Raw genomic sequence first — 144,179 nt, forward strand, 5'->3', positions numbered from 1 at the left:
TTCCAGGACGCCGGAATCCGGTCGGCTTGAAGAACAGGCAAGCCAGGTTAAAGTTCTCTTCTGGCATCCGCAGCACGTGGCCGAGCCAGGTCCAACGTCGCCTCTTCACTTTCAGTGTGATGAGAGGCTGCTTGTTACGTTCTCTTATCTCCTCGTTGCTCCTAAAGTCATACCACCGCACACCCAGTATTCGTCGCAAACATCTGTTTTCGAAGCTCAGTATACGGTTGCTCTGAGCCTTCGTAAGGTGCCATGATTCGCTACCGTAAAGCAGCACCGTCAGAATGCAAGCGTCGAATAGGCGGCATTTGGTTTTGACCGAGTACAATCGTGAGTCCCAGACATTTCGCATCGAGTTGAATGTTGCTCCAGCCATTCCCATTCGGATAGCGAGCTCTTTCTGCAAAATGCCATCTCTCGTGATGTGTACCCCCAGATACTTGAAGCTGTCGACGCTCTCGATGCTTTGTCCATCGCTAATCAGAGGGAAATCTGGATCAGGACAAGTGCTATTGCACAAGACGTTGGTTTTCTTCGCGTTGATTTTCAAACCAACGCGAGAGGAGTTGTTATGCAACCTGTCGATTGTCTCTTGAATGCCCTTGATTGAGTTGTCGAATAGGACAGCATCATCGGCGTATTCCAGGTCGCATAGCTTCACCGTGGGGGTAACAGGTATGCCTCGGTCGGGTGGTATTGACTTCCGTAGTATGAAGTCAAAGAGAATGATAAAGAGAAACGGTGCAAGGACACAACCCTGTCTGACTCCGGTCGTGACCCCGAACCATTCCGTGACAGTGTCTCCAATTCTGACACAGCATTCGCTATTCTCGTGCAGGCTTTTGATTATGGCAATGATCTTGGGAGGGATCCCGTATGCTCCCAGTATCATCCAGAGGGAGGGGCGGTGCGGACTGTCGAAAGCCTTCTCATAATCCACAAAGCAGCAAGCCATCGGACTGTTCAACTCATGGCTCTGCTGGAGAAGACATCGAAGGTTGTGGATTTGGTCTGCACACGCTCGACCAGGTAGAAACCCGGCTTGGTTTTTCCTGAGGACGTGCATTATTGGGTCCCTTATTCTCATCAAAATGATGTTTGCCAAAATCTTTCCCGGAACACTGAGTAGCGTAATGCCTCGGTAATTGTCGCAGCTAAGAGGGTCACCTTTTTTAAGAAGTGTGATGATTTCACCGTTCACCCAGTCCCTTGGGCAGCGCTCTTCTTCCCACACCTTTGTCATCAGATGAAACATAGGGTGCAGGATTGCGCTCAAGCTGTACTTGAGGAATTCAGGATGAATCCCGTCTCCCCCCGGTGCCTTTCCGTTCTTGAGCCTTTTCACGGCCGATTTTATCTCGGTGTGCGTGGGCGGGCAATCGGAAATGTCGGTCGCTCGGGGAATGTCCAAAAGTAAAGCTTCCGCAGATATGTCAAAGGGATTCAAAGGGGGTGGACGGTTCAGCACTCCGCAGAAATGATTCTTCCAAATCTTCTTGACGCATTCTGCGTCAGACTCTATTGCTCCACTGGGACCACGAATGGCTCCGGGAGTCGGTGGTTGCCTGCCGCAGACTTCACGGGTGATTCGGAAGAGTTTCCTGGTGTCATTTCTGCTTGCTGCCTCCTCTGCCGCTTCAATTTGCCGGTTCATAAAATTGCGCTTGTCCAACCGCACGGATCGTTTGACTACCCTGTCTTGGGTCTGGTAGTCAGTCCGGCGGTCCTCGGTTCGGTCGGGGTCTCTCTCCTCGTCTCTCAGGACTTTCAGCCTGGCTCGTTCACCAATTTCAGCCCACGTTTCATCAGACATCCACTTTGGCTGCTCACTCCTTCTGGTACCAAGGAGGGTACGAGCCGACGACACAATCGCACTCTTTATGAGGCTCCAGTCCACCTCAATGAGGTCGGATTCAGATTTGTGCCGCTCGTAGATACGATCTACACTATCTCGTACAGCAGTTTCGAAGTCGGTCCAAATTCTTCGGCGTCGGAGCTTTTCAACGTCAATTCGTTCGCGCTTTGGAGGCCTCGCCTGGCGACTGAGTTTTACTCGGATGTTTCCAATAAGTAACTCATGATCGCTATGGATATCGGCGCCTCTGTAAGTGCGCACGTCGAGAAGTTCCTTTCGGTGCTTCAAGCTGTACAAGAAGTGGTCAATCTGCGTCCATCAGGAGACGTCCACGTATATTTGTGAATGTCTTTGTGGGGAAAAACAGTGCCTCCGATTGCAAGCTCGTTCAGAGTGGCGAATTCTACGAGCCGCTCACCATTATCGTTGGGGTCACCGAGGCCGTGTCGTCCCATCACCGTGGGGCCAAGCACCGGGTCTGCTCCTACTCTCGCATTATAATCCCCCATTACAATCACGCGGTCTCTTCGGGGGATGGTGGAGACTGCCGCGTGGAGCGAATCGTAAAAAGCATCCTTTGTCTGCGCGTCGGCATCCTCAGTAGGGGCGTAGCACTGAAAGACGGTCAAGGAGCTACCAGGTGTCTTGAAGGAGGCACGTATCAGTCTCTCCGAGATTGGTTCCCATTTCACGAGGCAACGGGCCGCTCTCTTTGACATCATTACTGCCAAACCCTGGCGATGGTATTGCTCCTGACCTGAGTAGACAATAGAGTAACCCTCAATCAACTTTCTCCTGGCTCCTTTCCAGCGCACTTCGCTCAGCCCTAGGATGTCCACACCATAGGTGTGCATGATGCGTGTGGCGTGCAGGTCCTTTCCGGGGGTACGCAGGGTGCGAACATTATATGTCCCAATGCGCATACTCGAGTTGTTAGAGAGGATTACTCTACCTGTTTCATTGTCCATTTCCATGCAAGGTCGTCGTTTTACAGAGCCGGTTTTCGTCCGAGGCTGCTGTGTAGGTGTTTTGTTAATCTGTTTCGTTTAAGGAGGCAAGGTGATTAGCCCAGCGCTCCCGACAAAATGTATAGGTATACAAAATGTATAGGTAGGTAAATTATTACAAACAGGCATACATTTATGGAATTTAATAAATCGAATTATAATCCTATAAGTGTAATATTTATAAAACATTAATTAAAATGCATCATTATAAAGAAAATATTATTTCGTTTCCTTACATAAATTTTATGGAGTTTATAAAATCAAAATATTTATAATACAATTAGTGCAGCAGTATTTTTTTTAAACATAGTTATCAATCAATTATGCAAATAATATATTTAGTGATTTTAAAAACGTTGGAACCTAAATTTAAAATATTGACACATTTACAGATTTTAAGTAGGTATTAAACGAAATGATTACCTACGTATTAATTTTACAAATGAAATAATTTAAACACACTCATAAATGATTAAAAGCATTATAATTTAACTATTGATATTAGTAGGTATTGGAAGATTTATTAGTAGAACAACATTCAATAAATAGATAGGTAATTAATTATTCATGGCCTTGACAAATAAATAAATAAAATCAAAGTAGATAACTCTTTCGTAACAAAAAGAACATGTCCAACCCTTACATGTCATGCACTATACCCTGACAATGCCTCTGTATTTCTTTATTTGGCAAATGCAGCATTCGTTTTGGCATGAAATTAATAAACGTAGCATTGGAAAGAGAAGTAGATGACTGTCCTCCATTCATGGTTGGTTCTTCATTTACAAATTCTTCGATATCATTATCAATTTCCATCATTTGGCTAACAGCCAGTTCCTTGTGGGTAGGTTTACCAAACGTCCCGGTTTCACTCACTCGTCCCAGCCGGTTTGGCATTTTGTCCCGGTCCAGTTGTCAATAATAAATTGTTATTTAAGTGAAACTATATAAATATATTCATATCATAAATCAAGTTGACAAACGGGTCCAATTATTCAAACATTTTCAAGAACAACACATCGATGTACCCAATCAAGTAAAAAATATTTAATACGTCATGTTGTGTCTACCAGGAACGTCCGCAGCTTTGGAGGGTGTTTTCTCGATCATGAAACACAGTTGGTCGGATGACCGAGGCCGTATGCTGGAGTCTACGGTACGGGCGCTACTATACAAAAAAATTAACTTGTTTAGTATTACGTGCAACTTTTTTTTGAGAAAATTTAAAAACAATGATGCACTGCTGAAAAATGTTCATTCCGGCGAGAAGTACGACCAATACAATAAATAAATTATTTAAAATTTCTGCTGCTGCAGACCTTTTGAATTTTCCTTTTGTACATACTTTAATAATAAACAATGTTTGTTGTTTAAATGTGTTTCTTTGCCCTATCTCCCGTTCCTGTCCCGGTTTAGAGTTTCATAATTATGGTAAGCCTACTTGCGGGTAAATTCTTTAAAATCAGCAGTGGGTAGGTCCTACTATAATTTAGATATTTTACGCCAGCATCAAAAATCTTTTTGGTTTTCCAGTTGACACATGTCTTGTTTAAGGGTAATTTCGACCTCTTTCCTGGCGAATTAAACTTTGTTTCAACATTTTTTTCGATTTTAAACAGGTCTGGTGTCTCTGAACTATTAATTCATGTTGTCATTTTATATATTATTTGTATTCTTACATACTTGCTTTGATAGCTAAGCACACATCTTAATGAAATGGTTTCTCTCCAGCGTGTCTTATCTAGTTTTTTTAAATTGGTGAACTGTGGAAATTTAGATGAACACACTTTACATTTAAATAGTTTTTCACGATTACACTATTTTGTGCGTTTTTAAATCGCTGACCACGATAATTTCCTTGAGCAGAAAACGCAATTGATATCGTATTCTACCGTTTATTTCATTTTAAGCATTTTTATAAACTTAAACTTTAAGAATTTAAATGAGCACTTTTCGCAATGATATGGTTATTCACCAGTACTTATATGTCATTTTATGATTTGGTAAATATTGCGTCGTAGAAAATATAGATGAGCAAACATTGTATTCATATGGTCATTCATCAGTATGTGTCATTTTATGCGCTTTTAGATACCTGGGCTGAGAAAACTTAAGAGAGCAAACATCGCATTGATATGGTCTTTCGTCAGTATGTGAGATTTTATGCAATTTAAGATGGTACAACCGACGGAATTTAGAAGAGCAAACATCGCATTGATATGGTTTTTCATCTGTATGTGTTGTTTTATGCGTTTTTAGATACTTAAGATGTGAGGATTTGAAGGAGCATACATCGCATTGATATGGTTTTTCACCAGTATGTGACATTTTATGCAATTTTAAAGAATCCAACCGAAGAAATTTACATGAGCAAACATCGCATTGATATGGTTTTTGTCCAGTGTGTGTAATTTTATGCGTTTTCAGATTGCTAAGCTGCGAGAATTTCCTCGAGCAAACATTGCATTGATATGGTTTTTCACCGGTATGGGTCATTTTATGTGTTTTGAGAAAACAGAGCTGAGAGAATTTAGATGAGCACACTTCGCATTTAAATGGTTTTTCACCAGTATGTGTCATTTTATGCGTTTTTAGATTGTTCAGCCGCGAGAATTTCTTCGAGCATATTTCGCATTGATATGGTTTTTCACCGGTATGTGTCATTTTATGCGTTTTTAGATAACAGGGCTGAGAGAATTTAGCTGAGCACACTTCGCATTGATGTGGTGTTTCACCGGTATGTTTAATTTTATGCCTTTTTAGATTGTTTATCAGCGAGAATTTCTTCGGGCACATTTCGCATTGATATGATTTGTCACCAGGGTGTGTAAGTTTGTGCCTTTTTAGAAAGCACGGCAGTGAGAATTTCTTTGCGCACACATCGCATTCATATGGCTTGTCATCAATACGTACATTTACATTTGTTTTGTGATCTAAGATTAATTTAATCTCACGTTTTTTTAACTTTATGGACGAATACATTGTCTGTATTTCTTGTTTTATGTTTGGTTCGTCTATTGTTATCTCAAGATGCTGTGTTTTGTCATTTTCGAATGCAGATTTTGAGTCATTGGTGAGATTACTCCCTTTCATAATTCTGTCGAAAATCACGATGGGCAGTGGACTCTCACACTTAATTTGGCGCCCAGTAATCTGTTGCTGAGTAGAAATCTGTAAACATAGTAATAATTTATTTTTTATTCTTTCCAATTACGTATAATAAAGGATATCAATTCGTATGGCGAAAGAAATATTTATATAATATTATTTTAATATTTAAAAAAAAGAAAATATTTGAATCAAAAAGATAATTATATAACGAGACTAAATTTATCTTATAAACCCCAATCTCAGTGTGACCGGAAAATCAGTACTCGTGACACCTTTCCGTTTGGGCCGTTGTACGACTGAAACTATTTCAGCGAATCTATTCAATACACAAGGCTGTTATCAGCGGATATCGAGGGTAGTTTATCGTATTTACATATTAATTAAGTTAATTGTTACAATAACTGTCAAAAGATGTTGTTTTAACAGCACTTCTCTTGGTTGAGTTAACTAACTAACAGTTTCGATAGTTTAGATGAGTAACTTATTGTAATAATTATAATACCTCAACAAATAAATATGACACACGACTCTCGATAGCCGCCAATAGCTGTTGATAACATTTATTGCGCAAGGATATACATAATGCACGACTCCAGGGGGCTTATGTTGTAACTTGCGAGTTGAAGTCGCCCGGTCGACATGACGTCATATGACATCATTGTGACGTACTACCGGAGTGAGTCAATAGCATTCGAGAAATTAACGCTACTCTAATACTCCCCATACACAAATAGGTGTTTCAGCATAATACTATCTATGGTGAGCCGTGTGCTTGGGCGGCTCGCCTCGATGCGTGTATTGAGGTTACGTCACAATTACGTCATGTCGTCGGGTACAACAGTACAGAGTTTGTTGTCAGTGTGTATTTACCTTTGGTGAGTGTACACGGCACCTAAAGATGCCGAAAGGCGAAACCCGGGTCGCAAAAAACAACTTAAATGGAATAGTACAGAGCTTGAATCCATTAGAATTTAAATTCAAATTCCATCAAGTACCTTCAGTCGATAGTATTAATATTATAAAGACGATATACATTAAAACGTACCTGATCTATCGGCAAGTGTTGTTCATTGGAGCATCCTGGTTTCGAATCATCGTCACAATTGTAGTGGCCCATTTGGTTTTCAAAAAACATCTCATTGACATCTACACCATCATTATCAATCTCGGATTTTATATTACTTTTAGTTGTTTCAGGGCTCTGAAAATATCAACATAATATTATAATGTAACAATATCGCAATCATCCTCAACTGAGGTAAGTCGAGTGAAAATAAACGAACAGAGATGTGGAGAAAGCCGCCAATTCTTTCAATTACGTTAAGACGGTACTTCAGTGAAACGGAAAATAATTTTCAACTATAGGTGCGACGAAATTTTGGACTCGCTGGCAATCGGAGAGCTAACGTCGAGCTGTGAGCACGTCAATTTATTTCGTGATGGCGACATGGGTATTAATTCTTAAATCGTGTAAAGATGACTAAAAATGTTACCCATTTACTTAAAAAGAAAACATGCCAATGAATATATTATTATTGTCATATTAATATCATATTCATAAATATAATTCAGGTAGGCTATAACACTACATTTTGAAGCAGGGTTTTGAATGTGTGAGCGTCCTACAAGCCACACATTATAGACGTGGAATAGTGTGTGTTGCAGCCTTCAAGTAGACCTATATTGAATGAGCGTCTGTGCATAAACCGAGAGCAATAAAGTTGTCAGAATGAAATACAAGCGTATTCCTGACACGTGTTTAAGACGATACATCAGTGAAACGGCAAATAATTTTCAACTACAGGCGCGACGAAATTTTGGACTCGCTGGCATTCGGAGGACAAACGTCGATGTGTGAATACGTCAATTTGTTTCGTGATAGCGACGGGGGTATTAAATCTTAAATCGTGTGAAGATGACTAAAAAACGTTACCCATTTACTTAAAAAAGAAAACATGTCAATAAATATATTATTATTGTCATATTAATATCATATTCATAAATATAATTCAGGTAGGCTATAACACTACATTTTGAAGCAGGGTTTTGAAAGTGTGAGCGTCCTACGAAAACAAACCACACATTATAGACGTGCAATAGTGTGTGTTGCAGCCTTCAAATATTCCTATATTGAATGAGAGTCTGTGCATACACCGAGAGCAATAAAGTTGTCAGAATGAAATACAAGCGTATTCCTGACACGTGTTTAAGACGACACATCAGTGAAACGGCAAATAATTTTCAACCATAGGCGCGACGAAATTTTGGACTCGCTGGCATTCGGAGGACGAACGTCGATGTGTGAATACGTCAATTTGTTTCGTGATGGCGACGGGCGTATTAAATCTTAAATCGTGTGAAGATGACTAAAAAACGTTACACATTTAATTAAAAAAGAAAACATGTCAATGAATATATTATTATTGTTACTAATGGAACAATAAACAGAACATTAAATGGACGCATGTTGGATTTATATGACAAATTATATTTCGTTCTGCAAGCGTCATTTGCACAATCTGCGCATCGCATTGCCACGATCTTTTTGACCATGCCTCAACTCAGGTATAGCCTTAATGATGGAAGATGATGTTATTGTGATTGTGAATTACAACTGAGGTCTTCGCATTCGACTCTATAAATGAAAAAGGAAGTATGTAATCCAAACAAATTAAATTTTACAGATGGCATACAAACTTTTTGTTGTGGTTTTCGGTCATAGTTAAAATACAAAATATTCATAAACGTGAAGTGCATTAAAATCATTAATTTGTTTTCGTCATTCTTTATTTGATATGAAGCATTGAGTTAGGTAATTAAAGAAAAACCTGAAAAATGGTCGTTTTTCCCACTTCACTTCCATCTTTTTTTTAATAAAATGCCACCTCAATTTAAATATTAAACCAGCTTTTGCAGATTACATCATTTTGACACAACCTGTATTTCGTCATGTTCAATGTTATTAGATATACAATAAAACCTATTTTGAAAAAAAAAAACTGAGATGTACGTCCGTTTTCCTTGCTACAGTCGAATTCAATAACAATTGGCGAACACAAAAATAATGATAAGCGGGCTGCCTTCTGGGTGAGTCTGAACAATGTTTAATTCTCGAGCGAGGATAAATATAGGTGAACTCTTAAAAACTTGGTAGGTTATGTTAGGAATTATCCCATTTTCTTATCGCGTTGCAGAAGACCATTAGCAGTCTGTACAAAGATAGGTAAATTTTATTAATATTGAGCAAATTCTACGTTAATTAAATGAATTTACAACACATTAAAAGTTCTGAAAAACTAACCTCAAACGTACAAATGCGATCGTCAACGAACTCTTGCTTCAATGTACAAGGGCTGGCTTCCGGGCTGTTCCGTGTTTTGATCGCTAGTTCAGACCAATTCCTGCCTTCCTCGCCTGATTCGCTATCATTCGGCTCGCGTTTTACATCCATTATAAGTGATTAGTATGCACTACCGACGCTGTAGATAAATTGTAGTTAGTGACGTCACCAGGTTTACTGTTTGTCATTGAACGTAATTATCTATGGCCATGTACAGTATTGCCAGTCAGCTGTCAAAATGTTTGTTTACTTTCCTCATTGTTATGCAGACGGTTGAAATAGGTAGGTAGGTACACGATTTGTATTTAAAAGTAAAAATTCTTAATGATAGTTATTAGCTAAGTCCACATTTAGTCACTTCATCACCCAATTCGTCTTCAACTTTTAAATTCTGGTTTTACACCGAGAAGTTTTTTGCATGCGCAGAGGAGATGAATCCGTTTTAGTGTCTACATTCGTTCATCACAGCTTTCACTTCGTGAAGTCAGATAATATACCCGCGCTTCAGTTTGTTCGTATAATCTTTATGGGTTATAATATCCCATAATGCGCAATGTGCCTTATACTCCTTAATAAAATTCATTGTAATGATTTCGGTCGACATTTTGCAAAAAAATCGTAATATTTCAATACTAATATGCATCCAATATGGTCAATCGACTACCAATAGACAAAAATAAATATATTTATTGACAAGCAACTGCACGAACGACCCGATCTCACTGAAAAAATTTGAAGCTGGTGGGGTGTTGAACAGAAATCCAAGCTGGTCGGATCGCAGTGCGCTAGTACTTTCATCAAAGAATGGCGGTCATTTTCAAACCGATTTGAGAGCCGACGACGCATGCCCTGTGTTCGATTCATGAGACGTACGGAAAAGTCGCGAGTGTAGACTTGGCTAATGATATTATTCATTATTTCAAAAGATTTATATTTTATTTCAGAGTAAGATATCGTCATTCGGCATACAATACCGCGTTAGCAACAAAAACAAAATTGTGCATGAGAAAGAAAAACGCACAGCACATTCGTGGTATTGCCTTGCAAATCATGTACGCGGTGTTACAAAATGTGTAGTAAAACCTCAATTTAAACAAATATCCAGCATTCTATGAATGCACATGCGTGGAGATTTATATTTTAAATCGAATGGCGTCCAAAAATACATTTCGGTAAAATGGTCGCTAACTCGATATTGCATGCCGTGCGACGATATCATTATATTTTTACGAATGTACTTAAGTTTATTAAGTAATGAGTATTAATAACTTAGTAGTGGTAATTGTGTAATATTATTAAGATAGGTAGGTATATTATTCTAATAATTCAGATTTCCAAAAAACTGAGTTCTTGGTTCCATCCGTACGCTTTTAGACTTGTGGGAGGTAACACTGTCCTGCTGAAAGAGTGCACTATACCTAATATGACCAGACGTCCCGTTTTCAGGCGACCTGTCCCGGTGTCCCCGAACACAGCCTCGGGACGCCAAAATGTCCCGTTTTCGAAAAGAATTAAACTTGTGACCAAGATACAGAAATATTTGATGAGTATTCACTTTTTTCTAATTAAATTACACCGCAAAAAGTGTCTGAATAGAACAATGGGAATGTTTCAACCAAAAGTCGTTGGGTGGAGTTGTTCAAACAGTTTCGCGCCAATACTTTGTAGAACATTTTTTTTTTTATAATTATTCAAAAAAACACTACCTTATTCTTAGGTCAATAATTATTATAAAGCAATTATTATTCATAAGATATTTATCACACTTGAATGATCAAAGACATATCTTATAATAACTATCTTTATAATCATCTTCAAATGTGTTAATCTTGCCGATTTTTTGAATAATAAAATGCCTAATTCTTGTCAAATTTGGGATTACAGAGATTATCAATATAATTTTTTATCGTGAATATTTTACAAAAATTATCTCGTAATAAATTATACTAATGGTTTTATAAATGCGTTTATAAATTAATATATGTAAAAAATCTTAACACCACTGCACAGTTATGTACCGAAATATGACTATATTCTAAAACAATAGAGCGAGAGGTTTAAAAGAATACTGTTTTATGTAACAAAAATACTTTATGCAGTCATCAAATGTTTAAAATAACTATAAAGGATAATAAGGCTTCAAAATTATATAAATAGATTATCTACAACGTTTAAGGAGTGTCCAGGATCATGGTTTGAAAATACAATAAAAACTCAATTTTGACCTACGACGAGCACGTGGGCCGTTAACTATACCATCAATATATTTATTTTATGACTCTGCTTCTGGTGCGATTAAAACTTTTTAATAGTATATCCATCACCAACTTGCATTAAACTTTTTTCGGAAATTTAGAAAATTAAATTCATTTTTGTCAGTCAATGCCAAAGATGGACGATTACGTTTCCTCCGAGGATAGGTATCGAGAAACATCGCTCGACCAACAAATTCCTTCGTTTTTTCCTATACACCTCGACTGTGTATGAAAACATTAAATTTCTATATTACGATCAAAAGTAATTAAAAATTCTTCGTCGACATGCAATATTATAGTTTATATATACCTATAAAAAGAACTATGGACTCCGTTATAAGTTTATAATATATATATATATATATATATATATATATATATATATATATATATACATATATATATATATATATATATATAGTTAATGTGGACCGTAATTAATCGGTGCCTAAATAAAGTTTTCACTTACTGGATTCTATATAGGTAGGGTATATAGGTAATTTCCGGTGACATTGACATTTAGTATGGTAGGTAACCTAGCACATGAGATTGTGGTAATGCACAACAATAAGCATTGTGCTATTACAAAGTGACTTTTTTTCGATTTATCGGAAGTGAGAAGAAATAAGGAACAGGCAGGGTAGGTTTGTTTGACTCCAATAATAAGAAGAGTGATGCGTGAATGAAATGAATCCTGGTTTTATTATCTCCTTCCAAATAAATATTAATTTAATTATTACAGGTACGTCTACAGATTATAATTTAGATGAGTGAAAACACGGTTATGCGTTCTGATGTTGCGTAGTCGATCGGGCGGAGTGGTACGATAACCTTACGGTAATATCTTTGATAACTGACTGACATTTGATTTCATGTAATTAGTATTTTTATAGTGATTCGATGCAATAGAAAATGCTGCTATCACTACTTGAATATTTTGATAATCATGCTTTGTTGTGTAATGCACAATTGTTTTGTAAATTATAAATATTTGATTTTAATTTGAACGATTAAGCAGTTTTAATAATTAGGCAAGATCGATTTTCGTATAACAATTTTTGTGCATATCATGATAAAACGTTGAATTATTTTGCTAAATTAGCTTTCTGTTAAAAATTGATTGATTCACATAAATCGCTTATTTTGCTATTTCAACAATATTATGTTGCAAGATACCTTGTTATTATAAATTCGTGGGTCGGGATGTGTAGTCAGGTAAGTCACAAAACAGCAAAAATGAGATATGAATGCCACTATACTAAAAAAAAAAAAAATCTTTCGTTGTGTGTAGTCAGGTAAGCCGTACGTCTCACCATTGGTGAGATGCAGTTTCAGTCAAAACATATTTTTTATTTTACGGGGTGTGTACACAGTTAAGTCACATGAGTAGTCAGATAAGTCAACATTTTGTGTGACTTACCTTACTACTCATAGTTGGCTTACCTTCAAACGTCATACCTACTCAGTGTTGATTTTGGTGAATTTAACGTATTTTTAAAGATATTTTGAGAAATATTTGAAAAAGAAATAACAACAGAACCTAAGTAAAATAGTCATAGGTATTATAATAAATTATGACTTATATAAATAAGTATGTGTATTATTTGTAAATAATAAAAAATATACCAAATTTATCGAATTTGATTTATTTAAATCTAAAAACACGTACATAATATCCAAATAAACAATCTTGCTTCTAGGTTCAACCACATACTCCAATAACTTGTATGTTAACGATTCATTGATAGCATAAAAGATCTTGATTTTAATATTCAAGAATTATTACAGTCTAATTTACCAACATTGAAGAACCACGCCCTTCATGCTCAAATAGTGCTTCCACGATTACACATCATAATGATGTTTTAACCTGTTACCCTCGTTCTCGATTGAGAAGTAATAATCACCAAAAATGTAACTTAAGGGATGATACAAAGCCTTCAGAAATGATAAAAAAGTTGCACGAAATACTGGAAAAAGTTACACAATAACTACCTATAATGGATGTTATGAATACGAAAAAAAGTCGTATCAGACAAAGCGAACCATGAAAACAACATTTTCGCCAACAGTTTAATATTACTTGACTGTTGACCTGTTACGGAAACCAATTTGTAAAGGTTGTACACTAAAAACATTAAGTGAAAGTCACAATTTTTTTGTTTTGGAAAAAAAAGTGCGACTACTTCCGGTATACTTATTCAAGAATATGCAAGAGGAAAAATATCTCTAAAAGATAGCGAAGAAGATAGGCAAATATCTAAGACACATATTATACTCTCAATTCCATCATTATGAGAGTCATTACTCTAGAAGGAACTGTCAGAAAATACTTACCGCCACATATGACAATAACTGTGATGTATTCTCAATATTTGAAGAGTATTAGCTCTAATCCCATCAATATTCGTTTATACGCAGAAATATTCCCTGGCATGAACTTAACATTCAAACGGCCAAATAAGGATACCTACTTGCCAAACATACGATAAACTTAACTTAATTAAGAATTCCACCAACGATGAAGAAAGAAATAAAAATCAAGAGGAATTGAAAGAGCATCATAACGAAGCTGACTTTGCATATTCAGCTAAAAAATTGTGATAAAAAGTACTTGCAAGATTCTTCTTGCCAAATTGTAACATTTGACATGCAGCAAAGTTCCCTGGCCTTTTACAAACGGCATTTGACAGTGCATGATTGTGATAATAACCAGGGATATTGCTATGTATGCCATGAAACTCTTGCTAATAGAAAAGCTAACGATATCGCTTCATGCCTGTTCAAATACTTAACCAAGGGGTACATGATAATATTAAGCATATGATCATGTATTCTGATAGATGTGCGGGTCAAAACAAAAATAGCCACGTAGCTGTAATGTGCATGATAGCAGTAAAACATTCTGAGACTTTAAACAAAATTGATCACACTTTTTAGTCCCTGGCCACACACATATAGAGTGCGATAGTGACCATCGCATAATTGAAAAAAACATTTGGTGGAACGATCGAACATCCTCATGATTGGGCCAAATCAATGTGTGAGGCTGCAAAGAAAAATCCTTTTAAAGTCACTGAAATGACTCGTGCAATTACAAATTTTTAACTACTCGGATCGATTAAAAGGACCATTGCCACTCAGCAAAATAGACACAGATGGGAATAAGTTTGTTTGGAGAGATGTTAAGTGGCTTCAATTCAACAAACACGAACCGGGAATAGAGAAATTTGAAAGAACTCTCGACGAAACGACTGCATTTTAACAAATTTCATATATAAGACGAGACAAGACGAAAGATTTGATAGACTTACTTTCATACATTTCACCGTATTATAGAGAATTTTATGAGCCACTTGAGACATCTGAGATAGTCAGCGATATTTAACCTGATACTATTGAAGAAATTCATACTGAAGTTTAATGATAACGATTAAACTTTATAATATTCAGGTTTGTGTGCCTTTTCATTACTTAAATAACATTAAAGTAAAAAAAAGTTGTAAAAATGCTAATTTTAAATTTATATAATATTTTGTTCAATAAACCAATAAGATTTATGTATAAAACGTGTGTTTTATTGCTAATTTTAGTCGGATTTACATGAAAAAATAACAATATTACTTTATGCGTAGTAAGGTAAGTCAATCATTTTTTGTGCAAATCCAGTTAAGTCAATTCCCTTTTTTTTAAACCAATTAAGTTTTAATGAAACGAAATAGTTAGAATACTTCTAGGACATATAATTGAAAGCTAATTACATGTACTTTGATTTGTTACCCATAAAAAAACATAACTATAATTAGGGGAATGTGGGGAATTTTTTGAACTTTGTTTTTGCTATATCTCAAAATGACATTTTGTGACTTACCTGACTTCACATCCCGACCCACGAATTAATGGTTTCCTGCCGAGTCATGTGGATGGTAGGGTATTGACCTCCCTACAGATTAATACATAGTGAGGTGCTGCCACTGGTCGTTTTAAGAACTCTTATAATTTTGACACCCGGTCCACCCTGCCTGAGCTAGTCGAGGGCAGTGGTTGTTAACTTGGCTCCGGTGCAGAGCCGGTTCAGTCAGCGCCTTGCGTCCAGGACCCGGGGAACCGTCATCTTCCTGGCGGACTCTCCCTTTTCGGTTCGCATAATCTCTATTTAAAAACCGCTAGGTATTTACTCTTACCTTTGTGTGCATCATTTATTTATGTTCAGTAATCAATAGTTTCACCTAATATTCCTTTTAAATATATTTTTTTTAGGTTTATAAAAATTCTTATCAAAAATCAAATACACATAATAGTGAAAAACTAGACAATCGACATAAGAATTTAAAGAAAAAATTTCTTTAACTAATAAAGTAGTTAACCCAAAATATCACAATGTGCTGGAATTAATGCAGTTTATAGATCCTTTAATGGCACCTATGTGGATTCAACGATAGATATTAAAAATAATAAATCTTTTATCTAAAGTGATAATATTTAATGATCGTGTTATAATTGATGAAAACACAATAATAAAGTTTGATGATATAAGTGAACGTACCAAGCAGCTTCCTACCTAACTTGCCTATTCTTCGGGCCAATCGGATTCTGGCGTTCAGGAAGTTCGCTAAATACCATCCAAATAGTGTACTTATACAGCAGAACTACATGATGGTTAAATGACATGGAAAGTTGATACAACATTGTCGACCGACATGGATTCATATAGGTGTTATAATATTCTGCCTAGGAACATGAACGAACTGAGGAGCGGATATGATCAAAGAAAGAATAAGAAAGGTACATAATGTATTTGTTTAACAGATCACTAATATATTACAAAAAAATATATACTAATAAAATCAACTTACAATAATAAAAATATATAATAATAATTTTCTTGCAATAACAATTGGCTTGTTATTGATGCGTTTGCATTCCATAAATTCTTATGAATAGTGAATTTCGCAAGAAAAATTATTACATGTTATTATGAGGCGGTTGCTCAACCGAGTTCACTGACCGCAGAATGTGCAAATGACAATTGGTTTGAGATTGATTTGAAAGACATACTTAATACTAGTTTTTTTTACAAAGTAACATAGCTTTAGGGTATTAAAAAGATGCTAACTTAAACTTTACACTCTGCCTGAAAATCTGTAAGCCACCACATGTATTATTGTCACAAGACCAGGCAACCAGAGATTACAGGTCATGAGACGACAAGAAAGCGGTCGTGTGCGGGCCTGTTATAGCTTAGCTGTCGTTAACCACAGAGTAACTCAAACCGTATATGTTTGACCTTCGTTGCGCTAAATCCAATACGGTTTGTCTGGTACGGAACTTGTAATCATCATTCATAGTGACATTCCGAACCGTCCGTTTACCAGTGTGAGTGCGTAAACACCGAACCGGCTCGAGCGCGCGCCAGCCCTCTTAACATAAAAAGGCCAATGAATGGCGTCCTGGTTAAACTTCCCCTCCTAGATCCGTGGTCTACCAACAATTACCTTAAAATTACAGTGCGCTGCTAAAAGCGCCACCAATATACTATTATAATGTTTAGTAGATTATGTGTATATTTAAAAATATATTATCACGGCAAGTAGATGTACCAAATAAAGATGAAGATGATGGCTATGTGCAAAAGTAATTTGTCAACATTTTTGAAACTACAATCAGACGTATGAAATACGATTAGCCGTTTGTTTTTGCGTAAATAATCGAAAACACATAATAAAAAAATTTAGTATCGTTAACGGCCCACATGCGCCACACAGGACACGTTTTTACCTATACGAGTGTATTCTAAGCAATTCAATTTATTTTATATTACATAGATTGAATTTGTCCACCCTACTCTCATTATTATTACCATAATGATGAAAACACGTAACAATAATAAATTATTACAGATAGGTACGGTCTTCTACCAGTCAGTGTCATTTTGTGTGTTTGTAGAGTATTGAGCAGCGAAAATGTAGATGAACATACATTGCACAGTATATGGTTCCTTAACATTGATATTTTTTTTTATTTCCTAAGCATTTTTAAAGACCAAGGCTGTGAAAATTTACATGAGCACACTTTGCAATCAAATGTTTTTTCAATAACATGTGATTTCATAAATTTTCATGTCATCGCCAAAAGTTTAGAAGAGAAAATTTACATTCATATAGCTAGTAAACAGAATGTGTCAATTTATGCTTTTTCAAATATTTCGTCATAGAAAATTTACTTGAGCAAACATCGCATTGATATGGTTTTTCAGCAGTAGGTATGTGTCATTTTATGCCTTTTTAGACAGTAGAGCTGTGAAAATTTCTTCACGCAAACTTCGCATTGATGCGGTTTTTCAGCAGTAGGTATGTGTCATTTTATGCCTTTTAAGATAGTAGAGCCGCAAAAATTTCTTCGAACATACTTCGCATTGATGCGGTTTTTCACTAGTATGAGTAAGTTTATGCTTTTTTAGATAGCTAATATGCGAAAAATTAGATAAGCAAACATCGCACTGATATGGTTTTTCAACAGTATGAATAAGTTTATGCATTTTTAAAGTGTTGAAGTGCAAAAATTTAGTTGAGCATACATCGCATTGATACGGCTTTTCACCAGTATGTATCATTTTATGCGTGTTAAGAGCGCCCAGTTGCGAAAATTTAGATGAGCAAACATCGCATAGATATGGTTTTTCACCGGTGTGTGTCATTTTATGAACTTTTAGAGACTTGAGCTCCAAAAATTTTGATGAGCATTCTTCACATTGATATGGTCTTTCACCAGTATGTGTCATTTTATGCATTTTTAGATGGTTGAGCCGCAAAAATTTCTTTGAGCACACTTCGCAATGATATGGTCTTTCACCAGTATGTGTCATTTTATGCGTTTTTAGTTGGTCGAGCCTCCAAAATTTGGATAAGCAATCGTCGCAATGAAATGGTTTGTCACCAGTGTGTTTCATTTTATGTGTTTTCAAAGACCTGAGAAAGAAAAATTTAGAAGAGCAAACATCACACTCATATGGTTTGTTACCAGTATGTATCACATTATGCGTTTTTAGACGGCTAAGGCGGGAGAATTTAGATGAACACACTTTGCATTTATATGCTTTTTTATAAGTATGTATCTTTTTATGTTTTGTTAAATAGTTCATACTAGAAAATTTTGATGAACAGAGGTCACATTGATATGGTTTTTCTCCAGTGTGAGTATTTTGATGCCTTTTTAAATAGCTATGCTGCGAGAATCTTGATGAACACAGTTTGCATTGATATGGTTTTTCCCCAGTATGTGTCATTTTATGCTTTCTAAGAGTGCTGGGCCGTGAAAATTTTGTTGAACATATATCGCATTGATATGATCTTTCACGAGTATGTGTTTTTTTATGTATTTTAAGATGGCTGACACGTAAGAATTTTAAAGAGCAAACATCGCATTGATGTTGTTTTTCACGAGTATGTATAATTTTATGTTTTTTAAGGGTGCTGGGCAGTGAAAATTTCGAGGAGCATATATCGCATTGGTATGGTTTTTCACCAGTATGTGTCATTTTATGCATTTTTAATTTGTACAAATACAAAAATGATTTTGAGCATACATCGCATTGATGTTGTTTTTCACCAGTACGTGAACTGTTATTTGTTTTGTGATCTAAGATTGATTTCATACAGAAAACAATGTGTTTCTTTAGCGAACTCGAGGATTCGAATAATGAGTAACAAACACTACAAACAAAATTACGCGGATAATACATCACTTTGCTTAGTTTAATCTGAACTACCTTCGGCAAATACATCTTATGTATTTCTTGTTTAATGTTTAGATCATCTATAGTCATCTTGGGATGCTGTATTTTCTCAACTTGGACAGCAGATTTGGAATCCATGGTGAGATTACTCCCTTTCATAATTTTGTCGAAAATCACGATGGGCAAGTGACTCTCACATTTAATGTGGCGCTGAGTAGAAGTCTAAAAAACAATACATTTTGTTTTATTCTATTCAATTGTGTAAATTAATGATAAATAACTCAGTTTCTTATGTTCGTATGGAGACAGAAATAAGAAAGTATTTGATTCTAAAAGAAAAATACATATCGAAACCAAGCCACAAAAATCATCATATTAGTCTCATCGGTGTGATCGGTAAATCATTCCACGTGACACAATACTGCATGCATCCACGATGGACGTTTTGGTCTGATTCTTGTTACAGCATTTTATGAGAGTACTTATCGACATTAATTAAAATTACTACGACAACTAATAACGAACATACATAATTTTAAATAATAAATATAAATAAAAAAATAAAAATTAAAACTAGAAGATTTTTTTTTTGAAAAAGTAAGTCAGCCGGTAGGAATTGAACATCTATTGGGTTTGCGCCAGTGCGCATACTAGACTGTGATACAGCTACCATACTTAATTGCGACATTTTTTATTATTGTTCTCTAAGACCCTTACTACTTACTATTAACGCCCTCCAGTATCAGAAGTGTTTTCAAAATTATGTATGTTAAATTATTAGAAAGTTACATTTTTAAATCTTTTGAATAATCCGTTTAATAAAAGAAATGATTACAATTATTAGGAAGTAAGTTACAACAGAACATTTTGGAGTCATCCTTGACATCGGTAAAAAATTAAAAAAGTATCTACTTTGATTTAAAATGATAACGCCGATCGCCAATAGTAGCTAAATTTGGAAAGCGCTTCAGAGAATATTAAGGGCTAATAGCTACAATTTTTCGCAATTAACGAGGAAGTATGGCAGGTATAGCATAGTGGACTATTCGCACGGGCGCGAAACCCAAGATATACAGGTTCGTTTCCAAAACATTTCTTTAGGTTATAATATATTTTCCCAGAAGTGATTTCAAAATTATGCATGTTCAATAATAAACTTAGAATGTTACATTCGTAAATCTTGTGAATTTTTCGTTAAACAAAAGAAATAGTTATTCAACAAATATAAATTCTAACTAATGATCCGATAACAAGTATTGATAGGTACATACTTTCTTTTGAAACGTTGTAACGGAAACCTTTGTGTGGTTTTGTTTCTGCGCTTTTTATTATGTGTTCAGTCAGTCATGAAATGCGTCAACTACATTGAGATGCTTTACGTGCTGTTTGTTAGGGAATTTAAAAGCGGGCGATTCAGCAACCGCGATTGTGATGATGACAGACAAAACTTTCTATTTGCTAAAAAGCCAACAAGCTAGAGACTATTTTGACAAAACGTTGTTCGTTTTTACCGGGAGGTCGCTACTACGCTCTACTGCGCAGACGCAGTAGGCCCACACGCCAGCGTGTAGCGTGTAAAGTTGACCGGCTTTCAACTTTTTTCTGTAGATTGTTTACAATCTGCTTATTAGCTTGTGCAATGACGACACTGGTCGACTTTACAGGCAGATTTTAAATTCGCCAACACGCAGCTCGTAAAGTAGCTCAATGTCATTGACGCTTTACGGTCCAAATCAGTGGAGGGATTAATAATATTAATCACAGCTCTCTAACAACTTGTAGGCACATACTGTCTGTGGCTAAATGCTAAAATGTCCTATGTCCACTGATCATCACGTAAAGAGCATACTGGAATAAAATGGCATGCAAGACGATATACAAACGAACCTGATATATTGTCGTGTGTTGTCCATATGAGCATCCGGGTTTCGAATCGTCATAAATCTCCGGGCGCATTTGGTTTTCAACAAACATCTCATTGTTATCTCCACCATCATTGTAAGTCTCGGATTTTATATTACTTTTAGTTGCAGGGTTCTTAAAATAAATAATAATATTATGTAACAATATCGCGATCTTCCTCAACAGATTTAACTACGCTGATGGATTAAGGCCACCCCCATCGTCTACTACCGCTCAAATAATTCAAATTGATTTGAAGTATTTCACATTTATTTTTATTTACAAAAATTGATGTTTATAAAAATATATTATACTTATAAAACATAATAAGGCATGAAATAATAAAGAAAAAAATAAATACTATTCTAATAGTAACAGCCAAGGCGCAATCCGTATTCGTATTTAAATACTTCAATAGAGATTATTTTTATACCTTACTTGCTGTTTTTAACAAAATACTTGCAAGTTTTGCATATATATACTTACCGAATAATTTGAAGCCATAATAATATTTTATGTACCCGGCTTCGCACAGGGTCACTTCGTGGTTATATTTATCTTAGATATTTAAAAAATAATAAAAGTTAATTATTTTTTTGATATTAAAATATCTGTGTAATACAATATGGCAATATGAAAATAATTCTAATAGAAGTAAAGGACAAACAAAAAAACACTAAATTAAAATCAAATATAAAATATGCAAACGTTATTAATTTTATTAACATGTAGTAAAAAAAACAAAATTGGATGGAACAAACAAACAACAAACTCTGTATTGTATATAATACTCATTCAGAAACCTTCGGTGTGCGCACAACAACTGCCAAAAAATAATCGCAATCGGATGAATGGTATAGGATGCGAAAAGAATAAGAATATGATTTTCTAGTTGAGAAATCGTCATGGGCTTGCGCACGACAACTTACTAAAGTTTCATTGCATTTGGATAAATGGTATAGGAACGCATACAAATAGTAGAAGAAAAAGATGGTTGTACTAATTCAGAAACCGTTGCAGGTGTGCGCACAACAACTCACCAAAGTTTCATTGCAATCCGATGAACGGTATAGGAACGCATACGAATAGAAGAAGATGGTTGTAATAATTCAGAAACTTTCGCGGCGTGTGCACAACAACTGGTCAACATTTCATCGCAATCGGATGAATGGTATAAGCACGAATACGAATAGAAGAAAAATAAAATAGTTGTATCAATTCAGAAACCTTTGCGGGCGTGAGCACAACACTTGATCAAAATCTCATTGCAATCAGATGAATGGTATAGGAACGCATACGCATAGAAGAAGAAGATGTTTGTACTAATTTAGAAACCTTCGCGGGCGTGCGCACAACAACTGGTCAAAATTTCATCGCAATCGGATGAATGGTATAAGCACGCATACGAATAGAAGAAGATAGAATAGAAGAAGAAGATGGTTGTACTAATTCAGAAAGTACTAGTTAATAATGGAAGAGGACGTTATTGTGATTGTGAATTACAACTAAGGTCTTTGCATTCGACTCTACGAAGTAGATAGGATGTATGTAATCCACACAAATAAAATTTTACAAATGGCACAAAAACGGTTTTTGTTGTGTTTTTCGGTCAAAGATAAAATACAACATATACAAAAACATGTGAAGTGCATGATAATCAATAATTTGTTTTCGTTATTCTTAATCTGATATTAATTAAAGAAAAACCAACAAAAATTTTCATTATTCCCACTTAACGTCCATCTTTTTTTAATAAAATGCCATCTAAGTTAAGAAAATAAACCAGCTTTTTCAGCCTACGTCATTTGGACACAACCTGTTTTTATTCGTGGCCAATGTTACTATAAAATAAAACCATTTTTAAAAAAACTCTGGGTTACGTCATGTTTCCTCACTACAGTCGAATTTAATAACAATTGGGAAACACAAAACAAAAAGAAACGGGTTGCCGTCTGGCTGAGCTTCAACAATGTTTAATTTTCGAGCGTGTAGAGATAATATAGGATGCAAATTTAAACACGTGTTATGTTAGGTTAGGAATTATCCTATTTTACTTATGCGGTGCTGAATATAATACGGAGTCGAAAGAAAGATAGGTACCTACCTAATTTAAATCTACATTAGGTATACTTTCACGAGGCATGACTGTATCTAAGTCTAAAGACACGTAAAATAAGTTCTGAAAAACTAACCTCATACATACAGATGGCATCGTCAACGATCTCTTGCTTCAACGGGTAAGGGCTGGCTTCCGGGCTGTTCGATGTTTTGATCGCTAGATCAGACCAACTCTGACCTTCCTCGACTGATTCACTATCCTTCGGTTCGCGTTTTACCTCCATTATAGGTGATTAGTCTGCACTAGGTACCGATGTTGTAGATAAATTGATAAGTGACGTCACCTGCTATTTTGGTTTTCTGTTGAACGTATATTATTATATATGGCCATTGACAATAATTCTGTACAGTATTGCCAGTCAGACGTAAAAATGTTTATTATTTTTCATATTGTAAAGCAGCAGGTTAAAATAGGGACATGATTTGTGTTTAAAAGTAAAAAGTGTGTATGCTAATTATAGACATTAATTTTTTTAATAGATTTATATTTTATTTCACAGTAAGATATTATATTTTTCGAATACGACACGAAAAATGTAGTTTTATGATGTACCTAATGAGTACTTATCAATAATAAAGTAGGTACGTAGTGGTAAATGTGTAATATTGTATAGACGTCATGTAGGTATATTATTCTAATTCAGATTTCCAAAAACTTCAGTTCTTCATAAATTATTATGAATTGGTGCAGTCGAGAGGAAGTGCCTGGTTCCATTCTTACGCTTTTAGACTTGTGGGAGGCTACGTAGTTCCGCTGAAAGAGTTCACAAAACCATCGATATAGTAAATTTTATGAATCTGCTTCAGGTGCGATTAATACTTGTGCTTTTTATATATACTTTTTTAAAGTATTCCATCAGCATCTTGATAAAACTTATTTTCGGAAATTTCGAAAATCAAATTCATTTTTTTTTCATTGAATGCTGAAGATGGACGCTGACGTTTCCTTCGAGGATATGTAGGTAGGTATCGAAAAACAGCGCTTGCCCAGCAAATTCCTTCGTTTCTCCCTTTACACCTCGACTGTGTATGAAAGCATAAAATGTCTATATTACGATCGAATAAATATAAAATTCCTTGTCGGCAGGCATTCAAAATTAATACTTTACTACACGGACAACGAAGCTATGGCACGCGTGCCGTTAGTGACACGCAAACATTTCATTTTGAAGAAAAAAAATCTAGTACTTACTATTTTTTATAGGTAGGTATTTGATTGAGATTGCCTGTCATATTGATTTGCATAACCCCATAATTAGAAGACCTTTCTCGTTTCGAATATATAATTATAATACTTAGCTTTCAACATATAAGGTGAATTGAGTGATAGTTACGAAACGCTTTTTCGTAAACATGACCTCAAACTGGCGTAAACATAATTATTTATAATTGTACGAGCATATCAACGTCTTCCTCTATACTAATATGTATTACTAAATTATGATAATGGCTGAAAATACAGAAGATTTAACAACATTTATAAAATGTTTGTTTGATAATCAAATCTGCGTGACAAGGTTTGCCATTTTGAAAAGCCACACGATAAAAAAGTATTTTTAGTAAAAACGTACTAACTCTAAAATAATTTTATATATTTTTTTATCATACTATTAATAATGTACTTACAAGCGACGTTTAATATTCTATAGTGTAGACTGAAGAATATATAAATAAGTTATTTGTTATTGTCGTTTAGAACTGACTGCATTTAGCAAGCTTCTTACTGTATTATGATATTATACACAGAAGAAGTTTACTTACGTTTATCATCACTTGAAATTATTAATAAACACAAAACCATCATATTACATGAACTCCAAGGTCTCAAGATTCAGTTTTTAAAGAATTCAATAAATATGCTCCAACAAGTGAACACGACAGCCACGTCAGTATAGGCACTCTATAGAATAATGATTGGTCAACCATATACAGCAAAGGGAGGGGCAGGAAAGGTAGGACCACTCGTTGTCGATAAGTTTCCGAATGCCTTGGCTTGTACTTGAGTCGGCTTTGAATGCTCCTAAGAATATCGAAGTGCAAGGCCAGATGAGCGCGCGGGTAGAGGCGCGTGAAACTCAAACGTATAACCAGGTATGTCATTCTCAAAAAAAGACACCTTCTGTCTATAATATACCTACGGTTATACGCTCTACCGCTGTGTTCTAACACTAACGGCGGTCATCTTGTGATTTGTTTTGTTTTTCTACATTAAAGTGGGTGAATGTGGAATATATTTTTTTTTATTACTGTCATCAACTAAAATACGTTTAACTAAAATATTATTTGAAGTAGGTACTTATTTAAAAAAAATCTTCTTTAGTCAATAAAAGTAGTTAAGAGAAAATATTACATGCCGTGGGTTACCCAGTTTTTTATAACAGAGATATTATATTCACCCTTCCTGAGCTAGTCGAGAGCAGGGCTTGTCAACTTGGTTCCGGTGCAGAGCCTGTTCAGTCACCGCTCTAAGTCCAGGACCCGGGGAACCGTAATCTTTCTGGCGGGCTCTCCTTTTTCGGATCAGAAAATCTCTATTAAAAAAGCACTATTTACCCTTACCTTTGTGTACATAATGCATAATTTATTTATGTTCCACAATCAATAGTTTCACCAAATATTTCTTTTAAATACATATTTTTTTAGTTACCCCAAAAAATCAATATTCTGTCATTGATCCAGTTTATAGATCCTTCAATGGCACCTATGCGGATTCAATGATAGATATTAAAAAATAATAAATCTTTCATCCAAAGTGATAATATTTAATGATCGTGTTATGTTATGAATATAGATGAAAATACGATAATAAAGTTAAAGTTTGAAAATATAAGTGAACGTACCAAGCAGCTTCCTACCTGACTTGCCTATTCTTCGGGACAACCGGATTCTGGCGTCCAGGAAGTTCGCTAAATACCATCCAAATAGTGTTCTTTTATACAGGAGAACTACATGATGGTTAAATGACATGGAATGTTGATAGAACATTGTCGAGCGACATGGATTCATAGAGGTGTTTAAATATGTTGTCTAGGAACATGAACGAACTGAGGAGCGGATATGATCAAAGAAAGAATAAGAAAGTTACAAAATGTATTTGTTTAAGAGATCACTAATATAAAACAAAGAAAAATATATTAATAACATGAACTTACAATATTAAAAATATATGATTGGGCCAAATATGGTAGGCGTCGTTCCTTATTTCCCCACCTACCTCACACCCTTATGTATTATTGTCACAAGACCAGGCAACCAGCAATTACAGGTCATGAGACGACCGTGATTGAGTATAACATTCAGTTACCTCGAGTAACATCAATAAAGCGGTCGTGTGCGGGATGGTTATAGCTAAGCTGTCGTTAACCACAGAGTGACTCAAAACGTATATGTTTGACATTCGTTGCGCTAATTCCAATACGGTTTGTCTGGTGATGTCGGAATGACATTCTGAACCGTCCGTTTACCAGTGTGAGTGCGTGAGCCCTGGAACCGGCTCCAGCGCGCGCCAGCCCTCTTAACATAAAAAGGCCAATGTATGGCATCCTGGTTTAACCTCCCTCCCTAGATCCGTGATCTACGAACTCTCACCTTAAAATTACAGTGCACTGCTAAAAGCGCCACCAATATACTAAGTATTGTAATACTTAATTTCCAGTATATTATGTGCATATTTAAAAATATATTATTACGGAAAGTAGGTGTACCAAATAAAGATGAAGATGATGTTTATGCGCAAAAGTAGGTAATTTGTCAACATTGTTGAAACTATAATCAGACGTATAAAATACGATTAGCCTTTCGTATTTACGTAAATAATTAAATTTGTTTTGACCATGTCCGATCCTAATAGAATCATATTTATGGGCCTTCACAGAGTAGAGGTTTTTATTTTGTATTAGAGGTTCACAAAGAACATATTTTGTTTTTACGAGAAATGGATGTCAGCCACTTGCTCAACCTATTAGGTCCATACCCTGACACTCACAAATTTAAAAACAATATGTGTACCTGCCAGACCCAGGATTCGAACCTGGGACCCACGGTATAAGAACTCTCTCGAGCCACCGAAGAATCCAGCCACTCTACACTGCAGTGGCTATGGCAGCCACTGAATTCATATCGCACCATTGCAACTAAACCGCCACATGTGCGAAATTATGTGATTTGAATTAATTATTACGTTTACCGTTTCATCACGGAACATTTAATTACTATTTAATTACCACGTTTAAATAGCATGTTTATTATATCTAATGGCCACCAAATGAGGATACAACAGCTGTGGTGTCAGCGCTGTAAGGATTAATAGTATATCATTCATAGTAGGGGAAATGTGTTCAAAGTGGCATAGTGGGGAAAATAAACTTTTGCTCTACTGGCGAAATGGTGCAGTGATGCAACTAGCTCAGGAACAATGCATGACCCTTCTTTTAAATATTCAGCCATATTGAGAAGATCATACAGTGGAAAGATTTGTGAACCAAACGAATATTTTTGCAGCTTGTCGACAAAAGGTAATATTACATGTATTTTATATTATTAAATGTATATATATATAAACCAGCTTAAGTAGCCGTGATTAGTGTTCATGTGCGATGTAAATTTATCATACTTACTGAAGTGAAAACTGCATTTTTTTAACGAATTTATTTTGGATAATAATTCGAACATTTGATTTGGGATAAAATGGCATACATTATGGTAGGCTAAAACGGCATATTATGTGATTTATGATTTTATTGTTTTTGAAAGATTATGTTCCGAAATTACCTACGTAAAACTCTGTAAGAGACATGGAATACAATGGAAATGAATCTGGCAGTTTTAGCTGTGAAAATGAAAAGGAAGCAAACAACTTTAAGAAGGCATTTTTTAAATAGAAATAAAACAATAAAAATGGAGATAAACATCTTGGATGATTTATGACTACTTTTCCAGTGGAAATTGAATGTCAAAATATGAAATTTTTATTTGATTATATATTTTTTTTCTATTTTTGCCAAATATTTATGTCGTATGCCATTTTGTACACCCGGAGGGGTGAAATGATTTTTAACTACACGTTTTTACTTCTTTTTTTTAAAGTGGTTTTACTTTATTCATGCTCCATTTTTATAATAAATTATACGTTTTGATATTCTTTTTTTCGTTAAACTAAACACTATGCCATTTTGTACACCATTCTCCTATATGTACCGAAAATTTCATATCTATAAGTCAAAAGATCGTTCAATTTCTAAATATATTTTGAAAACACAGTACAAAAATGTGAAAGGTAAAACCAATTTTGCGTTAGGTGGTTTAATTGAAAAGGTGCGGTTTCATTACGTTCGTCCAATTAATAATAATATAATAATAAACACATGTTGGTCTACGAATACAATACTATTATTATTATTACGTATTATTATTATGACGGTGAATCATAAAGGAATTACTAGCCGCAATAAAAATGTTCTTTGGTCATGCAGAAATTGGAAATGCAGCAATACCAAACCATTTATTTTATACAATGCGTATAGAATACGTTGTTTAATAATTATATTATATCTAATAGCTTTTTCGCGGGTACCTATAACTAATATAGATACATACAAATACCAACTAATATATAACTAAAGTAATACTATAACTAACTAAAATATACTAAACATTAATTTATTTAGATTTAGAATATTTTTTATAGCTACTAATCCGAAATGCCACACTATACCACTTACCGTGATTAAATTAGTTATAAGACCTTAAGTAGATAAAATGCAGGCTAACGTTCATTTCTAAAAGAACACACGCCCGTTCTATTCATTCATGTATTAAGGTATTACAGGAGCGAAGGGTGAAGGTAGGCTGTTAAGATCCGCCATAAATAGTGCACATTAAACTTTTTTAGTCATACGTATTTGTTTTTATTGAACAATTTACAGATATTATTGGTTAGATTTTTAAAATCAATTAAACCCTGCCTAAACCAAACCATACTAATTTTGGTATATTTTGGGCGATACGTCAAAATTGTGCATACCTTTTCATTCATACTTATTTGTTTTAGTTGGATTAAGAATAAATATCATTACACATTTTGTTGGTTGTTTTTTTTTTAATTCATTAAGCCTTGTCTTAACCAAACTATAAAAGATTTTAAAAAATATTAAAAGTTATGTATGGTTTAATTGCATAATTTTAGATATTTTATAGATAGGTATTTTTTTAGGTCCATTTACCTGGAACACCCAATGTTAAAACTCCAACTTTTTTTGCGTGCATTTGTTTGTGCATCGTTAGTGCACGTTTGTGCACGATTTTTTTTCGTTTGTGCACCTATAATAACCGAAAAATTCCAATTTCAAATTGGGTGTTCCAGCTAAACGTTGGGTCACCCAATGTTGAAATTTCAATTTTTTTCGAGTGCATTCGTTTGTGCATCGTTAGTGCACGTTTGTGCACGCGTTTTTTTCGTTTGTGCACGCACATTAAGGGGGTTATTCGCATTTCAATTTGGGTGACCCAGCTAAATGCTGGATACTTGTGTCATTAAACATGTGTTTTTCCTTAAATTTAAATTGTAAACACTTGTGCGTTGGTAGTGAACGTTAGTGCACGATTTTGTTTTTCTTTTTCACCTATATTCAGCGCGCTATTAAATTTTAAAGTTTGTATGCAAAACCTGACTGGGTAGGTTAAAAAAAATATTTTGTAGTTAAATCTCTTGTAGCATAGCTAGTGCGCAATTCTGCATACTTTCTTATTTTTTTTCTCATATAGTGCGAGAGTTATTCTATATGAAATATTTAATGAACGTTAAGTAGAACCACCCAACAAACTATTTTAACTTTTTATTAAATCATCAATTTGTCTATTATTGGCTTACGTTTGTGCACGTGCTTTTTTTGTTTTATCGATTATATCGTGAGAGATATTATTTTTTAAAATTTAGTGACTTGATACTTGAACCATTAAATTTGCCTAAAATTTTTTTTGTTTAGTGCATCCGATTAAATTTATTAATGTTAACTTTTAGCAGGATTTTTAAAATTTTTATCTCTTATATTAAGCTAGTAATTAGATTTTGAGTGGCCGTCAAGTTTTAAAACCAAACATTTTTCTTCCACATTTTTTAAATGCACACCATTGAGTAATTTATTTACATGATTTTTCATGAAGTTTTTATTGTTTTTCCATTTAAATTACGCGAAAAATTCGCATTTTTCCATTTTCACTAAGTAACCCGTCAAAATGTTCCGAACAAAAACAACCGCATCCGTTTGGAACATCCAGTCAAAAGAGTCTCCTCAAAATAGCCAAAAGGCTCACTAAATATGTCGGTTTATAATAGACTACCTCAAAATTGACAATTTGATTACACAAAAGTGTCAAAATTACAAAATCATTCAATTTTCTTAACATTTATCTATTTATTTTTGATTTTGAATGGATCAATGTCAGTTTCATAAGGAAAAATGCAGTAAATTATATAATTATACTTACCTACTGTTTTTTAAAATGATCTGTAATAAAAATAAATACCGTTAAGTTATTAGAATACAATTAGGTATGCATACTTTTGAAAAATGCAATATGTTTTTATGCAACGATATGTTCTTCAAAAGATAATATTGGAATGACATTTATATTTTTTTTATATAAAGGGGTTAACTTGCAGGCACTTAACTCTTCGTAATAATATTTGCATCTTCTTTATCTCTGTTTCTCCAGGTGGTGCAACGTATGCTTGTAGTTCTGGTAGGTGTTATGTTAGGAGAGAAGTGTTAGTCACTTCATATTATGCTATTCAGAATCGATATCAAATAAAGTTTTGTAGGTTCTTTAAAAAATTATTGCCTCTGACGACTTCGACAATTGTTTCACGCAAATGGTTTTCTTTTGAATGTGTGTGTTTATTAGTTCTTAAACAACGTACCTACTTACATATCTGTTAACATTTATATTTAAACTTATCACGATTATGAGTTTTTAAATGACATATTTGTTTAGGTACTACTTTCAAAATAAAATTCATCACACGCAAATGGTTTTTCTCCTGTTTCGTTTTATGAGCGTTAAGATAATTTTGTGCCGAGCCTCCGTATAAGTAGTCAATTTATTTAAAAGGTTTGTCACCATTTTATATCTTTACATATGCTTGAAGATTACTCCGTCGCGAGCATCCAAATGAACATACATTGCATTTATAAGATTTTTCACGAGTTTGTTCTATACAATATGTACATATTCATTTCATGTCTTTTAAGACAACAAAGTCGTACGCATTTATATGAATATATATCGAATTTTAAAGGTTTTTCACCAGAATTTGTCATTTGCAAGTTTTTAAGATGACTAAGTTGCGAGCATCTATATGAACATACATTGCATTTATAAGGTTTTTCACCATCCACCAAAAATGGCCGCGCGGCTTAAGCGTTGGCATATTGCGTCAAGGGTCCCTAGTTCTAATCCTCGGTCCGGCAAGTACGCATATTATTCGCAAAAATCTATATGAACAAACATTGTATTTATTAGATTTTTCATCGGAATGTGTCATTTTGTGTCTTTTAAAACTTTAATTTGCGAGCATCTATATGAACATAAACCGCATTCATTAGTGTGTTCACCAGTATTGTCATTCCACATGACTTTTTTGTCATCTTATATATTTATAAACTAGCGAGCATCTATATGTACACTGATCACATTTAGGTTCTTCGTCACAATGTGTTATTTCATGTTTTTTATACGAGTATTGCTGGCACCATTCATTCTGCTCTGCGAGAAGCGGAAGGTCGAGACGGCTTAAAAGTCTTGGTCGCTCAAAGGATGACAAAATTTAAAAGTGGTCAAGATCCTCAGCCATGAGTATACAACCAAGAAGAGAGGAGAAAACAACTAATTTGCGAGCATCTATAAGAACATTCATCGCATTTATAACGTTTTTCATTAGAATATGCCTTTGTTTTGTCTTCTAAAATATTAATTCGCGAGCATCTATATGTACACAAATCGCATTAATGAGGCTGTCCACCGTTATGTTTCATTTTATAGATTTTAATGTTTCTAGGTTGCGAGCATCTTTATAAACAATAATTGGATTTACAATGTTTTTCAACACTATTAATTATCACTTTTGTATTTTTAAACTACTATGTTGCGAGCAGCTATTTGTGCACTGATTAAATTTAGGTTCTACGAAAGAATTTGTCATATCATGTCTTTTACGATTACTGCGGCCACCATTTATTCTGCTTTGCGAGAAACTGAAGATCGAGAAGGCTTGAAAGTCTTAGTCGCTCAAAGGATAACAAAATTTAACAGTGGTCAAGATCCTCAGCCATGAGTATACAACCAAGAAAGGAATCGAAGACAACTAATTTGCGAGCATCTATATGAACTTTCATCGCATTTATAAGGTTTTTATCAGTATTGCCATTTCATATGTTTTAAGCTCATTAGGTATTTTTAAATTACATATTTGATTATATTGGAAATCACATTCATCACACGCAAATGCTTTTTCTCCTGAATGTGTAAGTTCATAAGTTCTTTCATTAAATAAGTTCATGTTTTTTGAATATGTTTCTGATAATTCTTCCATATACCTTCTGTTGAAAATAATGTAATTTCTATGCCATTTTACCATAATATTTACAAACTTATTTCGGAAGTCCTATATTATTTTAGCTCAACTATTGAAAAATAATAAAAATGTTAGGTAATAGTATTACAAAGATTTTACCACTGAGTTTCATTAGTTAGATTCTTATCTAAATTAAAACTGTAAACATCTTTACAGTCTTCTGATGTTGGTAAATCGGATGAACTTGATATTTTTATATAGCAAACGTATATAAGTATAGACATCTTATCCGTGGTAAACTCAAAATACCTAAACTATCAACTTACCAACTTTTGGCAGCATCGTATCGAATACGTTGTTTAAGAACTCATAAACTTACACATTCAGGAGAAAAACCAGTTGCGTGTAATGAGTGATGACTTTGAAATGTAATCAAATATGTCATTTAAAAAACCTAGTAGTCTTAAAACATGTGGAATGACAATACTGGTGAACACACTAACGAATGCGATTTATGTTCATATAGATGCTCGAAAATTAAAGTTTTAAAAGACACAAAATGACACATTCCCATGAAAAATCTAATAAATGCAATGTATGTTCATATAGATTTTCGCGAATAATATGCGTACTTGCCGGACCGAGGATTGGAACTAGGGACCCTTGACGCAATATGCCAACGCTTAAGCCGCGCGGCCATTTTTGGTGGATGGTGAAAAACCTTATAAATGCAATGTATGTTCATATAGATGCTCGCAACTAAGTCATCTTAAAAACTAACAAATGACAAATTCTGGTGAAAAACCTTTAAAATTCGATGTATATTCATATAAATGCGTACGACTTTGTTGTCTTAAATGAATATGTACATATTATATAGAATATACTCGTGAAAAATCTTATAAATGCAATGTATGTTCATTTGGACTCTCGCGACGGAGTAATCTTCAAAAATATGTAAAGATACAAAATGGTGAAAAACCTATTAAATAAATAAATTGACAACTTATACGGAGGCTCGGCACAAAATTATCTTAACGCTCATAAAACGAAACAGGAGAAAAACCATTTGCGTGTGATGAATTTTATTTTGAAAGTAGTACCTAAACAAATATGTCATTTAAAAACTCATAATCGTGATAAGTTTAAATATAAATGTTAACAGATATGTAAGTAGGTACGTTGTTTAAGAACTAATAAACACACACATTCAAAAGAAAACCATTTGCGTGAAACAATTGTCGAAGTCGTCAGAGGCAATAATTTTTTAAAGAACCTACAAAACTTTATTTGATATCGATTCTGAATAGCATAATATGAAGTGACTAACACTTCTCTCCTAACATAACACCTACCAGAACTACAAGCATACGTTGCACCACCTGGAGAAACAGAGATAAAGAAGATGCAAATATTATTACGAAGAGTTAAGTGCCTGCAAGTTAACCCCTTTATATAAAAAAAATATAAATGTCATTCCAATATTATCTTTTGAAGAACATATCGTTGCATAAAAACATATTGCATTTTTCAAAAGTATGCATACCTAATTGTATTCTAATAACTTAACGGTATTTATTTTTATTACAGATCATTTTAAAAAACAGTAGGTAAGTATAATTATATAATTTACTGCATTTTCCTTATGAAACTGACATTGATCCATTCAAAATCAAAAATAAATAGATAAATGTTAAGAAAATTGAATGATTTTGTAATTTTGACACTTTTGTGTAATCAAATTGTCAATTTTGAGGTAGTCTATTATAAACCGACATATTTAGTGAGCCTTTTGGCTATTTTGAGGAGACTCTTTTGACTGGATGTTCCAAACGGATGCGGTTGTTTTTGTTCGGAACATTTTGACGGGTTACTTAGTGAAAATGGAAAAATGCGAATTTTTCGCGTAATTTAAATGGAAAAACAATAAAAACTTCATGAAAAATCATGTAAATAAATTACTCAATGGTGTGCATTTAAAAAATGTGGAAGAAAAATGTTTGGTTTTAAAACTTGACGGCCACTCAAAATCTAATTACTAGCTTAATATAAGAGATAAAAATTTTAAAAATCCTGCTAAAAGTTAACATTAATAAATTTAATCGGATGCACTAAACAAAAAAAATTTTAGGCAAATTTAATGGTTCAAGTATCAAGTCACTAAATTTTAAAAAATAATATCTCTCACGATATAATCGATAAAACAAAAAAAGCACGTGCACAAACGTAAGCCAAGAATAGACAAATTGATGACCTAATAAAAAGTTAAAAAGTTTGTTGGGTGATTCTACTTAACGTTCATCAAATATTTCATATCGAATAACTGACGCACTATATGAGAAAAAAAATAAAAAATTATGCAGAATTGCGCACTAGCTATGCAACAAGATATTTTACTACAAAATATTTTTTTAAACCCACCCAGTCAGGTTTTGCATACAAACTTTAAAATTAAATAGCGCGCTGAATATACGTGAAAAAGCAAAACAAAATCGTGCACTAACGTTCACTACCAACGCACAAGTGTTTACAATTTAAATTTAAGGAAAAACACATGTTTAGTGACACAAGTATCCAGCATTTAGCTGGGTCACCCAAATTGAAATGCGAATAACCCCCTTAATGTGCGTGCACAAACGAAAAAAACGCGTGCACAAACGATGCACAAACGAATGCACTCGAAAAAAGTTGAAATTTCAACATTGGGTGACCCAACGTTTAGCTGGAACACCCAATTTGAAATTGGAATTTTTCGGTTATTATAGGTGCACAAACGAAAAAAAATCGTGCACAAACGTGCACTAACGATGCACAAACAAATGCACGCAAAAAAAGTTGGAGTTTTAACATTGGGTGTTCCAGGTAAATGGACCTTATTTTTTTACTATTATCTATTATGGCTTGGTTTCGCATGGTTTAATTGAATTAAAAAAACGAAACAACAGCATCTGTAAATTGTGGTGTTATTTCAATGAAAAAAATACTAATACCTGATTAAGTTTGAGGTATTATTATTCGATTTAAATATATATAACGTGGAAAGACACATGCTTCATGACATGCAACGGCAGGTACCTTCCTACATATTTCATTCAAAAAACACTTTTAGAAAATAAAAGGTTTATATTTTTTTACTTTTTCCACATTTTATTTCATAATTTTGATATACAAGCGCTTTTATCCTTGCGTAAATTTTCAATTGAATAACAGTAAAAATATAGGTACATATTATTGAATAAAAAAAAATTATAGAGAACGTCGGTTTCGATTGTTTACTTAAATTAATACTAACTTGTTGGTGATATTTGTACTTATTTATTAAATTACTTATTTATATACATTATGAGATTGCCTAATTTTATCATAGAAAAATTTGCTGTGTTTAAAAGTCACCTACCGTATTTAAAAAAAAAGGTTCCCTATCAATGACAAATTTTGTATTGTACATTGTAGTTATGAACGCTCGATAAATACAAACTTCATTATTCCCATCCTAACCAAATAATAAAAAAATATATTTCCTATCTATTAAATATTCAAAGTTGTGTACCTATAATTTAATCGCATAATTTTAGAGTATTTTTTACTAGTAGCTATTGTTTTCGCAGATTTCATCGAATTTAAAAAAAAAACTAAGTACAGCATCTGCAAATTGTAGTTTTTTTTTTAAATGAAAACAGAATAATATTTAATACGATTTAATAACAATAAACAATAATTCAAAATTTACAATAACCGAGTGTTAAATTATTTTCTTGAACCCATAAAAACACATTAGTGAGTACACAATAAAATTTAATTATTGGACTTTTTATTATTGGATTATTTTGAGGTATCGTTATAATCATTATGCTTTGCCTAATCAAATAATTAAAAATATTATCATATCTATAAAATAACCAAAATTATGTACCTACCTATAATTTAATCACATAATTTTAGATATTTTAGATGCCTATTAATATTAATTATGTGTCAATGATAAATTAAAATTTACAAAATAAATAGTAGCGCCGAGGAGTTCAATGAAGACAATAGGTAATTAGACCTCGCTTCAGCAATAAAAATAATTACACGACAAAGTATGGCAAATACATTTAGAGAAAAACTTGTTAGTATTTATTTCTTTACATACCTACTTAAGAAGGTATTTTGAAGATGCTCGGCCAAACTGATCTATTTGATTATAAACTATTGTCAATAATGAATTTCATCAAATCGATCGAAAATTTCTCACCAACACCATCTGTAAATTGTCTTTTTTATTGAAAACAGAATAATATAAATATTTATTTTCAAAATCTGGATCAGTATTAAACACTGTTTTCATATATGCATTTTATTTTGAAGAAATTCTTATTTAGCTAAAAAACATGCCTATTAATATTAACTAGCTGAGCCAGCTGGCTCTCGCCAGTCTGTCTCGCTAGGTCTTGCAGACAACTTTTCCTCATGCTGACATGGTGTTTATATAATATTTTAATATAATTTTAAAGTATATATAGATGGCGAAATAGTTTTCCCTTCGGGATGGATTTTTATTCACGTCAGACAGTTTGACATTTCGCTGATTTGTCAGTTTTACGATTTGCATGTCGTCACTGCCAATACAAATTTGGAGTTATATGCGTAGTCTATTCTGGAGTCAGGCCTTCACAATATCACCTGACACCACTTCAGGCTGCTAGGCCTAGCAGAACAGCTGGCAATCGCCGATTGCTACCAATGACATTTTAATTTTAATACAATATATGTGTAGGTATGTGCATTTAAATATGATAAATAATTATACATCTCATTCATTCGAATATAAAGCAATATTATGTGATTATCATTAAAAGCGATCGAATATATCCAAATATTAATCTCTTTCGGGTCCCATTTACATAATAGAAAAAGGTAAGTAGCATTATCTATAAAAAATAAATGCTTGCAGCCATAGAATAATATTTAAAAATCAAATCTTTAATTCAAAATTAACCATAACTAATATAGTTTCCCTGTGCGAGACATTTATATCGAGACAAATGTTGATAAATAAGAAAGCAATACATATCATATCTGAGAAGAATAGACCAATTTTGATAATAATAGGAATTTATAAAACCTAAAAATGTGGAATCAGCTTAAAGAGGCCTTCATCCAGCAGTGGGTTGATGACGATAATAACGATATAAATAGGTAGGTATATAAGATCATAAATTTAAAAAAATATAGCAGTTTATATGACTAAGAAGAGTAGAATTAGGTTGCGATAACCTTCATCCAGCAGTGGATTGATCTTGGTTGATGATGATAATGACGATATTATGAATGAGTAAATATAATATCAGCAATTTTGATAAATATAACAATTCATATGATCGACAGAAATACAAACAACTTAGAAAGACCTTCATTCACCAGTGGATGGATTCAGGCTCATGATGGTAAAGGCAATATAAATAGATATAATATCACCGATTTTGATAAATACAGCAATTCAAATGACATAAAGGAGTATAATCAGGCATGAGAGGCCTTTATCCAGCAGTGGATTGGTTCAGGTCGATGTTGATAAGGATGATAGAAATAGGTATAATACACAAATTCGTTAAACTGATAGTAGTAGAATCACGTTTCGGAACCCTTCATCTAGCAGTGGAGTGATGATGATGATGATGATGAAATTGAAGACTGTCAAGAATACAATCAACGTAGAGAGGCCGTCATCCAGCAGTGGAGTTATTAAGGCTCGCGATAATAATGGCATTATATAGATAGGTATAAAGTATAATAATACTGATTTCGATAAATATAATATTTCATGTGTAAGTAAGGAGTAGAATAAGGCTGAGGAGGCCTTCTTCCAGCAGTGGATAGGTCCAGATTGATGATGATAAGGTTGGTAAAAATAGGTTGCTATTATACAATATCACAATTTTTGTTAACTATTACAATTCGTATTAATTTATTTCATTGTTTGCAATGGCAACTTAATATGACTATATTGTAATCTATGGAAATTAGTAGCCTAGGTAATTATTCAATAAAAAAGTGTTCGTGAACAGCCACAAAAAAGTATTTAAAAAAAATGCTAATAGAAATGTCACATTTTTTCGATTAATTCTGCAAATTCTAAATTTGAATTCTGAGATGTAAAATGAATTTGTTTTTCGAAAGAAAACAAATGACAATCTAAGTCTATTAGTTAGACAGATAAAAAGCAGTGACATGGTTTTAGATTATATTTTCGTAGTAATTAGTGAGGAAATATGTATTTATTTTGTGTTAAAACTCAAGAATACGCCAATGTGCTGCTTACAGATTTGAATAGTTTTGCGGAATATTAATTCAGATTTCTGAAATATCGGTTACATAGAAAGAATTAAGCTACAATATAATTAATTTGCGGTAGACGGACGGCAAGATGCGAAAATGTATGGTGACAGATATAAAACGCGATTTAAAAATGATTTTATCTGTGATTGTGTCGAGTTTTATCAGATTGTGCCGGATTCAAATGGAAGTGGATTCGAGACTTCAAAAATTGAAATGAATTCCTTTAATAATTAACAAAGTGTATTTAAATAAAAAAAGTTGACGTATTTTCCAAAATCTCTTAGGATAATAATATATAGGAGATTATGTGTCAATGATAAATTCAATTTTACAACGTCACATGCTATCACGGGAAGCTGTCGCTACAGGAAAAAAAATGTGAATGTCGTTTTTATAGTAACTTTAAATCAGTGTTCGCCAAACGGTCGCTCGTGAGCTACCGGCTGCATTTTCGGTAGCTCACGTAGGATATTTTGTCATATTTATAAATTTGCCTTTAATTATTTTGAAATGAAATATTTATCGAACTGACTCACAGATGATAGAAACAGACCCACCAGATGTACATCTTGATAATTGCATTCGGACGGGAGAGACATCCCAATGAGTATTGTTTTCAAGCAAATTGACATTTTCCTCTGACTAGTGATAGACAAAACATCGAGAGCGTCGACAGCTTCAAGTAACTGGGGGTACACAACACGGGAGATGGCATTTTGAAAAATTTAGAAGAGGACAATTACATTCATATGGCTAGTCAACAGAATGTGTCAATTTATGCTTTTTCAAATATTTTGTCATAGAAAATTTACTTGAGCAAACATCGCATTGACATGGTTTTTCAGCAGTAGGTATGTGTCTTTTTATGCTTTTTTAAATAGTTGAGACGCGAAAATTTCTTCGAGCATACTTCGCATTGATGCGGTTTTTCACTAGTATGAGTGAGTTTATGCTTTTTTAGATACCTGAGATGCGAAAATTTAGATACGCAAACATCGCATTGATATGGTTTTTCACTAGTATGAGAAAGTTTATGCATTCTTAAATTGGTGGGATGCAAAAATTTTGTTAAGCAAACATCGCATTGATACGGCTTTTCACCAGTATGTATCATTTTATGCGTGTTTAGAGCGCCCAGCTGCGAAAATTTCTTAGAACAAACATCGCATAGATATGGTTTTTCACCGGTATGTGTCCTTTTATGAACTTTTAGAGACTTGAGCTCCAAAAATTTTGATGAGCATTCTTCACATTGATATGGTTTTTCACCAGTGTGTGTCATTTTATGCTTTTTTAGATGGTTGAGCCGCAAAAATTTCTTTGAGCACACTTCGCAATGATATGGTCTTTCACCAGTATGTGTCATTTTATGCGTTTTTAGTTGGTCGATCCTCCAAAATTTGGATAAGCAAACGTCGCAAGTAAATGGTTTGTCACCAGTGTGTTTCATTTTATGTATTTTCAGAGACCTGAGTAAGACAAATTTAGAACAGCAAGCATCACACTCATATGGCTTGTTATCAGTATGTATCACATAATGCGTTAAAGTATGTCTCTTTTTATGTTTTGTTAAATAGCTCATTTTAGAAAATTTTGATGAACACAGGTCACATTCATATGGTTTCTCTCCGGTGTGAGTATTTTGGTGTGCTTTTAAATAGCTACGCAGGGAGAATTTTGATAAGCACAGTTTGCATTGATATGGTTTTTCAACAGTATGTGTCATTTTATGCTTTCTTAGAGTGCCGGGCAGTGAAAATTTTGTTGAACATATATCGCATTGATATGGTTTTTCATTAGTATGTCTCTTTTTATGTTTTGTTAAATAGTCCATGCTAGAAAATTTTGATGAACAGAGGTCACATTGATGCGGTTTTTCTCCAGTGTGAGTATTTTGATGCGTTTTTAATAAGCTACGCTGGGAGAATTTTGATGAACACAGTTTGCATTGAAATGGTTTTTCACCAGTATGTGTCATTTTATGCACTTTAAGAGTGTTCGGATGTGAAAATTTTGTTGAACATATATCGCATTGATATGGTCTTTCACCAGTATGCCTCCTTTTATGAGCTTTTAGACGACTGGCACCAGAGGATTTAAAAGAGCACACATCACATTGATATGGTTTTTCACCGGTATGTGTCATTTTATGCATTTTTAATTTGCATAACGATGAAAATGATTTTGAGCATACATCGCATTGATGTTGTTTTTTAGCAGTACGTGCACTGTTATTTGTTTTGTGATCTAAGATTGATTTCATACAGAAAACAATGTGTTCTTTTAGCGAACTCAAAGATTCGAATATAGAGTAACATACACTACAAACAAAATTACGAGGATAACATATCACTTTACTCAGTTTAATCTGAACCACCTTCGGCAAATACGTGGACTGTATTTCTTGTTTAATGTTTCGTTCATCTATAGTTATCTTGGGATGCTGTGTTTTCTCAACTTGGAATGCAGATTTGGAATCGACTGTGAGATTACGCCCTTTCATAGTTCTGTCGAAAATCACGATGGGCAAGGGACTCTCACACTTAATGTGGCGCTGAGTAGAAGTCTAAAAAACAATACATTTTGTTTTATTCTATCCAATTGCGTAAAATAATGATAAATAATTCAGTATATTATGTGTTGTCTGGAGATAAGAAATATGAAAGTATTTGATTCGAAAAGAAAAATACATATCGAAACCAAACCACAAAAATCATAATATAAGTCTTATCGGTGTGATCGGTAAATCATTCCACGTGACACAATACTGCATGCATCCACGATGGACGTTTTGGTCTGATTCTTGTTACAGCATTGCATGAGAGTATCGACATAAATTACCATTACTGCGACAACTAATATCGAACATACATAATTTAAAATAATAATTAAACATTTATAAATAATAAATATAAATAAAAATATAACCAACAGATTTTTTTTTTGAAAAAGTAAGTCAGCCGGTAGGAAGTGTTTTCAAAATTATGTATGTTCAATAATTAGAATGTTACATTTTTAAATATTGTGAATAATCCGTGTAATAAAAGAAATGATAAAAATTATTAGCAAGTTCAAGTAAGTTACAACAGAACATTTTGGAGTGGTCCTTGACATCGGTAAGTAATGAAAAAGTATCTACATTGATTTAAAATACTAACGCTGATCGCCTTCGGAGATCGGAGAGCGCTTCAGAGAATATTAAGGGCTAATAGCCAAAAACTTTCGCAATTAACGAGGAAGTATGGCAGCTGTAGCATAGTGAACTATGCGCACGGGCGCAAAACCCAAGATATGCAGGTTCGTTACCAAAACATTTCTATAGGTTGCATTATATTTTCCGAGAAGTATTTTCAAAATTATGCATGTTCAATAATAAAATTAGAATGGTAGATTCGTAAATCTTGTAAATTTTTCGTTGAACAAAAAAAATAGTTATTAAACGAATATCAATTCTTAATAATGATCCGATAATAAGTATTGATTGGTACTCTATGATAACATTTTCATGGTTACGTGTTAAAACTGTGAACTAACATGCTCCTCCCATTTTTAAGCGCACTTCCATTATAAACTAACAACCTCCTCCCATAAGTCGAAAACCAACAGCGCCTTCCGTCACGTAGATATTGTCACCAAGAAGATATTGTCGTACTATAGATACTTTCGTTTAAAACGTTGTAATGGAAACCTTTGTGTGGTTTTGTTTCTGCGCTTTTTATTATGTTGTCAGTCAGTCATGAAATGCGTCAATTACATTGAGATACTTTACGAGCTGTTTGCTGGCGAATTTAAAAGCGGCGATTCAGCTACTGCAATTATGATGATGACACAGAAAACTTTCCATTCGCTGAGAAGCCAACAAGCTAGCGACTAATTTGACAAATCGTAGTTCGTTTTTACCGGGAGGTCGCTACCATGCTCTACTGCGCAAAGGCAGTAGACCCAAACGCCAGCTTGTAGCGTGTAAAGTTGACCGGCTTTCAACTTTTCTCTGTAGATTATTTACTATCTGCTTGTTAGCTTGTTCAATGATGACACTGGTATACTTTACAGGCAGATTGTAAACTCGCCAACAAGCAGCTCGTAAAGTAGCTCAATGTCATTGACGCTTTACGGTCCAAATCAGTGGAGGGATTAATAATATTAATCACAGCTCTCTAACAACTTGTAGGTACATACTGTCTGTGGCTCAATGTTAAAATGTCCAATCTCCACTGATCATCAAGTGAAGAGCACATGGAATAAAATGGCATGCAAGACGATATACAAACGAACCTGATCTATCGTCGTGTGTTGCCCATATGAGCATCCGGGTTTCGAATCGTCATAAATGTCCGGGCGCATTTGGTTTTCAACAAACATCTCATTGTTACCTCCACCTTCATTGTCAGTCTCGGATTTTATATTACTTTTAGTTGCAGGGTTCTAAAAATAAATAATAATATTATGTAACAATATAGCGATCTTCCGCAACAGATTTACTCCACTGATGGACTAAGGCCTCCCCAATCGTCTATTACCGCTCAAATAAATCAAATTGATTTCAAATAATTAATAATAAGTTTTTAACATTTATTTTTATTTACAAAAATATATTATACTTATAAAACATAATAAGGGATGAAATAATAAATAAAAAAATAAATACTATTCTAATAGTAACAGCCAAGGCGCAATCCGTTCTGGAGGGCCGGACATAAAATACTATCCTACTAAATTTAACATAATACTGAAGCTGCTAAATAAGTTATTTCTGATAATAAAAAACAAATTGATATGCATACTGTATACTTACCAATAATTATTTAAATAATTCCCTATGCTTATTTAAATACTTCAATAGAGATTATTTTTATACCTAGCAATAATCATTTTTACTTGCTGTTTTTAACAAAATACTAAATACTAAATACTAGATATTAAAATATCTGTGTAATACAATATGGCAATATGAAAATAATTCTAATAGAAGTAAAGGTCAAACAAGAGACCACTAAATTAAAATCAAATATAAAATATGCAAACGTTATTAATGGTATTAACATGTAGTAAAAAATAAACAAAATTGGATGGAACAAACAAACAACAAACTCTGTATTGTATATAATACTAATTCCTAAACCTTCGGTGTGCGCACAACAACTGATCATCGCAATCGGATGAATGGTATAGGATGCGAATAGAAGTAGATTATGATTTTCTTGTTTGGAAAACTTTGTGGACATGCGCACGACAACTTACCAAAGTTTCATTGCGATCGGATGAATGGTATAGGAACGCATACGATTAGAAGAAGAAAAAGATGGTTGTACTAATTCAGAAACCGTCACAGGTGTGCGCACAACAACTGACAAAAGTTTAATCGCAATCGGATGTACGGTATAGGAACAGATACGAATAGCAGAAGAAGAAGATGGTTGTAATAATTCAGAAATATTCGTGGGCATGCGCATGATAACTCACCAAAGTTTCATTGCAATCCGATGATCGGTATAGGAACGCATACGAATAGAAGAAGATGTTTGTAATAATTCAGAAACCTTCGCAGCGTGTGCACAACAACTGGTCAACATTTCATCGCAATCGGATGCATGGTATAAGCACGCATACGAATAGAAGAAAAACAAAATAGTTGTATCAATTCAGAAACCTTTGCGGGCATGAGGACAACACTTGATCAAAATTTCATTGCAATCAGATGAATGGTATACGGATGCATACGCATAGAAGAAGAAGAAGAAGATGGTTGTACTAATTCAGAAACCTTCGCGGGCGTGCGCACAACAACTGGTCAAAATTTCATCGCAATCAGATGAATGGTATAAGCACTCATACGAATAGAAGAAGATAGAATAGAAGAAGAAGATGGTTGTACTAATTCAGAAAGTACTAGTTATAATGGGAGAGGACGTTATTGTGATTGTGAATTACAACTAAGGTCTTTGCATTCGACTCTAGAAAGGAAATAGGATGGATGTAATCCACACAAATTAAATTTTACAGATGACACAAAAACGGTTTTTGTTGTGGTTTTCGGTCAAAGTTAAAATACAAAATATACATAAACGTGAAGTGCATGATAATCAATAATTTGTTTTCGTTATTCTTAATCTGATGTTAATTATTGAGTTAATTAAAGAAAACCCAACAAAAATGTTCGTTCTTCCCACTTCACTTCCATCTTTTTTTTTAAATGCCTTCTAAGTTTAGATAATCAACCAGCTTTTTCAACTTACGTCATTTGGACACAACCGGTTTTTATTCGTGGCCAATGTTACTATAAAATAAAACCATTTTTAAAAAACTGAGGGTTACGTCATGTTTCCTCACTACAGTCGAATTTAATAACAATTGGGAAACACAAAACTAAAAAGAAGCGGGTTGCCGTCTGGCTGAGCTTCAACAATGTTTAATTTTCGAGCGTGTAGAGATAATGTAGGATGAAAATTTAAACACGTGTTATGTTAGGTTAGGAATTATCCCATTTTACTTATCGCGTTGCTGAATATAATACGGAGTCAAAACAAAGATAGGTACCTACCTAATTTTAATAAATATTGAGCAAATTCTAAATAAGGTATAATTTCACGAGGCATCATTGTATCTAACGGTCTGAAGACCGTAAAATAAGTTCTGAAAAACTAACCTCAAACATAAAGATGGCATCGACAACAATCTCTTGCTTCAACGGGTAAGGGCTGGCTTCCGGGCTGTTCGATGTTTTGATCGCTAGATCAGACCAACTCTGACCTTCCTCGCCTGATTCACTATCTTTCGGTTCGCGTTTTACCTCCATTATATGTGATTAGTTTCACTATGTACCGACGTTGCAGATAAAATGATAAGTGACGTCACCTACGTTTTCTGATTGGCATTGAACGTATATTATTATCTATGGCCATTGTCAATAATTCTGCACAGTATTGCCCGCCAGACGTCAAAATGTTTGTTATTTTTCATATTGTAAAGCAGCAGGTTGAAATAGGGACATGATTTGTGTTTAAAAGTAAAAAGTGTGTATGCTAATTATAGACATTAATTATTTTAATATATTTATATTTTAAATTAACTATTTCTTTTATTCAAACGAATAATTCACAAGATTTAAGAATATATCATTCTGATTATTGAACATTATATTATTTAGAAAAACACTAACTGAGAGAGTATATCACAACCAATAGAAAAAACTTTTTTGAAAAAAGTTAGCCAACCGGTCGGGAATCGAACCCGGCATCTCCAACGGGTAAACGCCCCAAACTAGTCGCATTCAGCCATTATGCTATGGAAGACATACTAATGACGACAAATATTTAAGCTATTGGCTATTAAATACCTACCACTCAGCGCTCTTCGAAATCATGTTACTTCGGCAATCGATTTTTGTTTATTAAATCAAAGTAGGTAGTTATTTTACTATTACAACGATTACTAACCGACGTCTAGGAATTTCTCCAATATTTTTTTAAGCAACTTCTTGTACTTGCTAATAATTTTTTGGTTGGCTTACTTTTTTCAAAAAAGTTTTTTCTATTGGTTGTGATATACTCTCTCAGTTAGTGTTTTTCTAAATAATATAATGTTCAATAATCAGAATGATATATTCTTAAATCTTGTGAATTATTCGTTTGAATAAAAGAAATAGGTTGTGATATACTCTCTCAGTTAGTGTTTTTCTAAATAATATAATTTATATTTTATTTCACAGTGAGATATTATATTTTTCGAATACGACACGAAAAATGTCGTTTTATGAAGTACCTATTGAGTACTTATTAATAATTAAGTAAGTACCTAGTGGTAATTGTGTAATATTGTATAGACGTCATGTAGGTATATTATTCTAATTCAGATTTCCAAAAAATTCAGTTCTTCATAAATTATTATTATTATGAATTGGTGCAGACGAGAATAAGTGCCTGGTTCCATCCTTACGCTTTTAGACTTGTGGGAGGCTACGTTGTTCCGCTGAAAGAGTTCACAAAACCATGAATATAGTAAATTTTATGAATCTGCTTCAGGTGCGATTAATACTTGTGCTTTTTATATATACTTTTTTAAAAGTATTCCATCAGCAACTTGATAAAACTTATTTTCGGAAATTTGGAAAATCAAATTCATTTTATTTTCAGTCAATGCCAAAGATGGACGTTGACGTTTCCTTCGAGGATATGCATTCAGAAACAGCGCTCGCCCAGCGAATTCCTTCGTTTCTCCCTTTACACCTCGACTGTGTATGAAAGCATAAAATGTCTATATTACTATCAAATAAATATAAAATTCTTCGTCGGCAGGCATTAAAAATTAATACTTTACTAGACGCATAACGAAGCTATGGCACGCGAACATTTTCATTTTGAAGCATTTTTGAGTACTTACTATTTTATATAGTAGGTAGGTACTTACTTACTTATATTTAAAAAATATTTGTTTTTTATTTGATTGAGATTGTCTGACATATTGATTTGAAAACAAAACCAAATAATTATAAGACCTTTCTCGTTTCGAATATTAAATTATAATACTTAGCTTTCAACATTAAGGTGAATTGAGTGATAGTTACGAAACGCTTTTTCGTAAACATGACCTTAAACTGGCGTAAACATATTTATTTATAATTGTTCGAGCATATCAACGTCTTCCTCTCTACTAATATGTATTACTAATTATGATAATGGCTGAAAATACAAAAGATTTAACAACATTTATAAAATGTTTGTTTGATAATCAAATCTGCGTGACAAGGTTTGCCATTTGGAAAATCCACACGTTAAAAAAGTATTTTTAGTAAAAACGTACTAACTCTAAAATAATTTTATATATTTTTTTATCATACTATTAATAATGTACTTACAAGCGACGTTTAATATTCTAAAGTGTAGACTGAAGAGTATATATATAAGTTATTTGTTATTGTCGTTTAGAACTGACTGCATTTAGCAAGCTTCTTACTGTATTATGATATTATACACAGAAGAAGTTTACTTACGTTTATCATCACTTGAAATTATTAATAAACACAAAACCATCATATCACATAAACTCCAAGATCTCAAGATTCACCTTTTAACGAATTCAATAAACATGCTCCAACAAGTGAACACGACAGCCACGTCAGTATAGGCACTCTATAGAATAATGATTGGTCAACCATATACAGCAAAGGGAGGGGCAGGAAAGGTAGGACCACTCGTTGTCGATAATTTTCCGAATGCCTTGGCTTGTACTTGAGTCGGCTTTGAATGCTCCTTAGAATATCGAAGTGCAAGGCCAGATGAGCGCGCGGGTAGCGGTGCGTGAAACTCAAACGTATAACCGTGTATGTAATTCCCAAAAAAGACACACCTGTCTATAATATACCTACGGTTATACGCTCTACCGCTCTGTTCTAACACTAACGGCGGCCATCTTGTGATTTGTTTTGTTTTTCTACATTAAAGTGGGTGAATGTGGAATTTATTTTTTGGTATTACCTACTGTAATCAACTAAAATATGTTTAATTAAAATGTTTGAAGTACTTATTTAAAGAAAAATCTTCTTTAGTCAATAAAAGTAGTTAAGAAAAAATATTACATGCCGTGGGTTACCCCGTTTTTTGACTTCAGCCCTCAATCAGGTAGGGAGATATTATTCTCTAGCGTCCTGAGGTACACATATGTGGACGTATTTTAAATATTTTTTACTACTGATTTGAATGGATACTTGAACCGCATTTGAATACAATGGTATCGATAGTATATTTTTCTACCACTAGATCAAAACACTAGCCCATGTAGTTTAACAATAAATTGTTATTTTGACTTTGAAGTGATGGATATTCGCAGAAGACAAAAATGGCGGCTAAAAAGTCTACTCTGACAAGTAAGTGCTTTTAATTAAATATGTATTTCTATTAAAAACCAATGATGTATTTAGTTTCACTATGAACCATAGTAATATTCCGTATACTTTAAATTATTTTTACACTTTTGTAAAATATTATAATCATAGATTCAAAATTCGGTACACACATCTGTAACTCAGGTCTTGAGTGATATATTTTGACATTAGCTAGTATATCTAATTTATTGAGGTTATGTTTTTTGTTTACATTTAGACGAATCCTTGAATGGCTAGCATATTGGTGATATTTTGAATGATAATGATGTCGATGCTGGTGGAGGATACAACCCTGACGATAGTAATGATGTTCACATTCATGTCCTGGGGCCAGATGATGACTTTATCCTGGAGAACCAGTGAACTTTACTCACTGCTAGAGGCTGAGATACATCCTCCAAAATCACAATCCAGGATCCTACCCTGGCTTATGAAACCATAAGGTATCAATGCTCATATTATATTACTTTATCATTTAGTCATAAATAATATCAAACTTATCTTTTTTATTAGGCAAGTGCATGCACTGCTAAAAAACAATTAAGTACCAATTAAATTGATACAGTTTGTGATGAAAGGGCTTTGTGATCTCTATATTGAGGATTCGATGTACAAAATAATATACTTACTTAATATACCTAGTGATTAATACTATTAGCCTTTAGGTAGTATTTTTATTCCTGGTGTTAAATACATAAAAAATAGGAATAAACGTATCGATTAATCCATAATATTGTATTTTCTATTGTTTCAGTACGCTGAGCCTAATAAGATGAATGATGCTGAGCTGAAGAGTTCAGTTCATGGCCATATATGGATTCTTGGGTGCTGGACTCCAATTGCTCTATAAATTATTCCCCTTGTGGGGAAGTGAATTCTACCTATCTGGTGAAGATATGATACAATTCAATCTCAATGCCAGCGCTGTAATATTACTTTGGCTTCCCAACAACTGCTCTTTTACATCTACACAGATGACTTTTTTTACCAGCTTCAACCTCACCGATTTCCTCTTTCAGGCCAATACATGTTATGATTCAAAGAAGACGAAGAACGATATGCATCACTCAGTCAGCTGTTGTAAAATACTGATTACAAGTCGATGGGCCGCATTAATCTTCACAGTGGTGTGTTTGCCTTCACAGGACATCAAGCATGTAAACTGTGAGGATCTTTGACCACTGTGGACATGGACATGAAATTGTTTGCTCATTGTACATGCAAACTTATAGGCAAGATAATATTCACTGTGATTGGAATACTTCATAGTCATAGAAAATCAGACTTGCAAACCCTATGATTTGGTATGAAAGTCACTTAGCCATCATTATTATCATCGATACAAGGACATCCAAGAAACTCTTCACCATTAGCTTCAACAACACACCGAGTAAACACAGAGCTACTTCTAAAGCAAAGAACGGTTGTCCCTAAACCTATTCCCTGAAGTGCGCTAATTTGTACTATACATAATTATATGTACTATATTTTTAATTTAAATAAATATAATTTTCCAATCACCATTATATTATTATGATTATTGTATTATTTTTCTAATAAAATCGTATCATTTATGGATATCACATTGTTTTTCTTTCATTTCATTGTTTGTACTGTATCCAATATTGTACTCTATTGTGACCTGAGATGCACTCACGTGCTCTGCGTCCAGGACCCGGGGAACCGTCATCTTCCTGGCGGACTCTCCTTTTTCGGTTCAGAAAATCTTTATTAAAAAAGCGCTATTTACTCTTATCTTTGTGTGCATAATGCGTAATTTATTTATCTTTAGCAATCAATAGTTTCACAATATATTCCTTTTAAATACATGATTTTTTGGTTTATAAAAATTCTTATCAAAAAACAAACACACATAATAGTGAAAAAATAGACAATCGACATAAGCATTTAAAGAAAAAATCTTCTTTAGCCAATAAAGTAGTTAACCCAAAATATCAATATTCTGTAATTGATCCAGTTTATAGATCCTTCAATGGCACCTATGTGGATTCAATGATAGATATTAAAAATAATAAATCTTTCATCCAAAGTGATAATATTTAATGATCGTGTTATAATATAAATATTGATGAAAATACGATAATAAAGTTAAAGTTTGAAGATATAAGTGAATGTACCATGCAGCTTCTTACCTGACTTGCCTATTCTTCGGGCAAACCGGATTCTGGCGTCCAGGAAGTTCGCTAAATACCATCCAAATAGTGTACTTATACAGGAGAACTACATGATGGTTAAAGGACATGGAATTTTGATAGAACATTGTCGAGCGACATGGATTCATAGAGGTGTTATAATATGCTGTTTAGGAACATGAACGAACTGAGGAGCGGATATGATCAAAAAAAGAATAAGAAAGTTAGATAATGTATTTGTTTAACAGATCACTAATATATTACAAAGAAAAATATACTAATAAAATTAACTTACAATAATAAAAATTAGCTTAAATAGTAAAAAAAGTCGCCTGCGGCGCTATTATACTTCATGGCCATGAGCATTTTCAATTACTTATATAATTGTGCAATATTTTTTTTATTATGTGTCGATACTCGGCAGCTCCATTATTAAAGTAAATGTATTAAAAATCGCCAATAATTCACTGTATAAGTACCCTTAATTTGAACTAAAACACAATTTGAAAAACGTTAAAGTAGTGTTTCACACTGCCTTTAATCTAAGTGGTAGGTAGGGGGCCCGCCAAATATCCTAGCCTGAGGGCCCGTTTCAGGATGTGGGGACCATGTTGTAGGTACACCGGGTGCAATAGACAAAAGACCAATAAACGATAAATTAGGCTGTGAAGAAGAAAAAGAGCCTATGGGACTAATTTACATTCTCCTTCTTGGCCCCCCCCCAATGTTAAATCCTGAGTGCTCCACTGCTTTTACCAGTCAATGTCATTTTGTGTGTTTGTAGAGTATTGAGCGGCTAAAATGTAGATGAGCATACATTGCATTGTATATGGTTCCTTTACACTGATATTTTTTATTTTATTTCCTAAGCACCAAGGCTGTGAAAATTTACACGAGCAAACTTTGCAATCATATTGTTTTTCAATAGTATGTGATTTCATAATTTTTCATGTGATCGCCAAAAATTTAGAAGAAAAAAATTACATTCATATAGCTAGTAAACAGAATGTGTCAATTAATGCTTTTTCAAATATTTCGTCATAGAAAATTTACTTGAGCAAACATCGCATTGACATGGTTTTTCAGCTGTAGGTATGTGTCTTTTTATGCTGTTTTAAATAGTTGAGACGCGAAAATTTCTTCGAGCATACTTCGCATTGATGCGGTTTTTCACTAGTATGAGTTAGTTTATGCTTTTTTAGATACCTGAGATGCGAAAATTTAGATAAGCAAACATCGCATTGATATGGTTTTTCACTAGTATGAGAAAGTTTATGCATTCTTAAATTGGTGGAATGCGAAAATTTAGTAGAGCATACATCGCATTGATACGGCTTTTCACCAGTATGTATCATTTTATGCGATTTTAGAGCGCCCAGCTGCGAAAATTTCTTAGAGCAAACATCGCATAGATATGGTTTTTCACCGGTATGTTTCATTTTATGCTCTTTCAGAGACCTGAGCTGTGAAAATTGTGATGAGCATTCTTCACATTGAAATGGTTTTTCACCAGTATGTAACATTTTATGCTTTTTGAGATGGTTGCGCCGCGAAAATTTCTTTGAGCACACTTCACAATGATATGGTCTTTCACCAGTATGTGTCATTTTATGCGTTTTTAATTGGTCGAGCCTCCAAAATTTGTATAAGCAAACGTCGCAATGAAATGGTTTGTCACCAGAATGTTTAATTTTATGTATTTTCAGAGACCTGAGAAATAAAAATTTAGAAGGGCAAGCATCACACTCATATGGCTTGGTACCAGTATGTATCATATTATGCGTTGTTAGGCGGCTAAGTTGGGAGAATTTAGATGAGCACACTTTGCATTGATATGGTTTTTCATCAGTATGTCTCTTTTTATGTTTTGTTAAGTAGTTCATCTTAGAAAATTTTGATGAACAGAGGTCACATTGATATGGTTTTTCTCCAGTGTGTGTATTTTGATGCGTTTTTAAATAGCTACGCTGGGAGAATTTTGATAAGCACAGTTTGCATTGATATGGTTTTTCACCAGTATGTGTCATTTTATGCATTCTTAGAGTGCTGGGCAGTGAATATTTTTTTGAACATATATCGCAATGATATGGTCTTTCACCAGTATGTGTCATTTTATGCATTTTTAATTTGTACAACGACGAAAATGATATTGAGCATACATCGCATTGATGTTGTTTTTCGCCAGTACGTGCACTATTTGTTTTGTGATCTAAGATTGATTTCATACAGAAAACAATGTGTTCTTTTAGCGAACTCAAAGATTCGAATATAGAGTAACAAACACTACAAACAAAATTACGCGGATAACATATCACTTTGCTCAGTTTAATCTGAACCACCTTCGGCAAATACGTGGACTGTATTTCTTGTTTTATCTTTAGTACATCTATAGTCATCTTGGGATGCTGTGTTTTCTCAACTTGGACTGCAGATTTGGAATCCATGGTGAGATTACTCCCTTTCATAATTTTGTCAAAAATCACGATGGGCAAGGGACTCTCACACTTAATGTGGCGCTGAGTAGAAGTCTAAAAAACAATACATTTTGTTTTATTCCAACCAATTGCGTAAAATAATGATAAATAATTCAGTCTTTTATGTTCGTATGGAGACAGAAATAATAAAGTATTTGATTCGAAAAGAAAAATATACATCGAAACCAAGCCACGAAAATCATCATATAAGTCTCATCGGTGTGATTGGTAAATCATTCCACGTGACACAATACTGCATGCATCCACGATTGACGTTTTAGTCTGATTCTTGTTACATCATTGTATGAGAGTATCGACATTAATTACCATTATCTCCTAAGCATCGACTAATATCGAACATACATAATTTAAAATAATAATTAAACACTTATAAATAATAAATATAAATAAAAAATACAAATTATAACAAATAGATTTTTTTTTTTTGAAATAGTAAGTCAGCCGGTAGGAATTGAACCTGCATCTCTTAGGTTTCCGCCCGTGCGCATACTAGACTGTGGTACAACTACCATACTTAATTGCGACATTTTTTATTATTGGCCACGAAAACTCACTTACTGTTAACTGCAGTATCAGAAGTGTTTTCAAAATTATGCATGTTCAATAATAAAATTAGAATGTTACATTCGTATATCTTGTAAATTTTTCGTTGAACAAAAGAAATAGTTATTAAACGAATATCAATTCTTAATAATGATCCGATAATAAGTATTGATTGGTACTCTATGATAACATCTTCATGGCGACGTGTTAAAACTGTGAACTAACATGCTCCTCCCATTTTTAAGCGCACTTCCATTATAAACTAACAACCTCCTTCCATAAGTCGAAAACCAACAGCGCCTTCCGTCACGTAGATATTGTCACCAAGAAGATATTGTCGTACTATAGATACTTTCGTTTAAAACGTTGTAATGGAAACCTTTGTGTGGTTTTGTTTCTGCGCTTTTTATTATGTTGTCAGTCAGTCATGTAATGCGTCAATTACATTGAGATACTTTACGAGCTGTTTGCTGGCGAATTTAAAAGCGGCGATTCAGCTACTGCGATTGTGATGATGAAACACAAAACTTTCCATTCGCTGAGAAGCCAACAAGCTAGCGACTATTTTGAAAAAACGTAGTTCGTTTTTACCGGGAGGTCGCTACCACGCTCTACTGCGCAGAGGCAGTAGGCCCAAACGCCAGCGTGTAGCGTGTAAAGTTAACCAACCTTTAACTTTTCTCTGTAGATTGTTTACAATCTGCTTGTTAGCTTGTTCAATGATGACACTGGTCGACTTTACAGGCAGATTGTAAATTTACCAACAAGCAGCTCGTAAAGTAGCTCAATGTCATTGACGCTTTACGGTCGAAATCAGTGGAGGGATTAATATTATTAATCACAGCTCTCTAACAACTTGTAGGTACATACTGTCTGTGGCTCAATGTTAAAATGTCTAATGTCCACTGATCAAGTGAAGAGCACACTGGAATAAAATGATGTGCAACGACGATATACAAACGAACCTGATCTATCGGCGTGTATTGTCCATATGAGCACCCGGGTTTCGAATCGTCATAAATGTCCGGGTGCATTTGGTTTTCAACAAACATCTCTTTGTTATCTCCACCTTCATTGTCAGTCTCAGATTTTATATTACTTTTAGTTGCAGGGTTCTAAAAATAAATAAATAATAATAATATGTAACAATATCGCGATCTTCCTCAACAGATTTAAATCCACTGATGGATTAAGGCCTCCCCCATCGTCTACTACCGCTCAAATAAATCAAATTGATTTCAAGTAATTCACATTTATTTTTATTTACAAAAATTGATGTTTATAAAAATATATAATACTTATAAAACATAAAAAGGGATGAAATAATAAAGAAAAAAAAAAACTATTCTAATAGTAATAGCCAAGACACAATCCATTCTGGAGGGCCGGACATAAAAATACTAACCCACTAAATTTAACATAATACGGAAGCTGCTAAATAAGTTATTTCTGTAAACGAAAAAACTCTGTGCAAATTAGATTTTATTCTGACAAATTGATATGCATACTGCATACTTACCAATAATTATTTAAATAATTCTCTATGCTTACTTAAATACTTCCATAGATATTATTTTTAAACATACCAATAATCATTTTTTACTTGTTGTTTTTAATAAAATACTTGCTAATTTGCATATATACTTACCAAAAATTTGAAGCCATAATAATATTTTATTTATTACTAGCTGAATTACCCGGCTTCGCACAGGGTCACTTTGAGGTTATATTATGTATCTTAGATATTTAAAAAATAATAAGAGGTACTTAATTATTTTTTTAAATATTAAAATATCTGTGTAATACAATATGGCTTCCCAGGATGTAATTTCGGGAGTATGGTCTTCCGAATTTCCATTTCTCTGAAGATCTAAGTCTATAGTCGTATTGTCAGTGTCATCACTGTAGAGATCGCTGTAGAACTCTTCAACTCGGCTTAACAAGTGTTCCCAATTTCTGACGATAGAACCATCTTTTGCTTTTAGTGCTGTGATTTGACGTTTTCCTATCGACAAGCATTGCTTGTTTTTGTTTAAACTTCTGCCTGCTTTCACAATTGCTTGTATGAGGTTTACATTGAATTTACGAAGGTCTTCTCTAATCTTCCTTCGGAGGGTTTTGCAAAGTGATGAAAACTCCATATCGTTTTGTGCCTGTCTATCGCTCTTGGTTTTCCTTCTTTGCTCCATAAGATTCAATGTTGCCTTCGAAAGCTTGGTGGAAGGTGTAACTTCTGAGCTTTTTACGCCTGTTTTTTCTGCACATTGTAGAATAATATTCGTTATATCCTCCGCGTTGGATAGGGAAACGGTTTCGTTCTCATCTAAGAAAGCCGATAGTGCATTTTTGAGTTCATTTTGGAATTCAGTATTGTTCTGTAGGTATACGCGAGCATTTGACTTCTTCTGCAGTTTGGATCTTTCTGATTTGACGTTCAATCTTATCTTACATCTCACCATTCGGTGATCACTGCCGGTGTTAAACTGATTGATCACCTTACAGTTTAAAAATGTATATTTTCTGTCAGTGAGGATGTAATCGATTTCGCTGGTCCTTCCTGTCGGGCTTCTCCACGTCCATTTACGTGTAGTTTTATGTTGAAAAAAGGAATTCATAATGTGAAGATTGTTGGTTTCAGCAAACTCCACAAGCATGTCCCCTCTACCATCCCTTGAGCCATGTCCGAAATGTCCGACCGCTACGTCATCTCTTTGGTATGATCCAATACGTGCATTGAAATCTCCCATTATGATGTTGAAGTGGCATTTACTTTTATTTTTCAAGGATGTTATTTCCTCGTAAAACTCTTTCACTTTTTCATCAGGATAGCTCTGTGTCGGAGCATATACTTGCAAAATCTGAATCCGGTACCTAGCATTGATTTTAAGTATCACGCTTGCGACCCTGTCAGAAATGCAGTTGAACTCGACTATGCGGTCCCTCCAGGCTTTGTTGACAACAAATCCAACACCGCTCGTGCGTCCTTCATCGGTTCCTTTGGAGTACAGCACATGTCCGCTTTGTAAAGTAATAATACTCTCACCTTTACGCCTTACTTCGCTGAGTCCGACAACATCCCAGTGGATATTCCGGAGCTCTTCTTGAAACTCTACAAGTTTGGCATCGCTGGACAATGTTCTTGCGTTATATGTAGCAATGGTCATCTGTTGGCAGCCTTTTCCGGGTCTCCGGGGATTGTTAGCACCCTCTGCCTTCCTTCGCTGATCGCTGCCGTGATCAGTATCAGGTTGGCCTCCGGAGAATGAGGGCCGGGTTCTAGAAGTTTTTGTTTTCATATGAAGGTTTTGGACATAACACACCACGCTGTCCAGACGGGTTGGTGTGTGGTTTTTCTGTCTGGGTGATCCTTCCCGTAGCCAAAGGTCTCTCGTTTTAAGGCGCCAGAGTTTCGCCTTGCACCCTTCTCTATTAGCTACAAATATTATGTTGCGTTATACAGCACATTATCTGCATTGCCCGGGGGACGCCACGCGGAGGCTAGAGATAGGATTTGCTGACTTTCTTGGACAGTGGCGTCTCAACATTTTTTAGAAGTATACCTATTGGCATCAGTATACATCATTGAGGCCATAGCTCATGCTTTAAATTACATGAAAAGTGGGAAAGCCCCCGGGGAAGACGGTTTAACGATAGATATCCTCAAAAAAGCAGGAAAGGATGCAAATGAAGTACTTGCACAATTGTTCACAGCCTGCATATGCAAAGAGGATGTCCCAGAGGTATGGAAAAATGCCAGCATTGTCATTCTTCACAAAAAAGGTGACAGAGAAGACCTAGCAAATTATCGTCCAATAAGTCTACTCCCTATTCTCTACAAGACGTTCACAAAAATTCTCTCAAACCGTCTGCAAAATGTACTAGACGAGAACCAACCGAGAGAACAAGCCGGATTTAGAGGAGGATACAGCACTATGGACCATATCCAAGTCGTCAGAGAAATCATAGAGCGGTACCAGGAATACAAACTGCCACTATGCATGGGTTTTATAGACTATGAGAAGGCGTTTGATTCGATAAAGAAATGTTCAATACTCGACGCACTCAGAAAACAAGGAATCCCTGGACGCTATATAAATATTTTCAATAATATATACAGTACCGCAACAGCATCTGTAAATCTCCATAAACCATCGCGCAGATTTCCTATCAGCAAAGGAGTCCGACAAGGTGATACAGTCTCACCTAAACTATTTACAGCTACCCTTGAAGACTTATTCAGGCAACTTGACTGGAATGACAAAGGGATCCCCATAAATGGATAATACCTGAATCATCTGCACTTTGCCGATGACATAGTAATTTTCTCGCAAGACTCAGAAGACCTCCAAAGCAGAATGCAGGAACTCGCTGAAGTAAGCAACAAAGTAGGTTTGAAAATAAATGTAACAAAGACGAAAGTCATGTTCAACTGCTTTGCAGGCCAAAAAGAGATCCTCATCAATGGCACTCAGCTCGAACAGGTGAAAAGCTACATCTATCTGGGACAACAAGTATCTATAGATGGATGTATATTTGATGAAATTGTTCGCAGAGTAAAGCTAGGCTGGAGTGCTTTTGGCCGCCTGAATAATGTCTTCAAAAGTGACCTTCCACTGTGCCTAAAGCGCAAAGTGTTCAACCAGTGTGTGCTTCCCGTGATGACATATGCGTGTGAAACATGGACCCTAAGTAAAAGAGAGATCCAGAAACTTAGAGTAGCACAACGTGGTATGGAGAGGTGCATGCTGGGCATAACGCGAAAGGACAAAAAGAGGAATGAGTGGATAAGGAAGCAGACAAGGGTTTGCGATGTAATAGAGTTTATTAAAAGCCTTAAATGGAGATGGGCTGGACACATAGCTCGAAGAAGAGACAATCGTTGGACAAATCTAGTCATCCAGTGGTATCCAAGAAGTACAAAACGTCCACAAGGTAGACCTAGAGGCCGCTGGATCGATGAAATGATAAAGTTCTGCGGAAGTACGTGGCAACGCAATGTACAGGACCGAGAGAAGTGGAAGCAACTTGAAGAGGCCTTCATCCAGCAGTGGATAGATTCAGGCTGATGATGATGATGATGACAATATGGCAATATGAAAATAATTCTAATAGAAGTAAAGGTCAAACAAAAGAACACTGAATGAAAATCGAATCCAAAATAAGCAAACGTCATTAATGTTATTAACATGTAGTAAAAAAAAATTAAAATTAGATGGAACAAACAAACAACGAACTTTGTATATTATATAATACTAATTATTTAAAAACATTCGGTGTGCGCACAACAATTGACAAAAGTTTCATCGCAATCGGATGAATGGTATACTAATCTACGAATAGAAGAAGACGATTTTCTAGTTCAGAAATCTTCGTGGACATGCGCACGACAACTTACCAAAGTTTCATTGCAATCGGATGAATGGTATAGGAACGCATACGAATAGAAGAAGAAAAAATGGTTGTACTAATTCAGAAACCGTCGCAGGTGCAGAAAAAACTGAGGGTTACGTCCTATTTCCTTTCTACAGTCGAACTTCATAAAAATTGGGGAACACAAAAATAATAAGAAGTGGGTTACCTTCTGGGTGAGCCTCAACAATGTTTAATTTTCTAGCGTGCAGAGATGATATAAGATGAAATTTTAAACACGTGTTGTTAGGTTAGGAATTATCCCATTTTACTTATCGCGTAGCTGAATATAGAACGTAGAAACAAAGATGGGTACCTACCTAATTTTAATAAATATTGAGCAAATTCTACATTATACTTTCACGATGCACGATTGTATCTAACGGTCTAAAATACACGTAAAATAAGTTCTGAAAACTAACCTCAAACATAAAGATGGCATCGACAACAATCTCTTGCTTCAACGGGTAAGGGCTGGCTTCCGGGCTGTTCGATGTTTTGATCGCTAGATCAGACCAACTCTGAACTTCCTCGCCTGATTCACTATCTTTCGGTTCGCGTTTTACCTCCATTATTGGTGATTAGTCTGCACTAGGTACCGACGTTGTAGATAAATTGATGTGACGTCACCTGCTATTTTAGTTTTCTGTTTGGCATTGAACTTATATTATTATCTATGGCCATAGACATTAATTCTGTACAGTGTTGCCAATCAGACGTCCAATTGTTTGCTTTTCCATATTGTCAAGCAGCAGGTTGAAATAAGGACAGTTATTGATATTAATTATTTTAATAGATTTATATTTTAATTTCAGATTATTATGAAGCGTTTAGTTTTAAATGCCCCTTAAACGACTTTTACAGTTCTGAGAAAAATGAAAAAAAAGTCATATCTATTGAATGCGTGAACTTTATGTAAGTATTTATTATTTGATTTATACATATACTAAAGAGAGTATAATATTATTTAGTATCCTTTACTTTCTTTTTGCATATTTTACGATGAGAATATATTATAAATCAAATGATTTTCATTTTAAAGGCCTTTCAAACTTAACTACAGTTTTAGGGACTTTTGGAATTAGCATATATATGATTTTAGGGGGTTTCGAAAGTTATATTGCAATAGCGCATGAGGAAATTGCAAAAGGCGTCCTGTCATTATATTTCTTGGAGAAAAAATAAATATTGTGTTTTGTACAAATTAAAAAAATATTTATTAGAAATAGTTAAGTAACTAAAATTAACAATATCAATTATGTTATCGATATAGAATTTACTATTGTATACATTCATATTATATAATTAAAAATATAGTAGTCTATACCCCTAGGGAGTCTGTAACCCCTAGAGAGCGCGTCTCCAGGTGGCGGATAGGAGAATGCCCTAATCAAGGGTAGGAGAAAAATAAAATATCTCCCGCGGACCAACAGACCTGGCCCTCCAGGTTGGGGGTTGGGCAGAGGGTTAACCACTCTCTCCCGTGAAATCACCAAAGGTTACTAATACTACACAATGCCTCGGACATATGGCAACCGCTTCTAGACGACCCGGACCGAAAAATGGACTACGAATAGGATTTTGGAACGTACTCAGCCTATACCGAGCTGGCGCAGCTCAAAACCTAGTGGAAGAACTGTCAAAATATAAGGTCCAAATTACCGCCATCCAGGAAACCCGTTGGCCGGATAGCGGAGAACTTATAGTCGGACAGCATGTTATCTACTATAGCGGAAACACAGAAGGGAAACATGTTTTTGGAACAGGTTTTGTGGTCGCCAGAGAAGTAGCAGATGCTATACTTTCTTTTGAACCCGTAAACGAGCGCATATGTGTGCTCAGAATCAAAGGAAGATGGTTTAATATATCACTTGTGAATGTACATGCCCCGACAGAGACTTCAGAAGAGGCCGAAAAGGATAATTTCTATGATCTCCTTGAAGCGACTTTTGACAGGCTACCGGGACATGATATCAAATGTGTGCTAGGAGACTTCAATGCGAAAATAGGGAAGGAAGCTGTATTCAGACCCTTTATTGGAAAAGAGAGCCTACATGATCATTCTAACGAAAATGGTAAAAAAGTGGCTCTCTTCTGCAGCGCCAAAAACTTAATCGCCCGAAGTACCACTTTCCCTCGTAAAAATATACATAAAGTGACTTGGAATTCAAGGGACAGGAAGACCTTTAACCAGATTGACCATTTTCTAATTGATAGACGACACCATAACGTCGCTATAGGATTTGTTTCCCGAATATCCATTTTTGTCGAAATCGACATTTTAATGCAGTTCAATTTCTTTTATCGAACTCTACCGAAATCATTTATAAAAACAATATATTTTTATCTAGGAACAGAGATTTTTTTTTAAAAAACCCGAATACGCCATGTTAAGTTACAATTACTCCGTGGTTTTCTCCCGAATGTCCAACTATTCGTACCTGAATATCCAAGTTAATTTCAGTCGAAATATATCTCTGGCTGAGTGTTTATTTCCCGAATATGACTTTAGCCAATCAAACCGCGCTCACGCCGTGCATCTCGCTCCCACATTCACGCTGTCTAGCTCTAAAACAATCACGCCCACTTTCATATTTTTCCGCCGTCTGGAGACTTCTTTCAAATTTCGTCTTATTGATATTGTTTTTAACGTTACTATTGTTTTAATAGTGAATTCATCAAATTTGAAGAGATCATTCATAGCTGATACACCTCCATTTCGCCCTAAACGCACAATAGAGTTGTGGAAGTGAGTATTTCAACCTAAATAACTGCATTTTGTTTTGATAAATGACACAAAATCCCAACGGTTATATGAATTCTACAGTATGACCCGGCAACTACTATGACGTAAAAAATAATTATTATTTCAAATTATTATTAATCAAACATTGTTTGTCTTTATTTTACTTTTAATCTACGTATTTCTATGAAAATAAAGGCGATGCTATTATTTATTTTTGAATGCGCTGATAATTAATATTTTAATTTAATATGTATGTTAGTAACTATTTATTTGGTGGATATTATATACTTAGGATATTGGTACCTACCTAATATTAGCATCCAATGGTAATTAATTTATACATGCTATTATTTTGTGTTGTTGTTCCTTACAATAGTAAATATATAATATTTATTTGGTGGTTTGTAATAAGTTTAATTGTCAATTATAGAAATATATATATATATATATATATATATAATAATATACAGATATATATATAAATAGATTTTTTTTTTGGAAAAAGTATTAATATAAAATTGTTAGCAAGTACGAGTAAGTACCATCATAAAATATTGGAGAAATGACCGTGACGTCGGTTAGTAATTAAAGTAGTAGATACCTTATAATATATTTTCTCAGAAGTGATTTAAAAAAAATATGTAAGTATGTTCAATTATTAGAATGGTACATTCTTAAATCTTGTGAAATATTCGTTCAATAAAAAAATAGTTAATTACTTAAAAACTATTTTATTACTTAATCCGAAAAAAAACCGAAAAAAGCGATTGCCGCGTGTTATTATTACATACGAACTTGGATAATTACGATCATTAAGTATTTAAATAGTAGAGGTAATTATTAACAATTATCGTGTAAATAAATATAACATTTGAGGCGCGTACTTTTTGACCACTCAGTAATCTGTGGGCCGTGCAGCAATACGCTACGGTCTTAAATCCCGAACGTCCATGTTTTGTCCCGAATATCCTATATTCTAAGAGAGCGCTAAAAATTTCCCGAATATCCACAGTGAGTACTTGTAAATAAAACGCATTTTCTGTGCATTTAATGACTTATACCAGTATATTATTCTTGGAATCTATTCTTAGATAATGTTGCAATCATACAGTATAGAAAGAATGATTGTTACATCTACTGATATTAAAATATACGACAATGAAATTTGTTTTTCGTCTCCTGTAAAATTGACATTTGGTCTATTCGGGAAACAAATCCTATAGCGACGATAAAGCTATTGAAAACATTCGAAGCTACAGAGGCGCTGACTGTGATACGGACCACAACTTATCGATAGCAACCTTTAGGGAAAAACTTAAAAAGACAGCCCACGCAAATGCGAAGACGAGAGTGAAGTACCATATAGAAAAGCTGACAACTCCAAACGGAAGAGATAGCTACAGAAAAGAGTTAAAAAACCAAATCGGAAAACTCACCGAAGGAGAAGCCTGGAGTATCGATGAGAGGTGGAAGAGACTAAAAGAAGGAATGGTAAAAGCTGCGGAAGTCTCGATAGGACTGGCACCCAAGAAAGTAAAGTGCCCTTGGTACGACGACACTTGCCGACAAATGGTGGAGGAGAGAAGAGCAGAAAGAGCGCTCTATCTGAAAAATACGCAGAGCGAAGAAGCACAGAAACGATATAGCGAGACGTGCAAAAATGTCCGAAAGCATCTGAGAAAGTGCAAACGAAGCTTCATCAAAAGTAATTTTGAGCAGATGGAAGAAGAAGCAAAACGAAATAAAACTCGATCATTCTTCTCGAAAGTGAGCTTTGAAAAAAGAGGCTTTCAACCTAGCACGCTACAAATCAAAGATCAACAGGGTCAGATAGTGGCAAACAAAGAGCAAGTGCTAAACGTATGGAAGTCCCATTTTGAAAACTTACTTCAACGCTCTGTACCAGATGAACCTTTGGAATCGCCAGAAATCGCGACAGCAGAACCTCTTATACCGCCACCAAATAAGGCAGAGTTGATGGGAGCACTGAGTTATTTAAAGAATAACAAATCGGCAGGAAACGATAATATTCCATCGGAGCTTCTCAAGCATGGAGGAGAAACCTTTCTTAGTGCCATGCTTGAGCTACTGCAACAAATATGGGAGGAAGAAAAGATTCCTGAAGAATGGAAAGAATCACTGGTCTGTCCTATCTTCAAGAAAGGGGACAAACTCAACTGTGCAAACTACCGTGGCATCTCTCTTCTTCATACTGCATACAAAGTTCTGTCGAACATTATTCTCGAAAGAATTCTACCATATGCCGAAAACATTCTTGGTGACTACCAATGCGGCTTTAGACGAAACCGCAGTACTACCGATCAAATCTTTACACTGCGCCAAATCTTTGAAAAGAAATGGGAATACGCCCAAGATGTACACTGTCTCTTTGTAGATTTTAAAACCGCATATGACTCTATTGATAGAGAAGCTCTCTGGAATATATTGAAAGAATTTGAAATACCGTCAAAACTTATAAATATAATAAAAGTATGCATGGACGGATCCAGAAGTAGAATTCATATGCAAGGTAGTATATCAGAATCTTTTAAGGTGACAGCAGGACTAAAACAAGGCGACTCCTTATCACCAATGCTGTTCAACTTAGCTTTAGAGAAAGCCGTTAGAGAAGCTCTGAAAGCAGAAGGTGGAGTTACCCTGAATGGGTCCCATAAAATATTGGGCTACGCAGATGATTTGGTGGTGCTCGGAGAATCTGAAGAAGAAGTCAGAGATATTTTCACTCCTCTGGAGGACACAGCGAAAAGGTTGAACCTACGAGTAAATGTGGGAAAGACCAAGTATTTGAAAATGACAAGAGGCATTGAACCCTCTGGAAACATTGGAATAAGAAACTCCTCGTTCGAGAGAACCTCTCTCTTCAAGTACTTGGGCTCCAACATTACCTCTAAAAATGAAATGTCCCTAGAGCTCTCTGACCGACTGAGAAGTGGAAATGCAGCGTACTTCGCGCTGAGTCGTCTGTTCAGGTCCAAAATGCTGTCCATCAAAACGAAATTCCGGGTGTATAACGTGGTCATCAAGCCAATCGTCATGTATGGATGTGAAACGTGGGGTTTAACAGAAAAACAAGAAAAGGCGCTCCAAGTGTTTGAAAACAGAATCCTCCGGAGAATACTTGGACCCGTCAATGAGAACCACCGGTGGCGCATCCGCACAAACGCTGAGCTCTTCGACCGATACCAACCTAGAATCACTAATATTCTGAGGTCAAGAAGGCTCAGATGGGCGGGCCACGTTGTACGATCTGAACGATCTAGAACTCTCTATAGGATTTACAAAGGCACACCAGCTGGCACTCGACCTCTTGGCCGCCCTCGACGGAGATGGGCGGACAACATTCAAAGGGATGCGGAAAGGCTGGGGATAGTCAACTGGGAAGAGAGAGCGCTGGACAGAGATGCCTGGAAAAACGTTGTGCAGTCGGCCATGGACCTGAACGGCCCCTAGCGCCAGTTTAATAATAATAAGTAGTCTATACTTATAATTTAAAAAATTAATGTTTGTCCCGCATGCATTCCTATACCATTCATCCGATTGCGATGAAACCTTGGTGAGTAATTATATGCAAACACGCGAAGGTTTTTGTGTTGGAAAAACCTTATTCTTCTTCATCTTCTCCATTTCTTCTTCATTCTATCTTCTTTTATTCGTATGGTGATTAAAATTCTTTCTAAACTTTCTTCTATAAGCACTACGGTGCATGGTTGCAGCATAAGTCCTGTGCGGCTTCGTCTCGGGACTGTATGAGCACATAAAATCACATCTTTCAGACACGTTTAAAGCGTCTTGGAAAGCAGTTGTGCATATCCATGGCTGTGCATATATGACGGATGGTATTGGAAACTTTAACGTTTTTTCCTATACCATTCATCCGATGGCGATGAAACTTTCGTCGGTTGTTGGTTGCACACTCACGAAGGTGTCTCAATTAGAAAAACCATTTTCTTCTTTTTCTATTCGTATGCGTTCTTATACCATTCATCCGATTGCGATGAAACTTTCGTCAGTTAGTGTGCACACACCCGCGAAGGTTTCTAAATTAGTACAACCATCATCTTCTTCTTCATTCTATCTTCTTTTATTCGTATGGTTCCTGTACCATTCATCCATTTGCGATGAAACTTTTGTCAGTTGTGGGCGCACACCAGCAAAAGATTTTGAATTAGGATAACAATCTTTTCTCCTTCTTCTTCATTTTATTTTATTCGCATGGTTCTTATACCATACTTTCGATTACGACAAAACTTTCGTCAGTTATTGTGCACGCATTCGTGAAGGTTTCTGAATTAGTACGACCATTTTCTTTTTCTTCTTCATTCTATCTTCTTTTATTCATATGGTTCTTATACCATTCATCCGATTGCAACAAAACGTTCGTCAGTTGTTGTGCGCACACCCATGAAGGTTTCTGAATTAGTACAACTATCTTCTTCTTCTTCTTCTTTTATTCTATCTTCTTCTATTAGTATGTGTTCCTATACCATTCATCCGATTGCAGTAAAGCTTTGGTGAATTGTTGTGCGCACGCCCGAAAAGGTTTTTGAAGTATTACAACCATCATTTAGAAATTTTCGAGGGTGTGAGCACAGCAACTGTGAAAAGTTTTATCGCAATCGGATGAATTTTGTAGCAATGCATACGCATAAAAAAAGATAGAATAGAAGAAGAAGATGGTTGTAAAAATTAAGAAACCTTCACGAGGGTGCGCCAAACAACTCAGCAAAATTTCATCGCAATTGGATTAATGGTATAGGAACGCATACGAATAGAAGAAGAAGGAGATGATGGTTGTACTAATTCAAAAATATTTGCGGGTGTGCGCATAACAACTGACGAAAGTATAGGAACCATACGAGTAAAAGAAGATAGGACGGATAGAAGATGGACACCGAGAATTTTTTGACAGTTCCATTAGGGATTGGGTTTCTAAAAAAACCTGACATTAATGTTTCGAAATTTTTGTGTTAAAAATTAAAATCAAAGAAATTTTTCTAAAAAGGGTGCTGGAGAATTATTACAAATCATTTGTATGCCGTGTTTTTATTTGTCTAAGCCCAAAGGTTATATTTTAATGGCTTTCAATTTCAATGTTTAAAAATCATTCTGATAATTTTCATTTTTGGCGGGTGCCAGGGCCCCATGCCCCCCCACCACGGGTGCGCCACTGAAAAAATACTATTAACCTACAGAGCGATCAACACGAAGTCACTTTAGTTTTGTTCATGCAGACATATTGAAATCCGTATCACATGACCATCAGAGCAGCCGCTGATAGGCTTATTCATTTAAGGGGGTTTGAAATTCACACCCCAACTGTTTTAGGGGGTTTTGAAATTAAGCCTAATTTTTGATAATAGATATTGACGGTTTTAGGGCTTTTTTGAAACTATTACTTTGTCCAACATATAGTGGACAAAAACATATCTCTAAATATATATCTAACTCAAAATTTTATGAAAACCGTTTTAGGGGTTTTTGAAACTAGAAGCTTCATGTCAGGCAATCTGCGATTTGATTTTGACAGCTGAACAGTGGGACCACTCGTTTAAGAAATATGCTTGCGCAAAAAGAAATATTCAGGCTTAGTATCTTAAGATGGCACTGGAGCAGTACAAGATTTCAATATTGAAAAAATCCACGTGATTTAATGGAGGAAATAGTGACAATGCAATCTTATGAACCTCAAGCTTATGTTGAAATTGTTAACCAAGATGAAAATCATGTCCTATTGTTTAAATTCACTGATGAAGCAAGTAGTTCCTATTTCTTGTATTTTATGTTGATTGTGCAGTTTTGACATGTAGGTATAATGTCTTACTGCCGGCCGTGATATTAAAATTGTGTGCACAAAATTCAGGGTTACCTACGCAGAATGTTACCAGCCGAGTGGTCGAACGCTCTCTTCCGATCACCGAAGTTAAGCAACATCAGGCAAGGATAGTACTTGGATGGGTGACCGCTTTTTTTTCACACGAAAATTCACACGAAAAAATAATAAAATCAAATAATAATACAAAATATTTTTTTTTTAAATATAAGTAATTACCTATATAAAATAGTAAGTACCTACTTATTTTTTTTTCTTTAAAATGATCGCGTACCATACCTTCATTATCCCTGTAGTAAAATATTTATGCCTGTCGACGAAGAATTTTATATTTACTTGATCGTAATATAGACATTTTTTGGTTTCATACACAGTCGAGGTGTAAAGGGAGAAAAAAAGAAATTCGTTGGACGAATGCTCTTTCTCGGTACCTATCCTTGGATGAAACGTCAACGTCCATCTTTGGCATTGACTGAAAAAAAATGAATTTGATTTCCGAAATTTCCGAAAATAAGTTTTATTCAAGTTGCTGATGGAATACCATTAAAAGAGTACGAAAATAAAAAAAAAACAAGTCTTAATCGCACCTGAAGTAGATTCATAAAACTAACTATATTGATGGTATTGTGAACTCTTTCAGCGGGACAACTTTCGGTTGTCTCCCACAAGTCTAAAAGCGTGATGGAACCAAGCACGTCCTCTCGACTGTATCAATCCGTAATAATTATTTATGAAGAACTGATTTTTTTGGAAATCTGAATTAGAATAATATACCTACATGCCAATATAATATTACACAATTACCACTAGGTACTTAAATTTTAATACTCATTAGGTACTTTATAAAACTACATTTTTTGTGTCGTATTCGTAAAAATATAATAAGTAGGTATCTAACTCTGAAATAAATAATAAATTTATTGAAATATTTAATATCAATAACTTGTATACACACTTTTTACTTTTAAACACAAATCGTGTCCCTATTTAACCTGCTGCTAGACAATATGGAAAGTAAACAAACATTTTGACGTCTAACTGGCAATACTGTACAGAATTATTGTCAGTGGCCATAGATAATAATATACGTTCAAAGGCAAACAGAAAACCAAAATAGCAGGTGACGTCACTTATTAATTTATCTACAACGTCGGTACTAGTGCCTAGTGCAAACTAATCACATAGAATGGAGGTAAAACGCGAACCGAAGGATAGTGAATCAAGCGAGGAAGGTCAGAGTTGGTCTGATCTAACGATCAAAACATCGAACAGCCCGGAAGCCAGCCCATACCCGTTGAAGCAAGAGATTGTTGACGATGCCATCTGTATGTTTGAGGTTAGTTTTTCAGAACTTATTTTACGTGTCTAATACAATCATGCCTCGTGAAAGTATAACGTAGAATTTGCTAAATATTTATTAAAATCAGGTAGGTACCTGTCTTTGTTTCGTAAAGTAAAATGGGATAATTCCTAACCTAACATAACACGTGGGTGTTTAAAATTTCTGCCTCTACACGCTCGAAAATTAAACATTGTCGAGGCTCACCTAGAAGGCAACCCGTTTCTTATTGAATCGAAGCGAATATGACTGCGCAGCATATTTCTTTTTTGTAACAACACCAACACATTCATCCAACTAAGCCAGACCATCTGATGTCACAAGTAAATAAACTTCCCTTAAAAGACATTCATCCCTATTTAGGAGATATGGAGTCATCCCGGGCCATGCATTCTACAATATAATAAAAAGCAAAGCAAGAGTTAGGTCACTTCACGCGTATTCCTCACACCACCAACCTCAAGTGTTTTTGCAACGTGATATCACGTAAGTACTTTTTTTTAAGTAGTTTTACAAATGTCGGGTAATTGACAGAATGCTTTAGTAGGCTGTTTGCCTTTATTATTCATGATACTCGTAATATGACGGTTATAACACATGGGCTCACGTGACGTGTTGGTATGGTATCATTGTGCACCGCTTACCTATTCAGCGAATAACATTTACTTAACTCACAGAACTAAAGGTGAATACACACGCCTACCGGAGGCATCTAGCGGGATAATTATAAGCTTGACGTTTGAGACATTTTTTAAAAGTTACAATTAGAATAGTTTTTTTTTTTAAATTTAATCATAATATTATCATGTTAAAGATGAACTTTCAACTTTAAAACATATATTTATTCTGAATTCATTAACCATTCCTTTACGACGCTTGTAAATGTCGTCCATTCTGTGATCTTGTTCATAAGCCTTTTTCATAATTTGGTTGGTATATCTCGCTATGGGTACTTCTGATCTATCGCTCTTGTTCGTAATAATGTGATGCTCTGTCTAGTGTCTGTTATATACATTTATAATTTATTACAGGTAAAGTAAATCTGATGGATAGTACAGTACTCTCTCAGTAATCCGCCACCCCAAAAAACCAGACAAGTATCCAATTAGTGAAAGCGGCGGATTATAGTGCATACACATAAACTATGGTAAAAATTAAAACAGGTATTTCGTAAAAATAGTTTTTTTGAAAAATTTGTACTTGCTAATTACGGTTTTATTTATAATCAATATCAAGTATTTACTAAATTATACATATTTATAAACTAAGTTTATTAACTAAATATTAAACAGTAAATCACTTGACACAACCAGTTGTTCAATGAGGCAGATATTCTTGAATGGCTTAGGATTCCTGGCTTTACCTATGACCAAAAGCTTGGTTTTGTGGCCCGGTTACATTGAAGCACGGCATAATATTGTGGTCCCTGGTACATTACTTTCTTCGCGATGAACGTACGTGTTACGAAGGAGAAGTTTCCAAAATATACCCGTATCATCTGCGTTGTATAAATACTTGTACGCGGCGAACTTTTGAATTTGACAATCAAATACCGGCGAATTATAGAGCTTGATTTTGTGCTTTTAACTAAAAATAACGGCGGGTTTTAGTAGTTGTCGGATAATCGAGCGGCGGATTAGGTACTGAGAGTGTACTGTATGTATTTACTAAATAATGCTATCGATTTGGAGAGTAATAAGATTATAATTAGATACATGTAATATTGATAAATCTAGAAATAGCTGAAACATAAAAATCAAAAAGTGCATTTGGGCCGGGTAACCTAAGGTGAAATTACAGTACCTGTGCAGTAACAGTCTAGATTCTAGACTACCTGGGATAAATCTAAATCCAAAACCCAAGAAATGTTACATCCTATAATTATAAAAATATAAATAGTATAATATACGTTCGTTTTTCGTGGTCCTACCCAAACCGCTTCGCGGCCGCCCTAAGGATCGCGGATCCCAGTTTGAGAATCGCTGCTAAAACATAACGATATTTAAATTTAGTTTTATCTAATGTTTTATATTAACATTAATAGTATCGACCGAAGGTACTTGGTGGAATTTGAATTTAAATTGTAATGGATTTAAGTTTTGTACTATCCATTTGAACACAAATAAAATAATGTATCTATTTACAATATGTTTTTATACAATTGAACATTATTTAGTTGTTCCCAATTAGAGAAGCGCAATTTTCCACTTTTATTTTAAATAATAATTTATAGCCTAGATTTATGTCAATCAAATAAAGTTCAAATTTCATTTTCCCAACAATAACCAGATCAGAGTTACCTAGTCGTAGTATTGAGGTGATATGAGATATAGTGTCATAAGTAGTCCAGCGTCCAGTATCTGAGGTACTGGCTCCTCATCCTGAGACTCATGAGTCGAATCGTGACGAGGTCAAAATATATATTTTTTACCATGTCCGATCCTAATAAGATCATATTATAGGCTTCCACAGAATGAAGATTTATATTAACAGATTATTGTTATTTTTCTTAGAATTGGATCTTAACCACTTGCTCAACCTCTTAGGTCCATACTGTGACTCCGAACACAAATTAATACACAGTACTTATGTGTATTTGCTAGACCAGGGTTCGAACCTGGGACCCACGAAATTACAAGCCATCATAGGCGCTATCACACAATATATTTACGTGATTTTCTTCAAAGTTGGGTTGTTTATAATATGACCATTTTTCACTTCTACTATTACACCACAGATTCACTATACTGCTATCATTAGGCCTCACGTCATGTTGTAGTGTTAAAGAGAATACCCATTTATACATATATACTCACTAGAAAATAAACTAGCTTGCAGTGCCATTTATGTCAACATTCTTGGATGTTGACTTTGCCGAGCACGCTATCGCTAAACTCGTTCAATTGTCAAACGGCGGTGATAGTGCCTCCTCATGTATAACGTTTCGATTTTGTAATTGATTGTATATTGGATAACGCCAGATTATTGATTTTTCACTTAGACTAATCAATAACAAATTATTGAGAATGAACAATCCCTCCTCCCGTGTGCGCGCCTGGTTAATTGCAATATGATAATGTCAGTCTATTACGGAGTCGAATGCTAAAAAATTGAGAAATCTCTTATCAACATTCCCCAAACTGTTAGTTAAGTGTTTAATTATGGTTACAATTTCGCAAAAAAGATTCTCCGTACACATTGAGTTTGTGAACAATACTTTGAGAAATATTAATAATTTATTGGCACACGATAAAATTTTGTTTTGTGTGACATCTATGAATATAAGCATAAAGTTTTTATTAATAATAAATAAAATATTATTACGGCTTCAAATTTTTGGTAATTATACACTCGCAAATTTAGCAAGTATTTTATTAAAAACAGCAAATAATCTCTATGGAAGTATTTAAATAATTAATGGTACGCATACAGTATGCATATCAATTTGTCAGAATACAATCTAATTTTTTACGGAAATAACTTATTTAGCAGCTGCCGTATTATGTTAAATTTAGTAGGATAGTATTTTATGTCCGGCCCTGCAGAACGGATTGCGCCTTGGCTGTTACTATTAGAATAGTATTTATTGTTTTTCATTATTATTTCATCCCTTATTCTGTTTTATAAGTATATCATATTTTTATAAACATCAATTTTTGTAAATAAAAATAAATGTGAATTACTTGAAATCAATTTGATACGAGGGTGGGTCAATAAGTCCTTAGAAAAGCCGACAGGTGGCGCGACTAGTACTGTAAGCGGTTTGTTTTCATGCAGCGGCACTACCGATTCAGTATGCTGCGAAGTTTCAATCAGATTGGTCGGGTTGTTGTTTTTTATTTTCGTACATTTAAAAAAAAAAATTTCTTGTTTACAAAAATGGAGAAAATTGAGTTTAGAGCTGTTATTAAACATTTTAATATAAAAGGGTTAACAGCAAAGGAAATAAAAAATGAGTTGGATTTAGTTCACGGCATATCTGCTCCTTCACTTGCAACTATTTATAACTGGTTAAATGAATTTAAACGTGGTCGTACATCAACAAAGGATGAACCACGCTCAGGACGTCCTGTAGAAGTGACTACACCAGAAATGATCAATAAAATCCACGATATGGTGTTAAGTGACCGAAAATTAAAGTTGAGTGAGATAATTGAGGTTAAAGGGATCTCAAAAGGTAGCGTCATTTCTATTTTACATGACAAATTGGGCATGAAAAAAGTTTCTGCAAGATGGGTGCCGCGTTTGCTCACAGTCGACAATAAACGCAATAGGGTGGTGGCCTCTAAAGCCCTGTTGTCGCTCATGCAACGCAATCCGGATGAATTTTTTCGTCGCTTTGTGACTGTAGATGAAACATGGATACACCACTATACTCCCGAGACGAAAGAACAGTCAAAGCAGTGGATTGCGAAAGGCGAACCATGTCCAAAGAAGGCGAAAACCGTAAAATCAGCTGGTAAGGTTATGGCTACTGTATTTTGGGATGCACGTGAAATTATTTTCGTTGACTATTTGGAAAAAGGAAAAACAATAACAGGGGATTATTATGCATCTTTATTGGACCAGCTAAACAACGAAATTGAAGAAAAACGGCCTCATTTAAACAGGAAAAAAATCCTCTTTCATCAGGACAATGCCCGTGTTCACACATATTTACGATGAATGGCTAAAATTGAAGAATTGAAGTTCGAATTGGTCGACCACCCACCGTATTCGCCAGATTTAGCCCCCAGTGACTTTTTCCTTTTCCCAAACTTAAAAAAATGGCTAAGTGGACAACGTTTTTTTTCAAATGAAGAAGTCATCGATCGGACAAATGCTTATTTTGAGGACCTTCCGAAAACTTATTTTTCTGACGGTTTAAAAAAAATTGAGAAACGTCTAACCAAGTGTATTGAGCTCCAAGGAGATTATGTTGAGAAATAAAAAAAAAAAAACAAAAACAAAAACTGTTTTAATGCTTTTTTCTAAGGAATTATTGACCCACCCTCGTATATTTGAGCGGTAGTAGACGATGGGGGAGGCCTTAATGCATCCGTGGCATTAAATCTGTTGAGGAAGATCGCGATATTGTTACATAATATTATTATTTATTTTAAGAACCCTGCAACTAAAAGTAATATAAAATCCGAGATTAATAATGAAGGTGGAGATAACAATGAGATGTTTGTTGAAAACCAAATGCGCCCGAACATTTATGACGATTGGAAACCCGGATGCTCATATGGACTACACACGATGATACATCAGGTTCGTTTGTATATCGTCTTGCATGCCATTTTATTCCAGTGTGCTCTTCACTTGATGATCAGTGGACATTGGACATTTTAGCATTTAGCCACAGACAGTATGTGCCTACAAGTTGTTAGAGAGCTGTGATTAATATTATTAATCCCTCCATTGCTGCTTGTTGGCGAATTTACAATCTGCCTGTAAAGTCGACCAGTGTCATCATTGAACAAGCTAACAAGCTGATTGGAAACAATTTACAGAGAAAAGTTGAAAGCAGGTCAACTTTACACGCTACACGCTAGCGTGTGGGCCTACTGCGTCTGCGCAGTAGAGCGTAGTAGCGACCTCCCGGTAAAAACGAACTACGTTCTGTCAAAATAGTCGCTAGCTTGTTGGCTTCTCAGCGAATGGAAAGTTTTGTGTGTCATCATCACAATCGCAGTAGCTGAATCGCCCTCTTTTAAATTCGCCAACAAGCAGCTCGTAAAGTATCTCAATGTAATTGACGCATTACATTACTGACTGACAACATAATAAAAAGCGCAGAAACAAAACCACACAAAGGTTTTTGTTACAACGTTTCAAAAGAAAGTATGTACCTATCAATTCTTGTTATCGGATCATTAGTAAGAATTGATATTAGTTGAATAACTATTTCTTTTGTTCAACAAAAAATTCACAAGATTTACGAATGTAACATTCTAATTTTATTATTGAACATGCATAATTTTGAAAACACTTCTGGGAAAATATATTATAACCATAGAAATGTTTTGGAAATGAACCTGCATATCTGCACAGCTGCCATACTTCCTCGTTAATTGCGAAATTTTATTGCTTTTAGCCCTTAATATTCTCTGAAGCGCTCTTCAAATTTAGCTACTATTGGCGATCGGCGTTATTATTTTAAATCAAAGTAGATACTTCTTTCATTACTTACCGATGTCAAGGATCACTCCAAATTGTTTTTTTGTAACTTACTTGAACCTACTAATAATTTTAATTATTTCTTTTACTACATAATTTTGAAAACACTTAGTAACACTGATACTGGAGAGGGTTAAGTTAATAAGTAAGAGAGTTTTGGGGGCCAATAATAAAAAATATCGCAAGTAAGTATGGTAGCTGTATCACAGCCTACTATGCGCACAGGCGCTAACCCAAGAGATGCAGGTTCAATTCTTACCGGTTGACTTACTTTAAAAAAAAAATCTATTACTTATAATTTATATTTATTATTTATAAGTGTTTTCTAAATTATGTATGTTCGATATAAGTTGATGTTTAGGAGGTAATGGTAATTAATGTCGTTACTCTCATACAATGCTGTAACAAGAATCAGACCAAAACGTCCATCGTGGAGGCATGCAGTATTTTGTCACGTGGAATGATTTACCGATCACACCGATGTGACTTATATGATGATTTTCGTGGTTTGGTTTCGATATGTATTTTTCTTTTCGAATCAAATACTTTCTTTTTTCTGTCTCCATACGAACATAATAAACTGAATTATTTATCATTATTTTACGCAATTGGATGGAATAAAAAAAAATGTGTTGTTTTTTAGACTTCTACTCAGCGCCACATTAAGTGTGAGAGTCCCTTGCCCATCGTCATTTTCGACAAAAATATGAAAGGGAGTAATCTCACCATGGATTCCAAATCTGCAGTCCAAGTTGAGAAAACACAGCATCACCAGATAACTATAGATGAACTAAACATTAAACAAGAAATACATAAAATGTATTTTCCGAAGGTGGTTCAGATTCAACTGAGCAAAGTGAAATATTGTCCGCTTAATTTTGTTTGTAGTGTTTGTTACTCAATATTCGAATCCTCGAGTTTGCTAAAAGAACACATTGTTTTCTGTATGAAATCAATCTTAGATCACAAAAAAAATACCAGTGCACGTACTGGTAAAAAACAACATCAATGCGATGTATGCTCAAAATCATTTTCGTGGCTGTGCAAATTAAAAATGCATAAAAGGACACATACTGGTGAAAGACCATATCAATGCGATATATGTCCAAAAAAATATTCACTGCCCGGCTCTCTTAAAATCCATAAAGTGACACATACTGTTGAAAAACTATATCAATGCAAACTGTGTTTATCAAAATTCTCCCAGCGTAGCTATTTAAAAACGCATCAAGATACCCACACCGGAGAAAAATCATATCAATGTGACATCTGTTTATCAAAATTTTCTAAAATGAGATACTTAACAAAACATAAAAAGAGACATACTGAAGAAAAACCATATAAATGCAAAGTGTGCTCATCTAAATTCTCCCAGCTTAGAAGCCTAACAACGCATAATATGATACATACTGGTAACAAGCCATATGAGTGTGATGTTTGCTATTCTAAATTTTCGTTTCTCAGTTCTCTGAAAATACATAAAAGGTTACATACTGGTGAAAGACCATATCAATGCGATATATGTTTAACAACATTTTGGAAGCTCGCCCATCTAAAAACGCATAAAATAACACATACTGGAAAACCATATCAATGCGAAGTATGCTCAAAGAAATTTTTGCGGCTCAACTATCTAAAAGAGCATAAAATGACACATACTGGTGAAAAACCATTTCAATGTGAAGAATGCTCATCAAAATTTTCACAACTCAAGTCTCTGAAAGCGCATAAAATGATACATACCGGTGAAAAACTATATCTATGCGATGTTTGCTCTAAGACATTTTTGCATCTGGGCGCTCTAAAATCGCATAAAATCATACATACTGGAGAAAAAACGTATCAATGCGATGTATGCTCAACTAAATTTTTGCACAGCACCAATTTAAAAATGCATAAACTTTCTCATACTAGTGAAAAACCATATCAATGCGATGTTTGCTTATCTAAATTTTTGCATCTCAGGTATCTAAAAAGGCATAAAATGTTGCATACTGGTGATAAACCATATCAATGCGAAGTATGCTCGAAGAAATTTTCGCTGCTCGACTATCTAAAAAGGCATAAAATGACACATACCTACTGTTGAAAAACCATATCAATGCGATGTTTGCTCAAGTAAATTTTCTATGATGAAATATTTGAAAAAGCATACATTGACACATTCTGCTGACTAGCCATATGAATGTAGTTTTTCTCTTCTAAATTTTTGGCTATGACATATTTAAAAATTACAAAATCACATACTATTGAAAAACCATATGATTGCAAAGTGTGCTCATGTAAATTTTCACAGCCTTGGTCTTTAAAAATGCTTGGGAAATAAAAATAAATATTAGTGTAAAGGAACCACATACTATGCAATGTATGCTCATCTACATTTTTGCTGCTCAACACTCTACAAATGCACTAAAAAACACTGATGGTAGAAGACAGTACTTTTCTGTAATAATTTATTATTGTTACGTGTTTTCATCATTATGGTAATAATAATGAGAGTAGGGTGGACAAATTCAATCTATATTATATAAAATAAATTGAATTGCTCAGAATACACTCATATAGGTAAAAACGTGTCCAGTGTGTCAATTGCATTTTTCTCGCTCCAAATCCTCAATTTTGGTGACAAGACCTACCAATTTGGAGTTCCATACACTTTGCTGGTTAAATCCACCAATGAATTTGTAAGTATTTCAAGTGTTCGTGTCAATATCAAATGGAGAAAAATTTAATTCGTCGACTTTCGCAATGGGCATCAACCGTCACGGAGGAAAAATAAGGCTCGCGATAATGTCATTATAATAATATAATTAATAATAAATTTACAAAAAATGTATAAATAATGACAAAAAATAAAATTGTGAATTTTGCAAAAGTTTTTGTAAAAATTGTGAATTGGGAATTTGGCAAAGAGCCACACTCCAATACCTAAAGAGCCGCATGTGCCTCGCGAGCCGCGGTTTGCCGACTTCTGTACTAGCGAGTAACTAATTCTTGCATATAACTTATTTGGATAAATCTTTGCATAATTGCTAACCCCCATCTAAGAGTATGTTCTTAGCTCTTCCCCAGTTCTTCTCGTACCTATCAACTATAAGAAAGTATGGAAGCAGGCACATGAAAATTTTCAGTATACCTGCAGGCCATCAGCCTCCATCTAATTACCTACCATTCATATTTAAAAATTACAACCTGTGTAATTAACCTAAATTTTCCTCCATTGTAGAGAGGGACGTAAGGGTTTTCCCTCTCTAGCAATCTGCCTCCCGATATCCCTCAGGGCCTCTATAAAAGAGGCCAAATTCTCTATACAGATCAGTTCCGTCCGGGTCCTGCTTCTACGACGTTCTCCGTAACCCGCTTCAGATCTTCGCAAAGGGTTTCGACAATTCAAGAACTACATCTTCGCGAATAATCCGCTACGAGATTTATTTCGCGTTAATCCGTCACTCACACAGTGACCGCGAAACCAGTACCTCATGTCACGTTCAGTCGTTCTTCCGCGAACCCGAACTTAAAATTTAATATGCAAACGAACCCACTACTTTTAATTACGACGTTACCTCTCAAATTAAAATAGTGCCATTAAGTTTAAACATTAATAATATATATATATATAAAACTATTTTATAATTATAACAATGTACTAGTTATAAGATTATGAATAATTAAATAAATAAACATTTTATAACGATAGAAGACTATTAGTAATCAACATCATCATCATCAGCCTGAACCTATCCACTGCTGGGTGAAGGCCTCTTCAAGCTGCTTCCACTTCTCTCGGTCCTGTGCATTGCGTTGCCACGTACTTCTGCAGAACTTTACCATTTCATCGATCCAGCGGCCTCTAGGTCTACCTTGCGGACGTTTCGTACTTCTTGGATACCACTGGATGACTAGATTTGTTTAACGATTGTCTCTTCTTTTAGCTGTGTCCAGCCCATCTCCATTTAAGGCTTTTAATAAACTCTATTACATCGCAAACCCTTGTCTGCTTCCTTATCCACTCATTCCTCTTTTTGTCCTTTCGCGTTATGCCCAGCATGCACCTCTCCATACCACGTTGTGTTACTCAAAGTTTCTGGATCTCTCTTTTACTTAAGGTCCATGTTTCACACGCATATGTGATCACGGGAAGCACACACTGGTTGAACACTTTGCGCTTTAGGCACAGTGGAAAGTCACTTTTAAAGATAGTATTCAGGCGGCCAAAAGTACTCTCCGGGAGTGCTTTTGGACTATTAGTAATATTTATATAATAAATCCTGGTTCTAATATAACACTTTATAGACTTATGCACGACCAAAGACAATAACTGAAAGTTATTTGTGAATCTTTCATTGTGCCTATTAAGACTTTTTACAAGTCTATAAGATTAAATAAGTAAATTCTTAATTCTAAAATTTTAAATATAAACTATATAATTTTTATAACATTTTTCTGAATTATTTTATATGATAAATATTCTACTGTGACCATTACCCTAGATAAAAGAGTAGTGCCATAGACAATAAATTACATTATAATAAAAGCGAGTTTTATTCGTAAAGTACCTATAGTTGAGCACCGTCAACGAGTGTTTCTACTAGCTATTCCGATTCCTCGCTAAGGTGACTCCCTGATCCGACACCTGAGAGTCAAAACTTCGGAGTTCGCACATCTTTGGCCACCCACGCACATTAGAAGTTGTCACCTCAGGCGGGTCATTATTATGAGCCCGGTCAGAGGGGAGTGTCAGTAGGTAGATATTATATTCAAAATAATAAAAACTGGGTAATCAAAAGTGATTATTTTATTTAATGATCGTGTTATAATATTATAAATATTGACGAAAATACAATAATAAAGTTTCAGTTTGAAGATGTATGCGAGCGAACCAAACAGCCCCCACCTGACTTGCTTATTCTTCGGGCCGACCGGATTCGATAATACCAACCAAACAGTGGAAAGGCAGAACTATGGGATGGAATGTTGCTAGAACATTGGTGCGCGACATCGACTCTTGGGGGTTTCGTATTACTGATACTTAAAATGGTTTTCACCATTATACCATTTCATGCGTTTTTAAATCGCAAATCCGCGAAACGTAGCATTTATATGGCTATTTAGCAGTGTCGTTTTATGCGCTTTTAGATACCTGGGCTGTGAGAATTTCAAATAGCAAACATCGCATTGATATGGTTTTTCATCAGTATGTAAGATTTTATGCAATTTTAGAGAGTATATTCGACGAAATTTAGATGGGAAAACATCGCAATGATATGGTTTTTCAACTGCATGTTTAATTTTGTGCCGTTTTAGATACCTGGGATGTGAGCATTTAAAAGAGCAAACATCGCATTTAAATGGTTTTTCACCAGTATGTGTCATTTTATGCGTCTTTAGATACTTGGGATTTGAGCATTTAAAAGAGCATACATCGCATTGATATGGTTTTTCACCTGTATGTATCATTTTATGAATTTTTAAATAGTCTTTCGTAGAAAATTTAGATGAGCAAACTGCACATTTAAATGGTTTTTCACCAGTATGTGTAATTTTATGCGTTTTTAGATTGTTGAGCAGCGAGAATTTCTTCGAGCATACTTCGCATTGATACGGTTTTTCACCGGTATGTGTTATATCATGAATTTTTAATTGGTATTTAGTCGAAAATTTAGATGAGCAAACTGTACATTTAAATGGTTTTTCACCAGTATGTATAATTTGATGCGTTTTTCGATTGTTGAGCTGCGAGAATTTCTTCGAGCATGTTTCGCATTGATATGGTTTTTCACCTGTATGTGTTATATCATGAATTTTTAATCGGTTTTTAGTCGAAAATTAAGATGAGCAAACTTCACATTTGAATGGTTTTTCACCAGTATGTGTAATTTTATGTCTTTTTAGATCATGTCGCAGCAAGAATTTCTTCGAGCATATTTCGCATTGATATGGTTTTTCACCTGTATGTATCGTTTTATGCGTTTTTAGATACTTGGGATTTGAGCATTTAAAAGAGCATACATCGCATTGATATGGTTTTTCACCTGTATGTCTCAATTTATGAATATTTAAATAGTCTTTCGTAGAAAATTTAGATGAGCATACTTCACATTGATGTGGTGTTTCACCAGTATGATTAAATGTATGCCTTTTTAGATTGTGTATCAGAAAGAATTTCTTCGAGCACACTCCGCATTCATATGGTTTGTCATCAATATGTGCATTTATATTTGTTTTGTGATCTAAGATTAATTTTATCTTACAAGTTTTTAGTTTTTTGGCTGAACACATTGTCTGTATTTCTTGTTTGATATTTAGTTCATCTATAGTTATCTCGGGATGCTGTGTCTTTTCATCTTGGAATGCAGAGTCCTTTGTGAGTTTACTCCCTTTCGTAAAACTGTTGAAAAACTCAGTAGAAATCTATAAAAATAATTTGTTTTATTCATTCGAATTACGTAATAAAGGATATAGATTCGTATGGCGATAGAAATATTAACATACATATATAATACAAAAAGAAAAATACATGACATCTATTATATATAGATGTCCGCTTTCGGCAGCTATCAGCGGATATCGCGGTTTGTTTATCATATTAATGTATTTCCGGGCTTAATTCGAGTGCTTAAAGTCAGAAAACGTTATCTACAAAAGTGTTTTCTTTTTTTTTGAGATATGAGTTATGTCAATCTTTTCTAATTTCTTATTAAATCGTCAGTAAAGTTTAACGATAACTACATAAGTTACCCTTGTTTTCATATTTTTTTAAAACTATCCCTATAAATTTTAACATCATCATAAGCAAGATAGGTAAATGTACAATACACAATAAATTATAAAATATTAACATTAGGTTTTAAATAAACATTTCCTTGTTGAGTTACAAAAATCTAAAATAACGATTTTTGGCTCTCCTGTGAAGTTGCACTTTTGTAGATAGTGTTGTTTGACACTAAGCCCTCGAATTGTTACAATAAGTTAACTGTCTGAACTGTTAAACAGTGTTATGTTTTAACAGCACCTCTCTTAGTTGAGTTCATTTTTAGAGACAGTTTAGACGATTAACTTTTTGTCAACAATTTATAAACTCAATAGATAAATATGATAAACGTCCCTCGATAGCCGCCAAAAGCTTCCGAAAAAGGAATAGATGACAACACGATGACCGTTTAGGTCTGAATTTCGCCACAGTATTGAATGAGAGCATAGACATTAATAGTAATTTCGGTATAACCATCCCGTGGCTTTGTTTCTGCGCTTTTTATTATGTTATCAGTCACAGTCATCTAACAGTCCAAATGAGTGAAGATATTAATAATATTAATCACAGCTTCCTAAAAACAACTTGTAGGTACATACTGTCTGAGGAACAATGCTAAAACGTCCAATGTCCACTGATCATCAAATAATGAAATTATAATAAAGCTATAGTGTGGTAATTTTATATCTAATTAAAATTTTGTGAAAAATGACCAATGGTGACACCAGCCATTGCCGAATCAAGTAGAAAGCCGAAACTGGTCCTACCCTTTCCACCTCTCCCATTGTCTATGGATGAACTAGCATTGCCTCATTGTTCTATAGAGTGCTCATACTGCACAACACTATTCATATATGGATAGACTGCTAATTAAAATATAAGTTTTAAAATGCTATTATAAATCGATATTTCCAGCTGTCTTCACACAGGGAATGGTTTGATTTGGATAGATGAGTTACATTATAATTAATACACTAGAATTAACACGCCCTCTACAAATTTTGAAAATATTAGAAATCGATATTACCACCGGTTTTTGTGTGAAAGACTAGTCTGACTTTGACAGCTGATGGATAACAGGAATGTATATTAATTATAAATAAAACTGATAGTTAATATATTTGATTTGAGAATTATTGATTGAATTATTGATCTGATTTTGACAGCTGAACAGTGGACAACTCGTTGATTGTGCAAAAAGATATACTCAGGCTTTATTTATCTAAAGATGGCGCTGCATCAGCCCCTTTTGAATGCAATACATTTATTTGGGAGTAGATTTACACTGCGCACTTACATAATATACTTTCTATGACCAATGTCAAAAACTCATGTTCGCAAATTTGGCACACTGGGTATTATGGGGGGGTGCAGCGACGATATACATTAAAACGTACCTGATCTATCGGCGCGTGTTGTTCATAGGAGCATCCGGGTTTCGAATCATCATAATTGTCCTGGCGCATTGTGTTTTCAACAAACATCTCATTGATATCTCCAATGTCATTATCAATTACGGATTTTATATCAATTTTAGTTGCAGGGTTCTGAAAATATCAAAAAATAATATTATTTAACAATATCGCAATCACCTTCAAACGAGGTAAGTCGCGTATAAATATTACCGAAAATAAACGAATAGAGTTAAACATTAAGTCAATAATGGAAGAGGATGTTATTATGAATGTAAATTCAGAAATCAGAAAGGATGAAGGACGTAATCCACACAAATGAAATTTTGCAAATGGCACAAAAATGTTTTTGTTAAGGTTTTCGGGCAAAGTTATTTAAAAGTCTTTCTCCGCTAAAGGCGCGCTAGGTGCGTGACCATTAAATATAAATAAACATGAAGTGCATGATAATCAATAATTAGGTTTCTTAATTCTTAATCTGATATTAATTATTGAGTTAATCAAAGAAAACCAATAAAAACTGTAGTTAAGTCATTTTTCTTACAACACTTCCTTCGTTTTTAATAAATGCCTGTTAAATTTAGAATTTAGATAATAAAACGGCTTTTGTAGCTTACATCATTTGGACATAACCTGTTTTTAGTCGTGTTCAATGTTACTATCCAATAAAACCTATTTTGAAAAAACTGAGTGTTATGTGATTTTTCCTCTGTAGAGTCGAATTCATTGACAAAAATAATGAGAAAGGGTTGCCTTCTGGGTGAGCCTGAACAATGTTTAGTTCACGAGCGTGTAGAGATCATATAGGATGAAATTTTAAACACGTGTTAGGTTATGTATTTCCCCCTTTTCTTATCGTATTTCTGAATACGATACGCAGGAAGTCCAAAGATGAATAATTTTAATAAATATTGAACAAATTCTACATTATGCTTGCACGAGGCATGTTTCTATAACACAATTAGGTATTCAAAGTTCTGAAAAACTAACCTCAAACTCACAAACGCCATGGCCTCTTGCTTCAACGGGTAAGGGCTGGCTTCCGGGCTGTTCGAAGTTTTTATCGCTTGATCAGACCAATTCTGACCTTCCTCACCTGATTCGCTGTCATTCGGTTCGCGTTTAACATCCATTATAAGTGATTAGTTTGCACTACCGACGCTGAAGATAAATTGATAAGAGCCGTCACCTGCTATTTTGGTTTAATGTTTGCCATTGAACTTATATTATTATCTATGGCCATTGACAAATTTTCTATATAGTATTGCCAGTCAGACGTCAAAATGTTTGTTTACTTTCCATACTTGAAGGCGTCCCCCGAAAAGGGGTCTATAATATAATACATCATTTCAAAAAGTGATTTGGTGGTTGGACTGGTCCTGCGCCGTCTTTAGCTGACAGTCGCCATTTTGGGATTCAGCTATCTTTTTGTCATCGAATAATAGTATGCGGTCCAAGAATGATAGTATTTCCGCAAAACTTATAGGACGTGTTGAAAATGTAAATTTTTGTTTGTCACATAAACATAACGGAGAATTCGACAAATTCCGATTCCCTGCTTTAAACACCTCTTACGACCGAAAAATGCTAATCGGCGAATTCAATTAATTTCATTTTTAAGAATAATTGTGGTATTTTTGACGTACTATACTTTTTAATAGTACGCTGACGAAAATGTTACTACTTTTTTAATAGTACACGGACCAAAATGAACTATAATTATAGTTCGGTTTGCAACACTACGCTGACTGACAGTGATTGCAGCTCGCGACGGCGGGGACCCAATATAAAGACCCAGTGATTGTATCGACTAAAACGTATCTAAATTGAATTGCTCACGAAAAGAGTTCTCGAGAAAATTTTGATTCCTGAAAAAGTGCAGAAATGGAAATAGTCACTTTTGCATTAGAAACGCACAATATTTTTTTATTACGTACCTACAACACAACTTTATTAAGTATCCTATGTATTTATCACGATTGAGGGAGTATATTTTTGACTGCTGGTTATTTTTAATTTTGAATGGTAACACCAAATCACTGTTAACGACTTCGTGGAATAGGCTAGAACGGTAGTGCAACTAATCACTAAAAATGGATGTAAAACTCGAACCGAATGATAGCGAATCAGGCAAAGAAGGTATGGGTAGGTCTGATCTAGCGATCAAAACACGGAACAGCCCGGAAGCCAGCCCTTATCCATTGAAGCAAGAGTTCGTTGACGATGGCATTTGTACGTTTGAGGTTAGTTTTTCAGAACTTATTTTATTGTAGAGACATGCATCGTGAATGCATATTGTAAAATTTACTCAATATTTATTGAAATTATCTATCTTTCGACTTACTGTGTATCGTTTTCAGCAATGCGATAAGAAAATGGGGTAATACCTAACCTATCACGTTTTTAACTATAATTACCGTATCTTAACTATAATTATTATCTCTACACGCTCAACAATTGAACATTGTTCAACCTCACACAAAAGTCAACCCGCTTCTCATTATTTTCGTGTTCCCCAAATCGTCGCTATAGGATTGGTTTGTCGAATATCCGTTTTTAACGAAACGACCTTTCAAAATGCAAAATGATTTTTTGTATCTAAATGGACCAGAACCATCCTTTTCTTTAAATTGCTTTTATAATGAAAACAGCATTCATATGCTTTAAAACCAACAATTTAAATATCTCTTTGTATTTAAATATAAGATAATGATAAATATTTGTTTTTCGTCTCCTGAACATTTGACATTTGGTCTATTCGACAAACCAATCCTATACAGCGACGAAATGTTACTTATTAATCGACCTTAGAATGGAAAAGGGACAAAGCCCTCAGTTTTCAGTTTTCTACAAATGGGTTGTATTGGATGACGTTTGTACGTTTGAGGTTAATCATGCATAACTTATATTAGGTGTGTGTAAAGTCGTTTGAAACATGCAAGTATAATGTAGAATTTACCCAATATTTAGTAAAATTACCAATCTTTGTATAGACTCCGTATTGTATTCAGCAACGCGATAAGAATATTAGGTAATTCCTAACCTAACCTAACACGTGTTTAAATGTTAACTTATATTTCTCCATGCTAGAGAATTAAACATTGTTCAGACTCACCCAGAATGCAGCGCGCTTCTCCGTATTTTACAACGTTATTCTTAGCTCGTATTTTTATTGGTCCGGTGGTTCTTTGTCCGGTACAAATCTTGCAATCGATTTTTAACTAACTTCCCGACTAGCTAGACATTTGAAACGTTTAGAATATATCAGAACACGATGCCAATCCATTTTTTAATACTTTTAGCCATATTTAAGTAGAATTGAATTCATTTTCAGTTAATTCTGTTTTGTATTAAAAGTTATTTAGACACCATTATTGGTTGCTAAGCGGATTTTCCTAGCAACTAAAATATCAATATGACATTTCATTTTTCTACGATCGTTTAAGATAGTCAAGTCAAGTTATATCATTCAACATAAAATTTAAAAACGTTGTAGGTATATAAAAAGTTCTTTTTATCTTGTAATTATTTGTTACTGAATTCGACCTTACAAAGGAAAAAGCACGTAACCCTCAGTTTTTCAAAATAGGGTTTATTGGGTAATAACGTTATACACGACTGAATACAGGATGTGTCCAAAGTATGTAATGGTGTTAGGTATGTAAATTTAAATGACTTTTTTTTAATTAAGGTGTAAGTGAAGTCGGAAAACCGACTTAAACATATTTTTTTGGTTTTTCTAACTCAATAATTAATATCGGATTAAAAATGTATAAACTAAATTAGGTATCATGCACTTCACGGTTATGACGTCTGCTTTGTATTATAATATGGACCGAAAACCATAAAAAATATTTTGGGCCTCCTGTAAAATGTAATTTATGTGGATTACGTCCTTTTTCCTTTGTAATTTCGAATGTTAAGACTTTAGTTGTAATTCACAATTATTCCAAAGTGCATTTATAATTGATGACAGGTAACCGAAATCTGACGAATATCTATTAATAATTATATGTAGTTAAATAAGTACTATAATGTTTGCGATTTTAAAAATAATAACATTTTAATAACCTACCTAGATGCAATAATGATAAAGCTAGGGATATCCGAAATATGGGTATGAAGTGTATATTTACTGAAATATTTATAATTTATTGGCCTGGGCCATGACCCCCACATCCTGAAGCGGGCCCCCAAGCTAGGATCTTTGGCGGGCCCCCTACCTATCGCTAAGGATAATGGCACACGCTTTACAGTAGCGTATTCCAAATGGTGTAGTGTTTTTTGTATCATAGAGTTGTCGAGTATCGATACACAATTAATATTTTTATCGTATAATCACACCAAGGCAAATATTTTTTATTATCAATGCAATTTTGTGATGTGTATTTATCTCACTTATCTGATCGACTGAGCCTGGGCCCCCAGGCTAGAGCCCTGTCAGCCCACCCCTGGTAGGGGCCACGGCCTGGGTAACCAAAGGTGACATTGCTTTAACAGTCAAGAACAGAATCCCATTTAAATTTAGTTCTCTATTTTTTATATTTATTTCTAGAAAGATCGATTTTTTATAAAAAAAAACTCAGTAATTATTTGATAATATTTTGATTTGTTTGAGCTGTAGTAAGAGATGGTGGAGGTCGTCATCCATCTGTGAACTTACCTCGGTTGAAGATGAATGCGATGTTGTTACATTGAATTATGATGTTGATATTTTCAGAATCCTGCAACTAAAAGTAATATAAAATCCGAGATTGATAATGAATGTGTACATTTCAATGAGATGTTTTTTGAAAACCAAATGGGCCAGTACAATTGTGGCGATGATTCGAAACCCGGATGCTCCTATGAACAACACTTGCCGATAGATCAGGTACGTTTTAATGTATATCGTCGCTGCACGCCCCTTAATCCCCAGTGTGCCAAATTTGCGAAAATGAGTTTTTAACACTGGCCATAGAAAGTATATTATGTAAGTGCGCAGTTTAAATCTACTCCCAAATAAATGTATTCCATTCAAAGAGGATTGATGTCAACATTGGTCTTTTTACCAAAAATTTTGTTTAGGATATAAAATTACCAGATTACATATTTATTATATCTCTTTACTTGATGATCAGTAGACATTGGAGCATTGCATTGAGCCACAGACAGTATGTACCTACAAGTTAGTAGGAAGCTGTGATTAATATTATTTATCTCTTCCACTCATTTGGACTATAAGTTGACTGTGACTGACAACATAATAAAAAGCGCAGAAACAAAGCCACGGGATGGTTTCCGTTATACCGAAATTACTATTAATGTCTATGCTCTCTTTCAATACTGTGGCGAAATTCAGACCAAAATGTTCATCGTGGAGTCATGCATTATGTATACCCCTGCGAATCTATCCCTTTATGGAAATCTGTTGGCGACTATCGAGGGACTTTTTTTATCATATTTATCTAATGAGGTTTATAATTGTTACATTAAGTTAGTCGTCTAAACTGTCTCTAAAAATTAACTCAGCCAAGAGAGGTGCTATTAAAACACAACACTTTTTGCTAGCTCAGACGGTCAACTTATTGTTACAATTAAACATGTTAATACATTTTTTTTCGACCATGTCCGATCCTACACTGAGTAGAGGTTTGTATTAACAGATTTTTTTGTTTTACGAGAAATGGTTGTCAGCCACTTGCTCAACTCATTAGGTCCATACCCTAACTCACACACAAATTGAAAAACGATATGTGTACTTGCCCGAGCCAGGATTCGAACCTGAGACCCTCGGCGTATAGTGGCCTTGTGTATAGAATAGATGCGCTGAAATAATTTAAACCGTACAACGGCCCAAACGGGAGGGTGTCACATGGACTGATTTTCCGATCACACTGAGATTGAGGCTTATACAATGATTTTTGTGGTTTGGTCTCGTTATGTATTTATCTTTTTGAATCAAATTTTATCTCATTTCTATCACCATACAAATTTATATCATTTTTTCTATGTAATTCGAAAGAATAAAACAAATTATTTTTATAGATTTCTACTGAGCGACAGATTACTGGGCGCCAGATTAAGTGTGAGAGTCCACTGCCTATCGTTATTTTCGACAAAAGTATGAAAGGGAGTAATCTCACCGAAGACTCAAAAGCTGCATTCCAAAATGAGAAAACACAGAATCCTGGCATAAATATAGATGAACCAAACATAAAACAAGAATTACAGATAATGTATTCGTCCAGAAAGTTAAAAACATGCGAGATGAAATTAAACTTAGATCACAAAACAAATATAAATGTACATATTGATGACAAACCATATGAATGCGATGTGTGCTTAAAGAAATTCTCACTGCCCTGCTATTTAAAAAGGCATAAACTTACACATCCTGGTGACAAACCATATCAATGCGAAGTGTGCCCGAAGAAATTCTCGCAGATACACAATCTAAAAAGGCATACAATTAAACATACAGGTGAAACACCACATCAATGCGAAGTGTGCTCAGCTAAATTCTCTCAGCCCTGTTTTCTAAAAACGCATAAAATGACACACACCGGTGAAAAACCATATCAATGCGAAGTATGCCCGATGAAATTCTCGCGGCTGAACAATCTAAAGAGGCACGGACTTACACATACTGGTGAAAAACCATTTAAATGTCACGTTTGCACATCAAAATTTTCTACGAAAGACGATTTAAAAAATCATAAAATGAGACATACAGGTGAAAAACCACATCAATGCGATGTTTGCTCGAAGAAATTTTTACAGCTCAAATATCTAAAAACGCATAAAATTAAACACACTGGAGAAAAACCATATCATTGTGATATTTGCTCATCTAAATTCGTTTTTTTGCACTCTCTAAAACTGCATAAAATGACACATACAGATGAAAAACCATATCACTGCGATGTTTGCTCATTGAAATTTCGTCGGTTATACACTCTAAAAGTGCATAAAATCTTACATACAGATGATAAACCATATCAATGCGATGTGTGCTCTTTTAAATTCTCACAGCCCAGATATCTAAGAGCGCATAAAATGACACATACTGATGAATAGCCATGTGAACGCGATGTTTGCTCATCCATATTTTCTACGACAAAATATTTATCAAATCATAAAATAATAATATACTGGTGAATAACCATATCATTACGAAAAATGCTCGTCTAAATTCTCACAGTTTAAGTTTTTAGAAATGCAATTGCGTTTTCTGTTCAAAGAAATTCTCATGGATTATCGATTTCAAAACGTATGAAATGGCATAATGGTGAAAAACCATTTAAAAGTTAAGTATGTTCATTTAAATTCCCACAGTTCACGTATTTAAAAAGCACACGAGAGAAACCATTCCATTGCGATATTTGCCTATGTAAATTTTAACTCCCGGGTTCCGTGTGAAATAATGGTTATTTCGTGATTTTTAGCGATTTTTTAGATTTTGAAACCAATTGATTTAATATAATGTTTGTAGTAGATTTTTGGGTTCCAACCGTGTGTCCTTCTTCCTTCTTTACTTGACGTTTCATCTCTTCTCTTGATAATGGCATTTGCAACGAGCCCGAAACGTCGAGTAAAGAAGGAAGAAGGACACACGGTGGAAACCCAAAAATCTACTACGATAATTGATTTAATATTGTCAGCCCTTGACATCATATAATGAAGCAATGATCGCGACCCCGTTTTGAGTTAGCCATATAACATTCTACCCTTTGCCATATTTATACATACCTTAATAGTAATTTAATTACTTAGAACTAATAATATTTATAAAACTGAAATCCACATATGAAATAGCGTCTTTATATTTTTTGTTACTATTAACGGCCCACATGCTCGTCGTAGGTCAAAATTGAGTTTTTATTGTATTTTCAAACCATGATCCTGGACACTCCTTAAACGTTGTAGATAATCTATTTATATAATTTTGAAGCCTTATTATCCTTTGTATTTATTTTAAATATTTAATGACTGCATAAAGTATTTTTGTTACATAAAATAGTATTCTTTTAAACCTCGCTCTAATGTTTTAGAATATAGTCATATTTCGGTACATGAATGTGCAGTGGTGTTAAGATTTTTTACATTTATTAATTTTTAAACGCATTTATACAACCATCAGTATAATTTATGTCGACATTATTATAGTGAAATATTTACGATAAAAAATCATATTGATAATCTCTGTGATCCCAAATTTGACAAGAATTAGGCATTTTATTATTCAAAAAATTGGCAAGATTAACACATTTGAAGATGATTCTAAAGATACTTATTATAAGCTATGTCTTTGACCATTTAAGTGTGATAAACATCCTACGAATAATGATTGCTTTATAATAATTATTGACCTAAGAATAAGGTAGTGTTTTTTTGAAATACGCCATTTCTTTCGTCATTACCCAGTGGTTAAGCTACAATATACGGCCGTAGCCATAAATCGACAAACTATAATTAAAGTAGGGAGTAAAATGATATTGACGCGCGTGTTTGAACATGTACCGGTTAAAAAATAATAAAAATAAATTCGGTTAGGTACATGTTCAAACACGTGCGTTAACATAATTTTACTCCCTACTTTAATTATAGTTTTTCAATTTATGGATACGGCCGTATGTTGTAGCTTAACCACTGGGGAATGCCAAAAGAAATGGCGTATTTCAAAAAAACACTACCTTATTCTTAGGTCAATAATTATTATAAAGCAATCATTATTCGTATGATGTTGTATCACACTTAAATGGTCAAAGATATAGCTTATAATAAGTATCTTTAGAATCATCTTCAAATGTGTTAATCTTGCCATTTTTTTGAATATTAAAATGCCTAATACTTGTCAAATTTGGGATGACAGAGATTATCAATATAATTTTTTATCGTAAATATTTCACTATAATAATGTCGACATAAATTATACTGATGGTTTTATAAATGCGTTTAAAAATTAATAAATGTAAAATATCTTAACACCACTGCACAATCATGTACCGAAATATGACTATATTCTAGAACATTAGAGCGAGAGGTTTAAAAGAATACTATTTTATGTTATAAAAATACTTTATGCAGTCATCAAATGTTTAAAATAAATATAAAGGATAATAAGGCTTCAAAATTATATGAATAGATTATCTACAACGTTTAAGGAGTGTCCAGGATCATGGTTTGAAAATACAATAAAAACTCAATATTGACCTACGACGAGCATGTCCCCCCTTAAGTGTTTATCTCTTACCTGGTCAACCCTTGACACCGGGGCTATCCTAAGGACGTAACCCTAAGCTAGAGCCCTGTTTTTAAAATCGAAAAAAAAAATGTTAAAACAACGGGTATAAAAGCTGGAAACAGGTATAAAGTACCTACCCCTAAACGAGACAAGTAACAACAAGAAAACCAATAAGGGTGTCATGATCTATGATTCGGGTGGAATATCTCTATAATGATAGTTGATGTACTGCTTATATTAAAGAATTAGACCATGTCGAACTGTCGGTAAATGAAGAACCGACCGTGAATGGATGGCAGCACCGCCATCTTTAGATTAATAAAACCTGAGCATAACTTTTTGCACAAGCAACGAGTGGTCCACTTTTCAGCTGTCAAAATCGGATCCCAGATTTCTTGACATATTGATTCGCCCTTTCTCGTTTCAAATTGAATTATAAAATATTCTCAAATAAAATATATTAACTATCAGTGTTTTTATTAAATAATATACCTTCCTGTTATTCATTAGCTGTCAAAGTCAGACTAGTCCTTCACACAAAAACCGGTGGTAATATTAATTTCCAAAAAATATGTAGCATTGATCTTTGCATTACATTTGTAGGAGGTATGTTAATGCTAGTGTATTATTTATCATGTAACTTATCTATTCATCATATTAGTCATTGCGCGAATAGCCTGACACAACCTCTGAACATACTCAAAGTACTGGCGGGAGGTGGGTGGGGCGTACACCCCATTCATATGAGAAGGTTATACACGGCACTCATTAGAAGCCGATTAGATTACGGGAGCATGTTTTACCACTCCGCTGCCGAAACTAATTCGGTGAGGCTAGACCGCATCCAGTCCAAAGCATTAAGAATATGTGGAGGATTTATCAGGACAACACCCATTCACGTGCTCCAAGCGGAACTCAGCGTACCTCCACTGAATGTCAGGAGATGGGCACTGGCTACCAAGACATGGATGAAGTGGAAATCTATAATAGATAACCCCATATTGGCAAAGGTGAAACTCCTATACGAGCTTGTTGAAAGCAATACATACTATGAGAAAAGAAAGCTCCCTCTACTGGTAGGAATCCTAAAAGCCACAGAAAGTTGGGAGGTATTTAATACAAAATGCCTAGGTATGTATTCGCTGAGGAGGCCAGTTGGTACCTACGACCTCAGCTCTGTTATCCAACTAGAGGTCAAAGGAATAGACAAACCAAAACGGAGCATAGTATCCGATAAAGGAAGAGAGCGTGTCGAAAAAATGCTGACAGAGAGGTACGCAGGATGGAGCCACCTTTATACAGATGGATCCAAAGATCAGAATAGAGCAGGAGCAGCTCTTGTGATACCAGAAGTAGGTATAAACAAGAGCTGGAAGCTAAACCCAGCAATACCAATAATGACGGCGGAACTCATCGCGATAAACGAAGCAATTAAATACACTTTAAGCGATGATTTCTCGGCGCAACCCGCTGTCATTTTAACAGACTCCAAAAGCGCTTTACAACATCTTGCCGCAGCAACTCGCTCACATAACAGTAAAACCATAGCATACCACATCCTTGACCAGATCGACGCCAAGAAAAATAGAGGAGGAGATCTATGCCTTCAATGGATCCCATCGCACATGGGCATTGAGGGAAATGAAAGGGCAGATGATCTGGCAAAGGTAGCCGGCCATTCAGGGGTACCATATCAGTGGATACCAGAAAACCTGGACTGGAATGAGGCTATAAAGAAAATGTGCCATAGTACGTGGATAGATTTTCACCATAGGGCATCATTAGAAAAGGGAAAATGGAGTAAGTCGATTCTACCAACACCACGAGAGGTACCCTGGTTTGTAGAGTCTTCTTTGACGAGGAATGAGCTTAAGTTAATACTGAGGCTAAGAACAGGGCACACCATGGGCAAAAGATTTGATGTCCTCATGGGAAGAAGCGAATCGCAACTCTGCGATGAATGTCATGTTTTAGAGGACATTGTACATATAGCACTGCAATGCCCCAAATATGAAGTTCACAGAGTACAGCTGCGAATTGCAGATATCTATGAGAATGTCGACGAATTGAAGGGTGTCCTGGCGGTGGGTAAGACGGAAGAGCTAGGCAAAATTGTAAAGTTATTTAACAGAATAGGAGTGAGGACCTGATCGACGGATCCCCTTCTAGAAGAGAAGAGGCGATATGACAGCGAGTCGCAGTCAAAGCCTCGGTAAAATCACAAAAAAAAAAAAATACTTATCTATTCAAATCAAACCATTCCCTGTGTGAACACGGCATACGCGTCAGTATGAGCACTCAATAGAATAATGAGAGGCAATGACAGTTCATACATATACATCAACGGGAGGGGCGGAAAAAGTAGGACCAGGACGTGAATATATCGGCTTTCTACCTGAGTCTGCAATGATGGCACTCATTTACTTCTCTTTCCAATGATTTCCTAGATTAATTTCATGCCAAAACGAATGCTGCATCTGCCAAATAAAGAAATACAGAGACATTATCAAAGTAAAGTGCATGGTATGTAAGGGTTGAATATGTTCTTTTTGTTACGAAGGAGCTACCTACTTTGATTTTATTTATTCACAGTGTCAAGGCCATGATTAATTATTATCTACTTTATCGAACGATGTTCTTCTAATAAGTCTTCCAATACCTACTAATGTTAATAGTTAAATTATAATGCTTCTAAAAAATAAAAGAACTCTCGTTGTAACTTACGCATCGATTGCGTGGCGCCCAGTTGTCTCCGGCGCCAAATCGTCCCAGGCGTTTTGATGATACTAACCATAAATTCATTCATTACAAGCCATTCAATGTCCAATGTATTTAGTTTAAAATTATGTATATTAAGAATTTTTTATGAGAATATGTCTGTGTTCATTTTTGTAGTTGATATTTTAAAATAATATCTACCTAGCAAACAAATTCGTCAGCCGGCCAACGCCGGCGTAAAGGGTCTTTTTTGAAAGATGAAAATACTCAGAAATGCCACAGACTCAGCGAAGGGTATGCTTCGAAACCATGGTACCTACAAGCTTCGGGTTGAAAAGCGCGCCCCTTGGTCATTTCCAGCGAGAGAATTTTGCAGATTGTGATATTTTTTTGTTGTTTTTCGAGAGTTGACTGTAACCTCGCAGACAAACAAAGGACATTCGGTCCGCGACCTTTGGCGGCTTCGGCCGCGCGGCCGACGTTCCAGCTAAATTTACCTATTTTATAAATATTCATTTTATACGCTGTACGTCTTAGATTAAAGAATCCTGTACATACTGTAACTGTAAAATGTATTTCGTCAAATAAAACGCCCTGTTTTCGCCCGCAAATCCGCGTTGTCAATCAAGCACGCATATCCCCGATAGTGAAGCCAGCAGAATTCTGATGATAAACCTTGACCTTATACTACTAGATGAGGAGTTCCCATACAAGTGTCATTTTAAAAATGTACCACAAAAGAAATTACGAATATCGTCTTATAATATTTCCTTGTATGTATAATGCGTTAAGACCGTTAACATGGATTCCCGAATTTCACCCGTATTGCCCTGGCTGTAAAACTAAATTTGCCTTCTTGGAATAGTGACCCTAAGGGTATTTGCAACCCAAAGCTTGCAAGCTACCAAAAATTCATGTCTGAGCGGACAGAGCAAGTCGTCATGCGCTGACTATTAGTTAGAGTAAGATGCAAGCTAGATCGGGCTTACTTATAATTATTGCCAGGTCGTTTTTGAGACAAATATTAAATGAGCTTATATGGAGTTAAGTCCGCTGATATTAAAACAGTAAGTTTTAACACTGGCCGAGTCGCTGAAAATCGGGCGTCATTATAAGAAGCGTATGATTCATCCAGTAGTATATCAATGTTCGGAAGCGATAAATGGTATACTTATTTTTTTTTGAATATTAAAAAAATCTAAGTTATGAATTATTGATATTATATTTTTAATAAATTGATACAAATTATTGTTTTCAGTTAGATATAGATACCTAATAAATTTATTTTGAAGTAGATAGGTATGCTATATTGTACCTATAGGAGAGATTTAAAAATATACTTAACCTTCTTTATTGAACATACATAATTCATAATCAAATCTAAGCTAAATAATCCACGATGGCCGAGTGGCTTAGGCGTCGGCGTATGATGACGTGGGTCATAGGTTAGGATCCTGGGTCTGAAAAATACACATATTGTTTTTCAATCTGTGTTTGGAGTCGGAGTATGGACCTAATAGGTTGAGCAAGTGGATAACTAACATTCATTTCACGTAAAAACAAAAATATGTAAATACAAACCCCCACTCTGTGGAGGCCCATATGATCCTATTAGGATTGGACATGGTGAAAAATAAAAAGAAAAAAAATAATTCAAACCGTCAAAGCCAGTCGTGAATATTAGCGAAATTTGATAAACACGCATAGTTTTTAATTCATTTCCTCGTAATTAGGTATGGTTCAGGTAAGTAAAACCGTAACCGAAAATGGTCGGAATCCGATAGATGCGGGTTCGAGTTCCACCCGGCACAAGGCTGGCAATTAATAGACAGGTCGTGGTATATTAATTAACAATTAATTATATTTGAATACAATTCGGTAACCATTTCGGAATTAATGAAGATTTTCGATTGCATTTTATATTCAAATTATTTCAAACTATTAATTTGAATATGCAACAATCATCATTTTCTACAAATATTAATAGATAAGGCTTTTTATTTTTTATTTAAAATAATTATTGACCTAAGAATAAGGTAGTGTTTTTTTGAAATACGCCATTTCTTTTCGCATTCCCCAGTGGTTAAGCTACAACATACGGCCGTAGCCATAAATTGACAAACTATAATTGAAGTAGGGAGTTATAAAGCAATCAATATTCGTAGGGTTTTTATCACACTTGAATGGTCAAAGACATAGCTTATAATGAGTATCTTTAGAATTATCTTCAAATGTGTTAATCTTGCCCATTTTTTGAATAATAAAATGCCTAATTCTTGTCAAATTTGGGATCACAGAGAATATCAATTTAATTTTTTATCGTGAATATCTCACTATAATAATGTCGACATAAATTATACTGATGGTTTTATAAATGCGTTTAAAAATTATTAAATGTAAAAAATCTTAACACCACTGCACATTTATGTACTGAAATATGACTATATTCTAAAACATTAGAGCGAGAGGTTTAAAAGAATACTATTGTATGTAATAAAAATACATGATGCAGTCATCAAATGTTTAAAATAAATATAAAGGATAATAAGGCTTCAAAATTATTTTTATTTATTTTTATTTATTTATTTGAAAAAGACACGTTGAGTACATAGCAAATTATTAATTCAGGACGTTCACAACATGACATTTAGAAAAAATTACAAGTTATCAGTTCGGAAAATCAGAAAAACAAAGTGGAGGAAAAAAAGAAAGCAAAAGTAGTTTTTACAAAAGAAATAAAATTTAAAAAAACAACAATGATTCAAAAAGTACAAATTAAACAATAAAATAGAATTTAAAAAACAGAATATATAATGGATCGCTAAAAATATCTACATCTCTAGGGAGTGCATTGACCAACCGCACAGCCCTCGCTATTGGTGCCTGGTGAGCCTGACATGAGGAAACAGCTTTCACCCAAAATAGGTCATGGCTGTGACTACGCATGTAATTTGACGGGTGCGTAAAAATTTAAATTTTCTAGAATATCGAGATTGAAAATGATACCACGTGAGAGCAGGGAAAAATGCTTTAAGAGCAGAAGTGACCTACGAGCTTCAAGAAAATGAAAGGCGAGCATGCCTTGAAGAAAGTTAGTCGGGAAAGACTCGTTTGAGAAGGTGTCAAAAGGAAAATAAATATAAACTTTAAAATAGAGATGACGAAGAAATTTTTTCTGAACACGCTCTAAAACAAGCTTATAGGAAACTTTATAAGGACTCCAGATGATGGAGCCATACTCAAGAATACTCCGTACTAACGACACATAGAGTGTACGTAAAACAGTTGGATTCTTGAATGACTTGGCTTGTCTCATGACGAATCCTAGAAGCTTGCTCGCACGCAATGCCGTAGAAGTGATGTGCGAGCGAAATGATAAACGTGAGTCAAACAATATGCCAAGATCTTTAATTTCTGATTGACACTTCAGTAATCTATTTGACATATTATAGTTGAAAATAATTGGAGATCTTGATTTCGAAAAGCTAATACACACACATTTATCAGTATGAAATTCGAGTTTATTTTTTTCGCTCAAATTTCAATTGAATTGAGATTATTTTGTAATATGTGACAATCTAATTCACTGTGAATTGACGTATATAATTTTAAATTGTCTGCAAAGACTAAAAACTGGATTCCATTTATAACATTGACAATGTCATTAATAAATATAAGAAACATAATTGGACCAAGATTTGATCCTTGGGGAACACCCGAATGAGTTTGAAAGACGTCGGATCTACACCTTGAATACTCCACATATTGACAGCGATGCGAAAAGAAAGATTTGAAAAAGTTGATAAAATTTGATAAAATTTATAGAGAAATAGATTATCTACAACGTTTAAGGAATGTCCGGGATCCAGGTCCAGGAATAAAATATAGTATTACTACTAAATTCAGCGCTTTCTTAATAAGAAATAATTACAAGATAAAAAGAACTTTTTATATACTACGTTTTTAAATTTTTTGTCGAATAATATAAACTTCACAATTCTATGTATTAATAAAAACTTTTTTTTGTACTTGATAGAAATACTAAAATGTCATTTTGACATTTCATAATAATTTCCATATTAACGCACGTATATAATAATAATTAAGTTGCTAGGACCCCTTAGCAACCAATAATAGTGAGTAGTAAATATTACTTTTAACGATTTTTTTCCGAAACATACAAAACAGAATTAACTGAAAATGTATTCAATTCTGCTTAAAGATGGCCAAAAGTATTAAAAGAATGCATTGTCGCCGTGTTCTGATATATTCTAAAAGTTTCAAATGTATAGCTAGTCGGGAAGTTAGTTAAAAATCTTGAATTGACAAACAAGACTACGAGCTAATAAAAACGTGGTAAAATGTCTGGTAAAGGATAATTAGTGTTATATTATTCAAATACTATTCTAATTCTAATAACCATTCATATTTCTAAAAATATATCGTCTCTGTTCTGGCAGAACACACTAACTGGAGAATACAAGTTTTGAGTAATTTGACTTTGAAGTTGTTAAAATATTTGAAATGGTCTATCATCTGTGTTTATTAAGTAATCGTAAAAAGGATGACTTTAAAATAAATACTGTTTATTTATTAAGAAGGTTTCCAGACGGTAAAGTTTGAAATAAGGAACATTTTGGTATCACTAACTCAATATGTCATTTTTTCGAATTAGTGTCTTCTGCCACAAGTGACGATATATTGTGGGGTGCTTTCAAAAGTTAGAAAAAGATAATTTAGGTATTTAGAGTCAACAATGGATTATGTGTCATAAATATGTCTTCTCGACATGTTCGATCCTAATATGATCAAATGGGCCTCCACAAAAGATTTTGTTATTAAGAGAAATGAATGTCAGCCACTTGCTTAAACTATTAGGTCCATACCAACTCTGACTCCTACACAGATTGAAAAACAATGTGTACTTGTCAGACCCAGGATTCGAACCTGGGACCCACGACGCTATGGGCCAACGCTTAAACCGCGCGTCCATCGTAAATATGTATGCTAGAAAAAAAACTAAGATCATTAGATATATTATAAAACATAAAGCTTAAATAAACCAGCAGTATGCCTTATTATAGAGGACGTGTCACACTTTCAAATTTCAATTATTACTCTATAATAAGAATATTCGAGACTTTTCAACTTTTGGTCGTAACCCACGATTGTTTATTTTTTATTAAAATTGTGTTACACTGAATAAATGAACAAATTGAAATCAATATACTTTTACTTAATTTCAGAACATTTTCGTCGTGGAATGTTAATAATTTTGTATTTATGTCAACTGATTTCTTTGTGATTTCGAATATATTTATAGTCATACAAGAAAACTTGTATTTGTCAAATTTATATGTTTTTTTTACCAGAATGCGACATTTTGTGTGATTTAAGTTTATCAGATCGTGCACTTGAGAATTTACATATATCACATTTAAATGGCTTTTCACCGGAATGCGACATTTTGTGACATTTCAGACGATTAGATGTTACACACGAGTAACCACATTGAGAACATTTAAAGGGCCTTTCACCAGAATGAGCCATTTTGTGTATTTTCAGGTAACTAGATGTTATACATGAGTAATCACACTGGTCGCATTTATATGGTTTTTCACCTGAATGAGTCATTTTGTGTGATTTCAAATAACTCAACTGTTTACATGAGTAGTCGCATATATCACAATTATATGGCTTTTCCGCAGAATGGGTCATTTTGTGTTTTTTCATATCACCAGATCGTATACACGAGTAATTACATTGGTCGCATTTAAATGGCTTATCTCCAGAATGCGTCATTTTGTGTTGTTTCATCAATATATATGTAATACACGAGTAATTACATTGGTCGCATTTTAATGGCTTATCTTCAGAATGCGTCATTTTGTGTTGTTTCATCAATCCATATGTTAAACATGAGTAATCACATTGAGTACATACAAAAGGCTCTCTATCAGAATGTGTCAACTTATGTGCTTTCAAGCTATTAAGGTGCATATAGGAGTAGCTGCATTTATCACATTTAAATGGTTTTTCACCAGAATGAGTCGGTTTATGTAATTTTAGGCGATAAGATTGTGTAGACGAGTAATCACATTGATTACATTTAAATGGCTTTTCACTAGTATGAGTCGATTTATGTTTTTTCATATTATCAGATCGTGCACATGAGAAATTACATTGATTACATTTAAATGGCCTCTCCCCAGAATGTGCCATTTTATGTGATTTAAGTTTATCAGATCGCGCACATGAGAAATTACATTGATCACATTTAAATGGCTTTTCATCAGAATGCGACAATTTGTGTCTTTTCAGGTCATTAGATTTCACACACGAGTAATCACAATGATCACATTTAAATGGCTTTTCACTAGAATGAGTCATTTTGTGTCTTTTCATGTTATCCGATGTTATACATGAGTGATCACATTGGTCGCATTTTAATGGTTTTTCACCAGAATGAGTCATTTTGTGCAATTTTAAGTAACTAGACTGTATACATGAGTAGACGCACTTATCACATTTATATGGCTTTTCTCCAGAATGAGTCATTTTGTGTTTTTTCAACGCACCAGATGATATACACGAGTAATTACATTCGTCACAATAAAATGGCCTTTCCCCAGAATGTGTCATTTTGTGTTCTCTCATCGCTCTAGATGCTCTACATAAGTAATCACATTGATTACATTTAAATGGCTTTTCACCAGAATGTGTCATTTTGTGTATTTTCAAGACATAACGCTGTGCACACGAGTATCTGCACTTATCACATTTAAATTGCTTTCTTCCAGAATGAGTCACCTTGTGTATTTTCAGAAGATAAGATTGCATACACGAGTAATCACATTGATCACATTTAAACGGGTCTTCACCATGTAGCACACTTCCTACACCCTTGCCTTTCTTATTTGTTATTACTATTTTATGAACCGTTTTGTGAAGCTTCAATAAATATAACGATGCAAAAAAATCAAAACAAAAACTGCATACAAAATTTTTGTTATGAAACGATTTTTTCTCTATCTTTATCACAGCTAATAACAATTCTGAATCTATGACAGTAGGCTGTATTTGATCACATTTAGGAGGGTGATTGACGGCATCTATATTAGCAATCGTTTCATAATATATCCCGAGTTCTTCCTTAATGTCTTGTTCGTCTATCTGTATTTCATCGTATGACTCTTGTATTTCCGAAATTTCCTTTGAGAATGTGGCACTTACGGTGTCGGCCAATGCAGAAGTAGCAGGAATCAACTAAAAGAACACGAAGTATTACATCTAAGTAACCAGTAAAACATATTAAGTATATCAAACAAAAAAACATCTTACGGTAATGTACCAGAAAACTACAGTACCCCGGCCACATTATGAGAGGACAAAAATACAGCATTCCCCAACTTGTCATTCAAGGAAAGATCAATGGGAAGCGTAGCAGAGGACGGCGCCACATTTCATGGCTTAAGAACCTCCGTGATTGGTACGAGTGCAGCTCCGGGTAGCAGACGACAAAGATAAGATCGCCTTGATGGTGGCCGACCTCCGCTACAGTATGGCACAATAAGAAGAAGAAGGTGATGTCTTTACTTACCAGAGGCACTTAGCGGAAAAATACGAAGCTTGCAATTTGAGATTTTTTTTTGATAATTTACCATTACAACTGTAATCATTAATAAATGTGTATCTGAAAACATTATGAATATACTGAAGTCAAAGATAAACTTACAATTTAAGAAAAATGTTATAAAATGTGAATTTGTTAAATGGTCCCATCATATTTTTACATATTATTTTCGAATTCATTATTAAAATTTAGTTTATTAGGATTTCTATATTTTAGTGTAGAAATTTGACTAAATCATAGTTTTAATATTTTCTTATCTTAATTAAGTATGGTCCCACTATTGAAGCTCGATTTGATATAAATAAAAAGTATTTCAAGTCATACACATTTATATTAGCATGGAATATGCTTTACTAGATCACCGAGGTGTAAACGTTACGTATTGGCTGCCGAATATCTGATTTTCTGCCTACTGAATGCCGAATATCCAAATTCGAATGAAAATTTAATTGTGAAATAATATTAGGCTGCCACGCAAGCGGGCGGGCGTGGCTTGCTGGTGGCGCGGGCGCGCTGCGCTACTTTCGTGACTCCACCCTTTTTCGTAACCTTTGTCACCTGGGTGATGTTTTTGTTAGGTTTTCGCCTGGGTGATGATGAGTAAAGCATATTCCATGCTAATATAAATGTGTATAACTTAAAATCTTTTTAATTATATCAAATCGACCTTCAATATCGAGACCATACTCTATTAAGGTAAGAAAATATTAAAACTATAAATTAGTCAAAAACCTCTGCACTAAAATATAGAAAACTTAATAAACTAAATTTTAATAATAAATATGACTAAAACATAATATTTAATAATAAGATGGGACCCTTTGACAAATTCATATTTTATAACATTTTTTAAAAATTGTAAGTTTATCTCTGCCTTAAAATAAAAAATATTTTTCTTTTTACCGTTTTCAGATACATATTTATTAATTATTAAAACAGTTGAAATTGTAAATTATCAAAAAAATGCCTCAAATTGCAAGCTTTGTATTTTTTCGCTAAGTGCTTCAGGTAGGTAAAGACTTCACCTTGAAAGGGATTGTTGATAGAACAAGTGAATACCCTTGGAACTTTAATATATTATTTCAGATCTTTGCTTGTCTAGAAATCATACTTAACAGAATCGTTTAATCCTAGTTTAGACCTTGACAGTTTAGACGGCTAACTTATTGTAACAATTATAATACCTCAATACATAAATACAATAAACTACCTTCGATAGCCGCCGATAGCAGCCTTGTGTATACAATAGATGCGCTGAGATATCATACCTATGTTATGATGTTTTCTGTTAGCAATTTAAACTTGTTAACTCTTTAATATTTAGATTTCTTTAATTAAGTATATTTAGTTACTACCAAACCCTTTTCCCAAATTTTTTCTGCAATGGAACACTTCGCAAACCCGGAAATTTTAACGGAACACTTATTTTATTTTGTAGGTTATCCATTAGCGCAGCTAACCGATCTGCTAATTTTGGCAACTGTCGTTAAACTGACAAGACTTGTCAGCCGGTCAGTTAAAAACAATATACCCCATCTTTTTCATGCGCACGGTGTGAGAAAAGATGGTCCTCCACCTGTCATGGCCCCCACATCCCAAAGCGAGCCCCCAGGCTACGATCTTTGGCGGGCCCCCTACTTATCGCTAAGGTTACAGGCAATGTGACGATCTACAGCTGCATATTCCAAATGGTATTCGAGGTAAAATTAAGGGTATTTTAAGCGTTTTTTGTATTTTTAATACACCCACTTTTATGTTGATAATTTACAATTATGGACATGTCAAATATCGACAATAATCAAAAATTGTAAGTATGGCAAAACCACACATTATTAAATGTTAGTACACTTGAAGTGAAACAGCGCCGAAGACGTCATTTTTTTACTATTAGTGCATGTTCGTGATCGTTATCTCACTTGGCTAGTCGATCTCTCACGCCTCCACAGCGAGCCTCCACTTGCTCAAACTATTTGGTCCATATTCTGACTATATATAACAATATATGTGCTTGCCAGACCCAGGAATCGAACCTGGGACCCACAACGTTACAAACCGACGCTTAGGCCGCGCGGCCATCGTTGATATACTATCGAGCACTATAATTATTATCTTCACAGTAAACGTTGCGTACGTTAAAAACCTTAAACAATGACAGTACATAAGTTTCGTTCTTAACTTTCTTCTTTAAGCACTACGGTGCATGGTTGCAGCAGCACTCCCGTGCGGCTCCGTCTCGGGACGGAATGAGCACTTAAAATCACTTCTTTCAGACACGTTTAAAGTGTCATGGAAAGCGGCCGTGCATATCCACGGCTGTGCATATATTATGACGGGTGGTGGTGGGAACTATATAGTACATAACATTGTACACACCTGATTTAGTGGTTCGCATTCAGAATAACAGTAGCTGGGTCGAGGGTCCTCATGAACGGTTTGGCTTATTGTGTGTTCAACATTCTCTGCGTTTAAGTCTACTCCCTGAAACAAATCGAATATATTGTGATAAGGGTGTACCCTAATATCGGTAATGGCAACACCTAGCAGGAGATTGTTAGATAGTGGCCATATTATGCGAGCAGGGAACTCAGGATAAATGGGAACTGAAATACTTAAGGGGCGTGGAGAAACAGGCAACCGATCTCGAGTGTGAAAGAATATGGGATAAACTTAAAGATATACCTCAGTTAAGGCATGCTCTAAAAAGATCGTGGCTAGGCGATGCGCGGATTAAGGGTCGCGGGTGCAAATGTCGCATGCCGACCGAAATAAAATTTGTCATATAAATCCAAAATGCCTCCATTTAATGTTCTGTTTATTATACTATTAGTAACAATAATAATATATTCATTGACATGTTTTCTTTTTCCAAGTAAATGGGTAACGTTTTTAGTCATCTTTACACGATTTAAGAATTAATACCCCCGTTGCATCACGAAATAAATTGACGTATTCACACCTCGACGTTCGTCCTCCGAATGCCAGCGAGTCCAAAATTTCGTCGCGCCTATAGTTGAAAATTATTTGCCGTTTCACTGATGTATCGTCTTAAACACGTGTCAAGAATACGTTTGTATTTTATTCTGACAACTTTACTGCTCTCGGTTTATGCACAGACGCTCATTCAATATGGGTCTATTTGAAGGCTGCAACACACACTATTGCACGTCTATAATGTGTATAATTTATTTTCATTGGACGCTCACACATTCAAAACCTTGCTTAAAAATGTAGTGTATTGGGTATAGCCTACCTGAATTGTATTTATTAAAATGATCTGTGTACATATATGTTGTAATTACACAGCATGCCAATGACCCGTCCATATATATAAAGATAACATCCAATATATATAATTATATATGTATATATGATATATTATATAAAGATAAAAATCCAAAATAATAAAAAAAAGGTTTTTAGGAAAAACATATAATTTAATTTATTTCTGTTACAATAATAATTACTTTATTCATTTTATAGAAGTTTCTCAAAATAATAAACATTTCTAAGGCCTTGTTTCTTTTGTTCAGATAATTGGTACGGCATAAAACACAGTATGCAAAGGGATACTTTGCAATTTGCTACTGAGTTTCGTACCACTTTCAGCGTAGTGCTGCAATAACCACATCTACGAAGTGTACATTTTTCAGGATAATGATTCGAATTGATATCGTCAGGAAATGTAGGTCGACCAACCCTTTTTCGTGAAGTCAAAGATCCTATTAGCTGATCAGCCAACTTGTTTCTAAAGTGAAGATGTGTAATATGTTTTTTTTCATTATCCAACACAGCTTGGTATTCTGTAATTCCTTCAAATAATCTCAGGAATGCGTCTTCACCCATGTCTTCCAGGTCTTTCACCCTAAAACCTCCGCTTCTCTCATTTTCCATCCTCAGACAATAACAAAAATATATGTTCTGCAATATAGGCGTCTACTTATACATATAACATTCCATAACTTTTATATCTCATTCTGAGATATGTATTTCAAAAAATTATTACAGTTTGAATGAAAACAAAAATAATTATTTTACCGGTAATGTTTATATAAATCATTTTTTTTAAAGAATGCCACATATCATCAAATTACTCGATAGCAACTAATTATCCACAAAAAATAACTTGTAATTGTGAAAGTTCACTATAGTGTTATATGAAATTAGATGTATTGTGGTTTAGAAATTATTTTTACTGTCTATATTATGTAAATCAAAAAGGGCCCAAATTATAAAATTTGAGGTTAGATTCTTGACATGCCACTCAATAATTTGATATTATTTTAATATTAGACATACAATTTATAGGTGAAATACAAAGAACTATATATTCATATGTGTAGTATAAATGTACTTTGTTTTCAGCAAAGAAGTCACAATTTTCGAAAAACAAGAACTTAAAAACACTGTTGTTGAAAAACTGGCAGCTATCATGTCGCTAAATGTACACCGGTCAAATAACTGACCGGGACGCATTTTTCGTAATCTACTCAACATGTGCAAGTTTTAGGGCCGTTGGTTAGATTCAAGACATCTGTGTGTTATCTGAGAATGGTTAAAACCCATAAGGGTGTTTATAACTTGTAAAATTAAAGAAAATATAGACCTTAATGTTGCCGGTCTCAAAACTATCCATTTTTGGCTTATGACCTATAAAGGGTTAGAGGCGAGATACGGTTTATTACAGGTTTATTCCTGCAATGTTCAAAAATACGGGAAACTGCTAATATGGCTGTATCATTTTTTTGTTAAAATAACTACAGATACGTGCGGGAAATTCGCAGTCGATGAGCAGTATTTTTGTTGTTTATAGGAGGTACCTACGTCAATTTTTGTCTTATAGGTCAAACACGGACATAAATCATGTCTCCTTCGTTACAGATAATTTAACCTGAGGTAATAAATAATGGTGAATTATATCCAGCAGCTTTTATAATACAAGGGCATTTTTTGATGGACTTGATGACACGTTATTGGAATTATCGTGAGTATTTTGATATAGTAATTGTCAGGACAATTAAATCACTAGATTTTAATTAATGAAAACTAACCTCAAAATATTCGGGTTTCTCCTGCTTTATATAAGTGTGACCGTCCGGGCTGTTTGGATGGGTAATTTTTGCATCAAACAAAAGCTTGTCTTTTGTTTCCGACTGGCTCTCGTCACAATCTTGCTTTACATCCATGTTTGCGTGTTTAAAAGGTAAAATAATATATGAAAGCGACAACGAATTACGAAACAACGTGGTACGGTACTATTTTGTACAGTGTTGCCATATTTTTGTCAAATGCAAATAGCGTCTGACCCAAAGAGTAGTATCTCTTTGGTGTAGCCCGTAAAAAATATTAAGTTAAAAATGTATTTGTATGAAAATTCCAGATATTCACAGGTTTTTTAGATTTTTAGATTAAGAAAATTTGTTTTAGTATCATATTCTGTTTCACAATAATAATTATTACTTAGGTAGGTACTTATATTATTAATTTATACGAAATTATAGTACTTTTTTCGTAGGTACTCTAGTAATTTTTACTATCACAAGAGTACCTACCTTATCATAAAACAAACAAATTATTTTTGATAAGGAAACTGAAAATTCTGTGTGTTTGAAGGTATTTGCTAAGCAGATGACATGATTGCAACCGACTCACCTTATCGTAAAAAACATCTCAAAATAAAGTAGGTACCTAGATCTAAAATTTCGATATTCCCGTTCGATAAATTAGTGCAAAGAAGTATTATAAATTTGCAATATAATAAAGTTTGGCGAATTAAGAAATAAAAGAGTTCGAATTAAATACCCTTTGACTTTGGATTCAAATGAAATTTATTGAATACGCCAGTTAGCATTTCTATGCAGAAGAGATAGGGAGGTACCTACTTAAATAAACAAAGTCTGGGAATTTCTCAAATAATTCTCCTTTATTTTTTTATGAAATAATACAGAAATCCTATGCATTTTCAACAGCTGACAAGGCTGAAATAATATAATTTCTTGGACAGCGTGGGTACTATAATAAAATTCGGTGACAAAAAGATGTTTCTGTAGTTTATGGTTTATTAGTCAGCGTTTCTGTTCGCGCGTTCTTTTGTTGCTACGATAATCTGTCGCGAATGTATGCTTTCAATTCCAAAAATGGACGTGAAATACGATTCGGATGAATTGGATTCTGATGCAGAGCGGCAGATGTCCTTACACAATCGATATAATCAGGATACCAATACTTATATAAAGCGAGAGAATCCCGACGAATCCAGTTGCGCTTTTGAGGTTAGTTTTTAAGGCAAATAAAATTTCAATTGGTGTCAGCCAATTGTTTTGTGGATCCTCTCATGAAACACGTAGTTAATCCGGCTTATCTATGTGTAAGACTTTCAAATATACCCGTATATTAAACTTTCAAACAAATTAGGTACTTGTTTTCAAATTTTAATAACGAAGTACCAACTGATGTGATCACAGAAGACAGAATTAATGGAAACTGAAATAATTAACGGGTGTGGAGTAACAGGCAACCGATTTCGAGTGTAGAAAAATGTGGGATGAACGTAAATACGTGTCAAGAAAACGTCATTGTAAGCTTGTACTTCATTCTGAGAACTGCTCTCGGTTTATGCTCTGACGCTCATTTAATGTTGTTATACTTAAAGGATGCTTCTTCTTCTTCTTCCACCCTGTCACGTCCCAACATTGGGGCATAGGGCAAGCACAAGTTGGCGCCACTTCCCTTGGTCCATCGCCAACTCTTGCGCCTCCCTCCATGTCAGACCTGCAGCACGTAGGTCGCTCTTGTAACACCGCTGCCGGGTGAGGGAGGGTCGGCCACGGCGACGTAACCCTTGAGGCTGTGCCACAATGGTACGAAGTGCCGCACTCTTTGGCGGCATCCGGAATACTTGTCCTAGCCACGTAAAGCGTCTCTTCGTGATAATTTTAAACTTCAATGGAGTTAAAGGATGCAACACACACTATTATAGGAAAGTTTATAACGAGTGTTTCATTTTCGTAGGACACACATTCATAACCCTGCTTCAAAATGTAGTGTATTGAGAATTCTATTTATTATTCTGTTCTGTGGGTGTGATTATAATAAATGTATTTTACCTCCTATAAGTTGCACGAAGACAACACAAATACATGCTTGGATAAGATGGTTTTATTAAGACGATACATCAGTGAAACTGAAAATAATTTTCAACTATAGGCGCGACGAAATTTTGGACTCGCTGGCATTCGGATAGCGAACGTCGAGGTGTCAATACGTCAATTTGTTTCGTGATGGCGAAGGGGGTATTAATTCTTAAATCGTGTAAAGATGACTAAAAACGTTACCCATTTACTTGAAAAAGAAAACATGTCAATGAATATATTATTATTGTTACTAATAGAACAATACACAGAACATAAATGGACGCATGTTGGATTTATATGACAAATTATATTTCGTTCGGCATGCGTCATTTGCACCCGCGACCCGCAATCCGCGAATCGCCTAGCCACGATCTTTTTAGACCATGTTCTGATTCATCTGAATGGAGTTGGTGACGTGATATTTGACAGTTTCCAACTAGGTACTTATTTGGTCAGCATTATTGCAGATTGTAAAGAATGCTTTTGCGATAAAATGTGTACATGTGGGGCAATGGCAACCGGACAAAACAGAACATGAAGAAATAGAACAGTGACAAAACAGAACAGCCAGTGGATCTATTTATTAATTAAATACTTATAAAACTGAAGTTTATAAAGGAAATATTTTTTAATAGGTATTGTATAAATCACTGCATGTAGGCCATTCGGCGTAAAAACCTCAATATATCTGCTTGATTTTGATAATCATGTACAACTCCACAGAATTATTAAACTCATTATTTCGTTGTACCTAATCAGCCAAGCATTTTAAACATATTAGATTGATTAAGACGAGATATACCTATGTTTGCCGCAACTCCGAATTGAGTCCAGTTTAATTGAGGCTTTCCAGCATAGAGGTATTAAATAAAAAGAGGGGCAAGGAATCGGCTTTCTCATACAACTGAATGAAGCAGGCCAACAATAGCCGACAACTTAGAAATAGCGACGCGATAAAAAAAGTGCAGGGCATCACAGAGGATTTACTTTGGTCATTATAACGTACCCATATAATATAATGTTAACGTGGAAATTTTACCGTACATTGATTACCTGCCTGCTTCACCATACTTTCATAAAACCTGCCGCCCCTAGGTTTCCAGTGATCAGAAATGCAGACATTATATACCTAATTTCATTTTGTTTTTCGGCGTATTGAAAAGCTGTGTCAAAATCTGTACAACATTATAGAGATACGACAATTTCAATATTTAATGTTATATTTTTCCTGAAATGTCATAGTTCTGTTTTGTCACCGTTCTGTTTATTCATGGAACGCGGAATGACGCTCAACGTCAAAAAAGTTGGACTTCTGAGCATTATTATTTATATGGTCATTATATTTATAAAGAATGTATTAAAAAACGTCTTTCAGGGGCTATTCCCTCGGATGTAAACAAGTAAATAGTATCGACCTGGGTTCTGATAAGTGTTTTTATGAGCGGTCGATAGCAGTAGCGAAGGTGCAGGTAGGCAGTTAAGTTCTGCTAAAAATAGTGACATTAAACTTTGTCAGTCGTACGTATTTGTTTTTATTGAACTAATACCTACTATAATTATTTACAGATGGTATTGATTAGTTTTCTGCCTAAACCAAACCATGTTCGTTTTAGTTTATTTTGGGCGATACAACAAAATTGTGCACACATTTTCTTACATATTACACATATTATTGGTTCATTTTTTTAATTCATTAAGCCCTGCCTGACCCAAGCTATCATACATAAAATATTAAAAGATATGTATGATTTAATTGCATAATTTCAGATATTCTATAGATAGGCGAATATTTTTGACTATTATCTATTATGTCTTGGTTTTCGCAGGGTTTAATCGAATTTTAAAAATTAACTAACACCATCTGTAAATTGTAATCTTATTTCAATGAAAACATATACGTATGACTTACAAAGTTTAGTGTGAACTATTTATGGCGGATCTTAACAGCCTACCTCCACCGTTCGCCACTGCTCGATAGTAATGTAGTTCATGATAGGTATGTTTCAACTGGTAGGTATATATTTATTCATGCTACCTACGGCCACTAGGTACATTATATATTATCGTTTTTTACCACCTTAGCATTAAAACAATTTGCCTAGGCACTAAACAAATTGTGGACATGCATACAAACTTTTCATTTCATCTGTTATCATAGTGCAGTGGATGATTGAATTCTCATAAAAGCCTCCATGGTAGTCTTATATCGCCGCCTGATTTCCAGGTTGTTCTATTTCACATTTCTAAGAAAAATTACTTTTTAATGTCATTTTGTTCTATTTCCAGAACTCTGTTTAACCTATTAGTCAGAATATAAAAATTATGAACGCATTTGTCGATAATGTCGAAAATAAGTTATTCTTTTATATATGCAGAACACAGTTTTTAATATATATAGGTTGTGCAATTATTTCAATGTGAACTTTCAAATTGCTCTCCTGAGAATTTTACAGAAAATGACATAGAACAACCTGGCAATCAGACAGCGATTTATATATTGGTGGTACAATTTATTATTTTAATGTGAACTTTCAAATTGCTCTCCTGAACATTTTACTGAAAGTGACATAGAACAACCTGAAAATCAGGCAGCGATATAAATTCGTTGTACCCAGAAATTTTTGTCAAAAATACGATTAATTTTTCTGTTTATTTTCTTCAGGTTGACGCTGCTAGCAGCATTATGGCTGTGTCAGAAGCAGAGGTGATTTACTCCGACATACAGATCGATGAGCATGACCTCAAAAAGGAACTCGAAGAATACAATGTAAGGTTTAAAAATAAATACGCGATTATACTTATCGTAAGGAATAGGGAGTGGAGAGGTAGGTTTGGTTAACTCCAAACAAATTATACCCCATTTATTCTTCTTTTCTTTCTTCTTTTGCCATATCCGCCCTTTAACTGGAGCATATGGACACCACGCGGCGCCTCCAAGAATCCCTGTCGCTCGCCAGTCTTCTTGCTTCGTCCCAGGTCAAACCAGCATCCCGTAGCTCTGCTGTATACACTCTGTAGATTGTATTTAGTGGCCTTCCAGGACGCCGGAATCCGGTCGGCTTGAAGAACAAGCATGCAAGGTTGAAGTTGTCTTCTGGCATCCACAGGACGTGGCCGAGCCAGGTCCAACGTCGCCTCTTCACTTTCAGCGTGAAGAGAGGCTGCTTGGTGCGTTCTCTTATTTCGTTGCTCCTAAAGTCATACCACCGCACACCCAGTATTCGTCGCAAACATCTGTTTTAGAAGCTTAGTATACGGTTGCTCTGAGCCTTAGTAAGGTGCCATGAAGCAGCACCGTCAGAATGCAAGCATCGAATAGGCGGCATTTGGTTTTGATGTGTACCCCCATCTCCCGTGATGTGTACCCCCAGGTACTTGAAGCTATCGACGCTCTCGATGTTTTGTCCGTCGCTAATCAGAGGAATCATTTATTAATCCCCAACAATAAATAATATTTATAGACAGTGTTACAAGTACAATTAAATGATGTTATTTCTAGGAAGTTACTAGACCGATTGCATAGGGTAGAGCGGTTCCCCGATGGTCGTGGTTACGTTGATTGACTGTGAGTGCTGAGTGATAAGAGATGATAAAGTAGGTAGAAATACTTCCTTTGTATATTGATTGAATGCAATGGCATGTATCGAGGCGACACTGTTGTCAGCAAATTCTTTTTGTCGCCCGGAACCAACTTGTCAGAGGTCTGTGTCTAGACAGCCTCTTCATATTGCTTCCGAAAGAATTTCTTTACGAGGTGATATTTGTTTTGTTCAATTGTTTCAAATTCAGATATGTTTCAAAAATACATTGTAATAGGAAGTCGCGAACTAAGCGATTTTATAAAGAATCTGCAGGCTTGCGTCTGAAGCAAATGTCACTTTGTCTAGATGACGACAAATGTGACTTCTGGCGTACGTGTTCAAACATGATTTTGATGAAGGGTACATACATGATATAGTTTACATTGTAGGTTCAACTTAATGCTATGTGGGTATTACTTAAATAAATTAGGCATGTTTGAGATTCACGATGGGCAGCCACATACTTATCTTTATGTCATCATCAACAACCTGGATCTATCCACTGCTGAATTAAGGCCTCTTCAAGCTGATTCCACTTCTGTCGGCTATGTGCGTTGCGTTGCCAGGTACTTTCGCAGAACTTAACTATAAGCGGCCTCCAGGTCTACCTTGCGGAGGTTTTGTACCTTTTGGGTACCGCTGGATGACTAGATTTGTCCAGCGATTGTTCCTTCTTCGAGACATGTATTCAGCATATTTCCATTTGAGGTTTTTAGTGAACTCTATTAGGTACATCGAAAACCCTTGTCTGTTTGCTTTTCAATCATTCCGCCTTTTGTCCTTTCGCTTTATGCCCAGCACGCACCCCCCCCCCCCATACCGCGCTTTGCCATTCCAAGTTTCTGGATCTCTCTTCTTATGGTCCATGTTTCACACGCATATGTGATTACGGGAAGCACCGTGTCCGGAAATTTGTACGTATGCAGTTCGCTGTATCACACTTCACCTTGAAAAGGTTTATCAGATATATGTGGTCGTATATTAAAGATCGTCCAACTTCTTTGGCTCGTAGAGTACTGAGATAAAATTCTTGTCTAAATAAAACACGGTTTTTGTCGGTATACAGGAAGCCAGCGGCAAACAAATTTTAAAAACAGCCGATATACTAGATTATTTGTTATGTTAAGTTAGGTTAGGTTAGGATCTAATAAAATTGGAACATTTTTGTCTGCGATGCTCTACGAACAACGCGTATTTTTTCACCTCGGTGCTTTAGTGATAGCCGTATAGTATACAGTCATCTCTTTCCGATAAGAAAGCTCACGGCGAACTGTGCTACGGTGAAATGTAATACGTACAATTTACATCTAACCGCTATACTCTGCGTATTTTTCTTCATATATATCTTATATATTTATGTAAGTGTTTCTAAAACACACGTAGGTATATCAAATATCCTCAAACTTTCATACATTTTTTTTGCAAATGTAAGTAATGTACCTCTATGGTACTGATAATATGATCATATCCATCTTTCTCTATCGATACGTCCTATAAAGCAATAGACAAGAATAGATATTAGACAGTGTACAAAAATTTGGTCAGCGTTGTTCTAGTAAGGAAAGAATGCTTCCCCGATGAATACACCAAAAGACAACTCTATTTTTTAAGTTTGCAACAAAAAAATAAGCAAAGATCCTTAGAATAATATGCTTATACCCATAACCTATTAATTTGGTTTTTCAGAATCGTCGAAGAATAGATATGACAAATATAAAATTGGAGACCGATTCACAGCAAGTTGACAGCAACAAAGAGTCTACTGAAGACACATCGCCCCCATTCAATTATGAAGGTCTTGAAAAAAGTTGCCCGTATTCGGAACATAGGCCAATAAAACAGGTACTTTCATTTAAACTACTGTACAATATAGGTACCTACAAACATGTTATAGGGCGAGGGGTGGGGGTAGGCTGTGAAGGTCCGCCATAAATAGTGCACATTGGACTTTGCCAATCATCCGTATTTGTTTTTTTTAAGTAATGCTACAATTAGTTACAGATCGTGTTGGTTAGTTTTTAAAAATCAAATAAACCCTGCGAAGCCCAAGTCATAATAGATAATAATCAAAAATACTTGTCTATCTTTAAAATATCTAAAATTTTGCAATTAAATCATACATAACTTTGATATTTTATAGATACGGGTGGCTTAATATTTTTTATCTAATATAGTTTGAATTCTAATGGAGTCAAGCTCTGTACTATTCCATTTAAGTCGTTTCTCGCGACCCGGGTTTCGCCTTTCGGAATCTTCAGGCGTCGTGTACACCCACCAAAGGCAAACACACACTGACAACGAACAATCTTAACTCTTCCTTATATAGTAAATCAATATAATAAAGTAGGTAAAAATTCCATTACCTACCTATCTAGTCAGAGGTAAAAAATAAAAAAAAACAACAACAAACAAATTATGAATTGTTGAAGTGTTAGTAAAAAACCTAATTAGTAAAAACCCTATCTTATTAATAACAATGCAATGGACAGCATATTATTATAATAAATCATCAAACCTAATAATAGGTCATTATTCTTTATAATCAATAAAAATACTACACTAAAGAGGTGTAAATCGTCAATTCTAAGAAAATAATTAATGGAGTTAACTAATGAGATATTAGTCTTTAATAATACTCTTACATGGTACCTACGTTTATAACATTATTATTTTTATTTTTTTTAAATATACATATAAACTCCATTAATATAATATATATAACTCACCTAATATAATATATATGTATATAATACACACCTATACATACCTAAATCCTCATCCATACAATCTCATACAAACATATATATAAATTTTGTGTCAATGACATTGACCATAATATAGTCTCATATGTAAAACATCATAAAGGATATAACAAAGGGCTACTAGGAAAGTTAAGTTGAGCGCCAGGTTCGACTCCTGAGTCTGGCAAGTACACATATTGCTTTTCGATTTGTGTATGGGTCCAGGGTATGGACTTAATAGGTTGAGCAAGTGGCCAACATCCATTTATCGTAAAAAAAAATGTGTGCGGCCGGTATGATCTTATAATTGCGTTTTTCTCAAAACTCGATTCTTGGTCAACCAATTTTTTTTTTTTTTATCAATCAAATTTATTTATTTTACATATAATGAACATAACAAATTATAAATTCAAAGCGTTCACGACATGACATAAAATAAGTGTTAACAATTTAAAAAAATAAAATACAGAGAATAAGTAATAAAATCAGAAATAAAATAATAAAATAAGTAACAAAATAAAAGTAGAAAAACTTATAAAACAACGTCCACCTAAATTCACCCTCACGTAAGTGGAATATCTCAACATCCGTCAAGTGCTCTTTTGCTTCTGCGACGATGATATTATACTGCGAGTCGCTATAATCGATTCATATATTTATAATATAACAACTGACATCAAATAGTATCCTAATACATCAATTCTACATATTATATAGTGAAACGAAACCAAAGAGTTACTCCAGTGTATTTAAACTCTACTTCGGTCAAACGGCCATCAACATATAATTCGTATTATAAAAAAATGAACGTTCTGTGAATTTTCTGCGCCATACGATGGACAAGGAGATTAATTGATATTAAGACTATTGCAAAATACTAACAGCATATCGATACCCACGTTCGATATTGTGTAAACAGCTACAAGCGTTTCTCTATGAACACTTATTTTTAAATTACTTTCGCATCAATTAACTAAACTAGTAATTCTGTATATTATATGGTTCAGAGGAGGGCTACTTGTAATGTGAATGCAAAGTTAAAAAATCGTCACGCTGTCTGCATCGTTTACCATTTATTCTACTATAAAGACTGGGCGGTCCTCGTGGTTCAATGAATAATGCACCGGGTCATTGCCTACTCAAGTAGAAACCCGATACATTCACAACGACTGCTCCTACTTTTTCCACCCCTCCCGTTGTTGTCTATGGATGACCTATCATTGTTCTATAGAGTGCTCATACTGACGCGGATGTCGTATTCACACAGGGAATGGTTTGATTTGAATAGATAAGTTACATGATAAATGATACACTAGCATTAACACACCATCTACAAATCTAATGCATAGATCAATGTTACATATTTTTTGTAAATCGATATTACAACCGATTTTGTGTGAAGGGCTAGTCTGACTTTGACAGCTGATGAATAACAGGATTGTATATTATTTATAATTTAATAATATATTTGATTTGAGAATTTTTTATAATTCAATTTGAAAAAAGAAAGGGCGAATCAATATGTCAAGCAATCTGGGATCTGATTTTCACAGCTGAAAAGTGGACCACTCGTTGCTTGTGCAAAAAGTTATGCTCAGGCTTTATTAATCTAAAGATGGCGGTGACCGGATTCTTATCTGGTGCACCAGGTTTGATTCCCGGTAAGGTCACAATATAAGTATGTGGTTGTCTAAAATACCGTCTTGTTATGTTATTCTACGACTGCACTAAAGTCACTAGGCCCCATTGCCTGTTACAGTGTTAAAAAGAATATACATAATATATTGAATTATATACCTACTTTTTGTGATCTCCCCCCAAATGTGATGTATCGAGATGCATTTTTCTTGCTTTATTTTTTTTGTTTATCGTCTATCATGGTGGACGTGAGATGAATAAATTAAACACTGGAATTGTAGTCAGAAACGGCGTGATTTCGTTACATTAATATCTAATAATTGTTACATTTTTATACAAATTCTTTTCAATTTAATTTTGGCGGAAGCGAACTTGACACTGCTTACTGTTTTGCTGTCAAAAATGCTTCTCCCTCGCCAAAACACACTGCAGCTTTCGAAACGGTACAAATGCGGCGTTGCCAATCTTGTTTTTTTAACGGCATTTAGACAATGTTGCCGGTTAGATATTTAACATTTTTTATTTATTTTCGCAATCAACCCTTACTATGTGTCGGCTTGATAATGGCTCGGGATTCTCTAAATCCACAGAGACATCCCCAAATGGGGACCATTCGGCGGTGTAACATTTAGTATATGTATTCAAAAAGAAGATGGTCAATTGATTTTATCTAATTGGCTTCCTAGACTTCATCACATTTACATTTGCCGGAAAATTGCTATTAAACTTTTTATTTTTAGGTGATCGCTGATAACACCGTAATGGCTGACGGAATGTCAGAAGTAAAGGAAACTTACATCATACAGATTGATGAACAAGATATTAAAAGAGAAGTCGAGGAATACAACAAGAGCTTTACAAGAATACGCGAATTGGTAGCTGTTATAAAGTTGGAAAAAAAATATTTTTATGATAATAATTTTACGTGCAGTATATGCTATAATTATTTTGCATCGTTAGAGTTGCTCGAGTTTCACAAAGCGTTGCATAAAGAAACAAACAACGACATCACTACTATGGATGTAAAACAATGTGAACGTGGCAAAACCAATTCATCTGGTGGTCTAACGCTATTTAAAAGTGAAAAATCTAATGTCTCATGTAATACATCTGGTCAATCAGACAAAATGACTTTTTCCGGTGAAAAGCCATTTAAATGTAGTGATTGTGCTTACTCGTGCATGAAATCTGGCAGAATGAAATCACACAAAATGACTCATTCCGGTGAAAAGCCATTTAAATGTAATGATTGTAAATTTTCATGCATAACATCTGGTCACATGAAATTACACAAAATTACTCATTCTGGTGAAATTCCATTTAAATGTAATGATTGTGATTACTCGTGCATAACGTCTGGCAGAATGAAATCACACAAAATGACTCATTCCGGTGAAAGCCATTTAAATGTAATGATTGTGATTACTCGTGCATAACATCTGGCAGAATGAAATTACACCAAATGACTCATTCCGGTAAAAAGCCATTTAAATGTAATGATTGTGATTACTCGTGCATAACATCTGGCAGAATGAAATCACACAAAATGACTCATTCCGGTGAAAAGCCGTTTAAATGTAACGATTGTAAATTTTCATGCATAACATCTGGTCACATGAAATTACACAAAATGACTCATTCTGGTAAAAAACCATTTAAATGTAGTGAATGTAATTTTTTATGCGTATCATCAAGCAATATGAAATCACACAAAATGACTCATTCAGGTGAAAAGCCATTTAAATGCAGAGAATGCAATTACTCTTGCATATCAGCTAGCAAGATGAAATTACACAAAATGACTCATTCCGGTGAAAAGCCTTTTAAATGTAATGATTGTGATTACTCGTGCATAACATCTGGTCACATGAAATCACACAAAATGACTCATTCCGGTGAAAAGCCATTTAAATGTAATGATTGTGATTACTCGTGCATAGCATCTGGCAGAATGAAATCACACAAAATGACTCATTCCGGTGAAAAGCCATTTAAATGTAATGATTGTGATTACTCGTGCATAGCATCTGGCAGAATGAAATCACACAAAATGACTCATTCTGGCGAAAAGTCATTTAAATGTAATGATTGTAAATTTTCATGCATAACATCAGGTCACATGAAATTACACAAATTGACTCATTCTTGTAAAAAGCCATTTAAATGAACTGAATGTAATTTTTCATGCATATCATCTGGTCATATGAAATCACACAAAATTAGTCATTCCAGTTAAAAGCCTTTTAAATATAATGATTGTGATTACTCGTGCATATCATCTAGTCACATGAAATCACACAAAATGATTCATTCCGGTGAAAAGCCATTTTAATGCAGAGAATGCAATTACTCTTGCATATTAGCTGGCAACATGAAATTACACAAAATGACTCATTCCGGTGAAAAGCCTTTTAAATGCGATGATTGCGATTACTCATGCATACGGTCTGGTAGCTTACAATTACACAAAAATAATCATTGCGTGTAAAATTCATTATAATGTGAAGACATTTAGTTTTTTACATAATCACATTACTTTACCTTGCCGTGGTACTTGGATCATTCGTGCCATTGCGGGAGACGGTATCTTGCACAGTTAAACTACAGTATCTCGCCAGAGACAGTTGACATTCTGCCATCAATAATTTGATGCACTTAGTAGTCGGCCACGCCGTGAAGGCTAAGGCCTCAGAAGTTTCACGTCAGGATGGCATAACTACCACAATCGTGCCATGGCACCACTAAGAATGGCGTTTCACCTTAAATTTGCCAGAATTGCATCAGCGACGACCTTCGAAGAAAGGAAAACATTATTTTGATATACTACTAGATGAGGAGTTCCCATTCAAGTGTCATTTTAAAAATGTCCTACAAAAGAAGATATTACGAATATCGTCTTATATTTCCTTGTAGGTATAATGCGTTACGACAGTTAACATGGATTCCCTAATTTCACCCGTATTGCACTGGCTGTAAAACTAAATTTGCGTGTTTGGAATAGTGACCCTAAGGGTGTATTTTCAACAAAATTCATGTCTAAGCGGACAGAGAAAGTCGTCATGTGCTCACTATATGTTAGAGTAAGATGCAAGCTAGATCGGGCTTACTTATAACTATTGCCAGGTCCTTTTCGAGACAAATATTAAGTGAGCTTATATCGAGTTAAGTCCGCCGATCTAAAAACAGTAAGTTTTAACACTGGCCGAGTCGCTGAAAATCGGGCGTCATTTTAAGAAGCATATGATTCATCCAGTATTATATCAATGTTAACAACCAATTATATTTTTTTCTCTCATGGGATTGGAAATATTAGGATCGTCGCAGTAAAAACACTCGTGGAAACTGAGTATCATTTAGCACAGAGGGGAAACTAGTAATTGTCATTCGGATGAATACCGAAGGCAGAGAATGAGAATGGAAAGCCAAAGAAGCTATGCAGAATGTGATTATAGTAATAATACATGTTTAACTCTGACTACTTTAAATTACACAAAGTCGCTCATTCTGATGAAAACTCATTCAATTGTTAGGTTCATGTATAACATCTAGTCAAATTCGAGGGCTTAGTGTCAAACAACACTATCTACAAAAGTGCAACTTTACAGGAGAGCCAAAAATCGTTATTTTAGATTCTTGTAACTCAACAAGGGAAATTTTTATTTAAAATCTTATGTAATATTTTATAATTTATTGTGTATTGTACATTTATATTGCTTATGATGATGTAAAAATTTATAGGTATAGTTTTTAAAAAATATGAAAACAAGGGTAATTTATGTAGTTAGCGCTAAACTTTACTGACGATTTAATAAGAAATTAGAAAAGATTGACATAACGTTGTTTGACTATCATGTAGTCGTAAATGTAAAATAACGTTATCTCAAAAAAAAAGAAAAACACTTTTTTGTAGATAACGTTGTCTGACTTTAAGCACTCGAATTAAAATACATAAAAAGACTCTACTGTCATGTGAAGCCATTTAAACTAGATCAGAGGAAAACATGTAAAAAAAGACACTTGGTTCGAATGTGATGGATTTGATCAGTGTTTCCCAAATTTTTGACATTTTTGTACCCCTTCTATAATTTTCGTAACACTGGGTACCCCTCGTCAAAAACAAATTGCATATCGTCACTGTTCTGGCAGAAAACACTAATTCGAAAAAATTACATATTGAGTTAGTACCAAAATGTTCCTTATTTCAAACTTTACCTTCTGGAAACCTTCTTAATAAATAAACAGTCATTATTTTAAAGCCATCCTTTTTACGATTCCTTAATAAACTCACATGATAGACCATTATTTCAAACATTTTAATAACTTCAAAGTCAAATTACTCAAAACTTGTATTCTCCAGTTAGTGTGTTCTGCCAAAACAGAGACGATATACTGTAATTACAATCAAAATATATTTATTTAATCCATACACAAAATAATAATAAACTAAAAATAAAATTCATTCATAAAAGAATATAAATAAAAGTTATATTATAAATAAAATTCATTATAATCAATGAGAAGGATGAAATTGTTTATGTTGAGACGACAGATCAGCATAATTTGGTTCCCCGGTTCTTAGTTTTAATCTTAGATGCCTTTCCGCATCCAAAAGCCTGTTCCTTTTTTTCTTGGCTTAACGTCTACACATACTGAAACTAGATATGAAGTTGGCAAAGGAAAGATGTATTTAAGAAAAATTTCTGTTAAAACTGGATACACATTTTACATTTGCACCGAGAATGATGTTAAAGTACACTCCTTATATTTATTTTTCAAGAATCCGTCTGAAGCTAATTCCAACAATTACTCTTCTTCCACATGCGATAAACCTTCTAGCATGGTTGTATTTATGTCGTATTAATGCTTGTTGCACCAGGTGCTTTAGGAAACACTGGATTAGATTAACACTGCATAAAATGACATTGTACTGGTAAAATCAATTTTATTTGTGTGTTAAATCTTTAATTTTTCACGTATTGTTTCTTGTATAGTGCCATCGACATTTTAACAAACACACAATATTATAATAATGAATATAAAGACGGAAATAATTTGATTTTAAGTTAAAAGAAAAATAATAGAACTTTATTAGGTATGTGATATCCCTATCCGAAAGCATTGTTATGTCAGGGACACATAGTTTCCGCTTAGCTACTGTAGCTGGGTATGACCTACGTTAGCCGAGCGGCTTAATCGTCGGCTTATAATGTCATGGGTCCCATGTTCGAATACTGACTCTGGCAAATACACGTATTTTTTTTAAATCTGTGTTTGGACTCAGAGTATAGACTTAATAGGTCGAACGAATTTCTCGTAAAATCGAAAATCAGTCAATACAAACCTCCACTTCGTGGAGGCCCATACGATCTTATTGGAAGGGACATGGTCAAAGGGAAGAAAAGAATACTATTTGTTGTTTTTATTTAATAAAACGCATTTATTTTTTTGTAGTACTTATTTCACTTTTAATCAATAGATTAGGACCGGTTTGTGGCGGACGAAACCGGTCCTAATCTATTGATTAAAAGTGGAATAATTACTACATAAAAATTGCGTTTTATTAAACAAAAACAACAATACAATGCAGTTCCACCATGAATTGACAGTTAACAAAATAAAAGAAAAGAAAACCATTTGGTAAAGGGTTGATTTCCAGGCACTAATCATTTGATGGTCAGGCTCCTGGATTCCTTGTTTATTGTGGGGTAGGTTTGGGTCACCTTATACTCAGGCGTATTCGTTTAATTGTTGAATGTTAGCCCGGTATCAGTTGAGCTCCGAAAAATATTATGGAACCAATAATAAATGTATATAGAAATGCAATTTTTTTTACTGATGTCAGTTGAAAATGTCCCTCTGAGGCAGAATTATTTAATAAAAAATGGAATCAGTATTTAAAAACTTTTGTACTTACATACATTCGCACTTATGTTATTTTTTATATCAGAAATATTTACCAGAATTACAAATTTATAGCGCAGAGCGATGATTAATTCAAATACTGCCAAATGTGACAATATTTATCTTTGTCATAGGAAAAACACTTAAATAGATCTGAAAATATGATTGGTCCTTCACTAACTAGAGACCTACAGGATACAAACCACACCTCCTGGGAATGTCCTAGAAAGTACTTTGAGAGAGAAGAGATGCTTAAGTCGATCCAACCAGCTGTTGGACCCATCGGGCCTTCTGACCTGGACGCCACAAAGGCCAATTTTATTGCATGAAAAAAATTTGCGGATGTGATGATCTCTTCACATAATTTTGTATGTCTGTATTTTTTAACTTTGTTTCGTTGTATCATAATATATATCATTAAATTTGTTTATTTATTTTAAGCTCCGTGCTTTTCTCCCCCATAGCACTTTTTATTATATAACGTCTTTCAGTAAACTCAGTCAAAGCTCACTTGAGAGTGTGGCGATCTTGGGCATCTGCTCCTGAGACATTCCCCGGCGTAAAAGACCGCTGATGCTTCACATCTAAACGTAGTGCCACGTGATACGCCGAATTAAGACCGAATGTGGTGTTATGCGGGTTGGTTTGGAGAGGTCTATTTGTGTGTTGGGCCTTCACAATATTATTTTACGGGAACTTTTGAATAGGCAGGTAGCACTTTGAATATTTTAATCAGATTAACACAAAAATATAATAGTTATGTAAGATTATCGCATGGAAACTGCCGATTTTTTTTCCATGTCCGATCCTAATAAGATCATATTGGCCTCCACAGAGTAGAGGTTTGTGTACACAGATTTTGTTTTTACGAGAAATGAATGTTAGGTACTTGCTCAACCTATTACTATACCTGTCTATACTCTTGACTCAAACACAAATTGAAAAACGATATATTGTGTACTTGCCAGACCCAGGATTAGAAGCTGGGACCTACGACGTTATAGACCGACGCTTAAGCCGCTCGGCCATCGTGGGGTTATTCAATTGAATAATTTGTATGTTAAACACGTGTTATGGGGACACCAATATTTATTTCAAAAGTTGGTTTTTCCCTTGTCTTATATGATAATAAGGTCTCGCGCCTAAAATAGTTTGTATACCCACTGCCACATCAATCAGAAGTATGTGTGACAACTTGCACCAGAACTCTAGATGTAAATAATGGGAACAGGACAACTGGGCGCCAGGACTATTGGCCGCCTCACTGTCGAATGAAATAAATACATTCGATACAATTTTATACAGAAATCTAGACGAGTAATTTTAATCATTTTCTATCTACTAGTTAGTAGTTTTAATTCATTTTGCTATTAACATAATGTTTTTTATTGCGGATTGATAATTATCATGCCTGAGGCTTTATATAAAAAATAAAAGAACTCTGTTATTGGAACTTACATATTGATTGCTTGGCGCCCAGTTGTCCCAGCGTCAAATCGTCCTAGGCTTTTGATGATACTAACTATGGAAGAAATAATTGACAGTGTACAGTGAAATTATTATTATAACCTATTATTCAACTATTTTGTTTCCTAATTTTTGTATTTTTATAGAAAATAAAGCTTTTGAAAATCCCAACAACCAGATTTATTTTATAATCCTATTACTTACCACAACTACTTCACCATGTTCAATCCTAAGAGGGTCATATGGGCCTCCACAGAATGGAGGTTGTATTAACAGAATTTGTTTTTATGAGAAATGGATGTTATTGATTGTCCATACTTTGGATCCAGACACAGCTTGTGAACTTTTGCCAGACCTGTAATTTGAGGTTACATGTAAATTATACGTAAAACATTTCACAGTGGCACAGTTCGCTGTGATCTTTTTTATCAGAAAGAGAAATGACCGTATACGATACAGTCACTAATTTTATTAGATTAGAACATTAATTCAATTTTCATAGCTGATTTTGGCAAAATTCATGAAATCAATAATGAAAACTCAACCTCACAAATAATCCAGTATATCAGCTATTATAAATTTGCTGCTGGCTTCCTGTAAAGTGTAAACCGACAAGAACCGTGTTTTATTTAGATATGAATTTTATGTCTGTACTATACGACCCAAAGAGGTTGGACGGTTTTTAATATACGGCCATATATATCGCACCGTGAGTGTAAAACCAAGGCATCTGCAAATTTTCAATATCGAGATTAAATGCAAAACAACTGCAAAAGTCGTGAACTTGATAATGTAAAAGTGAAGTAACTAAAAGAACATGCAATATAATGTAGATATAAACCAAATATTATGGTTTTTTTTTAGAAACTCTATTTCTCCTAACAAAACGAAGACTTCACTTTTGGACCCTAATATATCCAAAATATGTCTTTTGCAGATGCCTTGGTTTTACGCTCACTGGGCGATATTTCCGATACAACATTTATTTTCACTGTGAAGTGTGATATGGCAAACTGCATACGTACAAGTTTCCGGACACGGTAATTTGAACCCGGGTCCTGATGCAAACTGCTCGGCCACCATTAGCGTAAATATTAACCAAAAAAAAATCTAATTATTGTTTTAACGATTAATATTACAGATCATATTATAATAATATAATATAAATACCTACCAATAAATGTGTAGAAATTATTCATCTGGCAGGATGGTGAGGAAAATTGGCTGGCTCAGGACCAGGCATGACTATCCCACTTTAAAGTGATTCTGAGATAATAGGGGTTTAAGGAAGAACTTGTTTTTTAAATCTCCATTGATGACACAACAACGCAATCTATTGATATACGTGTGTAATAACCACACAATTTTTTATATGTATTTTTAACAAATACAGATAGGTATATAAAATTTATAAAACATTAGTCACTAACTTTTTTTGGCGTATTTTAAATTTTAATGAAATGATGTGGGTTAGTCATTGAGTCACTCATCAATTTTTCTTTTGTTATGTTTTTCTTATGAGTGTGAGGACGTCTTTGCCTTTTCCAAGATGATGAAAATGGAATTCACAGCCTTGTCAGGTTGTGGTTCACATGGAAATAAAACATTAAAATGACCAAACATCATTGCAAAATTTAAAAAAAAATGTTGTAAAGCAAAAGTGACTATCCAACATGGTGATATGAAAGCTAAAAAATATTATTAAATCAAAGAATTTAAAGAATTGAATGATGAAATGAATATAAAATATTACCTTCCTTGGACGATGTTGAAGGTTCTGGTATAAAATTTCCACCATCTTCACTATTATCACCAAAATAACCGGACAAAGTCGAATCACAGCTGTTACTGTTTGCCATTTTGAATGTTGGTTAGTCGTTTTTTGTTTTAATAAAAGAAAAAATCGTAGTTGCCAGAACAACTTATAGATGCTAGTGTTGTACTGAATTCGTACTATGGCTTAGTCGTGTCTGGCACGGATAAATTGTTGATGTCCAAGTAATTTGGAAGGAAAAAACTATATATTTAAGAAATGTGGGTTAGTCATGTGTGTTCCTGAGCCAGCCAATTGTTAGTTGTTGGAAATATTATAATATACCTATTATATTATTGATACTTTCACTTCATATGGTCAATCAATACATTTTCTATTTATATGACGGCCCGACAATAGATAATAAATATTTAATTCTCAAATTAGTGAATCATACACAATATATCACCATCTATCCGTGAGTAGTAGAAACATTTTACAATCGAGTGGGTATCCTCGCTAGACACAGAGATGTCAGTTAAATTCAACAATATTTATATTTGTAGTCAAGAGTAAACGGTATTACACCTACAATCTCTCATAACTGTCAGTACATTGTATAATCATTTTAACTCCTGCATAGGCACAACTCATTATTTTCAGAAATCAGACTAGCGACATCTGTGTCAAGGTAGTGAATCCCTATAATTGTGTATAAAAGTTCATCTCTCAGAAGACTAGAATCATTAATCATCCGCTAAAAAGGTCGCTGATCACATTCTAAGCGGACATTAATGTAGAAGACATTCCAAAACTCCTATATCTTGTCTTCAGCAATTCGTAGCCATCCTGCTAATGCCGATAACCGAGGAGCTATTTTATCGATTTAGTTTTTTGTAGTATACTTTAGGACGTCGAATAGTCGAGGATGAAAAAGACCAAATAAATAAAAATATGAAGGTTGGCATGCTTTCAAAACACCATGCGGCATCTCGAGAGATATCAACATCCGCATCTTATTGTTTAAGGGAAAGTGAGGTCGCTGTAGAAAAATAACTTCTTGGTTCAAAAACCTCAGAGATTGGTCTGAACTCAGCACTTCATTCCCATTTATAGCAGCGACTATTATTTTATATATATTAATTAAGCGATACTATTTTAAATATCGTCTACTTTCTTTATAACATAATAATCACAAAATAATTTTATACTTATTGTAACGTTGCAGACGTTCCTAAGGGTTAAGTTCTAATTTTAATCAGCGTACAAGTTTTATTTTGTTGGCAACTTTCAATGCTTGCATTGGCATTCCGAGAACATCAGGCGGGAAACGTGTGAAACTCTCAACCCAGCGCAGTCTAGTCAGCGTTCGGGATACGAAAGTGTGTGGAAGGGGAACGGACTTTTGCCTTCGGTCTTACTAGTTTGGACTCCCGAGCGTATAGGTGGTGCGGTCTAACCGGCGCGTGGCTCGTAAATATTATCATTTCTTTATTTGTATAGTATCTTTAGGTTTTCACATGCGGATGTACATTGCCACAGTGTTAAATTGTAGAGGCGTAACTGTATTTGTATGTTTGTTGTAAATTTCTCACTGTGTCACCCTGCCATTTAATATTCATGTCATAATACAGTGACGTTAAGAGATCACAGTGTTTTATTTAATTTAATTGTTTCCTTTCTTATGTTCATTCTTAACAAGTAAAGAATTGTTAGAGCCCTTTTGAAATCATTTTACAACTCGCAATCAGCCATTGCGATAATGTGATGCATGTCACCGTCGGAACGGATTGGACTCACCAGAGAGATAGAGTGAGAACCTGATACCCTGAGCTAGCTGGTGCCTGTTATTCGTGTAAGTTGGGATAACAGTGTTAAAGATTAAGGTGAGTTATAGCTATTGTAACCATCAAAAAGTCCAGTTTAACATTATGTAGGTAAACATTGAATATTACAATATTATGAGTGTTACTAGTTTAAAGTCCAGCCGAAGAGTGACGTTGATACCGGATGAAGGTCTCTCACAGGGGACCACCTCAAAGGGCAGACCGAACCATCAACTTTCCCATAACACCACAGCCTACGTCCACTCTTTGCGGTTCTCGCAACCCTCGGCCGAGCAGAGCCCGCCTCCTCAAAAATTCGAATTCATCCACGCTCCCGCCAAAACACAGACGCGGCCTGTCGAAAACGGTCGCTCGCACCGCCACTAGTCAATCCGCCAGTAAAACAGAGAGCGCAATGACGCCGGCAATCTGACGGTTGGATGCGTGCGAAAATCTTCTCTTGCCTCTGATGCCGATCGAACAGCATCGACCGAAAAATCACTCTCTTCAATTGGACGCCGGACAGCTAGCATCGCCTCGGACACGAAGCCAAGCCAGCATCTCCACTTCTCGAGCCAAAAATACCGCGTCGGCGCCAAGCAAGCATCCTAAGCTAAAAGCATTCCGGACAGCCCAGCCAGCATTTCCCGCCAAAAAGACTGCATCGCAAAGCCGCAAGCACTGACTCTCGCCTTGGATGCCAAGCATCAGCAGCCCAGCCGCGACACCACGTTTGCAGCCCGCCAAATCGCCAATTACCAACCGACCGCCAACGGCAATACCCTGTTTCAACGACTTAAAATATACCAGCCTCAACACCATACACCGTACGTTTCTGTCTCCCACCCCCGCTTCTTTGGCCATGACATTATCACAGTCTGCCATCCCCGCCTAAGCGCGAAGAAGGCCGGTGATAACGTGATTGAAAGGTATGTTATACTATGGGCGCATGATTTTTACATGTCTGGACCTGTAAGATCCTGTGATGATGAAACAAACCAAAATTTATTCAACAAGTATGAACCTGACAAATTAGTAAAAGAATGAATAGTTTTCAGCCAGAGTCGAAGGTTAAACGATAAGGTTGACTCACTTCCAATTATGTAGTTTGGAGTTTACATAACAAAATGACCAAACTCATGGCAGTTTACCATGGTATCGGGCTTATAATAATTCAGTAGAATCATGTTATTTTTTATTCTTCTTTCAATGGCGATACGGGTTTATTTGAATCAAGGTGTCCTCCACCATCCGAGATCCACCGTGGCACCCACCCAGTCTTTGACACTGAATATTGCATATTCTTTCATACCCACCTCGTACCGTATCCATGGTCGAATGACCATTTTTGGTATCCATATCTCTACTTACACCATTAAAAATAAAACACGCCAACGGACTTACAACATCGACAGGTTTAATTATTTTGCTGTATTTTTTTTGACTTGCTTGAGGCACTTAGACTATTATAGTTGAAGTTATTGGTGTTGGTATGTATAAAATTTTTCTATAAAAGTGTCAGTTTTTATTTTTTTGGTACTTAGCGCCTTAATTAATACACATATTCAATTATTATGACAGTTTTGTAAAGAAGAATTTTTGTTTTTCTGTGAATAATTTTGGACTTTGTATTTACCTACATACTTGTTATAATATAATAATTATTTTAGTGTTAAGATTGTCTATGATTGTACCTACATAGTTTTGAAAACTTTGCCATTCTTGGTAGTGTTGATTCAATGTGTATCTCTGAAAATAATTATTATCTTTAAAATCAGGAGCATACTTAGCATAGATAGTTATTTTTGTTCTTAAAAGGTGAAGAACTAACCTGCTATTAGTAATGCCAATTGGGAGAGAAACTATGTTTAATCAAATCACTTTGGATATTGATAATATTATATTCCGTTTACATGAGGTGAGTTCATGCCCCCCACATCCTGAAGCGGGCCCCCAGGCTAGGATGTTTGGTGGGCCCCCCTACCTATCGCAAAGGGTAAAGGCAGTGTGACGCGCTACAGTAGCATTTTCCATGGTGTACGCGGTAAAATTAATGTGTATTTTTAGCGATTTTTTGTATTTTTAATAATATGTACATCCATTTGAATTATGGAGTTGTCGAGTATCGTTTAAAAATACACATCACAATCATAATCACACAGTTAAAAATTGCATCGTACAATCAAATATTTTAATTATTAATAATTATTGAACTACAATAACCCGCAGGCGACTTTTTTTTTACTATTAGAGCAAATTTGTGGTCTGTGTTCATCTCACTTATCGGTCGACTCGTCACGCCGGGCCCTTCCTGAGTCCGGGCCCCCACGCTAGAGCCCTGTCAGCCCCCCCCCCCTTGTGGGAGCCATGGGTGAGTAATTCAGGTAGACGTTTTTTTATTTGATTTTATATGGTTTGTCAATCTAGTTTATTCTGTGTGCTTACATGTACCTACTTTGATTTTAATTACTTTATTTTAATCATATTTTGTGCCCTGTATTTTTCTTTCAATATTGTTGACTTTTTTGTCATGTCGTAACCCTTTGAATTTATAATTTGTCATGTTATTGAAAAATGTAAAATAAATAAACTTGCATGTTTGAATTTGGAAGAATAGTAACGATGTATCGGTTTGAAATTTACAATAATTTTTCCCCAACCCTAAATTTTAGCAACTTTTGTCTATGGTGATTAGTCTATTGTCACGTCCGTCGATTTCCAATTATTGTCTTGCGAACCACGCTATTCCCAGATACATTTACGAATAAATACGAAAAATGGAAGTGAAACGGGAACCTGAAGGATTTGAACCTGATGCAGAGGAGCAGCATTGGTTTGACGTGCCATTAATCAATCCCAACGGCCTTGACGCCAACACATATATAAAACAAGAAAATATTGACGATGCATATCGTCATGAGGTTAGTTTTTCAAAACCTATTTTAAGCGTCAATTACATTGAGCTTCTTTACGAGCTGTTTATTGGCGAATTTACAATCTGATGTAAAGTCGCCCAGTGTCATCATCGAACAAGCTAACAAGCTGATTGTGAACAATCTACTGAGAAAAGTTGAAAGCCGGTCAACTTTACACGCTACACGCCGGCGTGTGGGCCTACTGCGTCTGCGCAGTAGAGCGTAGTAGCGACCTCCCGGTAAAAAAACGAACTACGGTCTGTCAAAATAGTCGCTAGCTTATCAGCGAATGGAAATTTTTGTGTGTCATAATCACAATCGCAGTAGCTGAATCGCCCTTTTTTAAATTCGCCAACAAACAGCTTGTAAAGTAGCTCAATGTCATTGACGCATTAGCTCGTATTATTGTTTGTCCAGTACAAATTTTTACTTTGTATTGGACGATTGAAGAATTTTAACTAACTTCCCGACTAGCTAGACATTTGAAACTTGTACAATATATCAGAAGACGACGATTCTTCTAATACTTTTAGCCATCTTTAATCAGAATTGAATTCATTTTCAGTAAATTCTGTTTTGTATGGCAAGTTATTTCGGAAAAAATTCGTAAAAAGTAAAACACTATTATTGGTTGCTATGGGGGTCCTAGCAACTAAATTATTAATATTTAATTATTAATATATACGTTCGTTACTATGGAAATCAATATGAAATGTCAAAATGACATTTCAGTATTCTATATTTATTCAGTATTTCTATCAGTACAAAAAAAAGTATTTATTAATACATAGAATTGTCAAGTTTATATGATTCAATAGAAAATTTAAAAACGTGGTATATAAAAAGTTCTTTTTATCTTGTCATTGTTTACGTATTACTAGAATTTAGCACCCATATTCTTTATAGACTTGTTTAATAACACCACAAGACCCCCCCCCCCGGTGCCGTGAAAATTTTGACAGACAAGAATTTAAATGGTGTTAATAGCAGTAGCGAAGGGTGGAGGTAGGCTGTTAAGATCTGACATAAATAGTGCACATTAAACTTTATACGTATTTATTTTTAATGAACTAAGACAACAATTTACATATGGTGTTGGGTCGTATTTAAAAATTAATTAAACCTTGCCTAAACCAAACCATAATAGTTTTGGTATACTTTGGGCGATACGATAAAACTGTGCACATTTTTCATTCATACTTATTGATTTTGCTTGGATTAAGAATTCATTTTACACATATTGTTGGTTCAATTATTTTAATTCATTGAACCCTACCGAAACCAAACTACAATATATAACAAAATATTATTACATCTATAAAATATCCAAGATATTTATGATTTAATGGCATAATTTTAGATATTTTATAGATAAACGAGTATTTTTTGACTATCATCTATTATGGCATGGTTTTCGCAGGGTTTAATTGAATTTTGAAAACTAACCACCACCATCAGCTGTAAATTATAGTCCTAGTTAAATGAAAGACTGACGAAGTTTGGTGTGCACTATGTTTTGTGAATCGTAATAGCCTACCTCCACCCTTCGCCACTGGTTAATAGTCATTTTAATGTTAAATAACATTATATTTAGTATAGTAAATAATATTCGCGTAACTTATTTGTCATGATTTATTTGTCTTTTTCAGAACCCATCAAAACACATGACTGTAATAAAATGTGAAACTGACTTTCACCCAATTCACATCAAGACAGAATTGATTGGAGACACAGTACGCCCAATTATTGATTATGAAGATCCACAGCCAAGCTGTTCAAATTCCATAAGCAAACCAGCAAAGCAGGTATGCATTTGTATGATTTTGTATGGCACGCGTTTGAGGAGACAAAAATACCTATAATAATAATAATGATAGATCACATTGTATAAAAAAAATAGCAAACAAGTGTTTCAAGTATTTCAAGAATAAGCATTACCTACGTTTAATGTAAATCTATAATTGCATACGTCGGTCCTTGGGCTTTATGTGCCATATATAATATAATCGCACTAACCACATCAGGCAGCGGGGGATGCCGTGCCGCGAACCTCTAATTTTGATCGATTTACAATGCTTGAGACAACTGTAGCGAGATAATGCCTCATCTGATGGGAGCAATTCTGGTGTCAATTTGTGCGTAAAGAATCAAAATAATTTATGCATTAATAAACAATTTCCTTTCTACCAACAAAAAATAGCTGCACCAAATAACGAAAACGTGGTGGAGCTAGTTGTGGTAATTCTGGCAGACAGTTTTAGAATTGGTGGACCGAAACGTATGGCAATGTGTAACAAAACAATGTGCAACAAAATGTGTGCAATGTTCTGTGAATGGTATATATAACATCATCATTTTGTATATAGAATTCTTAAAAACCATTTCTCTCTTGATTTTGATGCAATCAGGACAGACGGTTGTTATAATTATTATTCTTTGGTTCTGCTCCTGTAATTTGCTTTCCTAAGTAGTATTAATGCTTCACTATTTCTTTAATATATTTTTTTTACTTGTGTTTCAATTATTTGTGTTTCTTGTCTTTCTAGTCTTTTGCTGGAGGCACTGAATTGGCGACCAATGCGACTCGAAAATCACCGTCGAGTCTGTCAAAAGCACCTTGTGATGCTATACAAATTGATGAACATGACATTAAAAAAGAACTAGACGAAACTGGTGATAGCTCAATTGTTGATCCCATCAGTTGCACTGATAAACTTAATATGATGCATTCTAAATTCAAAAACCCAGAGTTACTTGTAGCTGTTATAAAGTTAGAAAAAAAGTCTTTTCATAAGGAAAATTTTGTGTGTGGTCTATGTTTTAATTTTTATGCATCGTTAGACGCACTTAAGCTTCACAAAGCGTTACATAATAAAGTAACCGTTAAAAATACACATTCTATTGTGAGACCGTTTAAATGTGATGAATGTTATCATTCTTTCATTAGCCCTGGAAAGCTAAAATTACACAAAATGACTCATTCTGGCGAAAGGCCTTTTAAGTGTGATGAATGCAATTTTTCATGCATACAGTCTGGTAACTTAAAATTACACAAAATGACTCACGCTCGGGAAAAGTCATTTAAATGTAATGAATGTAATTTCACATGTAAACGATCTGATTATATGAAATTACATAAAATGAATCATTTTGTCGAAAAGCCTTTTAAATGCACTGAATGTAATTACTCATGCACATCGTCTAAATCAATAAATTTACACAAAATGACCCATTCTGGGGAAAAGCCATTTAAATGTGACGAATGTGATTATTCGTGTATAACGTCTGGTCAGTTAAAATTACACAAAATGAGTCATTCTGGTGAAAAACCATTCAAATGTAATGAATGTAATTACTCTTGTATATCATTTAGTCGCATCAAATCACACAAAATGACTCATACTGGTGAGAAACCATTAAAATGTGATGAATGCGAATTCTCCTGTACGAAATCCAGTAAAATTAAATTACACAAAATGACTCATTCCGGTGAAAAGCCATTTAAATGTGATGAATGCAATTTTTGTTGTATAACACCATATGCTTTGAAGTCGCACAAAATGACTCATTCTGGTGAGAAACCATTTAAATGCGAAGTTTGTAATTACGCTTGTCGAAAATCTAGCAACATGAAATCACACAAAATGATTCATACTGGTGAAAAACCATTTAAATGCAATGAATGTAATTTCGCGTGTAGAAAATCTAGCAAATTGAAAGCACACAAGATGACCCACTGAAAAACCATCTTCATTTATATGATGTATAATTATCAATAATACAATTAATTAAAATAAACAGATTAGACAAGACACATTAAACAGAAAAACGGGGTACATTGCTCGCGATCCAGTGGTACCCAAGGGGCACAAAACGACAACAGGGTCGCCCTAAAAGCCGCTGGTTTGACGAACTGGTAAAGTTCGGCGGAAATACGTGGCAGCGAACGATACAGGATCGAGAGAGTTGGAAGAAGCTTCGGGAGGCCTTCATCCAGCAGTGGATTGACCCCGGCTGATGATGATGATGAATCAGAATGCAAAAATAAAATAAATATGTATGTATACAAAATATAAAATGAATTATTAATAAGCATTCACATGAAAAGAGAATTTCACTTTGATCCAAAAGCAAAATATAGGTACTATTTAATTTCCCCTAATCTGGTTTTAATTGAAGTCAAAACAAACCCTCAGACATAAACCTTTCCATATCAATAGGTTAGTGGTTTATACCTACGTATTATCACAAAATTAAGTCATAATTAAAGTTTTTAGAACATGCTTCAGCTAAAGTATAGCCTTAAGTGCTCGTACACTTATACGTACGTGGCTGGGACATGTGTTCCGGATGGCGCGAAAGAATGCAACATTTCGGACCCTTGTGGCACAGCCTCAAGGGTTCCGTCGTCATGGCTGGCCCTCCCTCACCCTGCAGCGGTGCTACAAAAGCGACCTACGCGCTGCAGGTCTGAAATGGCGGGAGGCGCAAGAGTTGGTGATGGATCGAGGGAAGTGGCGCGAACTTGTGCTTACCTTAATGCTGTTTCGTGACAGGGTGATAGAAAGTAGAAGAATCAAGTGCCTATTAGAATATGATAACCCGTGTTCCCAAAATGTTTTCAAATCACCTAGGCAATGAGGCACAGATACCTCTCCCTGTCAAATTAAAGTCTGATGCTTATTATAAACTATCCATTCCTATGAATTATTATAGTATGTATTTAAGGCTTATTTTGACAATATCTAGACGTAATAATATTATAATTATGTCGCACCGTGAGTGTAAAACCAAAGCATCTGCAAAAGACATATTTTGGATATATACTAAGGTTTGAAGTCTTCGTTTTGTTAGGAGAAATAGAGTTTCTAAAAAAACCATATTATTTGGTTTATATCTACATTATATTGCATGTTCTTTCAGTTACTTCACTTTTACATTATCAACTTTACGACTTTTGCAGTTGTTTTGCATTTAATCTCGAAGTCACTTGTAGCGAAATTAATCAGTAGAACAGAGGATATTCTTTTGTTTTAAATTCAAATACTTACATATTAGACTCCATCTGTATATAAGGTGTTTTGTCAATATCTTTGATTCCACCTGATAAATCGATGCGATGCATTGTTTACAGTGGCGCACCCAGGGGGGGGGGGGAAGGGGCCCTGGCACAAATTATCAGAATGATTTTAAACATTGAAATTGAAAGCCAATAAACTATACCTTTGGGCTTAGACAAATAAAAACACGGCAAAAAATGATTTGTAATAATTCTCTAGCACCCTTTTTAGAAAAATTTCTTAGATTTTAATTACTAACACAAAAATTTCGAAACACTAATGTCAGGTTTTTTTTAGAAACCTAATCCCTAATGGAACTGTCAAAAATTCTCGGTGTCCAGCCGAATTCCGGAGTGGTGTAGGTCATAGCTGGGGAAAGCTGACAGGGCTCTAGAATGGGGGGCCGGGATGTGGGGGGCCCGGCGTGTCGGGTTGACCAGATAAGTGAGATAAACACACATCATAAATTAGCTTTAATTGTAAAAAATGTCGCCTGCGGCGCTATTATACTTCATGGCCATGAACATTTTTAATTACTTATATAATTGTGCAATATATTTTTTGATTATTATGTGTCGATACTCGACAGCTCCATTATTAAAGTAGATTTATTAAAAATCGCCAATAATTCACTGTATAAGTACCCTTAATTTGAACTAAAACACAATTTGAAAAACGTTAATGTAGTGTTTCACAATGCCTTTAATATTAGCGGTAGGTAGAGGGGCCGCCTAATATCCTAGCCTGAGGGCCCGTTTCAGGATGTGGGGACCATGGTGTAGGTACACCGAGTGCAATAGACCGATAAACGAGAAATTAGGCTGTGAAGAAGAAAAAGAGCCTATAGGACTAATTTACATTCTCCTCCTTGCCCCCCCCCCCAATATTAAATCTTGGGTGTGCCACTGATTGTTTATGTACCTATTTTTCATTTGTACGGTGGTCCTTTCTGGTAAGAGCATTTTTCGTTTCCTCTGATGCTGGCTCTGACCAAATACCACGAGGTTTTAAAGGTTAGCTTCCTCCGACACTCTTTTACGTGATTGTAGGTAATATCAGTATCAGACTGACAGCCGCATCAACATGCAATACAATACGAAGTTACCTAATGTAATAAAATTATTGTCGAAATATATTTACCTTTCAAAGCTTTTTGCCATATATTTTGTTTGTTCAAAGGTAGGCTGAAAATGACAAACGTGTTTATAAGCTGTTGTATAGGTACGTGTCGACGTCAATGTATGTAGGTACTTTTTGAATAGATGATCGTGTCACATACCAATAAACTAGGTACCTACCATAAAAACCAGCGAATTGCGCAAGATAAAAGGAACTTTTTATATACGTTTTTAAATTTTCTGTTGAATCATATACTTGACTTGACTAGCTTAAACGATCAAAAAAAAAATTGTACTTGATAGAAATACTGAATAATGAAATGTCATTTCATATTGATTTCCATTGTAACGCACGTATATATTATTTAATAATTTAGTTGCTAGAACCCCCCAGCAACCAATGGTATCGAAATAACTATTCATACAAAACAGAATTAACTAAAAATGAATTCAATTCTACTTAAAGATGGCTAAATTTTATTTAAAAGATGCATTGGCATCGTTTTCTGTTATATTCTAAAAGTTTCAAATGTCTAGCTAGTCGGGAAGTTAGTTAAAAATCGATTGCAAGATTTGTACCGGACAAACAACAACCGGACAAATAAGAATACGACCTAAGAAAAACGTTGTACAAATAACTGGTATCTTCACTAACGAACTAGATTATTCGATCAAGTTTAGTGAGAGGTGAGGTGATGTCTTTTATAAGAAGTCAGTATTATATTATAAAACGAGCATTTATTACAGAAGCAGGGCTTACAATCAGAATATTGGTTGATATAATACATAGTAATAGCTTACAATGTTGTCCAAAGGTTAGTCATCCCAAGTAACATAATTAGGTATAATATGTACCTATTGGTAGTGGGTTTCGTTTTACATTATTTTATTTTAAAACTATTTAAGTGTATTTACAAACTTCATTAAAAAGCATATTATTGCCTAAATGTGGTGAAGCTTTATTCGTATTAATTGCAGAGGTTCTTAAGTTGCAAATGCGGCGTGGTTTTCTGCTATATTTACCGTTAAGCAGAGTTTGAGAATGCAGTATTTTCTCAGGACGAGGAAACTTTGTCACCTTGTAATTCCAAGAAAGTTTAAAAAGTCAATAAGGTATCAACCCTTTTATAAACACATCTTGGTGTATCGTCCATTCTTTATTTATTGAAAATGATTGGGAGAATATAAGAGTAAACCATACGCAGTCTCAGGCCATTCTTTGCTAATCTGTATCTTTCTTTTTATGACAAAACTTGTATTTGGAATTGCTTATTATTAAACGGTAACCTACCATTTTATTTTATTTAAGTAAAATTTTAAACAAGAATAGTATCTGATATATATATATATATATACGCCCATGGTGGCCGCGCGGCATAAGCGTTGGACTATAAAGCCGTGGGTCCCAGGTTCGAATCCTGGGTCTGGCAAGTACACATATTGTTTTTCAATTTGTGTGTGTCAGGGTATGGACCTAATAGGTTGTGGCTAGTGATAGTGGCTGACATCCATTTCTCGTATAAAACAAAATCTGTCCATACAAACCTCCACTCTGTGGAGGCCCATATGATCCTATCAGGATCGGACATGGTCGAAAAAAAAAAAAAAGTATCTGATATTTAATTAATAATAATCGAAAGGAGATAGCACATTAAGGCCATTGGACCCGTTTTTTCCTGTCTTCTCAGAATCGTGGAAATGGCAAGGACGTTTAACACGAATTGACACATAATAAACACTTTATTTATTTAAAATCTAATAAATAATATTCAAATAACACTTTTTGTGTCATTAAAATTTTCTGATTCGCTTTACTTTTTAAAATAAATGACAAATAGTCGGTCCTGTTTTCGAAATTGGCCAAAACGACTGTCACGCCACAGTGAATTTTTGAACTTAATAATAGTTTTGCAGGTATATATTGTATGAAAGAAATGGGTAAAACAATACATTTCATTGATTAACTCACGTACTTTTTTTAATTTCAGAAAAATAAAGATTTTAAAGCCATTTTAGTTTGAGTATACATCAGCCAATTTTGAATGACTTTTTCTCACAAAATAATATATACTTACTGCACAATAAAAATATTTTTTTATTATAATATAACATTTCCGTACCTAATACTATAAATAATAATTAACAATGAAAAAATAAATAAAACCCTATAAATTCGGTACAATTAGTGACGCTATATTACCAAAACACGTCGTACGTTTTCATGTATTTATCCTGTTTTCATACGTTTTAGAAATATAATTATTTTGCAAAATTATTAAAAAAAGACAATTTGATTGATTGATTCATACAGTTTTTCCATTATTTCGATATTAATTAGTTAGTCGGCAACCAACTGGGACCAGGTGAAGACGTTTGTTTGTTTTCCAAAATTTAGTTCGTTGCGGAATATTATTTTAATTCGCGTAATATTTATTATATAACAACAGTGTTCATAAAACGTAAGGCTGTCACAGGGTTGCCACGAGTTTTATAAGGTAGGTTGCGTTAATTTCTTGAAATCAAAAATATTATTATTAAATTTTTGTGCACGTTAATTTAAAATATAATTTACCAAACTATATTCTTTGAAGGTTGTTTCGTATTATACACGGGAAAATCATGAGCGGTACATTTGCCAAACCAAGCGCTGGTCGCCGTCGAAATGGAAAAACATCTCAAATGATTGCCCAACGGTACGTCAAATATTTTTTGTATCCTCAGATAATCATGCCTTTCGGTTAGCAATTTATTTTATGATAATTATTTTATTATGTATTATTTTTATAATTATTTTTATAATACACTCACGATGGCATCGCGGCTTAAGCGTTGGCTTATTGCGTCGTGGGTCCCAGGTTCGAATCCTGGGTCTAGCAAGTACACATATTGTTTTTCAATTTGTGTTTAAGTCAGAGTATGGACTTTATATGTTAAAAAGTGGCTGACATACATTTCTCGTAAAAACAAAAATCTGTCAATACAAACCTCCACCCTGTGCAGGCCCATATGATCCTATTAAGATCGGACATAGTTGAAAAGAATATTATTTTTTACTATCCCACAGTGGAGTAGTTGGCGTAGCGCAGTGGGTGTGGGTTCGAATCTCACCTCTGGCAAAATTACATGTTTTTGCAATGTGTGTTTAATCCATATTAACTACCATTCTTCATAAAAAGTCCGATAGTATTAGCCTCCAGCTCCGCTGAGTACTTAATGTATATTACCTACTTTATTATATTAGATACTAACCTCTAATTTGTTAAATCATATATTTTTATTTTTCAGCCAAAAAAAAGCAAACTACAAACCCCCGATGACAGTGCAAAATGGGAACGTTTACTAAAGGAGCCGATTTCACCTAGTACGACGGTCGAACCAATGGTAAGAAAAGCTCTAACATAGTTTGTTGCCACCGGAGCATTTTAATTAATGTAGTAATTAACGTGATATTTGCCATTTACAAATTAATTGCGCATAATGCGTATTCCACGCTCCCCGGTACCAACGAGTTAGTTATCTAGCCGCAAACGCAATATTATGGATACTTATTATTTAAATGTAAGAAATCAAACATTTAAAAAAAAATTCAGTGGACAACCCTCGTCCAATGTAATGAATTGTGTAGTTAGCTGCTGCCAAAACTATATGAATTATATGCACATTACAACTCATGGAAATATGAGACCTACTAGTGATGTAGCGAAAGTCGACATTGGCAAGCCATATTAATTTGCATATACCGTTTCGATATTATCGGCTTGTCATCATTATTATATAGGCCGGCCAGGTGTTATCAATAATTATAATCATATAGATTAAATAGTTTCTTAATTTGGATATAAACAGTTTTTGCATTGATTTAATTTTTAATACGTGTATTGTTTCAATAATATAACACACCTTTCACTTCCCGTTTTTATTTATTATCTATACTATAATTTCGAAAATGTATTTGGATGTTTGTATGTTTGTAACGTCGTGTCGGTTTCTATACCATTCATCCGATTGCGATGAAACTTTAGTGAGTTGTTATGTGCATACCCGCGAAGGTTTCTGAATTAGAAAAACCATCTTCTTCTTCTTCTTAATTCTATCTTCTTTTATTCGTATGGTTCCTATAGCATTCATCCGATTGCAATGAAACTTTGGTAAGTTGTTGTGCGCATGCCCCCGAAGGTTTCTGAATTAGTATTATACAAAATACAAAGTTTGTTTGTTTGTTCCATCCAATTTTGATTTTTTTTACTACATATTAATACTATTTATAACGTTTGCATATTTTGGATTCGATTTTAATTTAGTGTTCTTTTGTTTGACCTTTACTCCTATTAGAATTATTTTCATATTGCCATATTGTATTACACAGATATATTAGATAAATGTATCTACGAAGCGACCATGTGCGATGCCGAGTACTTCAGCTAGTGTTATATTATATTGTATTATTAATTTTATACTTTATTTATTTCAGAAACGTGCGTCTATTGGGAAACCGCTTCAAGATTTGGATGGACGCCGCATTGTAAATTTTAATTATTTTTTTAAACGCCTCATTGAAATATCGAGTCATTCAAATGTTTTTTCGTGTACTATGGCGAATTTATACATATTGCCCGAAGTTAGAAGAGGGTTTGTATCTGATTTTGTAATTAAGTGTAATATGTGTGATTTATCTTTTACTCTCTGTACGGATGAACCAAAAGCGAAGCAATTAAACCATGAAATTGTATCGGGCGTTATGAGCACTGGCTGTGGATATTCAGGATTGGTTGAAATGATGTCTGCCATAAATATTCCATGCATGTCGTCTAAGTTTTACGCTAAAATTCACGCAGATTGCTGTGAAGCTTGGCAAAAAAGTGCTTTAAATAGTATGGAAGAAGCGGCACGTTGTGAAGCAGAGTACGCAAAATCCATAAAAAGTGTAGATGGAAATGGTAATCCCATGATTACAGTGGTAGCGGATGGGTGCTGGTCAAAACGTTCGTATAAAAACAATTATTCAGCGCTGTCCGGCGCAGCGGCAATTATTGGTGTGCATACCGGCAAAGTATTATTTTTAGGTATTAGGAATAAATATTGCTCGATATGTGATCGTGCATTACAAAAAAATAACGATTGTCAAGTCCCCGATCACAAATGTTACAAAAATTTTACTGGTAGCTCTCCCAGTATGGAGTCGGATATATTGGTAGAAGGTTTCAAACAATCTTTGAATGCATATGGAATTATTTATTCAAAACTAATTTCTGACGGAGATAGTAGCACTTATAAAAAAAATTTGGAAGCACGGCCGTATAAAAATATTACTGTTGAAAAAATTGAGTGCCGTAACCACTTACTCCGCAATTTTTGTAATAAACTAAGATTACTCTCTGGAGATACCAGATATCCACTGAATGTAAGAAGAAAAGTGACAGCAAATATTCTTCGATTACGAATAGCCATTAGTTCTGCAATTAAATACCGTAAGAGCGAAACTACCACGCCAGGTATAAGAATAAAAGATTTATTTC

At 34.6% G+C, this 144,179-nt stretch overlaps 6 protein-coding genes, 3 long non-coding RNA genes and 1 pseudogene across 12 annotated transcripts; 5 read left to right on the forward strand and 5 right to left on the reverse strand.

Annotated features, from left to right (window-relative positions):
* Nucleotides 1–2,992: 2,992 nt before the first annotated feature.
* LOC147076363 (uncharacterized) lies at nucleotides 2,993–23,596 on the reverse strand. 3 transcript variants are annotated; one of them, XM_085940243.1, is made up of 4 exons: nucleotides 23,398–23,596; nucleotides 21,191–21,340; nucleotides 7,019–7,174; nucleotides 2,999–6,033 (listed from the first exon to the last, which is right to left on the reverse strand). In XM_085940243.1, the coding sequence occupies exons 1-4, from the start codon at nucleotides 23,545–23,547 to the stop codon at nucleotides 4,918–4,920; spliced, it is 1,572 nt and encodes a 523-aa protein (XP_085796369.1). In that variant the 5' UTR covers nucleotides 23,548–23,596; the 3' UTR covers nucleotides 2,999–4,917. The 3 variants fall into 3 exon arrangements, with proteins under 3 accessions (XP_085796371.1, XP_085796369.1, XP_085796368.1); XM_085940245.1 differs by lacking the exons at nucleotides 21,191–21,340; nucleotides 23,398–23,596 and adding an exon at nucleotides 9,275–9,471 and having other exon boundaries at nucleotides 2,993–6,033; XM_085940242.1 differs by lacking the exons at nucleotides 2,999–6,033; nucleotides 7,019–7,174 and adding an exon at nucleotides 17,593–19,525.
* Nucleotides 23,597–39,908: 16,312 nt separating this feature from the next.
* Nucleotides 39,909–46,102, reverse strand: LOC147076364 (uncharacterized). Its single transcript, XM_085940241.1, has 3 exons — nucleotides 45,862–46,102; nucleotides 43,491–43,640; nucleotides 39,909–41,781 (listed from the first exon to the last, which is right to left on the reverse strand). Exons 1-3 carry the CDS (start codon nucleotides 46,009–46,011, stop codon nucleotides 40,057–40,059), a joined length of 2,025 nt encoding a protein of 674 aa, XP_085796367.1. The 5' UTR covers nucleotides 46,012–46,102; the 3' UTR covers nucleotides 39,909–40,056.
* A 3,302-nt stretch (nucleotides 46,103–49,404) lies between these two features.
* LOC147076365 (uncharacterized) lies at nucleotides 49,405–50,239 on the forward strand. Its single transcript, XR_015069291.1, has 3 exons — nucleotides 49,405–49,538; nucleotides 49,850–49,920; nucleotides 50,115–50,239. It is a non-coding gene; the product is annotated as an uncharacterized LOC147076365 (long non-coding RNA).
* A 1,879-nt stretch (nucleotides 50,240–52,118) lies between these two features.
* On the reverse strand, nucleotides 52,119–60,309 carry LOC147076366 (uncharacterized). Its single transcript, XM_085940247.1, has 3 exons — nucleotides 60,118–60,309; nucleotides 55,252–55,401; nucleotides 52,119–53,776 (listed from the first exon to the last, which is right to left on the reverse strand). Exons 1-3 carry the CDS (start codon nucleotides 60,265–60,267, stop codon nucleotides 52,331–52,333), a joined length of 1,746 nt encoding a protein of 581 aa, XP_085796373.1. The 5' UTR covers nucleotides 60,268–60,309; the 3' UTR covers nucleotides 52,119–52,330.
* Nucleotides 60,310–69,420: 9,111 nt separating this feature from the next.
* LOC147076367 (uncharacterized) lies at nucleotides 69,421–77,882 on the forward strand. The gene is made up of 3 exons (XM_085941590.1): nucleotides 69,421–69,628; nucleotides 74,735–74,884; nucleotides 76,437–77,882. Exons 1-3 carry the CDS (start codon nucleotides 69,479–69,481, stop codon nucleotides 77,880–77,882), a joined length of 1,746 nt encoding a protein of 581 aa, XP_085797716.1. The 5' UTR covers nucleotides 69,421–69,478.
* A 2,499-nt stretch (nucleotides 77,883–80,381) lies between these two features.
* Nucleotides 80,382–84,010, reverse strand: LOC147076368 (uncharacterized; annotated as a pseudogene).
* On the reverse strand, nucleotides 80,572–85,193 carry LOC147076369 (uncharacterized). 2 transcript variants are annotated; one of them, XR_015069285.1, is made up of 4 exons: nucleotides 84,947–85,193; nucleotides 83,942–84,091; nucleotides 81,406–82,204; nucleotides 80,572–81,237 (listed from the first exon to the last, which is right to left on the reverse strand). It is a non-coding gene; the product is annotated as an uncharacterized LOC147076369 (long non-coding RNA). The 2 variants fall into 2 exon arrangements; XR_015069286.1 differs by having other exon boundaries at nucleotides 80,575–81,184; nucleotides 81,774–82,204.
* An 832-nt stretch (nucleotides 85,194–86,025) lies between these two features.
* Nucleotides 86,026–91,145, forward strand: LOC147076370 (uncharacterized). Its single transcript, XM_085940248.1, has 3 exons — nucleotides 86,026–86,199; nucleotides 88,677–88,829; nucleotides 89,984–91,145. The coding sequence occupies exons 1-3, from the start codon at nucleotides 86,050–86,052 to the stop codon at nucleotides 91,013–91,015; spliced, it is 1,335 nt and encodes a 444-aa protein (XP_085796374.1). The 5' UTR covers nucleotides 86,026–86,049; the 3' UTR covers nucleotides 91,016–91,145.
* An 18,522-nt stretch (nucleotides 91,146–109,667) lies between these two features.
* On the forward strand, nucleotides 109,668–120,746 carry LOC147076371 (uncharacterized). The gene is made up of 5 exons (XM_085941593.1): nucleotides 109,668–109,802; nucleotides 113,326–113,430; nucleotides 115,931–116,086; nucleotides 119,364–119,645; nucleotides 120,738–120,746. The coding sequence occupies exons 1-5, from the start codon at nucleotides 109,668–109,670 to the stop codon at nucleotides 120,744–120,746; spliced, it is 687 nt and encodes a 228-aa protein (XP_085797719.1).
* Nucleotides 120,747–132,276: 11,530 nt separating this feature from the next.
* LOC147076372 (uncharacterized) lies at nucleotides 132,277–136,617 on the forward strand. The gene is made up of 3 exons (XR_015069603.1): nucleotides 132,277–132,491; nucleotides 134,135–134,290; nucleotides 135,032–136,617. It is a non-coding gene; the product is annotated as an uncharacterized LOC147076372 (long non-coding RNA).
* The last annotated feature ends 7,562 nt before the right edge of the window (nucleotides 136,618–144,179 follow it).

This window comes from Rhyacophila brunnea, unplaced genomic scaffold, assembly GCF_057557595.1.
Source record: "Rhyacophila brunnea isolate RB1 unplaced genomic scaffold, BYU_Rbru_1.0 scaffold_13, whole genome shotgun sequence".
NCBI lineage: Eukaryota > Metazoa > Arthropoda > Insecta > Trichoptera > Rhyacophilidae > Rhyacophila > Rhyacophila brunnea.

Bases quoted from the DNA above. Each gene is read 5' to 3' on its own strand.
- LOC147076370 (XM_085940248.1), top strand. From the start codon at position 86,050: ATGGATGTAAAACTCGAACCGAATGATAGCGAATCAGGCAAAGAAGGT. The intron at 86,200-88,676 runs GTTAGTTTTTCA...TGATATTTTCAG, and splicing joins ATGGCATTTGTACGTTTGAG to AATCCTGCAACTAAAAGTAA. The intron at 88,830-89,983 runs GTACGTTTTAAT...TTATTTTTATAG, and splicing joins AACACTTGCCGATAGATCAG to ATTTCTACTGAGCGACAGAT.
- LOC147076371 (XM_085941593.1), top strand. From the start codon at position 109,668: ATGGACGTGAAATACGATTCGGATGAATTGGATTCTGATGCAGAGCGG. The intron at 109,803-113,325 runs GTTAGTTTTTAA...TATTTTCTTCAG, and splicing joins AATCCAGTTGCGCTTTTGAG to GTTGACGCTGCTAGCAGCAT. The intron at 113,431-115,930 runs GTAAGGTTTAAA...TTGGTTTTTCAG, and splicing joins AGGAACTCGAAGAATACAAT to AATCGTCGAAGAATAGATAT.
- LOC147076367 (XM_085941590.1), top strand. From the start codon at position 69,479: ATGGAGGTAAAACGCGAACCGAAGGATAGTGAATCAAGCGAGGAAGGT. The intron at 69,629-74,734 runs GTTAGTTTTTCA...ATTTATTTTAAG, and splicing joins ATGCCATCTGTATGTTTGAG to AACCCTGCAACTAAAAGTAA. The intron at 74,885-76,436 runs GTTCGTTTGTAT...GTTGTTTTTTAG, and splicing joins TACACACGATGATACATCAG to ACTTCTACTCAGCGCCACAT.
- LOC147076364 (XM_085940241.1), bottom strand. From the start codon at position 46,011: ATGGAGGTAAAACGCGAACCGAAAGATAGTGAATCAGGCGAGGAAGGT. The intron at 43,641-45,861 runs GTTAGTTTTTCA...ATTTATTTTTAG, and splicing joins ATGCCATCTTTATGTTTGAG to AACCCTGCAACTAAAAGTAA. The intron at 41,782-43,490 runs GTTCGTTTGTAT...ATTGTTTTTTAG, and splicing joins AACACACGACGATAGATCAG to ACTTCTACTCAGCGCCACAT.
- LOC147076363 (XM_085940242.1), bottom strand. From the start codon at position 23,547: ATGGAGGTAAAACGCGAACCGAAGGATAGTGAATCAGTCGAGGAAGGT. The intron at 21,341-23,397 runs GTTAGTTTTTCA...ATTTATTTTAAG, and splicing joins ATGCCATCTGTATGTATGAG to AACCCTGCAACTAAAAGTAA. The intron at 19,526-21,190 runs GTTCGTTTGTAT...ATTGTTTTTTAG, and splicing joins AACACACGACAATATATCAG to ACTTCTACTCAGCGCCACAT.
- LOC147076366 (XM_085940247.1), bottom strand. From the start codon at position 60,267: ATGGAGGTAAAACGCGAACCGAAAGATAGTGAATCAGGCGAGGAAGTT. The intron at 55,402-60,117 runs GTTAGTTTTCAG...ATTTATTTTTAG, and splicing joins ATGCCATCTTTATGTTTGAG to AACCCTGCAACTAAAAGTAA. The intron at 53,777-55,251 runs GTTCGTTTGTAT...ATTGTTTTTTAG, and splicing joins AATACACGCCGATAGATCAG to ACTTCTACTCAGCGCCACAT.